A 121,896-nucleotide genomic window follows, 5' to 3' on the forward strand; every position below is an offset into this window, starting at 1 on the left:
AGAGTGTTATGATTGATTAGTGATGTCTGCCACTGACATAGGAATGGCAAATAGTGGCATGTGTACTTATAGATTCTGTTATTTACTCAATTTCCAGGCTTTGGCTGGCCTTAGGGCAGAACCTTGTAGATTCATGTGCTTCTGATTTCTTTTGCTCCTTTCTTCTTCCTTATACTCTCCCAGTTCACTTTTTCCTTCTTTTTTCTTTCTGCACTTCACACACATTTCACATCTCTGTAAATCTTGTTTCCTACAGACCACACCCCCATTGTGTTAAGCTTGCTGAGAAAGCTCACTGTTGCACTCTCTCTTGTCCCTTGATCTTTCTTTCTCTGCCTCTCCGCTCCTACCGATCATTCACTCAGTTTCTCCTCTCTGTTACCAGAAGCTGTCACAGGCAAATGGTGATTCACTCTTGCTGGACTGACCACAGGAGAGGGCTGTTTCCCTCAGGAAGCCCCATTGTTCGGTCAGGAGAGGCCTGACCTCTGATAGTCACCAGGAATCCACCCCCACAGGAAACAAAGCACATCATTTATGATGCCTTGTTCACATTACAGCATCCGCTGATTGCTTCACAAGCTCCTGGAGACTGGTAAAATGTCACTTGGAGAACAACTCCACGCTGGCCCGAGGCCTGTGGATAGCACTGCAATAGCCTCAAGGGGTCAACAGTCTTTGGGCTTAGTATTACGTTTCCCATAAACAGCCTCCCCTGACTGAGCTCTGACAATGGATCAGACATCGTGCAAAGGGTCTGCATGCATTAGCTCAAGGAATCTTCCTGCTTTTCTGGAAGCTGGTATCATCATTGCTCCATTCTGTAGATAAGAAAACTGAGGCTCAGGGAGTCTAAGTAACTTGCCCAAAAAATCACTCTGCTAGGGAGCTGAGGAGCTTCCAGCTGGTGTGTGCAGCTCCACATCATACGTTAGTCAATATAATACATTGCTCCTTGCTTGTTGCCCAGGTGCCCCACCTATCCATCCTGTCCCACCAAAGAACTCAGAAATAACGAAGACAGAATTGCCATTTTGGAGTTAAACCATATAGTCAGCCCGCAGTGGATCCAATCAGCAAACTGCAAGGTGCTTTTAAAGAGATAGTCTGGCTCCCAGGTTTCTAAGAATGAAGGATTAGCATATTTAAAGAAAATCATTGTCCCTCTATAGGAGGCTGGGCTACTACCAGTAGACACCGTCAAAAAGGGGACTTAAAGGATGCCCATCAAGCACCACCCAGGAGAGAGATGGGCACACCTAGTCCGCTCTGTTAGGCTGCGCATGCATTAACCTATCACGTACAGAGCACCTGCTATGTGCCAGCCACTGTGCCGGGCACTGTCCCCGCACTCACGGAACCTACATCCTAGACAGAGGGTGATGTACATGAACTAATGAAGTCTGAGCATTGGGGCCCTCACCTGCCTGGGCCCCTTCCAAGAGCCCTAACAGTGTGTTCATGTGGTCACACGTTTTTGTAAAATTTGTCAGTGTAAGATCCTTCAGTGGCCGTCAGTTAAGGCCACTGTCTCCACTTTTATTTCCTCTCTGTATTTAAAATAAATATTCACTTCTGTGCTGACTTCATTTGGTTCCCCTGGACGCAGCCCCTGGGACAAGGATGGGAATACGGCTGGTTTATTTGGGAGGTGTATTGGCAGGCCTGTGGGGAAATGAGACCTGGAAGGGCACGCAGCCAACAAAGGCCACGTTATCAAGGCAGCTCCCACTGTGGGGATCTGGAGCTTAACCCCATGGAGGCCTTTGGGGAACAGAATGTTTTAAAATAGCAGATTTCTCACTATTTAGCTAAGGCAAGGCCAACAGATCAGGGGGCGACTGCCATAGAAAGGGTAGCTTGTTACTCATGGTTCCCAAGAGGAGGGGGCACAGCACATGGGAAGCCACACAGAGAAGCACAGGCGTTGGTCGGGAGGCAGAGGGACGGGGGTGGGGGGCATGAAGAGCCTTTACTGTGGTTTCTGCAGGAAGGAACAGGTGAGGCAGGGTAAGGATGCTTACCATTGGCTAACTTGACTCATTTCTGTGGGCTCTGGGCACAGGGCTGTTCCTAGTTGGCTGGTACCTGGCCCTGGAATGGTTAGGGAAAGGGGATGGTGACTTGGAGTGTGAGAGCCTGATAGACAAAGAAGGTGCTTGGATTGGTTGGTTTGCATTTGAAAGATACACCCGAGGGCGCATTTTTGAATCCGCTAACCCTGGGAGGGAGTATTCCCTCAGGGTCAGCAAGGCCTCAGAGGTCAAAACAACAGCCTTACAGAAAATAAAGACATCGTTAATGCCCAGGGTAGAACACACACCTCAGAGCAGTCCCACCCTGGAGAGAGGGAGTCACTGGCTGAGGGCTTCTGGTGGGAGTTATTTCCCCAGCACTGTTGGTGGCCAAGGGCACTTGGAGAAAGCTGGGGGTCCTGACACTGAGTGCCAGAGCCTGTGGGACATGGGCAGGGCACCAAGAGCTCTGCTCCCTGCACCAAATTCTACATTCACGGTTGTATATTCTTTTTTTTTTTTTTTTTTAACCAAGAAGGCTTCCAACATTGTATAAGCTTCAGACTCTACAAAACGGGGTCTGCCCCTATGGAGAGACAATCAATACCTGATCGTTAGGGGCTGAATTGTGGCCCAACTCAAATTCGTATATTGAAGTCCTACCCTCCTACACCTCAGAATGTGACTATATTTGGAGAGCGGGCCTTTAAAGAGGTGACCAAGTTAAAATGAGGTCATTAGGGTGGGTCGTAATCCAGTACAGCTGGTGTTCTTATAAGAAGAGCAGATTAGGGCAGAGACGCCCTCAGAGTGAAGACAGAGGGAGAAGACAGCCATCTGCAAGCCAAGCAGAGGGCTCAGAAGACACCAACCCTGCTGACACGTTGACCTTGGACTTTTAGCCTCCAGAACTGTGAGGAAATAAATTTCTGTTGTTGAAGCCACCCAGTGCGTGGTACTTCGTTAGGGCAGCCCTAGCAAACCAATACACTGAGGAAGTTCCGTCAGGCTGGTACCCTTCCACGTTGGTATCCAGGAACGTCCCTGGCTGGGCCCAGCCTCCCTGTGCAGCTGTGGGATCATGTAATTTCCCATAGAGCAGGCCCCTGGCTGAGCGGGGGCCATGGCACTCCAGATGGTTCCTATTCCTTCTAGAAAGGGCAGTCATCCTCGGCTCCAACTGACTGTTCCCAGATCTTCTGGTTTCCCAAGAGGAGCCAGAAATCTGCATTCTATATGAAAACTCCCTATTTTTAAGAGCTGGTAATAAATTCAAATGTTCTTAAAGAAACACTCTTCAGGCCAAACAAAACAACGCTGCCAACAGGATTAGACTTGCGTCCATCGTTTGCGGCCTCCAGCTGTATTTCTTCCTTACAGGGAGCTACCAGGTTCCCATCCGCCGGACATTTCTGTTTCTTGTTGTCAGTGAATCACTTGGTGTTGACTTGGGAGCCAGATCAACCTGGGTTAAGAATCCCAGCTCCACTGTTTACTCCTGCAGAAGCTTGCACAGCTCACTTCTCCTCTCATGCCTTGGTTTCCTCATCTGGAAAGTGGGCATCACAAGGACTGCTGAGCTGTGAAGGTCAGAGGATGGCCTCAAAGGGCCGAGGGTGCAGCAGGCACCCAGGAGATGACAGCACTTTGCTTTCCTAGCTGATGTCTGCCTCCCAGGAATGTTGCAGCAGGCAGTGTCTGAGCCCGCGTGGGACCTGTGATAACTGACTCACAAGGTAAGTAAGTATCTCCTGGCCGTGACCTTGTCAGGCTGCTGTCCTCTCCCGGGGGTGGCCTGACCTTGAGACATTCTCCTTTCCAGTGTCTGCACGTTGGAATGAAGCACTGTGGGTTTGGCCTTAGAGGGTCCACAACGCTGAGGCGTAAAAGCTGGAGCTTTTTCCCTGATCAGAATCACTCTTGAAAACACACACCCGGACACTCACTTCCCAGGCCCCGGATCACGATGTCAGTGGGCTCCAGGAGGAGGTCGGCTCCAAAGCCATCCCTGGTTCTGCCGTTGGCTTCACTGCATCACACATGTTCGTTTTTAATTCCCATCCAGCCGTGTAAAGACAGGAAGCACTGCCAAATATTGATCCCGGGAAACGAGACATTAATAAAGCTAATTCTGTCCACCCGGGCCCTGTTCCCGCAGGCGGGCTAGACAGGCAGGCAGAGCCAACACCTTCCTTTTTTTGTATTTTTCATAAATTGAAACCGACACTCGGCCCCGTGGATCAACCTGAGAACACCGGCGACGGTGCAGCTGCAATAGGCCAGGTTTCTATGGATCTGGGGAATGTTTTTGTGAGTGTTTCGTTTGCAGAACGGAGATGGCATAGCCAGCACGTGAAAACAAGTGTCTCAATCTTAGCTTGATTATTTCCTTGCCGTGTGAGGACTCTGAGCAAGCTACTAACCTCTCCGAGCCTCAGTTTTCTTATCTGTGAAATAGGTAAACAGTAATACCTACGTCATTGAGAAGGTAAGAGGAATAAACAAGAGACTGTAAAATGCTTAGCCCAGAGCTGCCCTTAGCTGCTAAACAATCATGTGCAGCTCTTTACGTGAACATGTATTTTCCAGACGATACGGTTTTTATGGCACGTTCTCTGGTTTATCTCACAGAGTTCAGCAGATGTTTAAAAATTGAAAAAAAAAATTGTGTTGTACCAACACATGCTATGACATGGACGAGCCTTGAAAACATTAAGCTAAGTGAAAGAAGCCGGTCACAAGAAAACATATCATATGATACAACACAAACGAGATGTCCAGAAGAGGCAAACCCATAGAGACAGAAAGTAGACCAGGGATTTCCTAGGGATGCGGGGTTTAGGGGGAAACAGAGCATGACTGGTAATGGGTATGGTGTTTCTTTTCAGGGTAATGAAAGGTTCTAAAATTGACTATGGTGATGGTTTCACAGCTCTGTGAATACGCTAAAAACCATTGAATTATATACATTAAATGGATGGATTGTATGTCATGTGAATTATTTTTCAATCAAGCTGTTAAAAATTATTTGTTAAATGAATGTATGATTTAATAATTGGATGAGTCCACGTATGAAGGAATTTTGTTTCCTTGGCTGTTGAATCATTCCAAAGCACTTCGACATTTATCTGTAATTCAACAGGCTTATTGGACATTTATTAAGTGCCAGATATGGTGCTAGGGGCTGGGGGTTCAAAGACAGACGGGATCCATCTTCTCAAAGACACACACTAGAGAAAGGGAAACAGATTGTAAACGCAGCTGCGAAAGATAACACTGACACATCACTTACAATGAGCCAGGCACTTATATTCTAATTATAAATATAAGTACAAATATGTTTTTTCATTTAATCTTCATAGCAACCCTTGAGGAAGGTACCAGCATTATTTGTAGTCTTTAGATGGGAACACGGATGCACAGAGAGGGTCAGTAACTTGCTTAAGGTCCCTCAGCTAGTAAATGGTCAGCTCGGACTTGCAGCCCAGAAAGCCTGGCTCTATGCCCATGGCCTTGACTCCTGTGCTCCACTGCCCATGCAGGGTGACACTGTTCCAACGGCGAGGGTCCTAACCATGCCAGTGATGTGAGAGCCAAGGGCACTGTCACATCCCCCCCACCCTTGGGCTTGGGTTATCAGCCCTGCAAAATCTGTCTTTACACTTTCCCCCCGCTCCCTCCTCGCTCTGCCTGGCCGGCGTCTGGCCCAGACACACTCTGGAGACCGCAGGAAAGGATCCCCAGCCCTGCCTCTGGCATCAAGTACCGCCCCATCACCTGTCTGTTTCTCTTCCTTTCCTGTGGCAGAGCAGAAACACCACACTGCTTGTTATGGACTGAATGGTGTCCCCCCCAAATCCATCTGTTGATGTCCTAACCTCCAATGTGACTGCATTGGGAGACAGGGACCTTATGGAGGTGATTCAGGTTCAATGAGGTCATAAGGATGGGGTCCTGATCTAATAGGACTGGTGTCCTTACAAGAGGAGGAAGAGACGCCACGAGCGTGGTGCACAGAGAAAAGGCCATGTGAGGACACAGCAAGAAGGTGGCCGTCTACAAGCCAGGAAGAGAGGCCTTGCCAGGACAATGCTGCTGGCACCTTGATCATGCACTTCTGGCCTCCAGAACTGTGAGAAATAAACGTCTGTTGTTTAAGCCACCCGATCTGTGGTATTTGTTATGACAGCCCAAGACGATTAATATACTTCTCTGCACCTGCTTCTCTCAGAGAGGAAGTGGCCTGGCCCTGGCTGGGAGGGGAGAGTGACATGGGACGGGAAGTTCTGAAGTGCTGGCCCTTCTTGGAAGTCTCACCTGGCTATGGACACTGGGTTGAATCTCATCAAACCACTGTCGTGCTGCCACCAGCTCATACCCTCCCGAGGGCTGACTCTAACATTTTTAGGAATTTTCCAAGCTGGTTATTAAAACACAGCCATAATTAAAAATTAAATTATATAAATTTCTATTAAATAAATTATATTAAAAATAAAGGTCATAAATACTCAAACCACCTCTTCCTAAGTATTTTACTATGTTTTACTATTATGTGTACTTCTGAGGTTATTTATATCTCCTGTATCTGTAAAGTGGGTATAGCACATAAGGGCATACAGCCACACAGCTCTTCTGAAACCCAGTTTCACTGACATCACGTGGGTAGCTTAACACAGGTCAAAGTAGGAGTCTTTACACCATAGACATTGGCCAACACTACACATCAGAGCTTAATCTATTGTTTTGTTGATTGTCTAGACTTAAGAGAATAGTGGCGAAAATGTCAACAATTAAGCGCATCGTATATACAGCTGTTACACTGTGAATAGAGCAAAAATCAAGGAAACAGTCTTCCAGTATTCAAACGCTGTTATCCAATTCAGCAAAGAAGTCACTCATGCCATTGATGAATGCATAACGTCCTGACATATGTCTTTGTTGTTTCACTTTCATCTTCCTCTTTAATATAAACAAAAATATCAACCAATATTCATGTCAGAGCCGCATTCATTTGTCAGTTGTAACTGCTGGTTGGATACTGATAGGAGAGTTGGGCAAAAACCAACAAAAGCATTTTGTGAAAATTATTTGGCCATGTGGAATGTATAATATTCTATGTTTTATTATTTTAAATTGTATCTTATACATCACTAATATCAGTAAACTTTATAAGCACATGGTATATATGCAAATACATATATACATGTGTATATATACATAGTACATATATATACATGTATACACATACATGTACTTTTTTTTTTGGAGAAGCATTTATTAAGCGTTAAACGTTCACCAACACATTGCTGCATCAAATCCTCCTCACGTGAGGAGGCTGGGGTCCAGAGGGGAGAGCACCTGCTCCAAGTAACACATCCAGGTCTCCCGACAGCCCCACCCCTGCCCTGTTCTGCTGTTTCCACCGCATCACAGCACCACCTCCCACCCTGTGGGGTTACAGGACAACCCAGCAAGATAGGAAAAGTCCCTGGGGTTCCATCACTTATATTTGTTCCTGAAATCCTCTCCGTGCCATACCAATAGCTAAGCCATAAATCCTAAGAGGTGCATAACTTCATTACTCTTATTATGCTTAATTAAAATAACACTGAGCCGGGGCTAGTGATTAACTCTCTCTCCACCTCCCTCAGCCTCACATTAGGGAAATTCACTTCTGAACCCACTGAACAAACACAGGCCAGGATTGTGTTTTTCCTCTGGGTATTTTAGTTATTTTTCACGATTATTTTCTTACCCCTTGAGGGTCTAATTCCTCGAGATGGACCTTACTTGGGAAAGTGGAAAGGAATGAAGGGCAGACAGACCGTCATTCAAAAGTGGTTCTGAGGGCTTCCCTGGTGGTGCAGTGGTTGAGACTCCGCCTGCCAATGCAGGGGACACAGGTTCGTGCCCCGGTCCGGGAAGATCCCACATGCCGCAGAGTGGCAGGGCCCGTGAGCCATGGCCGCTGAGCCTGCGTGTCCGGAGCCTGTACTCCTCAGTGGGAGAGGCCACAGCAGTGAGAGGCCCGCGTACCGCAAAAAAAAAAAAAAAAAAAAAAAAGGGGTTCTGAGACACCATTAAGGAGATGAAAAGGCTGGCCACATACTGGGGGAAAAATCATATTATATAATGTAAATGTGTAAATGTGTTCACAATGTATAAATGTACAAATGCATAAAAATAGTATATATAAAGCATCATTTAACCTCAGTAATAATACGACAAACAATCCAATTAAAAATGGGCAAACGATCTGAAGAAATACTTCACCAAAGAGGATACATTACTGGCCAATAAGCACATGAAAAACGATCAACGTTATTACTCGTTTGGGAAACGAAAATGTAAGCCAAAAGGAAGCACTGCTGGACACCCAATTCAATGCTGAAAGTTAAAAAGACTGACCACACTAAAGGTTGGGGAGGATGTCAGCCCGTTGGAACTCTCATATGCTGCTGGTGGGAACGCAAAGCGCGACAAACACTTTGGAAAAGAGTTTAGCCATTTCTTCTAAAGTTAAACACAGAGTGACGATACAGTGCAACAAGCCCACTCCTAGTCATCTACCCAGGAGAAATGATAATAGATGTCCACACAAAGCTTGTACAAGAATGTTCACAGTGGCTTTATCTCTAATAGACCCAAACCGGAAACAATCCAAACGTCCAGCAACAGAGAAACGGATAAAGAAGTTATGGTCTACCCATATAATAGAACAGCCCCAGCGCTGAAAAAGGAATGAACGGTTGTACACAGAGCGACACGGATGAATCTCCAATAATTATGCTGGGCCAAAGAGCCAGGCATAAATGAGCATTCGCTATATGATGCCATTGTATAACACGTTCCAGAAAAGGCAAAAGTATAAGGGCAGAACACAAATTAGGGGTTACCAGGGGCTGAAGGATATCGACTGCAAAGTAGCACAAGTGAATTGTTGGGGGTGACAGAGAGGTTCTGCATCTCGCTTGGGTGATAGTCACGTGGGTGTATCCACTTCTCAACTGCACATTGAACGTGGATGCTCTGTATTATGTGAAATTTATACCTCAACAAAATTCATTTTTAACGTAGCTTTAGAAGTGTAACCTTGGGCAAGCTATTCTACTTTTCTGGGCCTTAGTTTCCTCATGTGTAAAATGATGATAATAACAGTTGCTATGTCATGAAAATTAACGGAGAGAATATTGCAAACACTGAGAATTTGGATGTGTACAATAAGCTTGGTTTGCTTTCCTTGTTGATTTTCATTAAACTATAAAAGGCCATATAACGGGTATTCATTCATTCATTCATTCAAGCAACAAGTATTTATTAAGCACCTCCTACATTCCAGACCTTGTTCCAAGCAAATGAAACACACCAAAGATTCTTTCCTTCTTGAGATTTAAAATTCTGTTTGGGGAAGACAAATACTAAATAGTAAAGATAATACAAATAACGTATATATGTTATACACAATATTATATAGGTATGTTAGAAGACGACAAGCACTATGGGGGGAAAAAAAGAAAAAGTAGAATAAGGTGACAGAACGAGCATTCAGGGCTCACACAGATCGCAATTTGAAGTAAAACAGCCACGAGACATTTTAGTGAGTAGACGATGTTTCAGCAAAAACCTGAAGGATGCATACTGATGAGAAAAAGGAAAGAACAGAGGCAGGAAGGAAGGGAGGGAGGAATCATTATTTCCCAATTCAATAATCTATCAGTTGTCTAAAGCTGAGTATTACTTCTACCAAGTGGTGGTGGGGGGAATCATACTCTTTCTACCGTATCAGTTGGAATGATTTTGCTGGAGTATAAACACTGAGGAAACGACAACTAAAGTGAAGAATGTTCACAAGTCACAGGAAGGCACACTGGCGTCATGAATTCGAAACACCTAGACCGAAACGTCAGCACAGCCACCTATTAGCCACATGACCTCTGGCAGGTCACTCAACCTCTGGGAGCCTTAGTTTCCTACCTGAGGGAAGGTGATAAGGGCCCCCAAAGCGCTGTGAGGGTTAAAGGAGATAACGGAGGAAGCTTCTGGCATAATTCCAGGTGCCCTTCTTGGTTGAGACCCACTTGGATGGGCATGGCTGCCCCAGGGAGCAGGGCCCCCTCACTCTGCCCGCCACGGAACAACAATGACTCGTCTGCTGTCTGCAGTCCCAACACTGCTTCCCTGACTCGCCAATTAGCTTGTGCAATTTCAACACTTCTCCAACGAGAAGATGTTAACTTCACATTCAGTAATTTATGGAAATGGATGCTGGTATCTTCCCCTCCCTTTTTTTCTTTTTTTTAAAGAGATCGCCCAATTTCTGACACTTGACGCAGTCGATGAGCAATCTGCCTGATGGCTGAGCGGTGCCACCTTTGTCGGAGCTGGGCCTCCTGGGGAGACCCAGGAGAAGAGAGCTTTCTCAAACATTCTAATTGTAAGTGGAGCTCATTAGTTCAGATTCCTTTACAATAAATTATTAGTCACTGCTTTCAATCTTAACAAAAATGGACGCCGCCATGATTAGAGTCTCCTATGTTTGTAGAAAGACCCTATAATAAACCTACACTTGATGATAACAGCAGCAGATTGGTCCTCAACCAAATCGGTTATTTGTCCCAAGAGGGAAATCCCCCCATCTGACAATCAAAATAGAAGCCTGGTTTGCTTACACTCAGAACATTAACACTGATCCACACGCAAATCCAATCATGGCAGGTGTTGGCTTAAAACCCTCCATGGTTTCTCATCATGCTTAGGAGAAAGTTCAGTCAAAAAATAATGTTCAGAAAATAAAAACCCAACTCTTTTTTCCCCAGTTGCATTGAGATATAACTGACATATAACATTGTATGAGTTTAAGGTGTACAACATAATGATTTGATATTTGTATATATTATGAAATGATCACCACAGTAAATCTAGTTAACATCTGTCACCTCACATAGCTACAACTTTTTTTTTCTTAGGATGAGAATCTTTAAGACATACTCTCAGCAACCTTCAAATATACAACGGTACTGTCAACTGTAGTCACCGTGCTGTACATTACATTCCCAGAACTTATTTTATAGCTGGAAGCTTGTACCTTTTGACCCCCTATATCCATTTCGCCCACTCCCTACACCATCTCTGGCAACCACCAGTCTATTTGCTGTATATTTTTGAGTTCCGGTTTTTTAGGTCCCACGTATAAATGAGATCACATGGTGTTTGTCTTTGTCTGTGTGACTCATTTTACTTAGCATAACGCCCTCAAGGTTCACCCATGCTCTCACAAATGGCAGTATTTCCTTCTCCTTTATGACTGAATAATATTCCATTTATATGTACACCACATTCTCCTTATCCGTTCATCTGTCATTAGACACTTAGACTGTTTCCATGTCTTGGCTGCTGTGAATGATGCTTCAGTGAACACGGTGGTGCAGATATCTCTTTGAGATACTGTTTTCTGAAAACCCAACTCTTATTGATATGGGATAAAAATGTGTCAGATGTTTATTTAACTCATTAATGAGAGAACCAGTGATATAGTAGAGCTGGTTCAAAAAGCATTTGATGACAGGGGGTTAAATAGTCCCTCAGGAAGGATGTATGGAAGTCAAGTTTTATTTACTTGTTCCTTTTTTTTTTGGGCCACGCTGTGCGACTTGCGGGATCTTAGTTCCCCGACCAGGGATCGAACCCGGGCCCACAGCAGTGAAAGTGTGGAGTTCTAACCACTGGACCACCAAGGGAAATCCCTACTTGTTCATTTTTGTAAGTTAGAAACAAAACTGACTAAAGTCCTTCAGGGTAATAAAGCGAGAAGCTTTGGGGTGGTCTTCTCTACCAGACCAAAAGCACTGACTTCTCTGCAGAAAGGCAGCTCTCTGCAGATATACATGTAACTTCAGAGAGATCAGACCCAAACAGTAAAGAGTAAAATCAAACAAAGGTACAAGCTCATAGAGAATTAAGTCATCCTCGGGTGGGCTGAGTAAATAATGCTCTGGTCTGACATCAAAGAATCTGTGGGCTTCCTTTTTGCCCTCTTTCTAAGTTTTGGATCGTTTTTCTCACAAGTTCTAAGTTTTCAACGTGGCGGACAACATCAGCTCCTCCCCCGGCCCAGCCCATCCGTAATGCTGCCCTCCTGAGACAGCTTCCCCAGCCTGCGCCACCACGGTCGCTTCCTTTGTCTGGAAGCACAAACCTCCTTACTCCTCCCCTTTCCTACTCCTCTGCTCAAGTCTTCAGCTGAAGTCTGTCCTCAGGGGAACTTTCCTAACCCCCTGGACTAGGTCACACCCCCATGAACACCTAAGGCAGCCTTCTGTGGGCCTCCCTCTAGCACTTCGTACAACTCCGGTCAATGACCTCATTGTGCAGTTAGTTGTCCAAAGTCTGGCTCCCTGACTGGACTATAAACCCCCTGAGAGCAGGGGTGGGCCTGTTTCACTCATCACTGGATACCTGGGGCCAAGCACATAGCCTGAAACGGGAGAATGGGGGAGGGCAGCATCTCTCCTTAGGACCCAGAGTCTCCACCCCCGGGGCTCTTGTGCCCAGATCTGGACAAAATCCCAACTGAGCCCTTCGTGTTCCAGGAAGCTCCCGTGAGGCCGGCTAACTGGTCACGGGGACACAGAAGCTGCACCCCCCTGGCTGCAGCCGCCTTCACCCCTCACCCCCATTTTGCTGGGCTCTTGGAAAGTTTTCAGACAGATTTCAATTCGTTGTCAACACTCAAGGTTTGGAGTCCAGAATTTCCAGTTCCTCTTGGAAAATCATTAGGCCCAAGAGGACACACTTGGCGGGGGCTGAACAGCAGCGATTTCCTATGGTCTCTTTGCTGACCGAGCTGGATCACCAGCTGCGTCGACCATGGTGTAGGCACCCAGCCCATGTCACATGCATCTCCCTAGTACGAGGGCATTTGAGTTTTCAAGCCTTGCGCTGAAGTCCCTACGAACCAATGAGGTCATCAGAAAGAGACACATTACTCTGGCTCCCACAAATATATCCCGCCCAGCCCACTGCTGAGATTCCGTGATGTCCCCTCCCTCTACTTTCAGAACTCCCCAGAAGGGAATCTCCATACATTCAGAAAAACTAAATCATCTGAGAAATTTAAATTAAAAAGTTGCTGAGAATCTTCCATCGTATTTCTCAGTTCCCCTTCTACAGAGAACCTCTCAAGAATGTCCCCTTAGCTTTAGCGGAAGAAAACGCTTTTCTCTTTTAGTGATCTGCTCTGCCTTGTTTTATTAGCAGATGAGAACTCTGAAACCCACTCATGTTTCTTTCTGAGCTTCGGCTGCCAGGAAACTCAGGGTTAAATTCTGAGCTTGCTTACAGCTACATTCTTTAGTTTCTGGTTTTCTGGCAACTTGGACACTTTGCTTACTCTGCCCTACACCCTCACTTCCCTTTTGGAGAATTATTCCTCCTGCCCAGACCCCCATCCTTACTCAGAAGCAGCCAGGATGTCAAGCGTGACCCCACCCCCACTCTGGCCATAGCTGATGGGTCCAGGAATGGACTCCGGGCTCAAGCCAGCCCCTAAGTCCTTAGCTGAGGCATGCTGGAACTGAGAGATGCATTGCTCTTGAGACGCTGGACTGTGGAAGTCAAGTTCATATAACAAAGGAGCTGTTGGCTCCATGTGGATTGGGGTGTAGAGAGCACAGAGAAAACCCAACATGGGGGTGGAGAACTCATCCTCCAGTGTTCAAGCCCAGATCTGTTTTTGCCCATAGCTTCTCTGAGACATTCCCACAGTCTTTTAAGAAATCTTCCCTTTTGTTAAAGCTACCTAGAGTTGGATTTCTAAACGTTTTAAAATGGTGAAGGAGGGGACTTCCCTGGTGGTCCAGTGGTTGACTTCGCCTTCCAATACAGGGGGTGCGGGTTTGATCCCTGCTTGGGGAGCTAAGATCCCACATGCCTCACGGCCAAAAAACATAAAACAGAAGAGGTATTGTAACAAATTCAATAAAGACTTAAAAAAAAGAGAAGAATGCAAAATACTGAAAAGAAAAGATTTAAAATGGTAGCGGAGACTATGCCATTTGTCTGCTTCAAGCACCCAAAGTCCTTAAAATAAAAGTCGAACACTTTACCCGATAAGGCCCTGCACGATCTGGCCCCACCCAACCTCTACACACTGCTCTCCTTCCTTCATTTTGCTCCAGCCACAACAGCTTTCTTGCTACTCCTCCAACTCTCCCAGCTCCCACCTGCCTCGGGGCCTTTGCACGTGCTGCTCCCTCTGTATGGAAAGTTCTTCTCCCAGAGCTTCACATGGCTGGTTCTTTCTTGTCACGTCACCTTGTCAGAGAGGCCTTTCCTGTTCACCCAACATGTATTTGCCCTCCACCCCACTCCGCCCTTTCACTCCATCCTGTTTACTTTCCTCATGTCTCTGTCACTCTGAAATCATCTCATTTATTTGGTTGTTTACTTGGGCTTTATACAAGTAACACTCAAATGCAAGCTCCACGAGGTCACTGCTGTTAAGACCAGCAACGAGCATGCTGGCTGGTACGCGGTTAAGTGATCAGTACATAGTCATTGGATGAGTAAGTGTTCCTTGGAGCCCAAAGAGCCCTCCTTAATACAACAGACGACAACCCTCTCTCCTTACCCCTTTCCTTATGTGGTTCTTGAGTTCCTCAGTCATTTTACTGGTCTTTGTGTACCTTCACTGGTGGATTCCTCAGAGCCTTTCTGGAGTGGACAGAAAAAAAGTAAGAAAATTTACTTATTTGACAAATACTATGGGCCAGGTATGTTTCTAAGCACTTTACCCATATTAACTCATTTAACCCTCCTAACAACTCTATGAGGATTGTAGCATTATTATCACCCCATGTTACAGATGAACAGACTGAGGCGACAGGGGTGGAGTCACTTTCCCAAGGAAAGCAGCCTATTAGGGGCGGAGCGGGGATTCACGCCCAAGGAGTCAGGCTTTGAGCCCACGGCCAGTCCCCTCCCGGGTGAAGGGGAGGAAGCGTCCTCACTCCTGGTAGGCGGTCATGAGTCCTTGGGCCCTTTTCTCACTCTTATACCTGGGCTCTTGAGCAGGACCCAGGAAAGCATGTACTCATCCCAGCACAAAGCCAGGGTGAAGCACGTCTGGTGAGGACTGTGACAGATTGCAGCGCGACACTGCAGGATGATTGAGGGCTTCGTCTAATCACACCAATTGGTATAAATTACTATGTTGGCCGCCCCGAGCGGCATCTGTGGGATTTACACCTCATTAGATCAGCAGTGCCAAATGAAGCAACAGGGTTGGGCCATCCCCTCCTCCGGAGCTGTGTCTGTGCTGGGCAAAAATCGTCAAGGGGACCTGGAAAGTAGGATCATAACCCTCCAGGAAACGACGGCAACAGAACTGGAGGAAACAGAAACTAAAGTAGTCGCAATTTTGCGTTTGGGCGTTTCTGATTTGAAGCAACTCTTTACACTTCTGCCAAACTCCTGCTTCAGCTCTTCTGCAGTTGGCCATTTAGCCTGAGAACAAGCAAAACTGCAGCCCCAGGTGGTCCGGGGAGAGTGCTGGAAGGCGCAGAGGGTTCTGAGGTTTGGGGGTTCAGCCGAGGCAAGGATTCAGCTTTGTTGGGGGAGATGCCAAGGGTCAACTGAGCCTCCTCCAAGTTTCCACTGGCCACCACCCCCATTAAACAAACAACGTCAGAGAAAGTGGCACACACAGCTTCCAGATCACCCAAGCACTGCGCAAGTCCCACTCCAGGGCTTCGTGCAGTCACTCCAGGCAGCCGCCTCCTGCTCCTGCCAGCCCTGCCGGAGGTCCAGAGGATAAAAACAGGAAGGCAGGAAGCCAGGAAACCTGGATTTCCTTATTGGCTTCCGAAGGTGGGGGGTGGGAAGGGAAAGAGGCAGAAAATGAAGAAAGGGTACATCAGAGCCAGGAACAGGGCCCAGACTTGATTATAAAGTCAGGAGGCTTTATGTCATGATGATGCTTTAGCGGCCATGGGCTTTTTCTCCAGACAATGTCACAGATGGGTGTCTATGCTCACCCTGCAGTTGATGAATGGGCTTGGAGAGGGGGGTGTAGATAATCACTTGGGTCGATTAGATCCAGCAGAATAGAAGTCTTGGACCCGGCATCAGGTTCACGTAAAGGGCGCCCGGGTAGACGCTGGCTCTACCCTGCCCAGACGTCCTCTGCACACACCTGCAACCAGGGCAGCTCATCAGGCAGGAGGGCTGTCTGCCACCCCAAGAGCACAACCTGCGTGTGGGGAAAGAGGAACAGCCCCCCAGAAGCAGCCCTGAGTGATGGCCGATGAGGCACTGTGATGACTTCAGGGCAATGTTCTCTGCTGTTCCCCAGAGCTCCCCGCGGCGACCTGGGGCTCTGGTTGTCCACAGTGATAACCACCTTGATACATACCCAGATAATTCTGCCTTCCCCTTCCCTGTCTTACTTCCCTCCTCCCTGCTAGTGCTTCCTGGGATCCCCTCCCAGACAAAAGACTTGCACTACAATATTGGTCTCCGGGTCTGCTCCCAGGAAAACCCAAACTAAGACAGTGTCTTTGTACAACTTATTAAGAGGCACCTGTCTGGGTAGATGTGGTCTCAGGGGCATAGGACTTGACAGGCAACCCTCTCTGGCCTGATGAAGCCCAACGCCAGTGTACCGACCAGCAGGTGACATGCGGGCTAGACTTCAGCCCCGATTCCTCTGCTGGGCATCTTTGCCCGACACAGAGGCACCGTGGCATCTACCTCTTCTCTCTTCTCAGTTTCAGGGAAGGAACAATTTACTGGAAGGGACGCTCATCTTTTTAGAGGCATAGCAGAAATCCCACCAACATACTCTTGAGAGCCAAGGAATTCCGGGCAGCAGCAGAGTATGAAAGAAACAGTGCAGGGTTTGAGTGTGACTGCTCTGAATTCAAATCCCGCCGCTGCCACATCCTGGCTGTGTCACTTTGGGTTCATCATTTTAATGCTCCGTAGCTTCCACTGCCTCAGTTGAGAAAGGACACATGTGGCTTGAGGCATGAAGTTAGGAAGTAAATCATGGGTGCAGTGCCTGGCAGTCAGAAGGTGCCCTTTCAGTACTGGTCCCTCCTCATTCCTCCTGCGCCCCTCTCCCCAAATAGCCAGTGGGGCTCGCCGAGTGGTCAGGGCCAGACTGGAATGCATGCGCATGCGTCTCCGAGGCCCCCTGATACTCAGAACCGGGTCAACCCCGTGCTAGTGTTGAATGATCCCGCTGTTAGTGCCAGGCTATAAAATGTTAATGAAAGGAGGCCACCGATCAGGTGACGGTGACAAAGCGCCCGTCCCATCTGTTCTTCCCCTCCCTCCTCTTCGGGCTGGCATGAAAATAACTCCTCCACTACTCCTCTGCTGGGTGAAGTGATGCACAAACACACACCCCTCAGGAGACCCCACGCCAGGAGAGTGTACCCGCCTTCTCTCTGTATTTCTTGACTTTTGTGCTGTGAGTGTAAGGGCCATGGTTGTCACTGGATTTCTTAGCAGGTCCTCCTGGGTTTGGCACCGTCTAAGGTTTTCCTCACCTGGAGGTGCTGACCGACCATGAGTCCTGGGCCTCTTTACCTAAGCACAAACCTTGCCAAGCTTATTGTTTCACTCAAGGGAAAGAGCCAGGAGGACCTGCAGAAATAAGATTCTGGAAGCCTGAAGACCCTGACAGCACCTCCTCCAGGCTCCCCATCGACCCACCCCCAGCCAAGCAAGCCTGTTTTATCCATTAGGACACATGCATAGACACACGCACGTGGACACACGCACGTGGACACACACACACACACACACACACAGAGGCACACACGCACACGCCACCTTCCAGGTCTCACAAACATGTCAGAGAAGAGGAAAAAATAAAAGGCACTGGCTTGAAACATTTAAAGAAAGATATGCAAAATCAGAAGGAATAAATGTCTAATTCAATGTTTACAAACATTAGGTCCACTTTGTTCACTGTCAAGTTTAGTTTTCATAAAGATTGTATTACATACGAAGACAATCTGTGAGTTGGTTACCTTGCTTTGCAAGAGCTCTTGATTATGCGTGATGATTACTTAGAAAGCAGAGCCAATAGCAAATTAAATGAGTGACTATTCATAGCCGAGTAAGTTCAAAAGTGAACTTCTAAAACTTCTTTACAATAGAGATAACGTATAAAAATAAATATATCTACATATGTACATATGATAGGAGTACGTTATAATATGTATGTGGTATATATAATATAGGTATTATATATTATATTGTATATATATTATATAATATAGGTATATATAGTATATACTGTATATATATTATATATAAGATAGGTATTATATATAATATGTATGTATAATATATAATATAGGTATTATATATAATATATGTGTAATATATATTATATATTATATATATATACTTACGATGTGGTTGCGATGTAATGTTTGATACAACATATAATGTAGGGTGTGTGGCTCTAAAAGGGGAAGCAGAGCCACTAGCATCTTTGAATGGCCTGCTATGAGGCAAAAGTCACAATCGTTACTTATTCTTGGGGAACTCTTTACTAGAGTATAACTCCCTCCTGAGGAAACCCCTATTTTTTTCCCCTGGAGACTCTCAGCCACTGGTCATGAAAGATGCACACGAATAATTCCTGCCTATTATTTCAACATAGGAAAATGGCCATTTTGCCCCTTAGAATTAACTAGCAACCCATATATATGCCTTCCTCTGCCTCTTGTCCTACAGATTTGCTGCCACATCCGTTACCTCCAGAGATTTCTAGAAGCTGGTTGCGTTCACAGGCAACTGAACCTCTTCTTTAAACCTCTGAAATCTTACTGCCTTTCCCCCACACCTGCTCCACCCCAGGAGCCAGCGGGGTGCACCAGGCCTCCCAGGGCGGCCACCGCAAATGTGCAAGAGATCAGGCCCCCCATCTTCTGTCCGTGATTCTCAGAGGCTGTGCCCTGTGAAACCTCTGAGACTAGAAAGCCACGTGCCCCCAACCCCCGCCCGGCTTCTGCCAGTCTCTTCAGAGCAAAGGTGTGAGGGGGCTGTTGGCCACAGGTCATTAGCGGAGCCTGAGCTGACGTGGCGCCAGGGCGATCCCCTCACAGTGGGCATCTCTCAGCCTTTTGTTTTCATGCCGCTTCAAGGAGCAAATTGATTTCAAATACACACTTTAGAGCCTCTTGTTCGCCCCATCATCTCTCCAATTAAGGCAAAAGGCTCAGGGGCTCGTCTTCACTCTGAGGAAACCACGGGGGTGCTGGGCAGCTCAGGGTGCGGAGAGGTGTCAGCAGAGCTGACTGGAGACAGATGGGTGCTGGGCTTGTCGATGAATAATTCACACCCTGAGAGCCCTGCCGATACTTGGCGTTGAAGAAGGATTCTTTCTGAGCCCGGCCGCTGTGCAGATGCGGGGGGGTTCTCATAGGCGGAGGACCGGACAAGTCTGGGAGAAGGAAGGAAGAGGCACGGCTGGAGCTGCATCCACTGACTGCTTCAGGACACGCGTCAGGCAGCTCCAGCGGCTAACTCCCAAGCTGCTCTCCCAGGCAGGGCGGCCAGGGCTGAGCTCTTAACAACACTGCAGGCCACTAGACCTGGCTCCTGGAGGGCTGTTGAGTGAGATGAGCGTGGATCTTTCCCCTCCTCCATGCAAAGCTTTGCTCCTGGATCCCCCTCCGCCCCCTGGTCCCAACCACTGTTGGGAAGCCACTGTTAATCACATGTGACAGAACTGCAGACTCACAGAAAGAGAGAACTCAATTCAACAAACACGTATGGAGTGCCTGTGATGTGCCAGGCACCGTTCTGGTGCAGGCAATACGGCATAAACAAAATGACCAAAAACCGACTTCTCAGGGAGCTTCAATTGCACTGCATGGACTCTCTGGAAACCTGTATGATTCAGTCTACTCTGGTGGAATAAAAAGTAAAAGGGGGCTTCCCTGGTGGCGCAGTGGTTGAGAGTCCGCCTGCCGATGCAGGGGACACGGGTTCGTGCCCTGGTCCGGGAAGATCCCGCATGCCGCGGAGCGGCTGGGCCCGTGAGCCATGGCCGCTGAGCTTGCGCGTCTGGAGCCTGGGCTCCGCAACGGGAGAGGCCACAACAGTGAGAGGTCCGCGTACCACAAAAACAAAAACAAAACATAAAAATAAAAAAGTAAAAGGGATTGGGCTCCAACTGTGGCCTTAACGATGTGTCAGGAACTTTATATTTCTCATTTGATTCTCTCCCTCAAGATGAAGTTATCACCCCTCCTCTAGAGACAAAGAAATCGAGGCCCAAGGAAGTTTGGTAAGATGCTCCAGGTCACAGAGCTAATGGGCGGTAAATCCTGACCTGTCTTCAAAGCAGGTGATGGGTGTCCTTCATGAAAGCTCCCCATTTCTCTAGCCCATTATTAGTCTTTCTTTAAAATAAAACCAAGTTTAGTTGCTAATGCCAATATTTCATATCTTTGTGAGCTTGGGCAAGAGACTTGGTTTTGTCATCTGTAAGATCGGACTCATGGCACCCATATCCCTGAGTTCTGGTAAGGATTAGGGGAGATCAGGCCAGTAAAGCCCTTTGTCCAGAGACTGGCACTTGGTAAGTGTTCAATAAGTGTGAGCTGTCACTAATACTAGTAGCAGTATTTTTGTATATGATATGAACAATCTCATATAGAGAGAGAATTATAAATTACACCTAGCAAATCACCCCTAATAAAAGAATAAAAACTAAGTCAGAGAGACTTTTATACTAAAAGTAAAAGCATACTGTCAGGCCTATAGAGGAACATGTGCTGGGGCGCATTATGAATGCAGCAGGTGTTCAATACACTGCAACCTTTTGACTCTGACTGTCACAGCTTTAGGACATAACTAAGAAAAATTAGAAATTGTGAGATGTGTATCTGACCACTCCACCCTAAAGACAGATCTGTGCTGGCTGTGATAACTGCAATGAACACTGCCCAGAATGGCTGTCAAGGGGCAGGGCCAGGCACGGTGCCTACCTGGGTGGCCCCTCTCACAATTCAGTAAGTGTCAGGGGCTCCATGCTTAGTACAGATATACCTCATCTTATTGTGATTTGCTTTACTGCCATGGGTCCACCCCTGTGGTGGGACCAGAGTGTAGTGTCAGCCCTTCAGACAGTCAGGGACAGAGCACCATTATTACAGAGTGGGACAGGAATGGTTTCCCCGGGAGGATGCCAGACGGACCAAACGACATGTCTACCATCGCCCAGGAGCTCAGGAGATTATGGGAAGATGCTTCGTGTGACAAGCTTTGAAAAATGTTCAGAAAAGATGGGAGAAGGACTCCAAAAAGGATTACAAAAGGGCCACAGCTTTTGGAAAGACGATCCTGAAGCAGGACTCCACCATTCCTACTCTCAGGAATGATAAGGTAGTTCTAAGTCACTTCCCATCCTAGGAAAACAAGTATGACCCTGGCTGGCCCCTGTGACAACTACCAATGGGTTTTTTTTGTTTTGTTTTGTTTTTGAAAGCAGCCTCCATCCCCTTCCCCTTAATTGCCCTCCCAGACCGGCCACAGAAGCCTCACCCCTCTCACCCCAGCCTCTCTCAGACCCTCCCCCTGGGAGGGCCTGGAAAACCCCAGAAGCCCCGGGCCAGGCACCCCAAATGCTACTGCATAAGTACCCATATCCCAATTCTAAACCAGGGGTCAGCAAACTTTTTCTGAAAAGGGCCAATTGGTAAAATAGTCTAAGCTTTGCGTGCCAAGAGGCAAATTCAAGGCTATTACACAGGGAAACACACAATGAGATGTAACATATGACAAGAGAAAAAAATTTCTACAAGTTCTTTTCAATCATTTAAAAACATATATATATATATATATATATTTAAATTCTCAGTTTATGGGCTGTACAGAAATAGGTGATGGGATGCATTTGGCCAGAGCGAGGTCTGCTTTGTGGACTCCTGCCCTAAACCATCCAAGGGGGAAGGAGCCATAAGTGAGCAGAACTTATAGTGAAGGGAAGGGGGTGCTCTAGGATCAAAATCACAGCCACAGAGGGGGAAGGAGGAAGAAGGGAAGGTAACTGTGGGGGCAGAGAGTGAAAGAGAGAGTCAGAGAGGTTTGGAGGGGAAAGGTGACTCTTCATTTGGGGGCAGACAGAGACTATGATAAAAGAGTGATAGAAAACAAGAAAGTAAGAAACAGAGAGAGGGAGGGGGACGGATTTACAATATTTGCTGCGCCTTACAATGAAATTCACCAGGGACTATAATATTCAATTGCTTTTCACTTATTGTGTGTACGGGGTTTTCTTTCTCTCTCTCTCTCTCTCTCTCTCTCTCTCTCTCTCTCTCCCTCCTCCCCCTGCCCCCCGCCCCCAAGTCTGGGCCCACAGGGGCATGTAATTTCTATGGGTTGCTTTTCCAGTCCGCTGGGGTAGCTAACTCACCCCCCTCTCTGTCCCACCCATTAGAGCAATCTGGTTCCCTCACCCATCACCGTCCCTCCACCTGGGACACGCTCTTCCCAGCCCACCCTCTGCCTGCTTAACCAACTCCCGTTTATCCTTTCTTCCGCAATGTTCCTTGACTCCTACTGAGTCCTCGGCTCCCGCTGCGCGGTGTCCTCCCCCGGGAAAGCCTGAGCGCCTCTCCGCTTCCTCGCTTTGAAATGGGCCCACCCCTGTTGAAAACCAGGCAACGGAGAAGAAAACTGTAAAGCTCATATTGGCGTTTGGTTCCAAAGACAGCCTACTTCCGATCGTCCCCTCTGTGCCTTCCACCCCAGGTGGTACTTCCATGGGCCCCTGGAGCCAGGTCTCCACACACGGAGGAATAACGTTATTGGGAGGGGAATGAAATACGCTTGTAATTTAAGGATCTGCTTCAGGCCAAACAATGTAGTCGGCTTTGGGGGTGGGAGCGGGCGCTCTGACTTCTCCATTACAGCCTCCCGGTGTTCCAGGTGATTATTTTTACATATCAGGAAATTCTGAGCGCGCCCACCCCCAATTAAAGACGCAGATGTCTGCCCTCCCCGGCAGCTCCCAGCCTGCTACCTTCTCGAGCTCGGCTCCGAGCTCCATTTGAACCTGCCTCCTATAATTCTTAACTAAAACAGCCCCCTTCGTCGACTGTAATTAAGCATATACTCAGCCGCGGCGAGCTTGGCATCTGCACCTGCCGCTGGGATCCCCTTTCTCCCGGCACCTGCCCTCCACCGCCCTCCTGCCCCGCCCCCGCCCTCACGCACGCGCAGTCGCGCAGCCCCGCCCGCGCCCCCTCGCCCGCCTCCCGATGTCGCCGGAGGAACAGATGGAGCGATCATCCCCTTCATTCTGCCAGAAGGGCCCCGTTGCTCTGGGGGGAGTTCTGCGGTTGTAAGACACATAATTAGACACTTCAATGGACAATGCGGCGGATTAGAGGGGGTGGGGCTCGCGTCACGGAGGACAGGCGTCCTCATTGATGTGCGGCCCTCACACCCCCGCCCAGCCCGGAGGGAGCAGGGGCCGAGCGAGCGCATCCCGGGTGGCGGACCGCCCGCCTGCTCCCGCGCTTTGAATTCCCGGCCCTCTTCAGCGACGTCTGACTTTTCTTTTTCTTTTAAAACACCGTGCCAGGACGAGTTACGCGCAAAGGATGACAGGCATGTTGACGGCTCACCTGTCAAGTCCCCAAGCTCCGCGGGTCAGTGGGTCCCGCAGCCTGCGCGGTAGACAGACAGTGACGATCTCCACCGACAGCCCTCGTCCCCCAGGTGTGAAGGAGTCAAGAAAAGCCCTGTGCAGTGGACACACGCTGGGACTCAGCCTTTCCTCCCACGAGGAGCTGGGTGACCTTGAGAGACTCAGGCCACCTCACCAGGCTCCTCGAGGACAGCATCTAAGGTTGTAAAGGGCTGCAGAGAGGTGAAGATACGATTTGGAATCCAACGCTTGCCCCTTGCTGCCTGGGTGACATCAGGCAATCTACTCAGCCTGGAACCCTGGTCTCCTCGTCTGTATAGTGTTGGGGATCGTCTCTGCCCCTCAGGCACTGTGGGACTCAGTACGTTTGAGCTGAGCTCCTTTGTGAAATTAGAGGTTCACTTGGGAAACCAGGGTATGTCAAGGGGGTCCTGTGGGAAGCAGACGCCAAGAGAGAATTACAGGTGCATCCTCTGTGAAGGATAAAGAGGAGAGGAGACAAGAGTAGGAGGAGAGGGCCTCAAGCAGAAAGAGGACTGACATGTGTGAAAGAAAGGAGGCAAGGAAGATCCGGTGGAGAGCCCCACAGGGTCCTCAGCCTGACAAAGTCTCAGAGCTGTGAAGGAAGTCCCACGGTGGGTAGCAACGGCCCAGCACTAGCACCTGGGAACAGCCTGGGGAACATGTGGCCCCCACATGAACGCAGTGCTGTATCAGGAAATGAAGCTGTGGCGGCCTGTAGCTGTCGGCTCGCCACATTCCCCAGCAGGTTTTCCCTGGACTGCGGGCTGAGCTGACACTCCTCTGACTATCCTGCTCCAGGGCTGGCCACCTGACTGAGAAAAAGCCAGCCAGCACATTTCATTGGCCAACCGTGAATGACTGAGTGTGTCCCTAAACTGATCCAATCAGAGTGAACCTGAAGACACGTGCTGCGGATGCTGGAACACAAATACTCTCTTTTCTGGATGGATGTTAAGAAGAAAGTAGGTAGTTGCAGGGGCTGCTGGCAGCCGCCTTGGGATGTGAGAGGTGTCCAAACTGGGATGAAGCCAACACTGAGGATGGCAGAACAGACAAACAAGAAACAGGGCTTTGGTCACAAAGTCAGCAGCTGGGTTAAGCCTCTCCTGATATCTACGCTATTACCGGACTTTCATCATGAACTAATAAACCCTCTTTACAGTTTGAAGCAGCTGTCTCAGGTTTCCTGTTACTTTAAGAAAGACCTCTGATTTGACCAGCAATAAGGGAAACGGATGCTCTCTGATCTCAAAGAGTAAGCACAGGCATACAGTCAAGCCGAATGGAACTCGAATTGGTGAGAGGGTGGTGTAGGGATCCAGGGCTGCTCTTGGGTCCTCTTAACAGCTTCAGGTGTCTGCATCCTTCTCCATCCAGCCACTCTCCTTTCTGTGACCAGCTGGTGTCTTCAGCCCTCTCTGCTGTTATCTTTTCTCCACTGCATAGATCCTCCTAAACTCATATTTCTTTGCCCTCCTCTCTGAGCTTGCAAGACCAGCTCTAGATCCCGTTCAGTGCATCTCTCACCCTCAGCATCGGTTGCCAAGGGCCTGATGCCCTCTGCACTTCCCAGTGCAGATTTCTGAGAGCATGAATTTTTTTTTTTTTTTTGGTCAAATAACACTTGATTAAATTATTTTTCTTTGCAGTTCTTAACCAGCTGGGCATTCCACCACACAACTGTTGATTTCATCTATGATGTCATGAGAGTGATGGTCATTAACACTGCAGCCCACAGACTGGGCAGTCCCCAGGATCTTTTTAATGGTTCCAGAGAATTCCCTAGCTAAAAACCGATGCAGCATCTGTCGGGCAATGCTGACAATCTCATCAAAAGTGATGTTTCCACTGTGCTTAATGTTTTTCTGCTTCTTTCTGTCTCTTGGTGGTTCCTTGATGGCTTTGATGATCAGGGCAGAAGCAGAAGGTACCACCTCAGTCTGGGCCTGTCTGTTCTGAATGGTCAGTTTCACTGTAATCCTCAGAGTCTTCCAATCACCAGTTGCCTTGGTGATGTCATTCATCACCAGTGTTTTTTGGAGACATACCCAGGGGGCCGATCTTGGGGGCCAGGGCAGATGTCGCACTGACTTCCCTACCAGTGCACCTCAGGTACACGACTTTGACCTCGTTGGGGTGGAACTTAGGCGGCATGGTAGAGGTGGCTGGTGTCAGATGAACCCGGATTTGGGAGGACCGAAGAAAGTCACACCTTGACCTCCTCTGAGCCGAAAGCCGAAATCGCACAGGAATCTTATTATTCCACTTTTTGCCTGTTTAGACATCCCCAGAGACTCTGATTCCATTGTCTTCAGAGAAGACTGGGTATCAGTATTTCTCTAAAGTTTCTCAGATGATCCAAGGGTGTTGCGAAAATCGAGAATCCCTGGTTTTAATAAAGCATTCCGGACTAGCAGATCCCACCCTGGGTCAAGTTCAAGCCCGATCCAGTCAGCTAAGAACAGAGCTACCTGGTCTCAACATACCCAGAGCTGCCCCCATCGGCAGGTCTATGCCTATAGAAGGATTGACGGGGAGACAGGCCCTGCGTGACATTCTTAGGACAAGACGAGCCTAGCACAGAGCTTGGTACCATGCAGTGGCTCCACAGTGACGGATGTTATGAAAATCCTGCCTCTTCTCTAATTCAAGGGTATTCTTTCTATAAAATACACCAGGCTGCAGTAATGCAACTGAGGAAAAGTTGCCAAGGAAGTACCTAGAGAATCTAGGTGCCCATGCCTGGCTAATACACTACACAGCAGGAAAACCCTGATTAATACAATTTACATTTGAGAGTAATCTCTTCTATTTCAATAAGACTACATCAGTGCAGCTAGGAAAAGCCTCATTTTGGGAGGTTATTCAATGACTTATGAAAATAGTCATGACCTCTTGTTAGGAGAAAAAAATGGATTTACAATTTATGTAGTGCATGATTCTAATTTTTTTTTAATGTGGGTATATATATATATATCTGTATACAAATACACAGAAAAAGACTGGAACTACAGATGCCAAGCAGTTAACTGTGATTCTCAGGTGAGAGGGTTTTTCTTGTAGGTAAGTGTGTTGGATTTAGAGGACTATTATTCTGAAAGGTCTTTTTACATTTTTGATGCTAACACGTTTGTGTGGAAGCATGGTTTCAGTAGAATACGGCCTGTGTACATCCATGAACAAAATTAACCACTGGCAGCCTTGTACTCCTCCCTGCCCCGCACCCTCGTTTTCTTGTTTCTAATCTTAATTTTACAGAAGTGTGAATACAGAACTCTGGAACCCACTGCCCTAGGGGACAGCCTGGTAGGAATCTCTCTTCCCTGCTCCAAGCCCTTCGTCTTTCCTTGGATTCCAGGCTCTTCCAGCAGGACCTGGCCCTGATTCAGTGGGAGTTCAGAGGAGGGAAATTATTTCCAGCCAGGAAGAATGAAGGGTGACCTCCTGGAGGAGGTGGCATTTGCATGGGCCAATCTGGGCAAACTCACAGGGAGAAGAGAAAGCAGTGCACGAGCAAACAGGTGGAGGTGGGAAAACACAGCATGTACGGAAACAAAGACAGTAAATATGGAACTCTGTGCTGTAGGTGAGGCTCCACGGGAGGCCCTGGGTTGCAGTAGGGCTCCTGTTTTCCGGGGGGTCTCTGGGCTGGTGGTGAAACTGCTGGAGCCTCAGGCTAGATGGGACTATAGACAGGGCTCTCCAGTCGCTCAGCTACTCCTTCCCCTGAATGCTCACTCCAGCAAGAGGTGGGGAATGTCCCCCTGGAAAGAGCATAAGAGACGATGGCCTACCACTTGGAATACCTAAAATAACCAGAGGCAGAGCCTTCAGCATGTGGTCCCAGCCAGGACCGAGGCTCGCGTGGCCAAATCGCTGCTTCCAGCATTTTCTGGGGGGAAAGGAAAGCGGATCCATGTAGCAAGATTCTTCTGGGAGGTACATCCTTTCTGTTTGTTTTTTTTCCAAGTGCTAAGGCATCTGCTCCCACATCCATCCTTTTCCTCCAGCTTATCTTTTCATGACTTTGGAGAGCAGTCTTCCTTATCTAGGAAACAAATGGTCTCTGCAGAGAGTTCAAAACAGCCGAGTCATTTATCTGTTTGACATGTGTTTCCCTGTTTGTTTTCTCCAGCCTTGAGACAAGAGTTGTGTCAACTGTGGATGGCTGAGCCCCAGTCACTGGAGAGGCATGAATCAATTTCCAGCTGCATTTATCACTTGCTGCCTTAAATCAAGTCTAATCAATGCTTCCTTCATTTGCTATGGATTGAAACTATACATGACGCACTTAGAAAATGGGCGGGAAAGGGAGCAGCCGATCACGAACAAAAACTCCATCGGGGATTTAGATGGAATGATGTTAAGGAAAGATTTGCAATCTCTGATGTGCCTTCATGGAGACGCCTGACCAAACAGTCACAGAGATTTGTGTTTATGAAGCTTTAACTTCAATCTACCAGAGAGGCAATGACATTACATGACAGATCATTTTATACAAGAGGAAGAGGATGTCTACATCTTCCAAGATTTTATAATTTTCTGAAGAGTTGGTATATTTTTAATACAGCGGCAACTCTAAAGCTGCCTAGAGTTTCCTTCCTATATTGTCTTTCATTCATTTCCATTTCTTTTAGATGTATCTTTTGTCACCATTGACTATATGGGTCAATTTCTAGTTACAAGATAGAAAATAACAATCTCCTTATAACAAAATAGATATCCAGGAGTTCCCTTTGATTTAGAAGAATTTTATAAAGTCTTATGGCTGAGAAAACTTGATCCTTTCTCTCATATGCCCAATTCTTGGTAATAGAATTTGATCCATGCAACCCAAATGGATTTTTCACTAGCAGGTGTGAAAACCACCCCCCAGCTGTTCAACCAATTTAGAATGTGGTAGGGAGTAGCCCTGTGTCATTTGTAAATTAATCCCGTGCCAGTGAAAGATGGTATAGTGTAGTCCCTGGCACCTAAAACCGATCATGTCCACGGCGAGGCCCCGTGTCATTCTTCAAGGATGATGGGAGGAGAGACAGAACACAGAACACAGGTCAATGATCGTGCCCGCCCAGAAGATGAGGCAGTGCTGTGATTCACTGATGTAATTAATATTTCTGTCTAATCTGCTGAACTGTGTAGACTTTTACCACGAGCATGCCTCAGAAGCGACTGACAGGGCTCTCATTTTCCAAGGGCTGGCTCCCCCAGAAACCTGTTGTCAGGTAGCTGAAAAGAGCCCTGTGCAGCACTGGGGAGTGTGACAATAATAATAAACTCTTATGCTGGTTTAGTACTTTCCAGTTGATAAAATGATGTTTTGAACATGCAGTCTCATCATCCTGTAAGATAAGCAAAAAAAGTCGTTGTATTCCCATTTCCAAGAGGAAGGGAGAGGCTCAGAGGTTGGCGTACCTCCGAACCATGGCTCTGGGACTCAATGCCTTGTCTCCTCAGCCCCGAGGCCCTGGTTCTTGCCACTGAGCTGCAGCTAGGCAGTGCTGAGGTCCCCTCTCTGTGCTTTCCCTAACTTTTTATTTTTTCTTCCATCACCCAGGGTTCTTGGGAAATGCATATGGTTATAGGAAATCCCTCGAGTTGCCTGGCAGGTCATCTAGTTAAAAAATATATTAAAGGCAGCACCCTTGGATGTGTTTTGGGTTACAGACATGGTATAGTGTTCTTAACTCATCTTAAACAAAGACAGGGTAATGCGATATTACAAAGCTTTAACCCTCTGAGAACAAAGAAAGGGTAAAAGTAACGCGGCAGACGCGGAATCTAAAATTAAGGCGCTCACTCACATTGTTTTTAAAACTCATGAGAGTCGTTCAGCGAGTTCCTCTGCTTTGAGGATGTCCGGGAAGGATCATGTTTGCCCATCCTTTGAGGAAGAGAGCAACAGATTTTTCTACCCAAGACAATTCTCACCAAAGTAGATCCTGTTTAGATTCCTAAGTAAGGACAGAAGGTGATGGAAGGAGAAATTTCCACGGCTTTAAACTTTTAGACAAGAGTGGATTTGCTCAACTTGACGTCAGTAGAAGTAAATGAGGGGAATAACAGATAATGCATTTTCAAACTGGCCTCAGGTCATGTGCTACTGAGGAGAAATGCATTTTCAATGGTCACAGGGATTCTGAACGTCTCTGGGGAGCCTGAGAAAAGTCTTGAACACATTCTAAAAAAGCTGTTATGGTGTTCAGGAGTTAACATGTGTGTCAAATAGCACAGTCACCCCAACTATCCTGTTAATACAAACTGGTATTTATAGTGGAAATACAAATACTTGCAACCTCTGCAGACCCAGAGTAAAAGGGATCATACCCTTTCCTGAAATAAAAATGCTACTGAGATTAATACATATCAGATTTCATTTCATTTCCTCCCTAAAGCAAATTGGTTTATTTCATTTGTTCATTCATTCAGCAAATATTTATGGAGCTCTGAGAATATGGGCACTGATGATTCAGTGGTAACAAGACACGACACAGACATCACTCCCTAGGAGCTTACACTCAAGTAGGAAAATTCACATTTAAATTATTAATGGAGGCTTACGTTTCCAATCAAGATGGAGTAATACGGACCAGATGAATTTTCCCTCCTGACATAACCAAACAAGAAAAACAGAAATAATACATGAAACCATGGTTTTCAAGACACTGGACATCAGGCAATGAAAGACAGTGATCCCAAGGGATGGAAAACAAACCCCAGGAGCAGTACGAGGGTCTCGCCTACTGCCCTGGAAGAATGTCTAGGCTGCCCAGGGAGGGGCGACCCAGGCAGAACCCAATGGACTCCGGAGTTCAGGAGACAGAGCTGGGAGCTTGGGGAGTCCAAGGCAGCCCGAGTCTGCAAGACAGGGTAGGGGAGAGGGGAGAGCTGTACAGAACCCCAGATACCTGGAGAGGGTCGAGGACTCAGAGGAGAGCCTATAAATGAGGCCAGGCAAGAACCACATGAAAGGATTAGAGGGACCAGTGCTCAGCACTCACACAGGTGTCTACTTCCATCAGCCGGACTGGAACACTCATAATCCCTGGGGCACGGGAAAATCGTTCTTTAGGACGGGGAAACAGTGTGTCCTAGACAGAGCACTGTTCCAGACCTGCCTAACAAATTACAAAAGCAAGACCCATAAGGATCAAACTATTTCCAAGTAACTTAACTGCATCCCAAAACAAAGCTAAAGAATATTTATAAGAACACATACCCGGTACCCAACGAGGTAGAATTCACAATGTTTATCCAATCAAAGATTATCAGGCATGCAAGGATGACTCCTCTGGGGATTTGTATCTAGAATTTATGAAGAACCCTCCAAACTCAAAAATAAGAAAAGCAACCCAACTTAAAAAAATTGACAAGAGATCTAAACAGACACTTCACCAAAGATGACAAATACACATGTGAAAAGACGCTCAACATAAGAAGTCTTAAAAATGCAAAATAAAAGGAGATACCACTTCACACCTATTAAAATGGTAAAAATGTTAAAAATGGACCACACCAAGTGATGACAAGAATGAGAGAGAAGCGGAGCTCTCACAGGCTGCTGGTGGGCGTGTTAAATGGTACAGCCACTTTGGAAAACAGTTTGGTGGTTTCTTCAACTGTTAAACATACACCTACCATACGGCTCTGTCATTCCACTCCTAGATATTTACCTAAGAGAAATAAGAGCATATGTCCACACAAAGACTTGCACACAAATGTTCATAACAGCTTTATTTGGAACAGCTGAAAGCTGGAAACAACCCAAATGTCCATTTAATGAACTACTACTCAGATATGGAAAAGAAAACACCGCCAAACCTCGATACACGCTACATCAATGTATCTCAAAATAATTATACTGAATGAAATAAGCCTGACAAAGAAGAGTACATGTTATACGATTCAATTTATATTAAATTCTAGGAAATACAACCTAACGTACAGCGACGGAGCAGACGGAGGCTTGCCTGGGGAATGGGGGTGGGTGGCATGCAGAGGCGCGGGTGGGAGAGGGGTGACGAAGGGGCAGGAGGACACTTGGAGATGGTGGGTAAGTACAGCATCTCAACTGCAGTACTGGTTTTATTCGGTGTATGTATCTGTCACCACTTGTCACACTATCTGCTTAAGATGTTTGCGGCTTACTGTATGTCCTGCGTATCTCTGTAAAGCTACTCAAAGTATTTTAGGGCTCTACCTTCTAGAGATTCTGGCAGAACTATTATTCTTATCTCCAAATATTAATTACACTTTGCTTTAAGAAAAACTTTAGAACTTTATTTTTAAAGGTGCAACAAGAAAACCGACTGGTGTCAACATTAGCTCACTGACAAACAATGATGTATACACTAAGGAAAAGTACAAAGTGAAAATGAAGAATTCTCATTCGGTCAACAAAACCAAATCTGACGTAATTCTCAATAACGAATGAGACCACTCGGAGTCAATTCTTGGGTGTCTGCCGGCTGTCTCTCTTCAGCACGCTGTCCAGCAGCAGAGCCCTTGGGCTCAAAAATCTGAACCGAAGTCTCCAGTTGTTCTCCAAGCTCCTGGATTAGAGGCTCAGATGCCCCAGGAGCCCGGGGAGAGGCGAGCGGCTGTCCCTGACCATCATCAGACCCTGGGAGGACCACGCTTCTGCACATCCCACCATGGTCAGGAAGCAGGGCCGTGCTGCTTTCCTCAACAAAGGGACCGAGCAAGGAAGGCCCTGCCTCACGTTCACCACCTCTGGGCTCCTCGTGTTCCGAGCCTGAGTCCTCGGTCTCAGACGATGTGCTGCTCTCTGATTCCTCCGAATCGCTTGTCTCAGAGCTGGAGGAAGGCGTCTGCTGCCCGGAAATGCATTGGGCTCCTGCGTTCGATGCAGCTTCTTCCTCCTGGACCAAGAGTGCCGCTGCTTCCAGTTCCTGCAGTTCCAACCCCAGCTGGGCCTTGGTCGGGGATGCTTTCTTTAAGGCTTCCGCAAGAGCTGCCAACTTTCTGGACCTTGAAGACCATTTTAAGAAGAAATGTTAGGACTATTCATTAATTGGTCTGGGGATAACAGGGTCCACAGCTTAAAGAGATAACAAAATAAAGCTGGATCCATACTTCATACGGCACACAGGATGAATCCCCAAACAGATCAATGATATGGATGGAAAAAAGGAACCAAGTACTACAAGGACACGCAGGAGATTTCCCTCATGAGCCTAGAATGAGGAAGGCCTTTCTAACTAGGACTCAAAATCCAGAAGCCACAAAAGAAAGGCAAAGATTGATAAATTCTAATAAAAATCTACAAAAACTAATAAAAATCAACAAGTTCTGTAGGGCAAAAAGAAAAAAAGATTACAAGAAAAGTCAAAAGGCTAATGCAAAATTGAGAAAAATATTTGCAATTCATATCACAAAACAAGGCCTAGTTCCCCTAACAGAGTTCTTAAAAATGCAGATAATAATCCATCAGGAAAATGGGCAAAAGACACAAGCAGACAATTCCCATACAGAGGAACACAAATGGCTCTTAAATATACGAAAAGATGTTCAACAACTTCAGTCAAATAAGAGAAATACAAATTAAAGTCGTGCTGAGATATATTTTTCATTTATCAGATTGGCAAAAATCCAAACGTTTGGTAACACTGCCAGCAAGGCTGTGGAGGAAAGGCGCTTTCATACACTGCTGGTGAGAGAGTTAACAGCTACAGTCCCGATGAAGGAGAACCTGGCAATACCTTTCAAAACTGAAAACGTAACATACCCTTGACCCAAGCAAACCCGCATCTGGAAATTAAACACGTAGGCTACACGACACAGGCCCAAGGTACTATTTACTGTGGCATTGTTTCTAATACTCCAAAATAAGAAACACCCAAATGTCCATCAACGTGGCATACGGCTATGGCATATCCCACGAAGGAAAAGTCTACAGCTATGTAACAGATGAGGTTCTCCAGGGGCTAACCCAGATATATCGTGTAACAACAAAAGGCCTGCCACACGCACACGCTGCCTTCTATGTTAAACACACACAACAAAGAAAAGACATAAAAACATACTTCATTTGCTTGTACACTTATCCATGAACTCTGGAGAGCTACAGAAAACACTAGTATTTATGTGGAGGGGGCACTGCAGGAGCTGGAAAGATGGAAGGTGATGGTGAGAGGGAGACTTGTCACCACATATTGGGTCTTATTTTTAAAATTTTCATTAGAGTATAGTTGATTTACAACGCTGTGTTAGTTTCTGCTGTACAGCACAGTGAATCAGTTATACATATACATATATCCACTCTTTTTTAGATTCTTTTCCCATATAGGTCATTAGAGAGTATTGAGTAGAGTTCCCTGTGCTATACAGCAGGTCCTTATTAGTTATCTATTTTATATATGGTAGTGTGTATATGTCAATCCCAATCTCCCAATTTATCCCTCCCCCCGCTTCCCCCTTGTTAATCATAACTTTGTTTTCTACATCTGTGACTCTATTTCTGTTTTGTAAATAAGTTCATTTGTACCCTTTTTTTAGATTCCACATATAAGCAATATCACACAATATAAAAATATAGAACACTTCACAAATTTACGAGTCATCCTTGCACAGGGGCCATGCTAATCTTCTCTGTATTGTTCCAATTTTAGTATCTGTGCTGCTGAACCAAACACTATTGTTCATTTTTAAACCTATGTGAATGGAATACCTATTCAAATTTTTTAACTAAAGAAGAAATAAAAAAAGCAGTCAGAGAGCGATATGGAGTGCTTTTCATTTTTAGCAGAAAACCATCTCATGCTATTTCAGAGGATATTTTTGCTACATTTATAACATTACATTATACTGAACAGATAAACTTTTTCATTAACCTGGATTCATTTTAGTAGTTCTGTTTCTGAAGCAACGTGTAAAGCATACTGCAGTTCTCCAAAAATGATATCTTTGCTGTTCCATAGAGGAAAATCTGGTGTGACAAGTGAAAAAAAGTGGCAATGAGTGACATGTCTTCTGGGTTTCCCTAGCTCCAAAGATTAAATGAGTGGCTTGAGACAAACTGGATGAGGTGAGTTCACAGGATAAATTCATTCGTCAAAGCGAAGTCCATCCCATAATACTGGGGAAATGAGACTTCATTTCAATAGAGCTTAAGTGATAGATGGGGACTTGGGGACTTTCATCTAAGTGCCTGGATGTACCTGAGACCCCTTTGTCTCAAAATACTTAACGTTAACAATGGGCTTCCGCGCCCCGCCCCCGGCCCTCCACAAGTGTAACCAGGACCCGAAGCTTCCACTGCAGTCAGTGTCCAAGGGAGGGTAGGACAAGGACAATGGCCGTCATGGATGCACAACTTTCTCTTAAATGAGGAAAACCCCATGTATTGGTGCTGGGATTGCCAGAGCTTAGAAAAGGAAAGATGGTCCGGGGTAGAGAGGAAAACTGGGATGAGATCCACAAGAGCTGGTGAATGATTCCCAAAGGGCTATAACTCTGAGTGAACCCTGGTGGGTTTGAGACATCTTTAAAAACACAGTTATGAAATAAGACGATTGCAGTATAATCTACATCCACGTCCAAGACAGCTGTAGATGATGCCCACCGTATATTTTGAAACCTTGGCTACCAGTGGCCACGGATCTGGTGAGAGCCAGTGGACCAGTTTAAACCCTCCTTACTGCAAGGCCCTGCCAGCCTAAGGACTAGTTCACTGCCATCTTTCTCACTGAAAAAGGTCCTCTCTGGGTAATGACACACAGCTTCAAGAGATAAAGAGCCATGAACTTGGGCAAGGAGACAATGCCTCACATTAAATTATCATATGCAAAATAAAAATCTGAACTAAAAGCCTTCACACTTCAGTAAGCACACACCTCACATGTTTAAGAGCCACGCTAAACACTTTCAACAATACGTGAAGGACGGCGCTCCACAAACGTCTCCTTGCGCTGGCTCCTAACCACAAGCCTATGAATCGGCTTCATTTTTATCCCCACGTGACACATGGTGAAACAGAAGCTTGGAGAGGTTGAGACCAGCTGAAGTTCACCCCGCTCATGAGGGGCAGTCAGGACGGGAAGCCCAGGCCTCTGAGCTCCCGCACTCTCTCTTCCCCACCACAGGGGCTCCCAGGAATTCTCAGGCTCTGAAAAGCTTCCCTTCTTAAGCCCACATTCTTGATTCCTTCCCAACGTGATACCACTCAACACCTCAAAGGAGCAAGTTCTGACTTGCCTAAGGCCCAGAATTCTCCAGAGAAACTAGGACTGGTCCCTTTGGCTCAGCAATCTTAAATGGAGTATACATTTAAGCTTTACCTACAGGGGTTGTAGAATCCCAGGGGGAAAAAATGTGAATTGTTTTTGTGGATATTCCTGAATACAGTAGATATATCTACTCAAGTTAAAACTATGTATATATTTGTTATTGTCTACTATAAAAATATTACATCTATCACTTATAAGTGCATGAATTTGGAATTTCAAAGCTCCCTACCTGTCATCTTGGCTCTTTTCAGAAAGCATCCCTCACAATGCTGGGACTAAAAAGTGTCAACTCTAACAGGCAGGAAGGTGGCAAGGATGAGGCCCAGGACCCAAACAGAAACTCGTGCCTCTTACCAGCTGAGATGACTTTTTATGCTTCCGAGAAAAGTTTGTTTCTCACTTTTAGCACTGTATTATGTTTAAGATGACCCATTTATATAATGTGTGTAAAAAACAGATTATATGTTTCTGTTTTTTATTCCTTGCCACCCTGATTCATCTCTCTCTTTTTTTAAAAAATAAATTTATTTATTTATTTTATTTTTGGCTGCGTTGGGTCTTTGCTGCTGTGCACGGGCTTTCTCTAGTTGCGGTGAGTGGGGTCTACTCTCTGCTGTGGTGCGCGGGCTTCTCATTGCGGTGGCTTCTCTTGTTGCGGAGCATGGGCTCTAGGCACGCGGGCTGCAGTAGTTGTGGCGCACGGGCTTAGTTGCTCCGCGGCATGTGGGATCTTCCCAGACCAGGGCTCGAATCCATATCCCCTGCATTGGCAGGCGGATTCTTAACCACTGCACCACCAGGGAAGTCCCTCTATTTCTTATTATCCCACTTTTACTACCTCAAGCTGTCTAGTTTCCCAAGTTGATATTAAACTTCTTATAGAAACTTTACAGAAGAAGCATTTTGACCTCTCAAAGAATGCTGGGATAAAAAACGAATTAAAATGTTCAAAATATCATTGGTTTAGAATATGACCCAACAGCCTGAGGAATGAAAGTTGGGTTTGTTTCTATTCAATCATTTTACACAGATAACTTAGCAGTCACTGTTCACAGAAAAGGAAATTATTCCTTTGGAGAAAAAAATTAAGCCATGAAAGAGTAGCCTCTTTGTTCTTTCAAGCACTGGCACAATTGGAGTTGGTTCTAACTCTGCCACTCCTTGTAAATTCTAGAATCTAACTCTGTAATGGCCTTTCCATTTCAGAAAACACCTCATTTAACGCAGTTAGTGGTTTCTCACTGTCACACTCAAAACAGACCAGGCTAGGTTGTGTCAAAAAGCCTTGTCAAGTGACATTATTAGTTAACTAGAATGCTTACAAAAACCAGGTACATGTGGATATACTCAATGAACACATACACTGAGTTACTAGTTGTACTTATAGTATATATTTTATATCTAAGTGAAGAACTCCTACTTGTTAAGATGTATTAATTACAGAGTGAAGAGATTCAGCATTTAAAAGACACATGATAGATCGTACCAATGTCGTATTTTAATAGAATTATACTCAACACAGGTTTTTCTTAGAAAAGTTTTGGAAATGTAATCCTGCCATGTAGCTTTAAAAAAACCCAAAACCCTGCCATTCTGTTTATAGATGTGAAATAATATCCTATCTGGAGGAATTTTTTTTTTAATTAAAGACTGCCTTCTGACAAGTTACAGTAAATCCAACTGCCATGAAAGAGTAACAGTAACAGCTGAGGGTATATGCCTTTACTGTGGCTAAGCTGATATAAAATTTCCTCAATTATTTTATATTTGGCAACTGAATTTAGGGGGAAAAAAATAAAGGGAACCGTAGCCTTATGAAACAGCCAAAACAAAGTGCAAAAGGAGCCCTGAAATGCAGGAAAAAGAAAACTAGGTATAAATAGAAAGCATACATCCTGTTTCTTGCTGTAGAGTTTTGTCTCAAACTATCAATCAACTTTTCACCACTTCCTGCAATAGCAGGCCTACTATAAATCTTGTAGTAACTGACTAGGTTTCATTTCCTCCGCCAAACCCTGCTAACCTGCCAGGCATGACATACTGACACTAGAGCCAGCAACTGATAACGTAGGACACGACTCCAGTGAGGCCACTCCAGACACATTTCATACTGGATGATGATGGAATATGCTGACTTGGCCTTCTAATTTCAAAGCGCAGACACACACACAAACACACACTCGGGTTCTTTCTGGGAACAAACGGTATATCAACTTTCTTTTTAAAAGGCAATGATGATAATGACATATAATCATAATTCTTCTCTACTGAAAAGAACCAGTTCCAAACTTCAAACTCCTCCGCCCAAAATACATTTATGCAACCTGATCTAAATAAAAGGTAATGCATTAGCTTTAGGTAGAAGTTGCTGGTGAAACTCTACTCTGAAAAGTGCCATGAAAGACAAACAGCACCTGATGCACAGATGAATACAGCCTGTCCTTACTCTCTAAGAGTAAAAAACGTTTCCATCTCAGTCATTAACAGAAACAACTGATCTCTTGGAACAAGACATTACCGATTCTGTATGTCATCTGACATACAGAAAATACTGCAAGATAAGAGTCATTCATGGAAGCAACCTAAGTGTCCATCAACAGATGAATGGATAAAAAAGATGTGGCACATATATACAATGGAATATTACTCAGCCATAAAAAGAAACAAAATTGAGTTATTTGTAGTGAGGTGGATGGACCTAGAGTCTGTCATACAGAGTGAAGTAAGTCAGAAAGAGAAAAACAAATACTGTATGCTAATGCACATATATACGGCATCTAAAAAAAAAAAAAAAAGGTTCTGAACCTACGGGCAGGACAGGAATAAAGACACAGACGTAGAGAATGGACTTGAGGACACGGGGAAGGGGAAGGGGAAGCTGGGACGAAGTGTGAGAGTAGCATGGACATATAGGACATATATACACCACCAAATGTAAAATAGACAGCTAGTGGGAAGCAGCTGCATAGCACAGGGAGATCAGCTCGGTGCTTTGTGACCACCTAGAGGGGTGGGATAGGGAGGGTGGGAGGGAGACGCAAGAGGGAGGAGATATGGGGATATATGCATATGTATAACTGATTCACTTTGTTATAAAACAGAAACTAACACACCATTGTAAAGCAATTATACTCCAATAAAAATGTTAAAAAAAAAAGAGTCATTTATGCCATATTGAGTTTGGGCCAATGAAATAATTTTTCATCCTATTTTCAACTTGACTTAATACCATTCTTTGGGGCTGGATTATGATAAACAACACCTAGTCCATTAGACCATTAGAATAATTTTCCAAAAACTCCCTGTATTAGTTTCCAGTGACTGTCATAACAAACTACCACAAACTGGGTGGCTTCAAACAGCAGAAATTTATCCTCTTACAGCTCTAGAGGCTAGAAGTCCAAAATCAAGGTATCAGGAGGGCTGCTTCCTTCTGAGGGCTCAGAGGGGAGAATCTCTTCCATGCCTATCTCTTAGCTTCAGGTGTTGCCAGGAATCCGTGGCTTACAGACACATCACTCTTAAACTCTGCTTCTGTCACCACCTGCCTTCTCTCTGTGTGGCTGTCTGTCTTCCCCCTGGATGTGTCTCTTCTCCTCATAAGAATACCAGTCATATTGGATTAAGGGTCCATCCTACACCAATATGACCCCATCTTAACAATAATTTATACCTACGACAACCCTATTTCCAGATGAAGTCACATTCTAGGGTTCTGAGAAGGATATGAATTGGGGGGGCACTATCCAACCCAGTACAGCCTGTCTTCTAGCCGCCCCAATTCATGGCTGTCCCACATGCAATATACATTCACCCGTCTCAACATCCCCAAGGTCTCAATCCATTCTAACATCAATTCTAGGTCCAAAATCTCATCTAAACCTCATCTCAATCAGGTTTAGGTGAGTCTCTGGGTATGTTCCATCCTGGGGTAAATTCCTCTCTGTCCACAGACCTGTGAAACTAAAAAACAAGTTATCTGTTGCAAAATATAATGGTTGGACAGGTGTAGAAAAGACATCCTCATTGCAGAAGGGAGAAAATGGAAAGGATAAAGGAGTTACCACTGCAAAGCAAGTTCACAACGCACAGGTCAAATGCCATTAGTTTTTTTTTTAAAACATCTTTTTTGGAGTATAATTACTTTACATTGTTGTGTTAGTTGCCGCTGTACAACAAAGTGAATCAACTATACATATACACGTATCCCCATATCCCCTCCCTCATGCGTCTCCCTCCCACCCTCCCTATCCCACCCCTCTAGGTGGTCACAAAGCACCGAGCTGATCTCCCTGTGCTATGCAGCTGCTTCCCACTAGCTATCTATCTTACATTTGGTAGTGTATATATGTCCTATATGTCCATGCCACTCTCTCACTTCGTCCCAGCTTCCCCTTCCCCTTCCCCATGTCCTCAAGTCCATTTGCTACGCACAAGAGCAGACTTCTAACCCCGATCCAGGCGCCTGTCAAGACCAGCTGGTCAGCAGCTCAGCACACACACCACACCCTGCTGGGTACAACCACCTCTCGCATGTAGGCAATGGACGTAAAAGTCTGCTCAGGCTTGGACTTTCAAGAACTGCCTTAGGAAGCCTTGGATTTGAAAGCCACACTGGACAACAGTGCTGACAAGCGTTCATCTACAGAAAATCAGAATCGGGGAAGGCCAGTTTGCTTAATGGTTGCTTATGTTCTCTCAAAAACTACTTTAGGTCAACTACAGTGAAAAGCACTTGTCTATCGGAACATCCTTAAGTGACAGTCCCTAGCCTATCCAAGGAGAATTTTCAAAGTCTTAATAAAGGTAACTGATATCAATGACGCATATTTCGTTCCTCTCCTTAATAAAGCCCTGCTACTTAAAGTGGAGTCCCTGGACAGCAGCAGCAGTATCATCTCAGAACTTGTGAGAACTGCAAAACCCCAGGGCCTATCCCAGACCCCTGAATCAGAATCTGCAATTTTAACAAGCGCCCAGGGGACCTGTATGCTCAGTGAAGTCTGAGAAGCACTGCTTCAGACAGACGTGACCGTGTCGGAGTGATGATTATGACCACCTTACGCTTTACAGCTCTCAGCATCGCTGACTCAATCTGACCAAACAGCTGGCAGGATGGGACTGGCACGAGGCTCTCCCCCGCTCCTGGGTCAGCTCTGAAGCTTCAGCCTGCAGCCACTCAGCCACTTGGGCTCCAGGTCAAGGTGCGAGGAGCCCTTCTCTAACGGCCCTTTGGCTCAAGAGTTCTCTCCGTGGCCTTTCTTCTAGGCCCGCCTGATCCTGAGGCTCGTTCTCAGAAACATCTCATCTCCCAGCACCGATTCTACAAAGCTGGGATCAGCTGCTCTCTTGCACAAAATCTTCAACCTCTGCAGAGATCTCTCCCAAGGCCAGGCTCCAGAAGCCTGCTCCTCCCCTACTCCCTCTCCAGCCCGGTTAGACCCCACCCAAGCCTGCCCTAGCCCCGCCCTGCCCTCCTCCGATTGCTTCCTTACCTCCAGCATGGGCCTCTCACACAAGTAACCTCTACCTCCAGGTCTCACTGAAACAACGCGGCAGACGCATTTCTCATTCATTCATTCAATATCTACCGAAAGTACTATGTGCCTAAGCACTGAGCAAACAGATAAGGACCCTCATACTCATGGAGCTTATACTCTTGTTTAGGAAAAGATAGACAACGAACAGAAACTAAGTAAATACAGAGTGTGCTAGATGGCATAACTGCTATGGAAAAAACACAGCTGAAAAGTGGCCCAGGAGTGCTAAGGACAGAGGGGATTCAATTTTTTACGTGTTTAGAGAAGACCTCACTGAAAGGTGACATAAGGGACCAAATACATTGAATAGCCTAAAGTGTGAGACCTGGCTTTATTCTTGCTTTTTACTTAGTCCATTTCTTCCTGGCTTGAACCTCCAGCCCACTGAACTTGGTACAATACTCACATCCAACCCCTGCTCCCAGCCTAAAAGCCATGTGGATGTCAAGTCCCACGTAGCTGTCTCTAATCTCCAGATCATGTATCCATGCCTAGAAAACTGCTTCTCCTACCTTCCACTCACCTGAGCCTGATACCCAATCTGTGCTGTCCCACGTTCAAGGAAAATGACAACGGGCTATCTTATTTCTAAAAAGGAAGACCCAGAGGTTTAGTAAAAGAGGAGAAAAATTCTGGCCAAGCCAGAATTTTATATATTTCATACTCTAAATATAAGCTAGATAAATTACTTAAGGGCTCAAGAATGTATCTTTCTACAGCTAACTTTTCTCTGCTAAGAAACTGTGAAAGATGCCATAGGAAGGCCTCATGCTCAGCCACCAGGGAAACAAGGGCAAAGATTACAGCAGATCCCCGCCCCTGGTATGGGTGGAGGATGGGGCATTAAAGGCACAATTAATTCTCCTTTAAGGACTGAGCAAGCCACTCTGTTGAAGTCTACACAAACACAGGCTGGAGGGAACCTGATAGATAACTGAGCCCAGGGTGGTCTGGCAGAGCTTTGCGTGAAGATGGAAATGCTTTAGATCTGTGCTATCTAACGTGGTAACCACGAGACACACGTGGCAACTGAGCACTTGAAACGTCCAGTGTGACTGAGGAGCTGAATCCTAAATCTTATTTTAATTAATCTACACTAAAATAGCCTCACGTGGCTATGCATACAAAATTCGACTAACAAGATCGAATCGAAAGTCCTAATTTCCTGTGACAAAGAGTAGGTCTAGACAAAGCTAAGAGTACAGGGCTACCACAGCCTGGAGCACTAATATTCCGCACAGGCACCAGACTGGAGGGTTCTGAACTGCTTTCGTATGCGTGAGCCCGTGTGATCCTTTCCTCAGTCACATGGGCTAAGCAGGTATGAATGACTCTCTACACTTCACCAGTGCTCACAGGCCAACATGGGCCTGATGCCAGAGGGTAAATCCGGGGGATGGCCAGGGCTTCTAACACGCAACCTGCTGTGTGCTAGCTCCCACCGAAGCAGTGACACCATCACAGGGCTTATTACCTACGTGAAACAAGAGGCTGGAAGACCACACTAGCCAGGACAATCACTGAAGAACCTTTCCTATGTTGGGGGATCCAACCCTTGGCAAAACATTTACGCAAATTAAACCTGAAGAACCTTTCCTATGTTGGGGGATCCAACCCTTGGCGAAGCATTTACGCAAATTAAGCCTGAAGAACCTTTCCTATGTTGGGGGATCCAACCCTTGGCAAAACATTTACGCAAATTAAGCCTTCTAGGATACTTGTATCAGGATGGGAACTAAAATTTATTCTCTATTTTAAGGTAGTGACCATGACTCTCAAAAATTAGTTTGTTGGACATCGCTTAAGAATTCTATGTTCACTTTAGCATCAAGACATACAGGCGAAAACTCTGCTATAATGAGAACTGAAGAGTTGCCAAGATGTCCAATCAGACCCAAATTACTATCTACGAAAATTACTGATTACTAAAAATAAGAATGAAAAAGTGGCTCCAAAATATCGTGTGACTAAATACAGGAATACACAGCACAACTGAAACCCCCAGTTAGAGGGCTGTGAGTACCAAACCTGCTGGCTGAACAGCATTTCGTGTTCCTACGAGAACTGGATGCAAAAGCCTAATTATGGTTAGATTCAAACGATGTGATCAAAAAGCTTCCCACGTGGGGCGAGAGACGTAAGGGCTTTTCTCCTTTCGTTCCTCGTGGGGGCATCCGGGTAAGCTTTTTCTTGCAGCCACCTCACTCCAAAGGGATGAATCCAGCCCCACCAGGAACACTTGACAAAAAAGCAGGGACGGCTGTCGGCGGGGAGCACGGAGCTGGGCTTTGATCGCAGCTGCGGCTTCCACCTGTTGAAAAAGGCAGCCATGGCAATGCGGCACTTCCTCCCCTTGCTCACAAACACAAGAAATCGGCAGAGATAAGCTGACACGGAAAACATTACACAAATCGCTGACCCTGCTGCAGGCGGAGAAGAGCTGCCTCTGCTCGGCTTTGATTTTCTGGAGCCAAGCCCGGGGGGGAGAGGCGGGTGGACTTTATTCTTTTCCGGGGCTCCCATGGCAAGGTGAGTGCAGATGGAGCCCAGAGGCACACCACGTGCAGAAGAAAGGGAAAGAAAGAAATAAACAGAACAAGAACCCGGGCTAAACTGAGCCGTGGCAGAGAGCTGCCATCCGCAGCCAGGAGGAACGATCACATCCCTAGTGAAAAGTAACTAGGGTTTTACAGGATTTGTGAAATCGCACAGAGCAGGGAACTCTGGCTGTGCTCTCGGTCATGCTGCTGTTCCTGCTGAATGAAGCCAATAAGTATGTGCCTTAGGTCTTCCTGATGCATTTTCCACTCCTATTGTTTAGTGTGTGTCCGAAGAAGAGAACAAGAGCGTACCTCCCCGGGTCCGGGAATGGGGCTGGAAACAGAGCAAAGCACAACCAGCAGTTTTCTCCTTGACACACACGCAGACCAGTCTCGACATCATAAGTGGCCTATTTGCTGCTTAAGGGTCATCCACAGTTTGCCTTTTTAAAAACAGGGCTTAAAATGAGCCACCCGGTTGACTGCTGTGCACCTCATCCGTCTTGTGTTCAGCTTCAGAAACTGAGCCCACTGTAACGTGGTCGCTGCTGCCACCCGTGTGCCACACTGATTGAGGGCCCGAGATCTGCAGGGCGTTTCTCTAGCCCGAGCAGCACAGCAGTGCCCAAGCAAAGTCTGGATCCTGCTCTCATGGAGCCTGCAGTTTGAAAGGAAGAAAGGACAGGGTCCTCTGAGCCAGTCTCAGAGCCCGTATCCAAGAGGCCAAGGTCACAAACTCTGTTGCCCTCACCAGTCAGGCAGATGGAGTCACATGGAAGGGGCGGGGGTCTGTGCAGAATGGGGCACCCTTGTCCCGTACAGGGGAGACAGCTGGCCTCAGCTCTGGCCAGTTGTCACCAAGCGGGGACGTGGGCTCAGCAACTGCCAGAACTTCTCCGTTAGTTCCAGAGCAGCTGTAAATCCAGACTTTGACATAAAATCTTCCAGTTTTTAAGTGCTGACAACCAATTCGAAGTTTTAGAAAACTCACCGAGAACCAATAGTGACCCAAGGGCCACCAGCTTGCAACTCGTACATGCTGCAGACATAACTGCATCTCCCCAATGCTCTAACATATTCTATATACCCCAGCACATTCCCGCTCCACCAGCGCGACCAGTTCACCACTGCTCTCACTCCCAGCACAACTGTTTTAACTTCGCGAATTTGCCTCAAGTTGTGTCCCTGCCTTGCACACCTCCCTCCTTTCTCTCTGTGCCTGGTCAGACCCCACCCATCTTTAGTTCCCAGGTCAAGCCCCGTACTCCACTCAGCCCTGTAGACCACGCCAAGTTCCCTCTTCTCTTAATCAATACCTTTTATTTTATTTTATTAATTTATTTTTGGCTGCATTGGATCTTAGTTGCGGCACACGGGCTCTCTAGTTGTGGTGTGCAGGCTTAGTTGCCCTGTGGCATGTGGAATCTTAGTTCCCTGACTAGGGATCAAACCCACGTCCCCTGCACTGGAAGGCGGATTCTCAAACACTGGACCACCAGGGAAGTCCCTGAATCAATCTTTCTTACGGCTGTATCACCCGCTGTATCACTGGCAATGAGGCGGATTCTCTCCGTAATCCACTAATTCTGCCATTTACATATGTTTTCTCCCCAGCAAGACTAAATGCTCATTAATAGAAACCACACTGGATCTTCGTCAACAGAGACAGAGCATGCAGTGTTAACAGAGAGGGTGGGTTAATGTTCTGGAAGATGACAGGGTAATGACTGACCACAGCAAGGTGGTTAGGAGCTCAGGTTCTGACAAGCAGGCCTGGGTTTCTTCATCTCTTTGAGCCTCCGTTTCCATACCTGTAACCTGGGGCCGTAATAAAATGGGGACATAACCCAAATCATATAAAACCTATGAGATTAAGAGACATGATGAATATAAAGTACTCAACACAATGCCTGGCATGCAGTAAGCTCCTATTATTATCATGGACCGACTGCCTGATTCAGCCAATGGCATTGTTAAGCAAGCAATGCATCAATGGAGGAACTGTGTTGTTTGCAAGCCATTAATTGACTACTTAGTCTGTGCTAATGTGCTCTAGGCATACTGCGTGTGTCAGCTCATCTAATTTGCCTAATTCTACCAATTTTGTGGATAGCTGAGGCACAGAAAGTTTAAATGACCTGTCCAAGGCCATACAGATCTGAAGCCAGCCAAGTGGCCCACTGGCTCCCATAACCTTAACCATGATACTCGATGGCCTCTCTACATTTCTAATGGCAAGGGACAAGTTTTCGACCTCAACCTTTTCAAGTCAAAAACAGGATTTGGCTTTGTGGACCATGGCTTAAGATGACAGAATGATCAGGGCTTCATTTGGACCAGACTATATCTCACAAGTCCCAAGAAGAAGGAGTTTGTTTTTCTGTCAATTTGGCCAAGGGCTGTCTGTTCAATAAAATGAGAATGATGAAGAAAAGAGAAGAAGGCCCAGGAAGTACCATAAAATTACAGCTATCATTATGGAAGGCAAAAACTGTGACACAGATTAATACTAACAGAAAAGGTATTTTGCTGATCACAGAAAAAACTGGAGAGGGGATAAGAACAATGTTTCTAGCCTCCAACATCCACACAGAAGACAGGAAAGAGGCAAATGCATCTTGCTTATCTTTCAGACGGTGAAGAAGGAAAGTGATGAAACTGCAGACCGTGAACTCAAAACCCATGAACTGTGTGCATTCGGAGATGAAGTGGTGTCCCCAGGAGCTGGCATGGGTTCACAAAAATGGATGCCATCCCTTGGACTGGCCTCAGCCTGTGAGCCCTGGGCAAAGATTGTGCCTGGGTTTTAGGAAGGCATATGACAGTCTCCTGTGGCTTCCTTATGGGTGAAATACAGAACATGGGGTGTATGGTTATAAAGCTGACTGGATTCACATTTGACCTTACAGGTAAGATTAATTTCCACCTGAAGGAAGGGACCTAGTGGAAGAGTAAAAAGTTTTGACGCCAGACTTCTTCATTCAACGTGTATTCACTGTCTGAGGTGAAAACATAGAACATTCATTCTAATTCCTTAAGGGCATAAGCCTTACTAATTCCTCTTCAGTTCCCGGGTCCCTCATCTTGTGCTTCGCATACAGAAGAAGCTCCGAAAATGATTACTTATTGGATTTCAGGAGTCAAGTTTACAAAGAGTGTTACAAAAGTAAAAAGATCAGGAAAAGATCAGGAAATAGCTGGGATGATACATTCTAGTTTCAAAAAAGTTAAAGCAGGTGCATGGGACAAAACCAAATTCAACAGGGTAAAAACCAGGGAACAGATACAAAGTTCTCAATAGCTGATACATGAGAAATTATAATTGTAAATAATTAAATAACGTCTGAGACAAATTATAATTAATTCAACAACATCTGAGACAAAAATCTTAAGGGTTTTGGTTAATGGCAAACTAGGAATAAGGAGTGTGTTGAGGTTTCCAACTATAAGTAGATGAGCTCCCAGACCACATTAATACAGAAATGGTGATAAAAAATGAGAGTGACAGCTCCTTTCTACTTTCTGGCCAAACCTGGAGGATACTTTAAAAGGGTACTGACCCCAAAATGGAGAGGGGAGGCACTGAAAAAGTACAATTTGCCTTTTAAAAAGAGATCAGGAAGGGGGACGTCCCTGGTGGTCCAGTGGGTAAGACTCTGCACTCCCAATGCAGGGGGCCCGGGTTCAATCCCTGGTCGGGGAACTAGATCTCGCATGTATGCCGCGACTAAGAGTTCGCATGCCGCAATTAAGAGTTTGCATGCCGCAACTAAGACCCAGTGAAGCCAAAATAAATAAATAATCAATAACTAAGTAAATATTAAACAAAGAGAGAGAGAGAGACCAGGAAGGGCAAAGAAGTAGAAATTTTGGACCTGTAAGAATCATTTAAAGGCAGAAGAGGCTGATCGAGAAGACTCAGAAGGAATGCGATAGCAATCCCCTAGACAGATAAAAACAGGTATTTGAAAAGAGAAAGGAATTATTCCATGTGGGTCCAGAATTAAAACTAATGAAAAAAAAGTAGACTTCAGTCCAATTCAAAGGAGAACTTTCAAACAATCTAAGGTGCTTCAGAGTAGAACCAGTCCCCTCCTCCATCAGTCAGTCTCCAGACATGCCAAGTGCCTCATGCCAAGAACTAGAAATCACAGTGTCGACAGTGCACAGGGAACTGCCGCACAAAGTAAAGGCTGGCAAAGGAGGAGATTTTGCCAGACATCTCAACTCTATGACTGACTGGATTACGATGATCATCACCAAGACAAGTGATGCCAGCATTAGCTTCAAGCCTTACAATGGAGAGATGACTTTGTTGGTGTCATTAGAGAAAGCTTCAGGCAAAATGTAACATTTCTGGTAGAGAAAATGGAATGTACAAAGGCAACGAAGGGCTGAAGCTCTTGGCAAATTTGGGAAATGCTGAGTGTATCTGGAAGGAGAGAGGGAGGGTGCCCAATCAGCAGGAGTGAGGGAAGAAGTAGAAAAGATGAGGAAGAGGACCCAAAGGGTCTTGAACCCAGCTCAGGCATCACTTAGGCTCTTAACCTTGGCAGGAGGAATTGTGGAGGACTGCTGAGCAGGACAGCCATGAGCAAAATGGCATTTCAGGATGACAGGGTTGGCATTGTTGTTGGAAGAAAACAAGACAGGGAGTGAGACTCTGGGGGCAAGGAAAACATAGGGGACACTCTGGCAGGAAATGAGAAAATACAGGCCTGAATTAAAGGAAAGGCAGTGACACCAAAAAGAGGAATTTAAGTGAAAGAAGTTATATAGGACACATTAAAAAGACCTGCTGGATTGATCCAGTGTGGAGTGGGGCGTCAGAGACAGACACACTTGAATCAGGGAACCCAGACAGGACAACGTACCTAACAGTAAGACCAGAAACCCCCAAAACATCTAAACTGGTTCCTAAATTACTGATCCATCACAGCTGTATATCAAATGTTCAGTATACAAAAAAATATAAGATTTTGTAGTTATCTTTGAATCTGAAACCAGTCATCGAAAGTTTATTGAAACAATGTTCACAAAAATTAACTCCTCCAAGGACAGAAAGAAAATATGCCAGGCAAATATTAACCAAAAGAAAGCTGGGATCTCCATACTGGTATCAGACAAAATAGATTGTAAGGCAAAAAAGCATTATCAGTGATAAAAGAAGACCACTACATAATAAACACTGCAGTTCTCCAGGGAGCTATAACTGGGAGACAAAATATTAGTTATTGTAAACTACTAGCACCAAATAACATGCCTCAAATCATAAAGTAAAAACTGACCACAGGTTGACAGGAAGAAATTGACAAGTTCACTAATACAGTAAGAGACTTTCACACACCTTTCAATCCAAAAATTGATAGATTAAACAGACAAAATAAATCATTAAGGATATAAAAATGTAAACAGCCCAACCGACAAGTTTCAACAATAGACAGACATACAAATTAGCAGCTAACAATCAGAGCATAAACCTTACTTTCAAGCTTCCAAATTTAAGAAAATGATCATGCTAGGCATAAAATTAACCTCAACAAATTAAATTCTCTGACAGAAATGCAATGAAGTTAGAAATCAATAATAAAGACATTACATAAAAACCCCATACACTTGGAGAAACACACTTCTAAACATTTCATGAGTAAAATCAGAAAATTTTAGAATAGAATAATAATGAAAATTCAGTATATTTCACAACCTTGAAGATGCATACAAAGCAGGTATTTGGAGGAAAGTTTATAGATTTAAATGAAGAAAGGTCCAGAGTTAACCAGTTAAGCATCTATATAAGAAGTCAGAAAAAACAGCATAACAAATTTCCCAAAACAGAACGAATAAAATGACATAGATAAAAGCAAAAAGTAATGAAATAGAAGACAAAGAGAGAGGATCAAGAGAGTAAAATATTGGTTCTTTGATAAACTAATCAAATACACTCTCTTGCAAGATTGATCAAAAAAAGAAGAAACAAAAACAAGAAGCACAAATACACAGGAATGTAAAGTAAGAAAACTATAGATGCTGTAGAGAAGAAAACAGATAAGAGGAAATAAGAACAACTTTATGTTAGAAAGTTTTGAAAATTTAGATGAAAGGGACAAACTTCTAAAAAAATATAATCTATTAAAACTGACTCAAGGAGAAACAGAGAACTAGAATACTTGTATAGCAATTGGAAAATCTGAATGAATAGTTAAAAAATTTCAAAAAGAAAAAAGTCAAGATGGCTTTTGGGGTGAACTTAACTGAAAATTCACAGATGAGATTGTTTCAGTCTTACATAAGCTATTTCAGAGAACAGAAAAGGCAACAACCCCCAATACACTTTATCAGGCTGGCATAACCTTGATAACAAACGTAGATAAAGATAGTACGAGAATGGAAAATCATAGGCCAAACTCCTTCCCTTCCCTTCCCTCTCCCTTCCCTCCCTGTCTTTCTCTCTTCGTCTTCTGTTTCCCTCTCTTGCACATGCAACTCACACACACACACACACACACACACACAGTTAGCAAACCAAATTCAGCATCATTATTTAAATAATGCATCATAATCAAGATAGGTTTATCCCACAAGTGCAAGGGCTAATTTAAGTTAGAAATTTTATAAATGCCATTCATTATGCTAAAAAGTTAAAGGAGAAAACACTTAAGGTCATCTCAAAAGATGAGGAAAATATGCAATAAAATTTGATGACCATTTGGGATCAAAACTCTTAGCAAACTACGAATAACGTGAACCTTTCTTAACTTGATACAGGCTATCTACAAAAACCTGCAGCAAACATCACATTTAATGGCGAATTGTTGAAAGCATTTTCTAAAAAATAAAGAGTAAGATAGGGAAGTACGTTACCACCATATCTATTCAGTATTTTACTAGAGGATCTAGTCAGTACAATATGATGAAGAAGAATAACAAAAAAGAAATGAAAGATATGAAGATTGGAAAAGAAGAAACCTAACTGTTATTATTGCACTGCTATTATTGCCTATATTGAAAACTGGGGAGAATCTGTACATAAGTTAATAATAGAGTTTAGCAAGGTAGCTGTATACAGAAATCAATATAAAAAAGTGAATTACATTTCTATATACTTTAAACAAGGAGTTTGAAAATAAAAAATTGTTTAAATACCATTTACAATAGCAACTCAAAAAATAAAGCAATAAATCTAGCAAAGATGCATAAAGTTTTTATGGAGCATATTATAAAATTTTATTAAAAGACATTAAAGAAAACTTAGAGAGTCACACCATGTTATTGCAAAGAGACTAAATGTTTTAGTCTCCCCCAAAACTGATTAATAGATTCAAAGCAATTCCAATTAAAGCGTTATTCATGGAACTTGACAAGCTGATTCTAAGATACAAAGCTGCAGTAATTAAGAAAGTATGGTATTGGTACATGATAGACAAGTAAATCGGTGAAACTGAAGAGACAACCTAGAAACAGATCCATGTGTATATGTAAACGATGTATGACAGAGTGAGCACTGCAGGATGCATGGGGAAAGGATGGACTATTTAATAAATGAAGCCGGGATAAGGTTATCCATATGGGGAAAAAATGAAAATGGATCCCCTATCTCATAAAACACACAGAAATTAGTTCCAGGTGGACTAAAGACTTAGATGCTAAACCCAAAAGAATAAAAATTTTAGAAGATACTATATGAGAATATCTTTATGACAAGCAAATCAAAAAACTTTCTTAAACAAGAAACAAAAAGCATACCCATAAAGGAACATATCGATAAATTCTACAACATTAAAATTAAAAACTTCTGTTTATATAGACACTACAAGGAGACTGGAAGATAAACTACAAACTGGGGAGAAATGTTTGCAACATATTTAATCAATAAAGGACTAGTATCTAGAATACCAGGGAAACCTAAAAATCAAAAAGAAAAAGATAGCCCTAATAAAAAGTAGGCAACACAACAGACAGACATTCACAGAAGAAGGGACATGAATGGCTCACAAATACATGAAAGGATGCTTAGCTTCATTAGTTACCAAGAACATGAAAATGAAAATGACAAAAGAAACTCTTTCACACCCATGGAGAATGCAAAATTTTAAAATCTGAACAATGCAAGTGTTGGCGTGAAGGTTGAGCCAGTAAAATTCTCATTGCTGGGAGTATAAGTTGAAATAAATTGGTACAGCCACTTTGGAAAACCCTTTGGCATTACCCAGTAAAGTCTAACTGGCCTCCAACCATCCCCTAAATCCCAGCAATTCCATTCCTCGGTATAGGGCTTACTCAAAAAGTTGCACAAGTGTACCATGAAGCGTGAACAAAGATGTTCAGAACAGGATTTTCCTAATAACCCAAAATGGGAATCATTTATCAACAATCCAATCTACATTACAATACATGAACAAACTGCAGTCGATTCAGATAGCAGGAAAATAAATAAACTACACCTCTGTGCATCATCATGGTTAAATCCCCCCAAAAAGAAAAAGCATTACGTGAAAAATGCAAGTAACAGAAGAACACATACAGTATGATTCCATTTACATACAGTTCAGAAGCAAGTAAAACTAAAACTAAAACTAAACTTGGGATAAATACACAGATGGCAAAACCATAAGGAAAAGCAAGGTAATGATTAGTACAAAATTCAGGATGGTGGTTACCAGAGGGAGGAGGGAAATATGAGTGGGACTGGTCTCATGGGGTACCTCTAGGAAACTGGTAATGCTCTATTTCTTAAGATTGCTGGTAAGTACATGCATGTTCACCTTTTTATTGTTCTTTAAACTGTACACATATTTTATATTATTTTAATATTTTATATTTCATAAGAAAATATTTTAAGAAAATAACCAAACTCTATACACATACAAAAAAGGCAAATAAGAGGTAACGATAATTGAACCCAATAGTTCCATTTAAAAAAAAAAAGGGACTTCCCTGGTGGCGCAGTGGTTAAGAGTCCGCCTGCCAACGTAGGGGACATGGGTTCGAGCCCTGGTCTGGGAAGATCCCACATGCCATGGAGCAACTAAGCCCTTGTGCCACAACTACTGAGCCTGCACTCTAGAGCCCACGAGCCACAACAACTGAGGCCGTGTGCCACAACTGCTGAAGCCTGCGTGCCTAGAGCCCGTGCTCCGCAACAAGAGAAGCCACCGCAATGAGAAGCCCGCACACCGCAACAAAGAGCAGCCCCCGCTCGCCGCAACTAGAGAAAGCCTGTGTGCAGCAACAAAGACCCAATGTAGCCAAAAATAAATTAATTAAAAAAAAACCCATAGAGGCAAAGAAAGAAAACTAGCCATTACCCAGAATTATGAACTACAGTGCAGATCACCACAAAAGAGGCTAAGTTCTGTGAACAGAAGAACTTCTCTAACAAAAGCCAACTGCCTGAGAATTATTCTTCCCAAATGAGGTCTCATCACTTGTTCAGCTGCGCAAGCCACAGACTCAGGCGCTGTCCTCCGTGATGGCTTCTCCCTCTCTCCCCAAATCCATTTTAGTCCCTAAATCCTACTTCCCTGGTCAGGCTACACTCATCCCTCACAAGGAGCTTGCTAGCTGATGTAACATGCAATTCACACTACTACCCCAGTGATCTTCTCCCATCGTGTGCCTAAGATCCTTCTCCAGCTTCCCACAGTTCTCAAGACCAAGATAAAATTCTTAACATTGTGCAGAAGCTACTGTACAGTCTGGGCCTTGCCTGAATCACCAGCCGCATCTTGATCCATCCACACACACATATACCTTTTATGTTTCAGCCACCCTGGCTGAACATCCTAATGTTCTTTCAATTTCTTGAACACATACAAAATTCCCTCCTGCCACATGACCTCTGCAAGTAGTGGGCCTCCTACATTCTGTGAAATCCATCACCTCACTTAAGTTAACTCCTGCTTGTACTTTGGTACTCAAAGCAAGTATTTCCCCAAGGAAAGCTTCCCGGGTCATTACCTGCCTCCTCCTCGTATCCCCCCACCAGACCAGGCTGGATATAATGTGCTTTCACAGGAGCATGAATCTTTTTTCTTGGAGCACTTTCCAAGCTTTTGCTTTTACGTTTTGTGTATGCGATTCTTTGATTAACATCTCTCTTCCATTAGACCATAAATTCCATGGGGCGTGGGAGCACGTCTGGTTTTTGCTTACCACTGGAGGCTCAGAACCTTAGCACGGAACGCTGCCCATAGTAAGAACTCATAAATATCTGTTGAATGAACAGATGGTTGGGAGAACAGATACTCTAGCCTATAGCAGTCACAACTTACAAACCACTATCACCGCCACTTGGTAACAAGACCCCCAAAGATGTGAAACAGAGTAGGTGTGTGGCCTCACCTCTCACTCCCAAGCCTCAAGGGGAGAGCCCATCTTTGACTGGCAGGTGACCTTTGAAAAAGTATGATCAATGGAAACATGATGGAAGATCTGTGTAAGCTTGTGTTAACCAAAAACAAAAATGTTTTCCCATAAACCTGGAGCAAGACTGGATCTTTCTGATAAAAAGGTAACATAAACCTAGTACGTACCTCCTGAACATTCTAGATTTGAAATTTCCATCTGAAATCATGGGTTACGATAACACTTCTGAATCATAAGTATGTATAGTATAGATGTGTTCAGAATAAAAGCTTCACAACTTCCTGAGTTTTGAAAGCTTGTATTTTATTAATCTAGTATTTAGTCAAGTGGAGACCTTTTGCCAATAGTTTTATTCATTCAGATGGCTTTAGCTTACCCAGCTGAAGTGAAATCCTTTTAACTGTTTTATCTGTTAAAACAGGTATATAGGACGTGTGCTGACAACTGTAATTTTAAACATCAAGTTAGAAATGAAGTGAATTTCTTTCAGTAAGAACTAAACCCTTATTTTCTTGAAGCTTTAGGATATTCTACGGATAGAAAATCTAAACTGGCTGGCAAGCTTACTTGGAACGGCCTAGGGTACTTAATACTAGATGTGAGATGGTGTTTTATTCTTTGCTCAAAGTGTCTTTGAGTTCTAGGAAGGTATCAAAAATGAGATCGCCGAAGAACAACTTTGGGTGTGTATGCGACTTGAGGTTACAGGGCAAGAAAGAGCCTGAAGAAAACAAGATCATCAGAACAGACATCACTTTTCACATTTCACCATCATTTAAGGCACACCACATAATTATAAATCTGTGATGTAAAGTGATATTTCATCCATCACAAGGCTAACAGCAGTTCACCTACACAAAGGACAAATATGCCATGATATCAGAGTATATTCTGCCACTTGATGTATTGTAAATCTGAGAACAGATACACAGGAGACGTCTAATGGTCTGGTGTCTTTTTTCTGCTCTATATAATTTTATATTGAATAAATAATAAAATGGTGCACCCAGCAAGGAGAGAAACTCCACATCTGAAGATAATGTCAAATTGCTACTTAAATGCTAAGTTCATATTTGAGAAAGCTCAAGCAAGTACTGATAGATTATCTATTTATGTCTACTTCATTTCATTCAGGACATAAGGGCTTTCTTTTTTCATTCGTTTACTGATTTAGTTGGGCCTTAAGTGCAGATCATCACACTTTTTACTTCATTCAGTTCTGTAATATTCTCTTACATGTAAGGAAAAAAAAAAACAAGCACTGATATCACCCTTGTAATTTCCTAAAATGCCCATCAGGGAAAAAATAAAATACATGTTCACTGTAAACACACCCAAAAAGTAAGTATAAAGTAGAAAAGCCACCCGTAAATCCACAAGCCAGAGATTACTTTTATCAACATTAATGTGCTTCCTTCTAGGGTTTTTGTTCTGTGAATACGTCTTTTTTTTTTTTTTTTTAACAGTAACATCACTTTGGAATGAACAGCCATGTTGGCCAGACTTTTATTTTATTTTATTTTTTAAATTATTTATTTATTTATTTTATTCATTTATTTTTGGCTGCGTTGGGCCTTTGTTGCTGCGCACTGGCTTCTCTAGTTGTGGCGAGCGAGGGCTACTCTTCGTTGTGGCACGCAGGCTTCTCATTGCGGTGGCTGCTCTTGTTGCAGAACACGGGCTCTAGGCACACGGCCTTCAGTAGTTGTGGCACACGGGCTCAGTAGTTGTGGCGCACAGGCTGAGTTGCTCCGCAGCATGTGGAATCTTCCCAGACCAGGGCTCGAACCCATGCCCCCTGCATTGGCAGGCGGATTCTTAACCACTGTGCCACCAGGGAAGCCCAATACATATTTCTTAATGTGATTGAGCCATCTCAGCATATACAGCTCTATACACGTGGCTTTTGCCATTTAATTTTCCAGTTATGATTTTTCACAATAGTGTAGTGTCTTTAACCTTCCCAGACAGTGGGTTCCTTGATGTGGAAACTTTGACCTTGATCTAACCTCCAGCACTGAGCACAATGCTGGTCATAGTAGATATTCAATAAATTTTGGACTCAATCAGACTCTGAATTCATTTAAACAAATGAACCACAAAGAAAAGAAATAGTTATAATTACAAGTAATTTAGTTTAATAATTAAATAATTATAATTAATACACTATTAATAATTAACAAGCAATTACATCTATAAATATTTTAGATAAACAAGGTGTGATCTAAGACACTATTACACATAGGTATCTCCCTTTTGGAAAGAGAATTAAATTGAATGGCTATCCATGACATCCTTCAGTTACACAGTGGATCGCCCGTCTGTCTCCTGCTCGGGTGTGTAACTTGGAGATGACCTGGGGAATGTCCTGGAATTGAAGGCCAGAGTACCCTCCTCCTCCTCAACTGGCTCATGTTCTCTGTCTCGGGACTTGCGGACAGCGTGTGGCTGCTGGTCCCTTGATGGTCGATTCTTGCGTCTGACTCCTCGGGGAGGTTGCAGGGCAGTCCCCACACCAACCTCTGGGCCAATACTGCTCAATAGTAAGCAGGGGACATGGAAGTGATCTAAACATCCATCCATCCAACCATCCGAACCTCCACACACTGCTCTCTCTCCTACACCTCCAGCCCATTTTGACTTTCTCAGATCTGAGTAGATAAGCACCCGCAAAAAGCTCTGTTTCCTTTGACATCCATCTGGACACGTAACATCTGTGTAGGTAAGTGCATGTATCCTTATCTTGTGATTAGGACAAGAAGAACAGGACATGCGCTGAAGGTCCTAGAGACAGAGGTTTAGTATCGTGTAAAGAGAGGGTAAAACTGCTACTTTTCATTGAAGCTTTTTACTGAATTAGAAAGAAAATTTTCAGTTCCATGAGCATTTACTAATAAGTGACCGGCATTCTGCTAGGTGCCAGGGTACCAAGTTGAATAAGTCCTTTGCCCTTTAGGACATTCACAGTCCAGACTTCTTTGGCTCCTTTTCTTTGGATCAGTAACTAACAATGAAATCACAAAATCACTCCTCATGGAATCGTAACATCTTGAGACTGAGCCTCCGTTACACTCCACTCCCAAACCTATATGAGCATCCATTTCACATTTCATTCTTTTCTTCTCATAAGGATAGTCGGCTTTTTGTTCTTTCACGTTTTAAGTTAATACATAAGAACCCCGAAAGCAAAAGACAAGGTGTCTGGGCACAAGAAATACATGTTATCATCATGACAAAGGCTCTGCATTCCCGAGTTAGGCTTCTTTCTCTCCACTCATCAAACAGAACATAAAACTGAAGCACGAAGGGACCACTTTACATCTGGCACAAATCTCAAGCTCTGGAAGTTGAGTTTCTCTGTCTTCAACTACGTTCAAGCAACTAGCAGAGGCTGACTGGAGTCCCTGAACCCCAGCTCCAGTTTCTTAGGCGAGACAACCCCTCCCCGGCCATAATTCAGGCTTTGAGAATAAATGTACTAAGTGCTTCCGTTTGGAAATAAAGATGGTTATTCCTCTAAACTTTGGATCAAGTAGCCCATCATTAAAAAAGTCTGGGACCCACAAAACATGACTTTTGCCGCTGATCCATACATTAAATATTAGTGAAGCTTAAGATTCTTCTTAATCAATAAACACTGAGCTATTATAGTTTTCCTGCACTCTAGAAAGATTGTTCTACGCGCTCCATGGCCTTAAGTGAAGCTCACTTTAGAGACCACTATAACAGAAGATTTGGAGAATAAACGTCTAAATCAAAATCACAATGTTACAATATCAGAAAACTATCCAGGAAAAAGAGGTAAGACAAACATATAATAAAAATGGAAAACAGTATTTCATGAAAATACTAATTTATCATTTTAACAAAAGCAGAAGCTTCTATGAGGAAAAAACAACATAAGCATCTAAGAGTTGACATTTTCTTTAGTTTAAACCTTCCAAAAGGCCACACTAAGTAAAAACATCTAAAACTGGATCAGAAATTTGCTGAAATTGGGCTTCCCTGGTGGCACTGGTTAAGAATCCACCTGCCAATGCAGGGAACATGGGTTCGAGCCCTGGTCTGGGAAGATCCCACATGCCGCGGAGCAACTAAGCCCGTGCACCACAACTACTGAGCTTGTGCTCTACAGCGCATGAGCCACAACTACTAAGCGCCCGCATGCCACAACTACTGAAGCCCACGCGCCTAGAGCCTATGCTCCGCAACAAGAGAAGCCACCGCAATGAGAAGCCCGCACACTGCAACGAAGAGTAGCCCCCGCTCGCCGCAACTAGAGAAAGTCCGCACGCAGCAATGAAGACACAATGCAGCCAAAAATAAATAAATAAAATTTTTAAAAAATTGCTGAAATCTATACACTTAAAATACACTCTGTCAAATTCCTCCAATGCTCTGTTAATATCTATATTTTGAAAGATAAAAACTATCCTTGGAAAGCTGTTTAAACTGAGAACAGCAAATAATCAATGATAAAATTATCTACAATTAACATCATATATCACTTACAATCTACGAATATACCTCAGGGACGCCGTTTTCCCACCCATGGCACAACGGTACTCTCTAAAGCTCTATTTATAATTTTCCCAGCTTCTATTTATTCAGGAAAGTAGTCAGAGCAGGAAATGGGACCAGTCAAATGATCACAATCAATCTCATCACCTTCATAACATGCTGTGAATGTAATTAATCTTCTATTTGTTTAGGGGACTTCACACCCCTTACATTAAGGCAGCAACTCCCAGTTGGCTTCAGTTGAGATAATTATGTTATAACAAGGATTGGGTTTCAGTCATATTTGGCAGAAGAAAAAGGAAATTGTACTTGAAGTTGTCAGTTTTTTTAAAAAGCTTTCTTGTGACTCCATTCAAAGGACGCTCTTGACAAAGCTCTCCTTAAACAGAGCACTTTCTAAGTAAGATAACCACACATATGCCACATTAATCAATGTAAGCCTCTTCTCTGAGTGAGACGTGAAGAGCATCCGAGCACAAGGAAAATTCTATCTGAAGCAGAGAATACGGGTTCACAAAACCTGACTACATCAATTCCCACCGGAACTCACTTGATCCTGCCAGTCTCCTCCACCGAGAATCCTCCCAAGACCTATGACGTGCAAAAGTACATTAGAACAGGGAGGTGAAGGAAAATACCAATTTGCTCACATAGTAGCTAATTATACTCTGTGAAAAGCCAGGGCCCCAGCAAGCCAAAACCAAGGATTTAAGAAGTCTGGAGCCAAGTATCTGGGAACAAAACGAGTAAGGACAGAGACAAAAACCAAACACAGCCACGCAGCCGTAGTCCTCGAATGGCCTGACACGTACAAGCCTCCCTGTACAGATAAATGCCCTCATTTTCCAGTCTGGGAGCTGCCCACTCACCCCGGCAAGTCTGTATCTTTTTTATAAGAACTTGTATTCACACTTTATCCTCTAATGTCTACCACCTTTAGAAAATTAATATGAAAATATAAAGCCTTGCTCACTCTACTTTTACAAACCTCAATTTTTATAAATATAGCAAAATCACAATGCCCACAGTACAGGTAGAAGTAAAAATGATAAATGAATTATGTTTCCAAATTTCTAAACATTTTCCCATCTGCCAAACCTATTTTTTTCAAGGTCTAGATTAGAATGTTTGTATGTAGTAAGCCCCTCAGGCATCTTAATATATCTCAATAATATTTCATTGCCTTTCAATAGCATTTAAGCTCTTGGAAAAACGAAATGTGCAAGAAACGGAGCTTTACGGATTTGAGTTCCAGTTCTTAGTAAACAACGAAACAAAATGTGGTATCCTAAAATAGGAAAAGGACATTAGGTAAAAACTAGGCAAAGCTAAATGAATCTATGGACTTGAGCTAATAATAATGTATCAATAATGGTTCATTAATTGTAACAAGTTACCATACCAATGTAAGAAGTTAATAATAGGGGAAACTGAATGTGGGGTATCTGGGAACTCTCTGTACCATCTTCACAATTTTTCTGTAAATCTACAACTATTCTAAAATAAAAAAGGTCACCTTAAAAAAAAAAAAACAAGGATATTACACATTAAAAAAAACAAAGAAACAACAAGTAAAACAACAACAAAAAGCTCCACAAAACCTGAACATTCAGATATAGAATTCTTTGGCTAGTTTTCTCAATGTGTACAGTCACATGGAGCATTCGTATCTTCACAAAGGCTTACTTTGTCCTGAAATCTTTAGGAGCATTCGTAATCTCATGATTTATTGGCACATTTCTTGTTAGAGAAGTCTAATGAAGAGCAGCAGTCCCCAGTGGGCATTGCTGAACTACCGGTGATAAGGTGAAGAACCATTAAGTAAATCCTTTCTATATGAAACCGCACTGAAGGGCTACGGTGAATGGATATTGGCATGTACTAATCTTTTCCTATGGAGATAAAACCCACTCCCGTCCAGGACGAATTGGTGGATTTAATTAAAAATAAACAGTAAAACTGAGGAGCAACCTGACAGGCCTCAATAAGCACCTTCCCAAGAATGATTTCAATTCAAGGGAGGTTTAACTTGCTTGAAATTCTGCACAATTGTTTCTTGAAATTTCTACATGCTAACAGTTAGCAGCTAATATAACCCTTAATGTTGTACCACTGTCAGAGAAGTAACTTCCCCTGCAGAAGTGGAACCACCTAGAGTCCCTGATGATCAGCCTGAACTGAACAGCCCTCTGAAATCAGCCTCAGCACTGTATTTTATTATGAGTATCAGTGACACAGGCAGTGGTAGGTGTCAGGGCTCGCCCTTAGCTATGGCTCAGAATGCTGTCATGGAATTCCAGCAGCATCCTCTTAAGGGGTCTGCATGCCCCACAAGCACCCTGCTCTAAGAAAGGCCACTCACTGGTGACAAAGTGGGCCCTGGGACCATGTGTGTACCACGTTAGGGGGCACCCCCACTCCACGCCCTCTGTGACCAAGGCAACTAGACCAGGAAAAAACACGGACCCATGCTGGGCCAACCACATTCTCCCTCCCTTGGAATCATAAACAAGGGACTCTAGTCCATCTCTACTGAAACTAGGCACATGGAAACTCAGAGCTGTAGAAGAGCCATTCTCCTCCATATGCACCAAAGGGAGAAGAGCAGCAGGGACCTGCAGAAATAAGCAACTCGAGGGACCACATGTCACCAGAAAGTAAGCCAACCCCACACTTCGTGCCTTGAGCTCACGGGGCCCAGCTGTACTCTGCACCTGGGTCCCAGAAGATAACCTGTAGCCTCCTAATAAAGTCCTCATTTTTACTATAAAAGTCCGACTGGTTTTCTCATATGTAACCAAGTGATTTTTTTTTTTAATTTATTTTTGGCTGCGTCAGGTCTTTGTTTCTCTAGTTGCAGTGAGAGGGGGCTACTCTTCGTTGCGGTGCACCGGCTTCTCATTGCGGTGGCTTCTCTTGCCGCGAAGCACGGACTCTAGGTGCGCGGGCTTCAGTGGTTGTGGCACGTGGCTTCAGTAGTTGTGGCTCATGGGCTCCAGGGCGCAGGCTCAGTAGCTGTGGCACACGGGCTTAGTTGCTCCGCAGCATGTGGGATCCTCCTGGACCAGGGCTCGAATCCACATCCCCTGCATTGGCAGGCGGACTCGTAACCACTGTGCCACCAGGGAAGACCACCAAGTGATTTCTAAGTCAAAAATACCGTGACAGTCTCCAGCACACCGAAGGGAGAAATAAGCGTTTCTGATCTGGCCCTGTTACTAAAACATCATGACCTCAAGCTAACTGCAGACTCTCTTACTTAATAACAAAGGGAAACTAAAGGACAGATAAAACTGTGATCCAAATGCAAAAACGCCTCACGTCCATTCTTGCCCTTCTAAGCCACCAGAGCTACAACCAGGAAATCTGTTCTCCACGTTGCTTACACGTTTGACTTGTCGACTCCTCTGCATGATGCTATTTTCCCAGCCTGGAATGCATCCACTCCTGATTATCATTATACTCATATGTGTAACAGTACTGTACAACCAGATACCATTTTTTATGTTTTCCTATTAATTCATATCCCTTCTTTGTCCAACTCTTCTCTATACATCTTTTCCAGCTGTGATCCAAATGTTCCCGACTCTTTCTTTATGGATACTCCTTAGAGACCTCAAATCAACATTTCTGAAACTGAACTCCTCGTCTTTCCACCCTCTCACTTCTCTTCCAACCTACCCCCCCCCAGTATGATTTAATTTCAGCAAAGGCACCTCCGACGGCCCCGTTAACTGGCCCAAGTCAAAATCCAGACCTCACCTTTGACTGGCCCCATTCTCACTCTCCCCTGAGATCCAATCCTTATTCAGTCCTGTCTCATCTACCCCTTAAACCTGACCACTAGTCTCCTTCCCCACTCTCACTGCCCTGGCTCAGGCTACAGCTGCCTTTTGCCTGGATCATTCACCTCCTAACTAGCCTTTCAGCCTTGAGTCTGAGCTCTGCCCTCACCCCAATTCATTCCCCACAATGTAACCTGATGGATCTTCCCAGAATCTAAATCTTACTGTGTCGCTCACACAGACACTCCATCGCTTAAACTCTTCAGCTGCTCCACACTCTCCCAGGACAAACCTCAAACATCTTCATGTGGCCAATGATCTACAAGAACTCTCCAGCCTCACTTCCTTTCTCTCATTCCTGTACCAAGATCCAACCGTTCTGAGCTCTTTAAAAGGGCCACATTCCTCCGTCCCTGTTGTCTGAAATGCCCTCCACCCCTGCTTCCCCATCTGCATCTGACCACTCCTTCCTGACCTTTCGGCTCTCAGCTTCAACTCTTCCTTCCGGAAGTGGTTTCCTATACCCCAAGACTAAGCATGTGGCCTCCTAGGTGCTCCTATAGCACCCATACTTCCCCACTGTAGCTGCTGCTATCAGGCTACGGCATAACATTTTCCTTCTGTCTATGTTCCCCACTAGAAGATCAGCTTCAAGGCGTTGTGTCCCTTGTTCACCGGAGTATCCCCACCACCTATCTCAGTACCTGGCATAGAGTAGGGCTCAATAATTAGTGGTTGAAAAAAATAAATAATTCCGTTTCTACATTCAGTGCCGATGTTTTACCTCTGCATATGCGTGACCCCCCACTCCCACGGCTTTTGGCAGATAAACCAGGAACAAGAGAAAGCCAAAAGGAAGAGAGCTACACTGTTCTCAGGAACATAACCCTATCCCCTACCAAAGCACATACACAGAAGAAGCAAAGCAGTATGAAGCAACGATATGGTCCTAAGTTTTCTAAAATTTTAAGATTTCAGTGCAGAAATGGCTCGGGTTTATTCACAAGTGAGGAAGCTGAGGTCCAGGATTTATCAAATAAAACAAAACTATTAGGTGATGGAGTTGTTTCCCTCTACAAACTTTGCACATTAGTGTCCAAAGGGTTGCAAAGTAAGATTTCATTTTGGGGGGTGGGGGGAAGAATGCAAAAAAGCAGTGCAAAAACAAATGCATGGAGAGTATTAATCACAGTAAACCATCTATCAGTTCAATGTAAAAAGGTTCAGTGTTTCAAAGACATACATTTTCTTTTTCCCCCTTAAGCACCTACCTTAAAAAACTACACTAGAGAACACAAAGATACAGAACCTTCATGACAAGCTCAGACTTGTACTAAAGTTAGCTGGGATTTTAGATCTTAATTTCTTTTAAACAAAAATAGACAATCAAAAATTTTCCACGCAGAAAAACAAAATAACACCATATTCTATCCCATGTCATTTCAAATTACACCATGCATTAAAACCATAAAGTATCAAGTTTTCTTCAGTGGGTGTGCACTTCTTGTATAATGAGGAACCAATTAGTTTATTTTAAAAATACTATGCTATGGATATTATGCTATAAAGGAAAATGATTTATAGGGTACTATTATAAGTATTAAACACGTTACAAAATGATATGTGCAGTATTACTTCCACAGGTTTAAAAATGCACTGGAAAATAGAGAAAATACTAAAATACTAACACTGGTGCATTAGATGAAGTGATGGAGTGACTTGCTAAGGTCTTACGGTCCATGAGAGGCAGGGCTGGAACATATTTTACAGGACAAGCTTTTCCACCCCAGCTTAAACCAAAGGGTGTAAAATGCTAAACTTTCAGTACGTCAGAACTACCAGTGCTACTGGTGAGTGCAGCCCACTGGAAAAGAAATGAGGGGAAGGGCGAAGTCTTTTATTGAATGTAGCTAAAAATGACAATAAAAATAAGTTAGAGCTAATTTACAGTTTGGTTCAAAAAGAAAAAAATGAAATGCTCCTTCAACTGGCTCTACTAGATACCATTCAATTCAACTAAAATTTACTGTGCTCACAAGGAACTGTAATGGGCCCAGATAGGTGCTCATTCACATGGACTTCAAAATTTTAGAAGGAGAAAGAGGTATGCCCAATGTGAGGCAGACAGGACATGTGCCTAAGTGATCTCTAAACCGAGTGCTATGGGAATATCCCGGAGGAAGACAGATAAATCTTTAATCCCTCTTCCTATAGGAAAAGCGCTCTACAGGGAGGGCTCCCCGCACACTACCTCCCCCCGCCCCCCATACCATGGGCAAAGACAACGGCTTGTCTAGGTGGTATATCTGCAAAAACATGAAATCTGGAGCCAGAGGACCTGAGACTATCACAGACCTGTCTCTTATAAGCTATATGACCTCAAGCGAACCACTCTGCATGCTGCCACCCAGGGTGTATTTGCTGCAGGGGCCACCACACTCGAGAAACTTCCAATGAAGCTTACAGCAAAGGATGGCAGGAAGCGTTCCTTTTCAGAAAAATTATGTGCAGAGTCTATAACTCAAAAACGCAGGAGCTTCAGTTTTTAAGCTCTGCAAATGTGCTCTACAAGACACGTATCACGAGGAAAACTAACTACGAAGCACTAAAGCAAAACTTACCACAGTTGTTGCCCTAACTTCATTAACTCAGTGTAAGAATGACTTTGCTACCCATATTCCAGTAAGTTTTTGCCAAAGTAAATGTCTGACTGTAAAAATGGAATGCTAGTCAGAATTTAGCACTTGCCTGGTATTTCAAATAAAATTTCACACAGTCATTATTATTATAATCAAAAACTTCAAATAGAGACTAAGAAAAATGCAGAACTATTTTAATACATAAAAATAAGGTGCTAGATTTCACTAATAAACTGTATGGGAAAGAAATAAAATAGAAGGTGAAAAGTAAGGAAGAAATTAATTATGGAAATTATGGACATTCACCACAGTATTATTAATTCAGAGCCAAGAAAGTTCACAGTAAAGATGATACTGGAAAGTTCAATTATGCTGTGCTTGAAAAATTAAGAATAAAATTAGAAAATTTGATTAAAATTAGGTTCTCTTACTTCAAGGGGGAGGGGAAAACAGCTGGGTTAGACTAGAGTTAAAACGTAACACACAAAGTGAAAACGACACAGCTATTTAGGGATAGAAAAGTTACAGTCAAATTGGTAAAGATGAAAAATTTTTTTCCAAAGTAATTTGAAGAGTTCCTGCTGGTTTCTCTCTTCTACCTTGCTCGCAATACACTAACATCTTTTTTAAAATTACTATTATCATAACAATGACTAGAAACCTAAGAATGTCGTTTTATTTCCTGCAACTTGAAACCCAGGGAAAAAAAATTTTTTAAGTGAAAAAAAGTCCTATTAATCCCCACATCAACTTGAGGGTGTATATACCCTTCTAGTTCAATGAAATACGATCTTCTCTCTAGTCAATAAAGAATGCCACAAACAGAGGAAGGAGGCATTCACAGAAATGGGATCCTAGCACAAACGTCGATGCTCATTACATGCTTATAAAATCCTCACCCTGAAAGAAAAAAAGAAAAACCTAAACCCTCACAAATAGGCTATTTCAATTTAATTTTATTATGAAAACAACTGGAAATGGCAGCAGGGTATTCGATAAGCTCAATTAGCAGGAGGATCAAATGAAGTGATGACATACCATCATGACCTCAGGGGTTAAAGATGCAATTTTCCATCTGGCGAAATCTAGATTTCCAACTCGAATGCTGACACCACCTGCTGTATGTTATTGGCAATATCTTGAGCAGTCCCTAAGCATTTTGCTTACAACAGGTAGGGCCTCAAGTTTTTTTCTTATTTCACTCTGCAATATAATTGCTTCCCCATGAACAGAAATCAAAACTAAATTCTATATAATGGTTCACTCAAAACAGGCATTAAACGCCATCCTAAAGCATTCATTTACCAATCACACTAACAGTAAAAATATCATGATCATTTTTCTTCTAAGTCACAAATGATGTTGTGCCATCTTTTTCTCTAGCACCTAAGAATTATTCCAATCAAAGGCTCTCTTTGTATGTTCTCCGTTAACAGTCTCTTGCTACTAAAATGGATATTTTGGGCACGTCTGATAAGAATCAGGTCTATAAAACACCCTTTACAAAATGAAAATTCACTGCATTTTTAAACTTGATATGCTTCCTTGAGTGAGGCAATGGCAAACAATTAAAAAATTCTTTACATACCAAGTTCAAGGAGGCCATTTGTAAATGTTCAGACCCTTAGATACATTTTATTAGGCCCTGAAGACTTTCGTTCTTCTACTCTGAATAAAGGATTCTGTAAGCCAGAGATTAACCAAAGAGGGCACAGCTCTCGTTGTGATTACATTTGATTAGGTTTGTATCCTGTGATGTTTACACACATGCCTGCACACACACTCGCATTCACACCCCACTGTAATTAAACCACAGACACAGGTTCAGATAGACCAGTCTTGCGATTTCACTGAGGACAGTCAATAGCGTAACAGTGAAGAGTCACAACTGTCAGTTTTAACACATATTTTCCAGGTGGTACCAATTTCTTTCTAGGAAAATTAACCTTTTTGTCATCTGCACCTCCTCCCTAAGCAACTTCACCAAGTTCCCTGTGCTGATACAGGACTTCTCAAATGTTTGGTACCTGTACGGGTTTGTCCCTGATTAAAACTTATCCTCCAGGTTATTTCATTTTCTTCCTCTCAGGTAAGTAGGTGTTCCGGAAATGGGAGCATGTAAAATTCGTAACTGAAAACTTACTTGGCTTTCTGAATCCACACACAGTAGTCTGAGATGTAGAGATCGTTTAGAATGTAAGCTGGGTCATTTTCCTGAAAAATTTTGTGAATGTCCAGTAGACACTTTAAAACTGCACTTTTACCTGAAGGAAATTGAAAAAAAATCAAATCATCCTCAAGGAAAAACATCTGATTTTTTTTTAACTGAGAAATTCACACACTGAGGGGTAATATATTTACAGCAGCTCAGAGTTTTAATCATTATTTGAATATTTTTCATATTCTTTTATTGCAAGAAATCATATCAGTACTAAGTCCAAACCTCTTTATTTCTTTCCTTAAGAATTATGAAAAAATCTTTATACTCTATTGTTATAGCTGATTAATTGTGGTTACCTTAAAAATAACATAAAACATGAGTAGGTACATTAAATGACAGGGAGAGAAGCTTCCTAAGTAAATGAGTATTTAAATGCATCATAACTTTAGATAATGTTCTTCTATTTCAAGCTTTCAAAATACCATGGAAAATTATATTTTAGTTTTCAAATGTCTCTATTTCTTACATCAACATTTTTTGTCAAGGAATTATCTAGTACAAACTTAAATTTTTTCACCTTGAAGAACTGAAGAAAACTCAGACTGAAAACTAAAATATCATAGCCCTACTTCAAAAACAAGCTGACAAAATCACTTGGAAAAAAAAGCCATCAAATACTGAAGTCTTGTTCAACCTAATTACTTCCTCCTGGTTGTTAAATGAACCTAATTTTAATCCAAACCCAAGCCTACAAAAGGAATCGCACAACTCGACAACAATTCCCTAGGTGTTCCAAACTTCAAGACGGTCCCTGAAATTTATTAACCATAAGGCAAATGACTAAATCTACAGTAGTACCACTTCCTTAGCTCTGTGAAATACGGCATTTTCAGCTTCACTGTTTTATTCTTATCTTTATAGTCCTAAAACGTGAAAATACTGTACACTGATTTCGTGAGGACACTGGATGTGCTCTCATCGACATTTCCCACTTGGCTTTTAGATATGATAGAAGGATCGTGAGCTACCTAATGACATCACAAGATGCCAAAATTGCTGCCACTAAATTTTTAACACAATTAACACTAGAAAGTGAGCTTCATAAGAGCAGGGACTTCTGTTTTATTTAGTCATTAATCCCCAATACCTAGAACAGAACCTTGTAGCAGTACATTTTCAATTGAAGTATTTTAAGGATGAATGAATGAATGACACAGTAATCACCTGCTTAAAGGCTCACAATGTCTTCCATCCCCTAGCCTCACACACCAAGCCCTGACGATTTTTCTCTGGAAATGCCTCTTGTAGCTGCCCTTTCCCCACCACTCCCCGACCACCCATCCTCACTCATGCGGAGATTATAAATTCTTCCATGTCCCTCGGACTCTCTCCCGCTGAGCCCGCTGACATTGCATTTTGATGCACTGCTTTCATCAGGGCCCTCCCTGCGCTTGCTTTCAAGGCTCTGTGGACTTGTCCGTGGCCCATTGCTCAACTGCTTCCCCACACCTGGAAGGCCTTTTCCTCTCTGTTCCACCTGGAGGGATCCTAGCCTGCCTTCACAGCCCAGCTCAAGCCTTCATCCTGCAGGAAGCCCGGACTGACTTCCCTAATCGTCAGAGCTCTTACTAAACCCTGCAAAGGAGAGAAACGGAAAGGAAACTCGGCTGATTCTCCTCATAACCTCCTTTGCTCACCTCACAGAAGGAGAAACTGAGGCTCAAGGACCGTTAAGATACAGTGCCACTGAGTGGAGGGCCCAGGATCCAAATTCTTAATTTACTGACTCCCGAAGCTACCCGCTACGCTACCCATGTGTTCTTGGGCCATTCGGTCTACATCACGTTTTTATTATTTGAGTTAAGCAGGTAGTAAGTTCAAAACAGGGGCCATGTTTTTTTCAAAAATTTTCACTATGTGGCTTCCTCATACGCAGAGGGGAGGAATGTCAATAAACCTCCACTGCTCAACGGGTTAAAAGAAATACTTAGAAGGCCTAAAACTACACTTGGTTAAGTCAAGGTCTTTGTGTCTTATCAAAGTGGCCCAGGGCAACTATGTGTAGCGAAGAGTGGGGATCCCCCCGCGCCCCAGGCCTAGAAGGCAGAGTCTGATGACAGGAGGAGAGAATACAATCAAAACTCACAAAACTATGAAACCAAGTGAGCCGTGTTATCCAAACAGAAAAAAATCAAGGGAGAACTAACTAAACTGTGAGAATTTTTGGAACAGTTTAAATTGCAACAGAGAAAAAATGTCAGGGCAAGGGTATGCCAATTTCTTACTCTCTCTCTCTCTCTCTCTCTCTCTCTCTCTCTCTCTCTCGCTTGTTTGTGGGAATGGGGACGGGGGGTTTATGAAAACTACTAACTTAAAGTTTTAAAAGTCAGCCATAGGTCTTTATCCAAAAAATAAACCATTCACTTGAAGCTTGTATAAGCTCCTCTATAGCGTGATGCCCCTGAATACTGCCTCTCGAGGACATGCCTTACTAACAGAAGTGGGTTAATAGAAAATCCAGGACTTGGAGCTGGGCCTCACAGCAAATAATTCAGCAAGTGAAGAAAAGGGGTAGGTATGCCAGCTTGGAGGGCGGTGTGAAAAGGAGCAGAGTGGGACTTAAAACAGGGTAGGTTTGGGGCACAACAGAAAAAGACCATTTAGGTGGAGCAGATGGTTCCAGGAGAAGAACAAAGGGAGTACACGGGCAAGCCTGGGAGAAGCCAGGCTGTGACAGAGAGCAGGAGATGAACGCAGTCAGGCAGGACGGTGGGGACAACACCTAAAGGCAGGTGTGCACGGCAGCGACAGAAGACCCTACACACCAGAGAGTTTTCTGAAAAGGAGTGTGGAATTAAGGTCACATATTTAATGAGAACCCATTGCAACCGTTACCTAATGAAATTAGAGGAGCTCTCTTCCATTGATACTTGCTAGATGGGATGCTGCCCGATTCATGAATCACTGAATAAAGCCAATTAAATCTTCAAATTAAAAAAAAAATTCCTAGTTTCGTTTTGCAGACATGCCTAAAGTGAGGTTGTCCCTTGCTAAGGGCCACAGGCAAGTTGAAATCTTCCAGTTATCACAAAATAACAACAATAATAATAATAGCAACACCCAAAGTAATCAAATTTAAAGTGAAGCTGCATTGTACTTACATGTTTTGATCCCTATTTTCTTAAAAAAAAAAAAAAAGACAAATACACATGGAAAAAACTCAAACATAAACACCACACATGGGATTACAGTTATTCTTCTTTAAACTTTCCCCTATTTTCAAAATTCTGCACAATAAACATTTATCTATTTAACAAAAAGTCAGACATTCCTTACTACATAGCTAACCCTTGAAACACTGACAAAGAATGTTAAAATTTTTAAATTCCTATTTCAATTTTCTTTACCTTGTATTTTTGCACAACTGAGAAGCAATATTTAGATCAGGTGATTCTAGAAAATCACACGCGAGGCACTTCTGAAAGAGAAAGTTACGCATTCTTCAAAAGCTTGTGTTTTCATTCTCAAACTATTTTCAGTGTGCTATGTGACAAGTAAGTTAAATGAAAAGTAGGCTCCCGGCAGCTGACACTCTAGAACAAAAAGTACATTAAAACCATCCTGCCCCCAACATTGTGTACTGTTACCCCAAGGCCATACTTGACCTCGTGTGTTCCCACTAGATCACCAGAGGTGACTACAGCATCAATAGATGATTACATTACAGCCAGGAAGCTCAGGAAGCATGCAGCTTTTTTTTTTTTTTTTTTATAACATCTCTCTTGCACTGACTGCTCCTTCTCTCAGGTTGCCAACCACTTATCCAACAGCTATCAGCGAAGGAAAGCGCTGGCCCTCCTCCAGGCTGTCACACAGCCAGTGGTTAGAAGGGGACTCAGTGTACCTGCCTCCTGTGGGGCTGTATCCAGTCATGGGCTCGTCACACATCCCATGCGCCTGAAAAACTGCTCAGGCCTAAATCTGAGAGATTCATTTCTGCTCAAAGGCACTGCAGGAAAGTGACCGTTTTTTTCCAGCTCACTGCCTGGTCCAGAGCAGGAAAAAGCAGGTACCTTGCACAGTAACCATGGTAACTATTTTCACCACAGAGATGCAATAACAGGCCTGTCCAAAGAGTTAGGGATTCTCTATGCTCAACCTCGTCCTCATTGAAGCCAACCCTATCCATGGAGCAAAGACTTCTGACACCAAGATCTCTCCAAGAGAGTCTAAAACCAGTGAAGGCAGTTTAAAACCAGTAACCTGGCCTATAAATGACAAGGGCCATGAACGTTTTACCTCAGGGAAAATGACTGTCTAATGACAACAGAGAAACACAGTAACAACACTAAAAAAAAAGGATGATAGTAACAAGCAGGTAGGCAGTAAACAGTATCCAACACAGTCTCTGGCTACGCATTCTCCAGCTTTTCTTTAAAGGGAACGTAAACTAAGAACAATGTGCTTTCCTGTTCTGGACAGATGCGGCATCTCAGGTTAATATATCTTAAACCAGAGACGAGACTGAGCTGTTCTACAGTAGAACCCACTGGCTATTTGAAATCTTCCTATTAGCCGACGAGGTTTGGCCATAATCGCTCACTGACAGACCAAGCTCATGGTTGAAGGCTCTTAAGAAATGGCTCCCATCTCTAGGAGATTAAAAGGATAGTGGATGTTTCCACTGGCTAAAAGCCAGCATAGGAAAAAAATAATAAAAACTGCTAACTCTATATAGCAAGAGCTGAATTTCTTTTCAACTCTTGGTACATTATAGCAATGATATGGCTGTGGTTTTCAGGGTAGCTATTTCTGTCCTTGAAAGTCTGAGCCATACAAGACAAGAAGCCAAAAAGAGTAAAGGAAAAAGAGGTGGTTATTCAAAACACCTGGAGGAAAGCACTGCTTGGTCTTCATTTGTAAAATCATCTCAAAACGAAAGCCAACAGGGCTATCATCCTAAAATGCATAACTCAGTAGATATCTGGCTAGAATTCTGGGATTTTTGATGAGACCACATTATCAGGAGGGATAATTCATGAATTATTCTTAACATTAATTTTCAGAGATCATCTGACCATAAAGAGATGACAGAAGAACTGTGTCAAATTAATCCAAGTTAAGAGAATCGAAGTGTGGTAATTTGCTTCAATATCGGGCCCTGTTAGGAAGTAGCATAAAGTCCAGTCCCTAACAATTAACACAAACATGCGTTAAATTTAACTTTATGAAAGCTTCTCAGTCTGTTTAGTATTTTTATCCTCAACTTCCTCAGATGCCATTTAAGCTCTTACATTTGGGGGCTGTAATAAGAAACAAATACTGGAAGCCATGATAGTTGTTATTTTGAGCACAAATTCACAGCCCTAAATAAATTTTTAGATTCTTTTTTGTTATTAAAATTACATATACTGTCTGTATAGCCACAAACAAAATCAACACAAAGCAAACATACACTCTGTAAGTGTTCCCTCTGCCTGCAATGCACAAACCTCAACCCAAACCTGACTTACCATCAAGTCTCACGAGGAGCATATACTTCCTTAGGAACTGGCTTCCCACTCACCCAACCCCTACCCCGACCCAAGCCGGTTTGAGTTGCTCCATAACGCCTGCCACGCTGTCCCTTACGGTAGTTAACAGCTACCCACTTCCGCTGCACCAAGGACTCTCCATACGCTGCATCATTTAACCCTACTAAGGTCGGTGACCTCTTGCTCATTTCATACATGAGGAAACTGAGACTCAATGTAATGAAAGAGTTGGCCAAGATCACAGCTGGGAAGCAACAGTCAGGATGAAAACAGGTACATCTGCCTCCCAGCCACTGCGTAATATACAGCGTCACTATTTATCACATTGTGTGGCAACCTCCTTGACAGGAAAGAACACGGCTTCTCATCTGTCTTCCCGGGTCTAGAACAATGTCTGGCAAACTGTAGGATCCTGTTCAGTAAAGACTGGCTGTTAATGTAGCCTGGCTCACACAGAACCTAAGTTTAAAAGCACCTGGTCAAATTGCTCAGTTAACACGTACTAGTTGTAACACCTTTGTGATCTGTACACTTAAGCCATGATGTCATGACAGATGTGGGCTATACAATGGCCTTGCCTCTCCTTTTTATTTCTATTCCCTGACAAGAAAAGGATGTAGCTGTGCCAACTTTCTTCTATCACCACACCATCAGAAGTTCAAATAATGAATTTAACCCAAGGCTGCTTTTTGCCTTTTCTGCTCTAACAATCCCTGCCAGATTTGCTGGTTTGAAAGGACAGCTTGGACATTCACTCTATCCTCCTCCTTAAGTCACCTGTCAAAGCAGTGGTTGTGTCAGTTTAGAAATACATGGCCGGATATCATCAAAATTACATAATGGCAGCATGACTAATTTTTCTTCAGACAGTTAAGAGTGAGGCATCCAAGTTCAAGGTAGAACATTAAAAAAGAAAATCCCATCTATACAGTAAGTATAAAAGTAGAAAGGTTAAAAAGTTGAACATGCACGGAAAAAAGCTCTTGGAACAGTTGCAATGTAGACCTGAATTAAAAACAAAAAAATCCATAAGCACCTAAAACTTCTTAATTCTGTGGATAGAATTTTACTTCAACTACCCCACCTTATGAGCACAGCATGTATCTCCCCACCTTATGAGCACAGCATGTATCACCCCACCTTATGAGCACAGCATGTATCTCCCCACCTTATGAGCACAGCATGTATCTCCCCACCTTATGAGCACAGCATGTGTCTCAATACCGGGCAGCCCCATGTAAGATAACTTTTTTGCGCCGCTCCTTTAATTAAGACTCTTACACTTCACTTTCCCAGGAGCTAGTACTTAATAGGAAGAGTTCTGACTTTTGTTTTTTGGAATTAGCTTAGTTTCCAATTGGGAAAACTAAGACTGTACATGCAGTCAGAGAGCAGAAACATATAGGAAGAAAGACAACTGGATTCCTTAAATGGATCACAAAGGGGAAAAACAAACCCAGTCCGACCAGACTTACGAGTCCCTTTTGGTGATGGGAAATACTGACCAGGTCAAGGTAAAAGGAAAAAAACCAAAGCCTTTCGACACCCTCACTGTATCACAGTTGAGAATGTCTGTGATGGCTGAATGGTTTACATACTGGGAGAACCGAGTTACGCTTCTTCACATTTTAATCAGTGTACTGGAAACAGAATCTAGTAAAGATGGTTACACATCTCTATCTACATGTAAGTTTAATTTATATTAAAAAGTTACATAAAAACTTTGATTATGAAATTAAGGTCTAAGAATTCTAGTCTCAAAATTCTAAAAGGCTAAGGAAAGATCATTAAAAAGCTACACATAAATAATCTTGTGCAGTTCTTAGCTAATTTCTTTACAAAGTAAAAATAACAATGGTAACTCTTGCACTGTGGAACAGTTGTACAGCCCAGAATCTGCTTGCCTTGGTGTCATTTCTTAGCTGTTTGGTACTTAATCTGAATCTGTTTCCAGGTCTGTAGATGGAGAGGGGAAATTCTTCAGAATTGCTGTGGGAATTGAGCGAGACAAGGACATGTAAGCACTTTACAGATGACAAGGGAAGGAGGACATCAGGTCATATGGGATCAAGGGTCCCGGGACTCCCCTGACTAGCTCCTACCCTTCTACCTGCAAAGCACGTGCCCACGTACTCCTTCCTCCTCCGCACCACTGCTGGCACCCCAGTCCAGACCCAGTACCTGTCCCCAAACTACTCGGCTTCAGGTGAGAATGGCGGTCTCCTCTATTCTCCACACCTCGAATCTCATCCCCTGCAATGACTTGGTGTTTCTGCCAGATCAATGTGACTCCATGGGCCTGTCACAGACCCCAATGCCAGACTCTGCAGTGGTCCCTCACTGAATAAGACCTACTCTCCTCAGAGGAAGACAAATCCTGTATGGTATCATTTATATGTGACATCTAAACAATACAACAAACAAAAGACACACACTCACAGACAGAGAGAACAAACTAGTGGTTACCAGTGGGGAGAGGGAAGGGGGAGGGGCAAGATGGGGTAGGGGAGCAAGAAGTACAAACTATTAGGTATCAAATAAGCTACAAGGATATATTGTACAACACGGGGAATATGGCCAATATTTTGTAATAACTGTAAATGGAACGTAACCTTTAAAAATTATATATAAAAAAAACAGAGCCAGTCTCCTTAGGAAGCACTGCAGGCTCTCCACCGTGCTCCCCAACACACCATTCCCGCCTCTTCCTTCAACTCCCCTCACAGCCCAGGCCTCCAGACAAAGCAGAATATTTGTCATTTCTTAACGTGTAACTCTTTTCTTTTCCTCTCCCTGATTTTCTTTACTTTCTGCTTTCTCAGGAAATACCTTCCTCCACTTCTTTTCTAAATCCTACACATTCTTGAAGTAATAAGGGCCGTGCACCTCACGCATCAGGCTGTTTGCTTCTGCCCTGTCTAGCCCCTCCCCTCCCCCGTATCAAAAGCACCCTTTGGAGTCCGAGTGAGGAGGCATGGTACTGGAATCCGGGGACTCATCCCCTCTACCCGGACCAGGCTAAGCTGAGGAGGGTAGCAATACAAAAGCAAGTAGAAAGAGAGGTAAGGGATCTGGGTTTTGTTCTGTTCTGCTTTTTTAAGGTTCCTGGTCATAGTCACTTAAGAGAATGCAAGACCTCTACCTCCTTCCCCACCTCATCTTGGAGCCCACACCAGGGGGAGACTGGGTCTCAAGCTGCGACGGAAGGAGCAGAGACCCGGTACAAGGCCTCACTGCAGCTGGAAACAGGCAGGACCAAGAGGGTGTGAGAAATCAGGCTGGCACTTAGCTTGCTCTAGAGTCGAAATCATAAACTGATGGCCCACACAGGCTGACCTGGGTGCCCAGACATGCCATGGCTCTTATAGTATCACATTAAATCTTGACATCATTGTTCACATTCAAACTTCTGAGCAATTTTATATTAAAGATCATGACTTTCCACTTCTTTTTAAGTCCCTAAAGGTGGCAACTCTACATATCCACATGGCAACAACAGGCTACCGATGGAGCATGTATGTCTCCAGTTCACACAGGCCTCATTGCTCCCATGTTTCTTCAACTCTGCCACCCTCATTCATTCGCCTGCTTGGCCAAGCAGGCATCTCTGTTTCTCCTAATGTTGAAGGACCTACTCTAACAGGAACGAACTAGTTCAGGTCTGTCTCATCCTGTGGGGAGGACAGAAACAGCTGACAGGATCCCCTTCAACACTGGCTACTACCTGGAACGGAAGGCAGCCAAAGACTTTGGCTCACTTGGAGAGGGCTCCCCTCCAATCCCGTACACAGCTGACCCTTGAACAACGAAGGGATTAATCCGCATGTAACTTATAGGCAGTCTCTGTATCTGCAGTTCCATCCCATCCACAGATTCAACCAACCACAGACACTGTAGCACTACAGTGTTTCCTACGGAAAAAAATCCACCTAGGAGTGGACCTGCCCGTGATCAAACCCACGTTGTTCGAGGGCCAACTTCAGGTATACCTATAGCAAGGGGAGGCACATTTTTTCTCTGAAGAGCCAGAGAGTAAATATTTTGCCTTTGCAGGCCACATAATCTGTTGCAACTACTCAACTCTGCCACTGTATCACAAAAGCAGCCATAAACAATACCCAAGTGAAGGAGGATGACTGTGTTCCAATAAAGCTTTTTTTCTGGGCACCAAAATTTGAAGTTCATATAATTTAAATGTGTCATGAAATACTATTTTCCTTTTGATTTTTTTCAACATTTGAAGATGTAAAAAGCATTTTTAACTCACAAGTCATACAGCACGGATTTGGCCTGTGGGTGGTAGTTAAGGTATTTTCTTAAGGGATTTTTCTCCTTTGTGTATTACAAATCCTTATATTTTGTATACTATCTTTTGTCTTATCATTCCTGTTACACAATAAACTCAAGAGCCAAGGTCAAGTCATACATAGTCTCATAACTCTTTGATGATTCTCCTTTAACGCCTTGCACTGAGAAGGGATTTGATCTGTGTCTGTTGAATAAATATCTGCTTGCTTGTTACTTTTCAGTATTAATTCCTATTGAAAGAAACCCTAACTTGCAAAAATAGGATTCTTCCATGATTTCCATTTAACATATAAAGTATTATTCAACTTACTTCATCTAGGTCTCAGTATCACCATGCAACAGGACTTTCACTCATTAGGGTAAATAAAATATTTTCTCTTTGTTCTCCCAAATTTGTCTTAAATATATACATTTTCCTGCCTTTATCTGCTTACTTAAAGAACGTAAACTTACAGTTACTTCCTTAAAAAAAACAGATCAATAAAAAATATCTCTAAACTGACTTTAGATTTATTAAAAGAGGCACTAACCAGAGAAGTTTTTTTAAAAGCCATAATATCAAACCATGTAACTAACCTCCTGGGGGTTCTTTTACACCACTCAGCTCAGAAACTGCAGAAATTAACAAAAAATCTTATATAAATAGTACAGGAAATACAACGTAGATTTAAATTGGATATATGTACATATATATGTGTATATATCTATATCTATACACGCACACACATATATGTAAATATTTAAGAGATCAGCAGTGGATTTTGAGCCATCACCCACCCGTAAGATACTTTAAGTGATTTTTTTGGAGCAGAATAACCATAAGATCTTAATCATCTGTGGCAATTAAAAGGCATTTGTAAACCATACAGGAAATGCTGCCCCCTAGAGAGTAGTTTAAGGGAACAAAGAATGTTTTATACAAATGTAATAACCCAGAGATTACGACGTGAGCAATCTAAAAAAATTTCAGAGATTAACAATATTCAATGATTAACAGGCTCCTTAGAGGAAACAAGTGTCTATGGAGTTGATCGGAATTTGATTTTGCTCCCTTTAATGTTTATGCACATACACAGCATCCTTCCATACAAAAGTGTATGTATCAACCCACAAATGCTCTGAGGGTAAATAATACAGATAGATACCAAGAAGGTGCCAATTTAAGACTGGGAACCCAGATTTAGGCTCTGATGAAGAGGTGTGAGTAAAAGAAATCTGCTTTGCCTGGTGGAAGAAACCCAGGAGAGTGAGGCCAAAGACTGGCACATGGGGACCTCCCAGCAGAGTCCTCCTCTTTCCCACACACGTTCCAGCTGCAGCTCCCACGCACCAGGGCTCAGAAGCCCCTCCTTTCTTAGGTTAGCTGGTATGCAAGTAAGCAGTCAGCAAAAGCAGGTACCAAAAGTACTTCAATATTTGATCTGAATTCCACGCTACTGAAATTTCCTGAAAGCACTATGGTTGTTCCATTCTTTGAGACATTTTGTGATGGGGAATTGACTAGGAAATGAAAAGTTCAAGCACAATTTAGAATGAAGAAGAAAACAGAAAGAATTATCATCTCCTGGCTGGGGAGCAGGGAATTAAGTGATCATATTAGGGAAGCAGAATAATCAATTCTGGAGACCAGCTGACTCAGGTAGCAAAGGAACTGTCAACTAGTTTTAGAGGCTGCAGAGCAAATCTCAGGGTCAGAGAGCCTATAACCCCCAAGTTTCACTGATGAAATCATGCTCCTCTATGAACTGCCTCATGCCCCGCACTCACAATATTTAGAACACTTCTCCTACTCTTATGGCCAGTACTACCCACCCTTCAAGTGCCAATTCAAATCTCATGTCCCAAATGAAGCTTCCTCTGATCCCCAATGAAATGTCACCTCTCCCTGTTTTGAACTACTTAGCTGGCATTTCGTGTAAGGTGCTCACCACTGCCTACCCTGTATTTTACATTTGTGATGGACATCTTAGCTCCCCTACTCATGCAGGTGCTCCCAAACACAGTACAGGAATCTAATTCAGCTTTCTGCTGCTCTTCGTATGTACAGGGCGCTTTGTACGTAATAAATAGCTTTTTAGTAGGTACTGACAAAATACCTACTGAATGAATAAATAGATGGACGCATCAACCAACGTACAAGTACTTCAGAGCAACAGGAAATTGAGGAGCCGATAATCTGAAGTCAAATAAGGCAGAAGCTCCCCTCTGTAGGAGGTTAAATGTCTTACGTGACTTAAAGCTCAGCCAATTTTCCTGGCTTTATGTTTTCGCCCGCTGTATTTCTGCTTTGAGCTACTTATTACGAATGTAATTTTTTTTTTTAAACCTGGTAGCTGTGTTATTCCAGGGCCCCCATTAGAATTTTAAGTTCTCTGAGTGCGAGTCGCATCCTTCCTGCTCGCTCCTGGATCTTCAGACCCAGCTCAGCACCTTCACATAGCAAGTGCTCAACCAACACTTGTTGAATAACCCTCAAAATCATTTTACATAATGCACTTGAGGAAAAACTAAAAGGTCTAATGGTTCCTTAAAATGTCCCTAATAGAGAAGCCACAAAAATGAAATACAGATGAATGTCAACACCGAAAACTCCTAGCGATTTCATCTTCTAGTTTTCAAGTTAGAGTAATCTTTACAATTCAATTAAAAAGCAGCATTTGGACTTTTGACTAAATAGAATTCAAACACTAAAAACAAACTCATCTTCCAGGTTGCGTGAGGACTCAGAGCTCACACAACATACTGGCCATAGCTCAGTTTCTTGAACTATCATTTTCCTTAAAGGAAAAGATCAGCCCCCAAGTCCTGTGCTGTGGTTCTTTTCTTTCACATTGATTGTGTTATTACAACTATCTACAGAGGAGGTTAGTAAAGCAGTCATTTCTGACAAATTGATTATTGAACCCAGTGAGACTAATATGTAAGGGTTATTAATTGTATGAAGTAATGCCAGTTTTTACTTGGTAACAATAACTGATCTCCAGAAGCCTGTTTCTTAGGTTATGGTCTGCCATGCAGCCACTAGGCATCAGACCCCAAATGTTCATGGAAAGGCAGGTTTCTGGTTAGCCCTAAAAACAAAACAGAACCAGAAATAATAATAATAATACCTTCAAATGTGTGTTTTCATTAGCCAAAAAAATTTATACAACTGTCTGAACAAAAAGTATAATATTTTCTACAAAATGGTGAACAGGGGTTAAGAGTCCAGACTTAAATAAATAAACAAAGATCACAACATGTACAAAGAGAGACCACAGGACGGTGAATCCCCAAGTACTCATCACCCAGTTTCAGCAAGTACCAACTCGTGGTCAGCCTTGGTTCCTCCACACCCTGCCCACTTTCCCCCGACCCACTGTGGATTATTGTGAAGTGAATCCTGGCTTCATATAATTTCCTTTACTATAACTATTTCAACACTTCAAAGGGCACAGACTTTGAGTCAGACAGACCAGGCGTCCAGTCCAGGCTCCGCCAACTCCTAGCTGGGTAACCCTGGGCAAGTAGAGTGAACTTCCTTGAGCTTGTCTTCTATCTGCAAAATGGAGACAGAAATCCCGACTTCTCAGGAAGACAGTGTGGATGAAATGAGGAACTGAGCCTAGCACTGGCACACAGAAAGGAGTCAACAGGGCACTGCAGCTAGAATGCCTACTGTGCTAGCACGTTAAGGCAGGACTCTCTCTGACTCACTTCCAATAAGGCTCACAAAGGACAAAAGAGATATCGAGTGTTCCCATATAGTAACAAGACATGCTAAAACCCTCTGGGCTAAGCTTGTAGAGACACTAACCAAAAACTGATTTATGACCCCTTAGAACAATATTCACCACTGGGAATTTAAGTGTAAAGAGGTCCAGAAAGTCTCTTCGGATAAGGTCGCTGGAGCGCTATGGGGTTTCTACCACCACTTAGGAGGGAGAGGAGAAGGTACTTTCCTACCACCTTAAACCCCCAAGAGAAAGGGGGTTTTGTGGGGGAACCCTGGAGAACGTAACCTACCTGGCCCGGAAGCTGTGGGGATATAAAGCCTGGTGTCTGACCCGAACCTGATCACAGGCCCCCAGGGAGAAGCATGAAGGAACAGCCCGCGGCCGAGTGGAGGGCAGCTCTGGAAGCAAGCAGTGCTCTGCAGCAGGGCAATGGGCCCCTCGCCACTGCTGGCTTCCCAACCTGACGCAGGCCCGAGCTGGGGAAGGCAAGATTTATTTTTTTAATCAAGTTCAAAGGAAACACTTTGAGTGCTGAAATCAGACTCCTCTTATAATCTAAAGCAATAGAAAAAGTTACAGAATATCATATATTATAGGATATACGTGTGTGATGTGATATTTATAGGATACATATTCCATCCAGAAACAATCAAAGAAAGACTCCACAGAATGAGCTCAAAGGGGGGAACGGAGAGAAAAAATTAAGTTTTTCCCCTTTTACCCCTTGAAGTTTAGCCCTTTCGATCTAACAGTTACATTATATGTTCAACAGCGGCACAAGAGTATAAAAGAAGAGTAAAGAATCCCTTTAGAAAGCTGAATGAAACGTAGACAGGAGTACTAACGGTAAGTTGTATAAACAATGTATAATCAAATACTAAACTATGTCACTTCTAAAGAGAATAAAATTTCTTAAAACATATTAGAAAAGCTGCTCTCTTTTGATTCCTTTTGTTCATTGATTTTTCAGTGAGTAACAGCACCTAAGTGATGCTTCTATGAAGGATTCTTCCCACTCTTCCCCAAAGAATGGAACAAGGAGGAGGAAGTGAAAATTGCTAAAGAGACAGGAACAGATAGAAAAAATGGGGATGATCATGTGCCCCAAGAATATCAATTCAGGGAGAGCAATTCCACATGCAAGGCCCTATGTTAAGCACTAAAATAACACTCACAGGGACAAAGTAGGTTTTCTGGCCTTGCAGGAATTTGAGCGAGACATACGGTAACAGTGAGAGATGAATGTACAGTCTTCCGGGGTGGGGAAGGTACAGCAGAGAGAATGGAAAATTGAAAATAGCCAAAGGCCCAGTAAAGAATCTTTGTAAAGGCCTCTGTGAAGTCACGTAAAGCAAAGTCATGGCTGTTTAAAAACCTAGCTCTCAGTCAATCTTCTGTGGATTCTGACACCAGCCTTCCTTCATTGGTTCTGGAAGCGTGTTTCACTTGAGGTTGGTATTTCTTCTGGGGCAAGACTTATTTATTACTTTCAACTATGGAAGCACTATACTGACCTTTATATAAAAGTGTGATCACTCTTTTGAATTATAAGTAGGCACGAATTCATTCTTGGAGAACATTAAATGCCAAACCAGAGCTATCTGCACTTAAATTATAAGGTGTCTAAACAACTGAGACTCTTCCATGGCATTAAAGGCATCCCAGTGTCACGCACCTGTATGAACAAAGGTTTCAATCCTCATCCAGAACTTGCCATCCCCTTAGCTTATGGTGTGAACTCTAGACAATCCAGCTCTCTGTTTCAGCACTAACGAGCCACAACCTAAATTAGCCACAGAACATACTGTGCATGATTTATAGAGGGTTGGTATTCATTTTCAGCGCGCTACCTCAGGTTTTCTGTTGCTATTACAACACAGCTGATAAGCCTATTTTTTGTCAGATAGATAATGATTTCAACCTACTAAAACTCTGAGTAATTGACTACAGTGTAAGTCAAGGCAATCAAATTTATTTTTGGTTATGAATCACAGAACTGCTTACTTTTCAAATAAAAATGCAGAGAACTAGATTATTTCCCAGAATGAAAAGTAACAAGAGGGTGTGTGTGCACACGTGTGTGTGCACGCACATGCACATGGGGGTTTTGCCAGTTTTCCATCTCGAAGCCACGATATAACAAGATAATCACCAACTGCATTCTCACTGTTTAAATCTATGAATAATGCGCAGATAATCTAGCATGACTTAAACAAGAAATTAACTGTGATGTAACTCAAGTTCAACAATCAGTCATTTACAGTAGATTAATTTTTCAAGGTAATTTTTGCAGTTCAAAAAATATCCTGGACAGAAGGCAAGAAGAAAGAACATGCAAAAAACAAAAAACCCAAAAAAACCAAAGCAGTTTGTTTCCCACTGTTAAAGAAGACAGAGTCCTCAAAGGTAGTAGCTCTGCTGTCCTATAATCAACAATCCTTTAAAATAAAATACGGCCAGTCTGAACCAACAGGATTAATAAAAAAGTATCTTCCATTTAACTATGATTCACTTTTACAATTATTATCTACTTTGAAAGAATCTACTTCAAACATGACTTTTTCCCCCAGAGCAAGAAGACTATAGGTTACACAGAAGTCAAAGAAAAACCGAGATAAACCTCTAGGAGGGACAAAACATTAGAGATGTGATTCTTCCCGTTAAGCCAATGAAGTCACCTAGATATAAAGGAAAGAACTTCTTCCTTTCTTTCTCCTTCTTATCCTCAAGTCTGAAAACTAAACCCCCAGAAGCATTTTTATCTAAGGACAAAGAAATAAGACTCTCGGAGGAAAAATACAAGAAACGACCATAAAGTACAGCAAGTGACTTTTGAATAAATGTGCCAGAATTAAGACATGCAAGTGGATGTCGCCCCTTCAAAGTCATCACCTTGGAAACTATATACTTAATCCAATGATGCTGTTATAGGCACTTCGGAATCTGTTTCAGAGCTTAGAATTTGCCACATCCTTAAAAATAGCAAATATCTGTCTTTTCGGGTTTGATATAGCAATAGTCAAAAGTCCTCGGAGTAGCTGTGCTTTCTTTGCAAAGCCTTTCCTGACCTCCCAAGTCCAGGTTCCATGCCCCCTCCTATGATCACTCTCCTTCCCCCAGCAGAGAACTTTTCACTCAATGTTGGAATTGCTTACTTACTTACCATCCGTCACCCTGGCAAAACCATAAACTTCATAGGAGCAGGGAACTTATTTATTATTATACTCACAATCCTAGAATAATGCCTAGAAAATTATAGGCATCTGAATGACACAGAAATACTGCACGTTACAATCTACTATAACACAAGATGGTTTGGAAAACTGTCTCTATTTACCCCTCCTACTCCTCTCTGAAAAGAGTACCATACTTCTCTGTGTGATTATACACCTATATGGAGGGACTATTACTTTATACAATACCTGGGAGGAAAAGGGGTTGGATGGGATGATTTTCATTACTTCTTTTTGTATGGGAAAAAAAAAAGCAAAAATCATGATTATAGCCTCACAGACTATAAAAGTGTTTAACTTTTCACTCTCAAATTTGCAAGCATAATAACATCTTACCTAGTTGCAACATCTTTATAGTGTCTCTGTAGGCTTGCATCACCAGCTTGAAATGGCGGTAAAGTGGATAGCACAAAACTCTTCTTCCAAAAGACACCAGGATTTCATGAACATTAGTCCAAGTCTGTGAAGTATCATTTAAATGAGTAATCGTTTCCATATTACACAAAACAAAAGCACACAATGAAATGTAAAACTATTCTCAATTAAAAACTAAGTTTGGATCAACATGAAGCCAAGTGGAAGACAAATACAAAGCCATGAAGTGAGACTCTTTCTGTAAACCTTACAATAAAATTTTTATCTCAGTCTTTGTAATTTCTCATACTTTATCAACGTATCACAAATGCTCCTTAGAAATCACATACGTAGGAGGAAAGTTTTAAAAAGTCTTTTAAGAATTACCAATATGAATGTAAAACACATGGCACTAACAAAATACAGATGCACATAAAAGACATTTCTAAATGATATATGTTTCATGTTTTTGTCTTTTAGGACCATTCGAGATAATGCAGATGAAAAATATAGAACTCTTTAGTGCAGTGTGTTCTCAGTTCCCCCTTCCCCCTCTTTTGATTTTTTGTTTTTTTTGGGTTTTTTTGCTTTAGGCATGAGTAATACATGGTATTTACTTCAGTAATTTGCTTTCACTTTTCAAAGAGAAAACTACTCATTTCTGGAAAAAAGGCTTTATCCTGAATGGTAATGGTTAATGGTAATGATACCATTAACAATGCAAAACTTACCAAAAACACTAAACAAAGGCAATTTTCTACAGAATTGTTTTTTAATTCGGTTTTGATTAAAAATGCATTAAAAATGTAACCCACATACAAAAATTAAAATATAAAATTAAAAGTAAGGGAGTATACATCACTTCCATGTATTTTCATCCTTAACAAATGAGTGATCTGATTATGAATACTGAGTACCCAACAGAGGATACTTTATATCTAAAAAGGAATGATGAATTTCTAAAATATTCTGGCAAAAAACTAAACATTTATAAAGTTTGACAGAGCTAGTTACATGCCTGGCAATTCTAAGTTATCTCAAAAACAATAAAAATGTCAAAATAAAATCATAAATAGGTGGATCTCTTCATGCAGACTTTTATAACTAAACTATGAAATTATCTAGTCCCCAACTACTTTGTTTTCAATATTGGAATAATCAATGCAATTATTACGAAAGCCAGCTTCTCCATTATATGCTGATTATGGAAATATGTAGAACTCAAGGGAAGTCTGGAGAACAGCACTTCTCCATCTGAAACGTGCATATGAACTCCTGGAGATCTTGCTAAAGATTCTAACTCAGAGGGTCTGGAATGGGATCCTGACTCTCCATCAAGCTCCCAGCAGAGGACACTGGTCAAGCTGTTGGTTCATGGACATTCACGAATAGCAAGATTCTTTGCTAAAGTTAAGTGCTTCAGTTCCTGTTTACATGTTATCTATTATTTGAATAAAGTGATGCCATGAAACAACTTTGATTTTCCAACTTAAAATGTACACTGTCTAGGATTCAAACTGGAAAAAAAACAGAAACAAAACTAGTTGCCTTAATAGATGATGCAATGATCAACTGTTTAAATAAACACTGTTTTAAAGCTTCTGCTTTGATGGACAACAGTGTGTTCAAAACTAGTAAATTTATTTTATTTTTTAAAATATTTATTTATTTATTTAGGCTGCACCGGGTCTTAGTTGCAGCATGCAGACTCTTAGCTGTGGCACACGGACTTCGTAGTTGCAGCATACGAACTCTTACTTGTGGCATGCATGCAGGATCTAGTTCCCCGACCAGGGATTGAACCCGGGCCCCCTGCATTGGGAGCGCGGAGTCTTACCCACTGGACCACCAGGGAAGTCCCAAAACTAGTAAATTTAAAGATAATATTCTTTGCTATATTTGGTGAGCTCTACACAACTATTTTCTACAAAACAGATATAAAAGCAATTATTACTCTATTGTAAGAGTTACCAGATCTAAACATACTAACTGTAGGACCCAGGATAAGTTATTTAAGCTATATGATCTGTTTCCTCATCTGTAAAATAATTCTATCTCACACACTTCAGTAGAAAGGAATAGGTGAAGTAATATACACAAAAGCCTTATTAGCACAGCTTCTGGTGGTAAGTGACACTTAATAGTAGTATCACCTAGGTTTTCTGCCCATCTTTGAGCTCTGAGCCCCAATATATGCCGACTTACATACATGCCTCAAACTCAACCTAACATCTTCCTGCAACAGACAGTATACCCATTCCTTCTCCAAACTTCCAAGATACCCTACAGCTGGCCTTATTAGTGTACTATGATTAAAGTAAAAGTAATAAATAAAATCAGTTTTATTAAAAAGATGGAAAAAAACTTTGTACAATAAAGCTATCACTTTTAAAAAGTTAAGGAATTGCTTGAATTACCCCAAATAAGTTAATAACAACAAAAAAATAACTCTGAACAAACAAAATCTAAACAACTGCAACTGACAATCATACCTCAAACCAGCAGAGTGTTGGACTCAGTTTTCTGATATTCCACGCGGATTCAACCTTTATTTGTTTTGAAGAAAAGGATAGTGTCACATTAGAGGTAAGGTCATTCAAAACTAAAGCAAATAGATCCACTTACTCAACTAGTATATAAATAGTATTGACATATGTAAAACCTAAGAAGCATCTATGACTGCAGGAAAATAATGGCTTTACTGATGTCAAGGAGATCAAAGGCAAGTTTCGGTCTACTTTCCTTGGAAATTTATAAAGGAAAGCTGTTGCGCTGGTAAGAGTACCAGAACACAAGAACACAAAAGCAAGGACTTTGAAACTAAAGCAAAGCAATGCGTGCTCACTTTCCGTCCTTCTCAACTAGGTTACCTGCCTCCCAAATATGCTATCAATAATCTACCAAAAGACTCAAAGATAATGTTGAAGTGCTCTTTCTGGCACTTAGATAGCTGCTCAAGAATTTGGCCTTTCAGAGAATGCCTGTGAGAATAAGTGCATTCTAGAGAAGATTCTGAAGTTGCAAGACTTCATGATTTCAAATATGTGAATCCAAGAATCAAATCAAAAATGCGAAGTTATATCGAGCATAACTAAACACTCTCACTCATCTTCTCAAGCAATATGAAGCACTTTTTTGTCAACGAAAACATTTTCGCTGATTATGGTATTCTAAAAAGATGAGCGGAAACAAAACCCATTTTCAGTTATAGTATGCCCTTGTTACGCTCATTAATATTCATTTTGGAGACAAATCCAAATCTCAAAAGTCACCTTTGAAATTTTCAGAATCCCAGCAGCAAAAGGTTTGGCCCATATCAAATCCTTATCCTAACACTATGCTCATGCTATGATGGTGAGTGAGAAAAGCAGGTTAAATAATAGTATATACATTATAACCCAATGTAAATACACATACACAACGAAAGAAGCCTAGAAGAGAAACAACACCTTGTTAAGTGTGGCTACCTCCGATGGCTGAGATGACAGGAAATCTTAATTATTTTCTTCCTATGTGTATTTTTCTTTACAATGATATGAATTATTTGTGTAATTTAAAAAGAGGGAGGGGGAGGGGCATGATGGGGTAGGAGATTAACAGGTACAAACTACTATGTATAAAATAAATACAAAAAGATAGTGTACAGCACAGGGAAATATGGCCAATATTTTATAACTTTAAATGGAATAAAATGTATAAAAATACTGAATCACTATGTTGTAAACCTGAAACACTGTAAATCAACTTTTACTCCAACTGAAAAAATTTTTAAATAAAATAAATAAATGAAAAACAGGGAAGCATATGCACAGCTCAAAAATAATCCCTTGAGCAAAGACTACTATACACAGATGCAGGGACACATTAACTGGAAAGTTTTTTTGTTTTGTTTTGTTTTGTTTTCCAGCCTTGTTTTAAATATATGCCATCAGTGACATAGGTGAGAAAGAAGTTTAGCTCTTCATTTACAAAATCAAGTGTGGTTTAAGAAGAGATACAGTACAGTCTATATTTTTAAAAAAAGATCATTTAAGAAACAACATACTTTACAAAAGGATTTACTTTTACAATAGGATTTCACCGAATACCAAAAAGATACAATCCAGGTTTTTAAAATCTGATTTATATACAATTTTTCAGAAGTACACACACTATTTAAATTGAGGGCTTCCTTGGTGGCGCAGTAGTTGAGAGTCCGCCTGTCGATGCAGGGGACGCGGGTCCGGGAAGATCCCACATGCCGCGGAGCGGCTGGGCCCGTGAGCCATGGCCGCCAAGCCTATGTGTCCGGAGCCTGTGCTCCGCAACGGGAGAGGCCACAATAGTGAGAGGCCCACGTACCGCAAAAAAAAAAAAAAAAATTGAGGAACACCTGCAGATAAACGCTTCACATTCCTTTCTTTATAAAATACTATACCTTATGTCTGTTAATGGACAGGTCGGAGAAAGACTAGAAATGGTTATAGTAAAGTTTACCCCTTGCCAATGTCAAGTGTCATGTAGCAACAGCCCTCTCATTTGGTCAGTTCATCTCCTAAAAGAGATGAGAGCTCAGGATATCCTTTTTCTCTACCCTCAGCTTTACTTCCATACTCTGCTATTTGGCAGAGACTAAAGCCAAGAGAGAAGAAAAAAAAGACCAAATAAAAACATTATTGGTACCCATCACCAACACACCTGTGCACCTCCGCCCAGAGCGTCACTAAGTAACTAATCACGACTGGTCTCACTCATGACATTAATGCAGTTTACTCCATACAACAGTCTATGCCAACCTGCACAGACACACATGCACTTACATTCTTCTCTCCTTCGGTGACACGAGTTTCATAGCAATATGCCAGAAGGATATCAATCAAACTGTAGTACACTTGACGACAGGCTCTCTTGTCCAGCAGGTAAGATTTATTGACAAATTTCCGCAGCTGATATTTCTCTTCTTCAGAAAAACACACTAGAATAAAATGCATTTAAAAATTAGTTCCATTACGTGCTGCAAAACCCCCATTGCAGAAGATTCGTCAAAATTATAACTTGGATTACAGAAGCTAAAATAAAAAGTTATTTAACTCTGGACATAGAAACAACTTTTTAACTAGACGTCACAGTTTTATTAAGACCTATGTATTTGCTTAAATCCTAGTAGAGCTAAAAAAAACAGAAAAAAATGTCTAAACAATATCTATTCCTTATTTCCAGACCCCCCCCAGCCCCTGATCTTTTCCCGCTACACTGTTGTGTACTCAAGGCAGCTAAATGACAGTTATTGACTTTAAGATAATTACATTTTGACAACGGAAAACATATAAAAGCTAAATGAAACACTCTGTAAATATTCATTATCTACTGTGAAAGTTCTATACAAAGAAACGGAAATATTCCCATGTATTAGTCAATTTTAAGGGCATCGTATTTTTTAAATATTAGTTACACAGAGAAACAAAGTTTTACATAAATATGCAAATGTGACCATACCACACATATCAGACTTGTGGGAAGAGGAAGTTTCCTTTTCTCCTTTTGCTTGGCACCCTGTTTCCATCCTTAACAACTGCCTCCCCCATGTTAAAAATATCTAGTATATATCACTTCATATTTTTCTTTACAACCAGACACAAAAATGTGTATACAAGCGAGTTGATACTGTCCCCCCCACCCAGAGAATTAGATTTTTTTTTTTCCATCTAGCCTATCTCACTCAACAATACCTCTAGGAAATCCCCCCAAGTCACTTGGTACTTAGCTAATTTTGTAAAGGAGTAGAATACTCCATGGTGTAGCATGCTCTATCCAACCACTCCCCCTACTGATGGGCATTCACTCTGCTTCCAGCTTTATGTCACTGCTAATAATGCTGCAATAAATGTTATATCATATGTCACTGGATACTGGAGGCTTTAGATTTACTGGGTCAAAAAGTTTATCTGTTTTTAAGAGATACTTTATTTAAGGGCTACAACTCTCCTTTCTAATGGTCATGGATAGAAGTTCCCTTTCCTACACATATCTCTTGCCCACTCCCAGCAATAAATGCTTTTTTAAAACTCATTTCCAGGGACTTCCCTGGTGGTCCGGTGGTTAAGAATCCGCCTTCCAATGCAGGGGACGCGGGTTCGATCCCTGGTCGGGGAACTAAGATCCCACATGTCACATGGCAACTAAGCTCGTGGGCCACAACTACTGAGCTCACGCGCCTCAACCAGAGAGCCTGCGTGCTGCAAACTACCGAGCCCATGTGCTCTGGAGCCCGCGCGCCACAGCTAGAGAGAAGCCCATGTGCTGCAACGAAGAGACCACACGCCGCAACGAAAGATCCCACATGCCTCAATGAAGATCCTGCATGCCGCAACTAAGACCTGACACAGCCAAATAAATAAAAATCAAAAGAAATTTAAAAAATCAAAATCATTTCCAGTTTAATGGATGCGAAGTGACTGTGGTAAGAAAAATTCTAAAATGACCCCCAATGAGTCACATCATTTGGGTGTGGGCAGGACCTGCAACTTGCTTCTATTTAAAAAAATATGCCAACGGTGTTATAATTATTATGATTATGTTCCATTATCAGCAGACTGGAGCCAGAGACTCGCCTGCTGATTTTAAAGGACTAAGATGCCATGTTGTGAGGGGGCCACGTGGCAGGGAGCTGTGGGTTCCTCTAAGATATGAGAGTGACCCCGGCTGAAAGCCAGCAAGAACATGGAGGGTCTCAGTTCTACAGCCGCAGGAATCAAATTCTGCCCACCATCATGTGAGCCTGGAAAAGGACCCTGAACTCCAGAAAGGATCATGGTTGCCAACACCTATTTTAAAAAAAAAGAAAAAGAAAAGATGGCCACAGTTGTTTATATCCTTCCAAGACCCTGAGCAGAGGACCCAGCTAAGCCATGCCTGACTCCTGACACGTGGAAACTGACTCAGATTAGAACTGTGTTTCTGTTTTGTGGTAACGTGTCATGCAGCAGGAGGAAACTAATACAGTGACATATCATTGTTACTTCAGTTAGTATTTCTCTAACTGCTAAACTTTGAACATTATTTCACAGGTTTGTTGGCAATTTGGATTTGCTCTCTTGTAAATTACCCCTGAGAATATGTCTCGCCCAGTTTTTTCTGGATGGCTTGTCAAATATTTAAGAACTCGGCTATTATGGACATCAACCCCAGTCATCTCTCCAAATCTACGGCATCTCTACTGACTTTGCTTAGGGGATCTTCTGCCATTGAATTATTTATGTTTGTGTGTAGTCCAGTATATCTATCTTTTTTTCTTCACCAGACTATGAATTTATAGCCTTTGATAAGGTTTCCCCAATCCCTGAAATTGTACATGGAGTCTCTCAGCTTTTCTTTAAGATTTACTTGTTTTCTCTTTTAAATTTAAGTCTTTAATATGAAATTGAGTTATTTGTAGGGAGGTGGATGGACCTAGAGTCTGTCATACAGACTGAAAAGTAAGTCAGAAAGAGAAAAACAAATACTGTATGCTAACGCATATATATGGAATCTAAAAAAAAAAAATGGTACTGATGAACCTAGTTGCAGGGCAGGAGTAAAGACGTAGACATACAGAATGGACTTGAGGACAAAGGGTGGGAGGGGGAAGCTGGGCGAAGTGAGAGTAGCATCGACATATATACACTACCGAATGTAAAACAGATAGCTAGTGGGAAGCAGCCGCATAGCACAGGGAGATCAGCTCGGTGCTTTGGATGATCTAGAGGGGTGGGATAGGGAGGGTGGGAGGGAGGCTCAAGAGGGAGGGGATATCGGGACATGAATATGCATAGGGCTGATTCACTTTGGTGTACAACAGAAACTAACAGAGTATTGTGAAGCAATTATACTCCAATAAAGATCTATTAAAAAATACATCAATAAAATTAAAAAAATTTAAGTCTTTAATCCATCTGAAAGCTATTTTTTCAAGTTTTAAGATTTTCGTTAATTCCAGATGAAGAGTTAATTGTGCCAGCAGTCTGTTCACTAATCCATCTTTTCCACTGTATTGAACCACCGATTTTATCAAATAAATCTGCTGCTTTTCTTGCTAAAAACTACTTCCAAGCACTTTCGGGTTTTGTCACCTGCAAATATAATATTTTTCCCCATTCCCAATAAATTACTGACAGAAGAGTGAGAAGCTATTTCTTTTTATGTATCAGTCACCTTACCAAATGTTGGCTACCCGGACCAAAAAACTAAGATACTTAATAAAAGCTAATGATTTAAAAAAACACCTTTATGTCTACATTGGGAAGGCAAGCAAGTCTAAGACTGTAGTTCCTTCCAAGTTGCCTTTAATGTCTACAATTTAGGTAAGCTATCATAAAATATATATCTTCTCAAGTTAAGAAAACATGAGCATTATCGTTCCTCATTACTATACATAGAAAGTAAAATACGTCTTGTCTTAGAGCAAGACTTACAGAGAGAGTAACAGCTAATCACATAGACGTGCTGAGTTCCTAGTTAAAGTAAAGAGTAAAACACAGCCTACTAGTTCCTTAGAACAATTTTTAAAGAAACTTAAGCATCTAGATATATTGCTACCTCTAAATCAGAGCGTTATCGATCTCTTCCCTTGCAAAGTAATCCTTAATTTTCCTTCCATGTCCTATCAGACAACCACTTTCAAATTCACTTTAAAAGCTGTCCAACCCAGTCAAGAGGGGCATTCAGCTTCTAGTGCCAGTGCATATCAAAGTAATGTTAAAATAACTTTGAAGCCTTTTTCTCCAGGTTTTAGAACTGTCCATTATATGCAGGTCAGGACAGGCTAAACTGTTGTATCAGACAGACCCAAAATACGGTGGTTTCAGTAAGACAGAAGTTCTTCTCTCATGCTGCTAATCGGAGTGAACGATCCAGGATGGGTGGGCATCAGAGCCTCCACCATATGACTTCCATTTATGGTCCAAGATGCTGTTCCAGGTGCCAAAATTTTCCAACCAATGGGAAGGCAGAAGAGGAGGACAAACACCTCCTTTCTAAAGACTTGATCCAGAAAGTACACACAGCACTGCCACTCACTTCCCATCATCGAAGACTTAGTCTCATGACCACACCCAGGGGCAAGGAAGGAAAGAAACTCGGTCGCTAGCCAAGTGGGCGTGAGCCCAGCTCTAACTCAAGAAGCCTCTTTTTAGAAGGGTTAATAAAAGACACGTGTCTCTGACACCTTCTCAGAGACCAAAAATTATTAAACTGCCTTTTTTAATATTCCCAGAGCACTCTCTTGATACCTAGTCAAGTCCCAGTCCCTTTCTGTCTCTGCTCAACAAAAGACTGCCCTTCTGTTCATCACAACTGGGCAAAAGCCAGAAGGAAAAGAATATGACTGATTACTCCCACATAATGGTCCCTTTTCACCTATCGTTTTCCAAACTCACTTCTGTACTCTCTTAGGAGCCTTAAGTTTAACATGGTTTCTTTTTGCTGTAAGGCTTCCTTCCAGCACTTTTTAGCAGCCTGTCCTCTGGGGGAAAAAAATCTTAAATACACTTACTTGATATTACGAGAAGCAATATTCCTTTACTCACTAAAATATATTTAGTGCCAAAAAAACAACAACAAGGTTTTGACATAAAATATGTATTTTTTCCAAGCATGTTAAAAACCTTATGATTAAAAAAAAGTTTTAAATGTATTTATACAAGCATTGCTTACATAAACAACAAATAACTATGCGAATGTATTTATTTAATTTGCTGGCCAGCAATATAAAGAAATGTGTATATTTTTAAACTTAATGCAGGCGAGTGTCAAATGAAGCATTCTTTAACGACTGACATTCAAAAAAGAAATTCATGTGACAGATCAACTGGGTGTTTAGTGTTCCATTACGGGGCTCGTACGAAGATTTCTCAATTTAAAGAGAATCTCTCGGTTCACTTAAAGTGGTCTGATGTAAGGAACCTGTAAGGAGGAACATTTCTTCACTACATGAAGAACGTATTATCTCACAAAGTATTTGAAGACCCCTAGAAGGGCTGAGACAGTATTCCTTTCCTTAGGTACAGTTTTGGAGACGTTCATTAGTTTAGCTAATAGCAAAGTGCCAGGTGTCCGTGACCACAGTATCTCACTAGAGGGAAAGCCTTTAGATCCTAGTTGGTTAATTAAGACTTCTGCTTCCATGGAAGTCTGAATCACAAGGTAAGCGTGCCCAGAACCGCTGAACGACACATCAACTCATCCACATGTTTACTCCTTACTCTTTGGTCATCACACCTGTATGTGCTCAGTGATCTGTAAAGGATGACCTGGGAACTGCGTGTTCTGATGTTACATGACCCACAAGTTAAGTGCTTCCACATATCACGGGTCACTTCCCACAACCGTACACACAAGGAAGGCCGACTTGAATGTACTCTTCTGAATTCCTGAATGCTGGGTGCCCCTAACTTTCCTTTAAAACACCACCACTGGGACTTCCCTGGTGATTCAGTGGTTAAGAATCCGCCTGCCAACGTAGGGGACGTGGGTTCGATCCCTGGTCTGGGAAGGTCCCACATGCCACGGAGCAACTAAGTCCACACGCCTAGAGCCTGGGCTCCACAACAAGAGAAACCACCGCAATAAGAAGCCCGTGCACCACAACGAAGAGTAGCCCCCACTCGCCGCAACTAGAGAAAGCCCGCGTGCAGCAACGAAGATTCAACGCAGCCAAAAAAAATAAATAAAATTTAAAAAAATATATATAAATAAAACTAAATTTTTAAATTTTTAAAAATGAAACACCACCACCTTTTTCTGAGTGGTTTTGAGTTCCATTTTGGCCTAAGTACTTCATTAATAATACACAGAAGTATTTAAATTCTGAAATTCAAAGAAACCAGAGATCATAAATAACAATAACAACAGCCTGGGAAATCACTAGAGAAACCAAAAGTCTGAGCTCCCCCAGGCCTTTTTTTTAGAGCTGTAAATAATATCACCCAAAGGGGATCTTGGGGAGGTTTGCACACAATCAGGTCTAACCAAGCAGCAACACTAGAAATAAGTACAGACACGGTGCCAGCAATACCTGGATGATTTGCCACCACAAGTAACATTTGTCAAGCATTCGTATGACTTAGCTACACGACAGAGCAACTTTGCTATATATTGACAGTTCACAACATTTCGGTCAATTATACTTCTACACATAATCTACAGTCAAACAAAAGCCAGCTTAAAGCTCAGTTCATTTGGGGAAGAAACTGGCGCCCTAACACTGAAGCAAAGGGCCCAGGACCAACTCCCAACATGAAATACCCCATCAAAACATTTGAGGACTACCCGGGGGCTCCCATCAAAGTGGAAAGTGACCTTGTCACTTCACTTCGAACATCACCTCGTTTGTTACTTTTAAATCTTCTCTTCTGCCTAATTCCCCTCCCAAACATCCCTGTCTTCCACGGGTCAACAATTAAATCAACCATGATCTGGCTCCTCTCAGAGGAATGCAAATGCATCACATTGTCCACTTTCTGGAAACAGATCAAGGGAATCAGAAGAAAATGTGCTCATTCAAACCCTTGGCCCACATGGGCAGCTCCACAGTGCTGCAGCTTTCAGGGCTGATGCTGACAGCTCTGCAAACACTGGTGCCAAACAGGATGTCCCTGGTAGGAAGTTCATTGACTATAAATGTTATGTGGTGTCATAACAAGCAATCGTGTGCCAAGATTCCTGGGCTGAGATTAACCACTGAGAGACAACATGGGAAATGCGGGAAGTCCATCCTCGTGAAACCAGAGCTCAGTGCGAGTACAGCATTTAACACTTCCATTTACAAGCCTTTGGGGAGGAAGATCCGGATCATTACAAAACTGAAGATGGCAATGAAAGTCTCCGTGTTGTAACTCAGGGCGACGATGAAAATGACAAGAGCCATAACCTCGTCTTTGGCAAGGCAAAGGCGGGGGGCAAAGTTCACCACCTAAGGCTTATCTGCAAATCGAGACAAACCAGCTTAATAGTTTATGAGGAGGAATCAAAGGTGCACCCCTCACCTGCACCATTATATATGCCTGGCAACGTGCCACTGCAGGGACAGAGAGGAAGGCCTGGGAGGCAAAGAAGAAAAAAGAGGAGGAGGAGGCAGGGGAAAACTACAGCAGCATCACGCTGCTTGAGTGAGCTGAGAACTTTAAGGTTTATTTTTTGGTTTATTTCTTTTTTCTCCTGTTTGAGCCTGGCTCGACACACTTCAATTCACGCCTCCAATTCTGGGTGTCTCAAATATTTGAACAAGAAAAAGAAACTGAAAGAGGAATCATGTTAAAGAAGTTCCCCTTAAAGCTGTGTAAATGTATAAAAATTATGATTTCAAAAGGAAGCCAGGTAATTCCTGGCTCTCCTGCCACTGATTTACTCTATGATGACAATTTCCAACACTTACAGTATGCTAAGGATTTTAAGTACATTGTCTAGTTCAATCCTCATGACAAGTCTATGAGGTAGGTACAGGATTTCCACAGCAACCCAGAGAAGTTGCAAAGTCACACAGCCAGCCTGTGGAGGAGCAAGGCATTAAACCCAGAAACCCGCATTTACCTTCTATGCATAACCTGATACTTGGCACATTTACAAGAGGTACTTTCTGTACAACACTGAATTCAAGTTGTTCTACCTTTATCACATGCCCTTGCTGTTTTTAAAGGTGATTCTTAGAATGAACCACCGTAACAGCTAGCAGAATATGAGTGTGCCTGAAGCACCAGTATGGATATATGCCACAGGTCAGATAAAGATAAAGGGTCAGGAAGGCCAATGGTTAAAGGCACCGACTGGCTTAACCTTCTGTTAAAATTACACATAGAGAACTAACTCAAAGCACGGCTGACACAGAAAACAGGACCTAGAACAAGCTGCAACGGATCAAAGCAGAGCAAGTTAAAATTCAAATCAAAGGTAATGCCGTCTCTCGATTTTTAGGGCAACTAGCGCACCCTTGTGGACAGAAAACTTATCTACACAACCACCAATTCCTCCCCAGACCACTTCAGTAAAATACTGAACCCAAACTGGGGAAAATGATTCACTAGAGAGCACTGATGATTTAAGTTTGAGCAAACTTTCTGAGCAGATCCACATGGCATATACAGTTAACTATCTAAATTGTGTTAGCAATCTTGTACCTGAAAATTCGCCTACATGATATGGGAGGTCTCTGAAAGATTCTTAAACTCAAATCAAATATAAAACCAAGGATTTGTTGAAAACAATGTTAACAAGAGTCATTACTTATAAAAGAGTTTCCGTTGTGCAATATAGAGTCCATTCCAAAAAATTACAGTGGCAATTTTTCAACCTGGTAGAGATCACCTAAACTCTAATGAAACCTAACTACAAAAATATTTACTGCAATATTTATTTATTCTACAAATATTTACTGAGTACCTATTACATAACAGGTTCTTTCTAGGCTCTAGAAATAGAGCAAATAGCAGGATATTGCATTGCTATGCGGAGGATCAAAACATTGTGCTGCAACAGCTACTTCAGAATGAGTGGTCAAAAAAGACCACTGCAGAACCCTGTAAACAACCCGAATGCCCACCAGTGGTAAACAGACCACGTGGCCACTAATCACGACACAAATATACAACAGAACACTAGGCAGGCATTAAGAGCCTCAGGTAGGACTGTAAGTGCTGAAGAAAGAGGTACAACATACACTGCGAACTGGAGAAAGCAGTGAGAAGAGAGTGTATATGAGTCTATGTGTATACATTTCTTAAAGCAAATATTTAGATGTCAGGATATGCATTAAAAATACCCCAAATTGGGCTTCCCTGGTGGCGCAGTGGTTGAGCGTCCGCCTGCCGATGCAGGGCATGCGGGTTCGTGACCCGGTCCGGGAGGATCCCACATGCCGCAGAGCGGCTGGGCCCGTGAGCCATGGCCGCTGAGCCTGTGCGTCCGGAGCCTGTGCTCCGCAATGGGAGAGGCCACAACAGTGAGAGGCCCGCGTACCACAAAAAAAAAAAAAAAAAACCCAAATTGTTTGTAGTGATTACTTTCAAGAAGAGGAATTTGGAGTGGGGAAATTCTATATTCCATTTAACGTATTTGCGTGTGCGTGTGTGTGTGTGTGTGTGTTTGTGTGTGTGTGTATTCCTTTCATTTAAACACTAAATTTTGCGGGGGGGTAGTAAAATTGTTCATTCTCAAATACTGCATAGAATAGACTTTTAAAATTTTAATACATGTACTTTTTATTGTATAATTTTCAAGTATACAGCATTAAAATTCAGCATTTGTATATACTACAAAGTGATTTGTATATACAGATACTGATTTGTATATACAAATTCAGCATTTGTATATACTACCACAACCACACCACAAGTCTAGGTGTAGTATTTTTAATCAGTGTAACAGTGTAACTGAATCAGTGTAACAGAAAACACTGACCTACTAGAAACTGTTTTAATTCTAACTTACAGACTTAACACACCAACCTCCCACTCAGAGAAGGTGTTAATACAATGCCCATCTAAGAAATGACTCTGTGCATAACATTTAGCTTAATATTAAATATGGCACAGCAGTCTCTTGTGGCTCATAAAACCCCCCAGCTCAGCCTTCGCTGGTAAAAACTGGCTCACCTGCTCTCTGTAAGGTACGGAAGGGAAGATAATTAGTTCTGCTTCCACATGAAACCACATGTGAAAAAACTAGGAAGAACTTAACAAATTCATTCAACAGACAAAGGGATTGAAAACTGGGTCTCTTCTCACCATTTCTAATACTCAAATGCCCTTGCCACAGAGGAATGGTCAGATCTCTCAAGCAGATTATTCAACAGCTACAAATATTCTGTTAGTGTCCCTAAATTTGATAAAAATATAAAAAAATTTTTAAAAAGTTAAAAGACCCCAATGATTCAAAAGTAAAACATATTCCAAAAGAATTTTCCAAGACAAGTAAGTGTAATTATTGAGTGGCATTTCCCAGTCTGGGATGAAGACCCATTTCCAAAATTAACAAATCAAAATAACATCTTCACTCTATGAGGCAATTATAATTGTGTGCTTAGGAAAGGCAGTGAACAAATGACCTAATTTTGAGTTTCTTACCTAACGCATCAAGATCTTCTTGTTCCTGACTCTTTCCCAAAGAAGCCATCATTTTTGAATACAGATCAATCCACCACGGATTATATTCCAAAACCTGTTTAACTGCCTCATCTTCAAAAAAGTCAGCTCTGGGGAAAAAAAAAATATGAAGGGTCTTGTTACACAGAGTTAGGCTGGTTTTCACTTTTTAAAATTTTACCTTAACTCATCACATCTGCACCAGAAATACAGACTAAAAGTACATTTCAAGGAAAGACTGAGCATTGCTATTACTTTTGTTGTGGTTACTAATAGTCATAAGTAAAAAGTAAGCACTGGACTAAAGGGATATTTGACATCTGTGATCTCTTTAGACAGAAAGTACAGAGAAGACCAGTCTCCTTCTGAAGTCCCATGCCCTGTACCACAGCCATGTGGGATGAAGTGAATCTGAACACACAATGGACTGAAGCCTAGGGCTTGTGCGAGGTTTGCAAATATCACAGATTTTTGTAAGGTTATATAGTTAAAGGAAAGCATCTTTTAACTCCACCAACAAAAAATAAATAAACACATGAGAAGATTTAGGATACTACATATCCACAGATGTCACACACACACACACACACACACACACACACACACACACACACACACACACACACACCCCTTATTTTTTTTAGCACGTGCACTCATGTTTCCTTCCATGATGCAATCTATTTTATTTAGCTATGCTAATCTTAATAGTTCCTTAATTTAAAACTATTGCAAAAGATAAAAGCAACCTTTGTAGAGAACAGAAAATTAATTTTCCCACACTTTACTTTCTCAGTTTTAACTAGGAAAATAACTGCTACATTCAAAATATACTCTTGGAGGTCACTTATTCAGAAACTATACGGTCTTGCACTCAAAGTTGGAAACTGATATTCTTGGGAAAAGAATGACAAAAAGTATATAACTCATGGTGGAAAATTCATTTATATTTCAGGTAATTAGAACCTCAACACACTGGCTGTTTTGGTAAACTGGATTTCCTAGCTCACAGTTTTGTGACCTTAAATATTTTTTCTTTCAACCGAGATACTGAAAAATTTTTTTCATTTATTTATTTTTGGCTGCGTTGGGTCTTCGTTGCTGCGCACAGGCTTTCTCTAGCTGTGGCGAGCAGGGGCTACTCTGTTGCAGTGCGTGGGCTTCTCATTGCAGTGGTTTCTCTTGCTGTGGAGCACAGGCTTTAGGCACGCGGGCTTCACTAGTTGTGGCACACGGGCTCAGTAGTTGTGGCTCGTGAGCTCTAGAGTGCAGGCTCAGCAGTTGTGGCGCACAAGCTTAGCTGCTCCGCAGCATGTGGGATCTTCCTGGACCAGGGCTCGAACCCATGTCCCCTGCATTGGCAGGTGTATTCTTAACCACTGTGCCACCAGGGAAGTCCCTGAAATATTTTTAAAATTAAAAGGATCACAGATAACTCACTGAGTTCTTTGGATGTGCCAAGCACTGCACTAAGTACTCTTCATCAATTATTTCCTTGAATCCTCACACCACCCCCACAGGCAAGGGGTGCTATTAATACTCCCCTTTTACATGAGTAGAAACTGAGGGCTGGAAAAATTGTATATCATGGTTAAGGTCAAAGAACCAGTAAGAAGTGTGGCCACAATTTGGATCCACTGAAGTCTCAGTCTGAAACCCAAGCTATTAACCAATACAAACATTCCATTTTTATGACTGAGGACATAAGGCACATATTGGACAAAACTGAACAGCAATTATCTTGAAACAGTAATTCTCAATATCAATTCCTGTCAGGATCAGGCTGCTGCCCAGGACACTGGCCTTGACAATTCGGTGGACCGCAGTGCCCTTTGCTAACTTGGGATGTTAGCAGACACGACTGGAGAGGGAATGGCTTCTGCTTTGGGATGGGCTGCTTGAGGTGTCCTTGCAGGACATACAAGCAAAGACCTGTCCAACAGGCGGTCAGACATGCAAATCTGATGCTCAAGAGAGACCACCTAGGAGTCCTGAGCGTTCAGACAGTTACTGAGGCCAGAGAAGAGGACAGAATGCCCAGGGAGAAAGAAGTGGCACAGTGAGAGGCAAGGGTGTCGAAAGCTGGGGTACCAAGGACATTTAAGTCAAGGGTAGAAGAAGAGCCCATCTGAAAAGACGCTGTTTTCTCCCCAGGAGAAAAATACTGGGGATAATTGCTTCTGTAGCACAGTATCTCTGCCACCTTCATGCCCTGCCCCCAACAAACTTTCAAAGTGTTTTGAGTGAAATCTCACTAATACAGTCCCTCATCTAAATTGGGATGGTTTATTCTTTATGATGCCCAAGATCTGAGGTCAACTGATGTTCTACTTTCCCGAATACATTATTTTCAACTTTTTAAATGCCATTAATTCAACGAGCATTCACTGAGGGCCCTCTATATGCGGGGTCGGGCAGATGAAGATCAGTAAGACTCAGTCCCTGCCCTTCAGGGCACCACAGTTTAACGGGAACCACAGACACAAACCCAGAATGTTACAAAACCATGCAGTAAAAACAAGATGAGCTATAACACACGAGCAGCTCCTAGCCAACTTGGAAGGAAGGGTGCCAGGGGGTGACAACTGAGCCCAGCCTTAAAGGGTAAGTCAAAGTTTTTCAGGGAAAGCGGGATGGGGTGGGGAAATAGTCAGCAAAGGGAAACCAGGAGTAAAAAGTGTGTGAGAAGCGGTGTAGTACAGGCGGGGAGATGCAAACATTCGTCACCGCCACAGTATGAAATGTGGGCAGGGGGTGGCAAGAGAGATGCTACAGAGGCAGGTGGCGTCCAGATCACAGAGAACTTTCTATACATGCTAAGGAGTTAGGAGCTTATGCTGTAGGCAAAGGAGAACCCAGTAAGGGTTTAAGCAGATTTTCACTCTCAGTACGTAAGACATCCTGCTGGCAGTCTTATGGTTGATGGATCTGCAGAAGTGCAGGCTGGAATGAGAGATGCCAACTGGGTGTTAGGGGACAGCTGCAACAAGCCAGACACAGACCACAGACGAGGGCCAGGAAGAGACGGAGTGAAGGACAGAGCAAGGAGATAAACGGTACAATTTCAGGATTGATTGAAAGGGTGGGATAAGAATGAAGTCAAAGATGAACCCCAGGTATCTAACCTGGGTGACTGGGATGAAAAAAAGGGCATTCCACCAAGCAGAAAATTCAGGAAGACTTTACAGGTAACATGATGAGTTCGATTTTGAATATGTTGAAACAAAGGAGTCAGTGAGATGCCCAGTGGCTCTGTAAACCCTTAACCTGGCTTTTCTTCATAGCACTTATCACAGTCCAAATACTATCCACTTCCCCACTAGAGTGTAAGCCGCATGAGGGCAGCTACCTCGTATTCACCACACTCTCCCTGCTGTCTACAACACTGCCTGGCACGGAAGTCATTCAAACAAATATTTGTTGAACAAATAAGTGCGTACGTGAAAGGATGAATAAGTGACATGTTTATCCCAGTGCTTTTTCCTAAGGTTGCTGTTTTGAATAAAGAGCCACCTTGGAAGCAGATGATCCTCTTCTCAGCCTTCTAATTACTACTTGTCATTTTGAGATTTCCTCAGTAAATCCAGAACCCTGATCAGTCTGTCATCTTCTTTAACACATGTGTGGCACTGTACATTACAATTTTACTTAACACCCCGGATTAGGAGGTACAAACTACTATGTATAAAATAAACAGGCTACAAAGATGTACTGTACAGCACAGGGAATATAACCAATATTTTTTAATAACTTTAAATGGAGTATAATCTATAACAATTTTGAATCACTATGTTGTACACCTGAAACAAATATAATATTGTAAATCAAATATATCTCAATAAAAAATAAACAAACAATAAAGAGGGCCTTCTCTTGTTCCAAAAAAAAGGCACCCCAAATGCTATACGATCATTTTTGTCCCTTTTCTTATCTCATAGATATTTTGAATGTTGACTAAATTCTTTTACTTTCTCCCAAAGAAGGAAATAAATGAGATTTTATGAACTGGTTGAAGTAAAAAATATGCCAACAATTAAAAAACACTTTGCCTGGGAAGGAAAAGAAAACACCACTCTCAGCAAGAGAAATATGAAAACTTAGCTATAATAAGCAAAAGGGAAAGGACTATGAAGGAATGTTTCAAGATGCCTTCAACATATTTTACTGTAAAAATACTACTCAAAAGGAATTATAAATGGCAAGAAATGGATAGTAAAAAAAAAATAATTGTTTATGGATCATCTATATGCCCAGCATTCTGCTGGGCTGCAAAACATAGGGGGCAAAAAAAAAAAAAAAATCACACACTGGTACCCATACTTTACAAGAGAGGATTTTAAAAACAATAATAATCTGAAGTCATTTATATGTGCCTTTGAAACGTGTACATTTTTGTATATAGTCAATTTACCTTTCCGCTTTAGGATGAAATTAAAATTAGTTTTCCTTAAGCTCCTAAAAACTCCGACAACATGAAGAGACATCATGACTTGTGAGGACAAGTCAAACAACTTGAAAATGTCATATATTATGCTAACGTAATATATTTTATATTATGTATTACACTGGCATGTATATGTATTACGTATTACCCATTTACGTATATTGATATAAATGTCTAATACAATGCATGCAATGTACTGTCTGCATGGTAGATAAGAATTTACAATAAACTTTTTCTTCCACTGTACTAACCATTAAGAACAACAAAAAAAGCACTGAGCTAAAAAAATTTAACTGAAAATTTAAAAGAATTTTGCTTGCACTTCATTTAATATAATACATTTGGGTGAGTCAGTCAGCTAATATAAATAATGAGTAACGCAAAAATGACAATTTGCCGAAGTCTTATTCCTACCAGAAAAGTCACAAAGAACCTTTATCTCCTGACACCCACTCTCCAACTTGCCTGTGACTAAACTTAAGTCACTCGTGTAAAAAAACCTCTTCCTGGAGAAATGCGAAGAGCATTTCATGCATACTATTAAAGAAAATGTGGTTTTCTGGATAAAGAACCAGAAGATGGAGAAAAATAAGGGCTGCTTCTAATATCACACTGCTAAGTATAAATTCCAGTTTCTTGATTTTCTCAGGCCATATCGCTATACTTCGAGTTTTAGAAGAGAAGAGATAGGCAGTTCTGCTAATTAAGCTCCCTCCCACTCGAAATTTCTGTCTTGTAAGGCTCAATCTGTTCTCATGCTTGCCCGGGAAATTCGGTGACAATGAAATCTTTCTGCTTTAAATATTCAGCATGATTTTAAATGCGTTTCTTCAAATTATTCTTCAGTGGACCTTTAAAATCACAATTGGAGAGATAAAGGTAATTAGAAATGGCAATGTAAATGGAGTTGAATCTCCCAGACGTCCTCCAAAATATAACCCAGTCTGCTCTTACTCAGCTTCCCTCAGGATGTCCAAGAGTTCCCCCATTCATCACTACACATCACTCAGCCCATTTGCACATCACAGGATATATTTCTGCCATTCCAATTAGTCTCCCACTGTGTCACAGGAGATAGAATGTTAATCACAAGAGCAACAGCAGTTAAACTGAGAGTGTACATGAAAAGGAAACACAAAATGACAAATGAAAAGACTCTTTTCAAGTCCTGGCCGAGCCACTTAGTAGTGGTGTGACCTTGGATGAGTCCCTTAACCTCCTTTCCTCAGCTGTTGTGAAAACTGAATTAAATAATCACATGAGAGCACTTGACAAGCTGAGAGCACTATACAAGTATAAGGGAATATGACGATGACAGCTGCATATATAACAGTTTAAAAATCGTGGGCCCGGAACTTGGGAAGAATAATAATTGAGGTCTACATCAAAACACGACTCACATCCTAGGAAAGCCACCGAGTACCCACAGAGGCCCGGGGACAACCACTTCTTTGAAAGAAGTGCTGCTATCGAGGCCAATGAGAAACATCACAATCTTTCCGAGGCAAGTGATTATTTACCTACCCGTTAATTACATCTGTTCCTTAGACAAATATAAGCCTGACAGAGACACACGATGGCTCAAGACACAATTAATGCAGGTGGGAAACACAGCAAAACTTAAAAGTAGATTTTGTTTATACCCTACCCCAATGAACAGTTATTTGTTAATTTGAAACAGATCCTCGATTACAGGTGCCAGTGGATGAAAGTGTTGGGAAAACCCTGGATCAGCCAAGAAACGTGGGACATGTAGATTCAAATTCTTAAAAGAAATTGAAACATGTTTTCAATTATATATACCATTAATCACAGCAAAGAGTCTCCTGAAAAGAATGGTACCTACTATTCTCATGGATGCAATGTTCTATTTTTAAGTTTGGCGAGGAAAAAACTCAAAGTACACTAAAAGACTTCTCTGGTGCTGCAATGAGGTAACGAAAAACAGTACCTTACAAAGATCACAGAGGTATAACAGTTGTAGGCTAATTCAAATGTCAACTAAGGTTGTGAGCCATCACTAAATTCTAGAGTCCAAAAAAGCACATACCTAACAGTTAAAAAGATACTCAAAAAATTTTTAAATACTCAATGTCAAGTAAATTATTCAATTCTCAAAAAAAGCAAAACAAAAAAAAATCCCTCAATACTCACAGGTAATGATCAGGATCAAACTTCGCCAGCTCAGCAGCCAGGCGTTTCTGCCTTCGTTCAGCTGCAGGGGTGGAATCTGGATCCTTAAGATCGATAACATCACTCAATTCATCCTAAGAACACCCAGGAAAGAAAGAATAATTACTATCTCCTATTTTAGCGATGAAAAATCTCATTTTGTACAAAATGCCCAAACACAGGAAGAATCTAATTGATTGGTAAGCCGTGATACCACGTGTGACATTTAGATTCAAATCCAGCAAATGTTTGTTAGACACCTACTACCTGCCAGGCCCTGTTAGAAGCTTTCACATCAATTATGTCATCTAATCCTTAAAACAAACAAACTGATTAACATAGATTAAGGCTATAAAAGTTTAACATGAAAAACAGGGTAATCCTCTGCAAGCAAACAGGAACATTTAATTCTGCACTCATTCCCCCATTTACTCCCAGAGATTTGAAAGTTAGGAAAGGCAAGTTGAAATGAATTTCTAGACCCAAGACAGAGCTGCTGCTGCCAGGGGTGCCACGTCAGCAAACCAAACCTTGGTAACTTCCGTGTCCCTGTAAATACTCGCCTTGAACAGAAATGCAGGCTATCCAGTCGACCCCCACCCCAAGGCCAAGCCAACTGTGGGCTCTGTCCTTATTTCCTGGTCCCTTCTCACCCCTAACGAGAATTGTTAAGGGCAATTTTGATAGATATGACTTTCCACTTGAAAATTTACAAATCCAATCCCAAGTAATATTCAACCTTACTGTAATCACCTTCACCTGGATGAGTACATACTGCTGTATGGCTTGTTTCCTAAGCCCAACCCTACAGAAAACAGGTGTATTAGTAAAACCACCTACAATGCCACATGGTCTTCTTTCTTGTGATCAGAATTATGAAGGAAAGAAACTTTGTACAATGCAAAATACTCCTAAAGCTCTTTTTTTTTCTTTCTTCAGTCTGCCCTTTCCTACTACCAACCGCAAGGGATAGTAGGCAAACCGGAAGCAGCTTGAACACTATTAGCTGAAAAGAAGTCAAGGGAAATAAGTTGGTAGACAGTTGTGGACGCAAACCATTAGAACAAACTTGTAAATTGAATGGTAGGTTAGTGCCTAGTACCCAGGCTTAAAGTCGGCAGCTATAGCACAGCAAAATCACTACAATGAAACCAGCTACACAGAATCGGCCAGGGAAAGACTAGGATACAGAACTCCCCACACAATCATAATTTCTGCACTTAAAAAAAAAATCTCTCTTCCCTATCACAATCCACTGAGCTCAAGTAACATCAACAACATTTAATATAAGCACATTCTAGTACAATGAAGGGGCCCGGGGAACTTTCTGGAAGTCACATCCAGAACATCTTAATACTTTTAAGTACAAACATTCTGGGCAAAAATCAGATCACTGGCTGTCCCCAAGCTTAGGAAAATTTGCATTCCAAAAGTTCTTTTACAATTTACTTTTGGAAGACTCAGAATGTATTTTCCTATAGACATACTATGATAAATAACAGAGAATCTCAGGGCAGCCCGCAAGTTTATTCAAGTCAAAATAAACTGTAAATAGAGCACTCACAATACAAAGTTCACAAGTGTGCAGCAATGCTTCCATGGGAAAACGCTTTCAGAGCTCTAGTTTCACCCATCAGAAGCACCTCTCCCCTGAGCAGGACAGCCTGGACTCTTCCTCGCTTCTCTGCCTCCTTACCTGCCTGGCATCAGCTCCTCAGCCACAGAGCCAGGAGGGGCGGTGAAGCAGGCCCTGCGGGAGACAAGGATGGTGCTGTGTCCGCAGGACTCCCCTCCGCTGGATGAGTACTCAGAGCCGCTTCCTGCCCGGGGACCCCAAGCCCCTCTCCCCAGCAGCCTCCAGTCCCCGGATTTGTTTCCTCCTTCGAGCCCCAAGGAGTTCCCTGCCTGCTGCCCACCACGACACACATACATTTCTGAAAACAGCCTGATGAGGTAGAAGAACCGTGGCTCTGGAGTTAGACAAACTCTGAATTTAAAAGCCAGGTCCAGTCTAACTGTGCAACCTCTCAGCCTCAGCACCCTCACTGTGAACAAACTAGACACGCCTCCGTCACAAGGCTGGGACTACTTTCCTCTTGCTGCTGTAACGAAATGCCACAAATGCGGCTTAACACAACACAAACGTAGAGGTCTAGCGGTCACAGGTCCAAGGTCAGTCTCACTGGGCTAAAACAAAGGCGAAGGCAGGGTTGGTTCCCTTTCGGACGTTCCGCGGGACTGTGTGCTTTTCTGCCCTTTCCAGCTTAGAGGCTGGCTGTCCTCACTCCTGGCCTAGGAGCCCCTCATCACAAGTCTCCTTCTCCCTCGGCTTCCGTCATCATGCGCTTGCTTCTCTGTTTTCACTTTGACTCTCTGACCTCCCTCTCGTAAAGACCCTGTGCTTAGACAGGGCCCACCTGGATAATCCAGGATAATCGTCCCATCGCAATATCCTCAGCCTCTTCACATGTGCGCGGTCCCTTTCGCCATGTACTTAGTACATGGGGTCAGTACGGGGACATCAGGGGCAGGGGTGAGGGACAGCATTCTGTCTCCCATAGGCTGTTAGAAGGGTTAAGTGAACTAATATGAGCAAGGCCTAAGTACAGGGTGTGATCATTCAAGAACGTCAGTTTCTTTCTCTCTGACTCCCTGCTCCACTGCTGTTCCCTGTGGCTCAGGCGCTGACTTCCTATTGAGAGCACATACCCTCCCTCCTCTTCAGCTGCCTCACTTGCAAGTAGTAAGAAAAAAAAAAAAAACTGGGGAGCCAGGGAGGATTATAATGTCCTGCTTCATTATTTCATCTGGACCAGATACAAGGTCAACAACGGGGTATAATCTTTCAGACTCACATTTCAGAGGATAACTGGACCGAAGTAACTCCAGGCATTTCAAAACCTTAACTGCACCAAGAATAAACCCAGACTCTTACCATGGCTCAAAGCGCTGCAGAATCTAGCTGCTGTCTTGTACTTCAACCTCATCTCCTACCTTCCCCTTCTGGCTCAAATACACAGGAGCCACACACCAGACTTCTTGCCATCTCTGGAACACTGAGTCTCTGCGCTTACAGCACCCTTCTCGTCATTCAGGACTCAGCAAATGTCATCTCCTCCAAGAGGTCTTCTCGGGGCCTCCTGGCCAAAACAGCACCACCCCGCCCCGGCTCTCACATCACCCCCTTCTCCTTCACTTGTATCTGAAATTATCTTGTTGATTTGCCCTTTAGACGATTACTATCTGTCTCTCCACTAGAAACTTCCATGAGGGCAGAGATCTGGTCTGTCTTCTTGCTTACTGTACCCCCAGCACCCTGCCTGGTGTTCACTTTCAAATTGCTCATTCAGCAAACAGCGTGTGAGGCTCTGCTCTGAGCTAGACGCTGCTCTGGGCGCTGGAGACCTGGAAATAAACATACAGACAAGGCCCCTGCTCCCGTGGGAGTGACAATTCAACAGCCAAAAGAGAATTCTCCCCCTCCTCCCCCAGCCTCCAGACTCAGGGCGTCCACACAGCTGCGCAGCTCGTGCCCCGCAGAACGTGAACGTCCACAGCAGTGCAAGCCCCGCCCAGGCCTGTCCTTCGCACCATCATCCGCAGCGGCCCTGTGCCCACTGGACCCTCAAGAGAAACTGGAACTAAAAAGTAAAGTTAGCTTGGGGTAGTGAAATCAGTCTAAGGCATCTGTCAACCAAAGGGAAGGAAGAAAAGAGGATGAGAAATGACACACTACAGCAGGGTGAAAGTGATTCTCTTTCTGTTTTGAAAGCATTGCTAAGGTCACTGCTAGGAGAGCTATTTAAAGACCAGAGACTCTAGGATTGTTGCTGCTGGCAGCCACTGTCACCAGGAGCCTGCTGTGAAGCCCTGACTTGGAGCAGCCAGAGCAGCTTTCCAAAGGCGCCCTGTGGCTGGCAGCAACTTCAGAAAGGAGACAGACAGACACAGAGAGAGAGAGAGAGAGAGAGAGCGAGCGCACGCGCACGTGTCTGTATGGGGAGGGGGGTGACAGATTTTGTTTCAGCACACGTATTTTTATTTCCATCTCAGTATCAGTATAAAATACCGATGCTCACAAGCCAACCCTGTGTAAATGGCTGGTGGGAAAAAAAGTATGAAGGACTATACCCTCTCCCCCAATAAAGGGTTAAATTATTCAATTCAGAGAAGATACCAGGGTATTGGAATTACGGAGGATGTTTTACTTTGTTATACTGTACTTTCAAAATGAATACGTATCACTTTTATCATCAGAGATAAATGAAGCTATATTTCATTTAAAGGGGTGGTGGTGGCAAGAGACTAAAAATACTAGTAAAGTATGAGTAGTCAGCAAAACTCTATGGATATTTTCTCATCCAAAGGCAGCACCAGAGAAACTATAAACTTGGGAGAAAACATTTTCTCACTAGTTGAGAAAACAGTGGTTTCTTAAACACATCATTTTAAAATAGATGTTCTCAAAGCTCTTATTTATGCAATAGTGGTCTCAGTTTCCTCTAGCTGGTTTACTAGCAGAGAAAGGTCTTGGGTGGGGGAATAAACTAGGAGTTTGGGATTAACATATATACACTACTATATATAATAGATAACCTACAAGGACCTACTGTATAGCACAGGGAACTATACTCAATATTTTGTAATAACCTATAAGGGAAAAGAATCTGAAAAAGAATATATATATATATATATATTTTTTTTCTCTCTCTCTCTCATTCCTTTATAGCTTTAGACGGGTAATCCCCAAATAGACTAATAATACTCTCAGCCAAACAATTAAGATCCATTTGCTGTAGTTTCTGCTGTAGAAAAAACTGACTCTACTCTTACTACCTCAGAGATGACCTGGGAATGTGATTAGGGAGAGAGAAGACAGAGAAACGATAACTCAGCAGAAAAACATAAGGTTCTGAACGAAGTATCTCATCAGCAATAGTTGCTCTTAAGTAACTCCCAATTTTGTTCCCTTTAAGGAGTCTTGAGAGCATTTTATATTTCTCAAGGGCAGAGGTCTTTCTAGCATCCTATTCTTTTTGTCAAAGAGTTTTCACAATGTAGCATCTCCTTAAATTTTCTAAATGGCCTTATAAAGTAGGTGAGCAAATTTATCCCTGTTTTACAAAGAGCAGACAAAACTTATTTGTGGTCAAATAACCGGCCTGCATCCGAAATCTAAACAGAGGTACAAGTGGGACTAAAACATAGGTCCTTTAACTTTCCTTAGCAGACTCAAATATGTCTTACTATAATAAACCACATGCTAAGCAGGTTTAACATCCTCTACCCAGACAGGGATGAAGTTAAAGTAAAAAACTGTTCGCCACCATTTCTTTCATTTAAAAAAAATTAAGACCCCATTATGTTGTTTTCTGTAGTACAAATAGAAAATAATCCAGAATCTCCATTTCATTCATGAAGTAGAATTTACTAGAATGTTTGAGGAACAGAAAGAGTAATGTCATTCCTTTTTAGCCTAACTGACAAACGATCAGATTTTAACAAGAGATTACATTCAACCCCCATCAAGAGTAAATAAACAAAAGTGCCTACTTGTATATCAAGAACTAAACAATTTCACAAAAGCCACAAACCCATTCTCACCAGGAATATTCTGTCTCATTTACATATAAAACAGAAGAGACATCAAGCCACAAGTATACGATTTTCATTTTTTAGAGGTACAAAACATAAAGCTTTTCAGGAAGTATGATGAGAGAGGGGTTCTGTTCTGTATTTTGGAAACTTCATGTCCACAATAGCAAATGAAGTGGAAAAAAAAGGAGACCAGGGCACCTTCCATGTGTAAGCGCAGTGAGACTGGGCAGCACAGCCAGTGCAACGGAAGGGAGTGAACGTCCGAGTAAACGACTACGTACAAGGAGCTGTGGTTTGTGCTCTAAATACGTCACCTCCTACAATCTTCATAAAAAACCTCCAAGTATAAGCAGAACTGAAATTAAAATACGCAAATAGTAAAACCCTTGGTATATACCAAAGTCTTTTAGAAAAACATACCTGTAACCGCTGAAACACCCCTGAGCGTAAGTTTCCAAACCCATAGCGGCACTCCGGATTCAAAGTACTTTCCGGTACCTCTTCATAGGGAGACTGTTCAATTTCCCAATCAAACTCTTCATCGTCATCTTCTACTCCTTCCTCAGAAACCTCAGAAGCACCTAAATGTGCGAAATACTAATTTGTTAAAGCATTGGATTTCCTAGGTACAACCTGGGGAAGAAAAAGTATAGGAAAAAAATGCCTGCCCATGTACCCCAAAAGACATGTATAAGGATATGAATAGCCCCGCTATTCTTTTTCTTTCTTTAATTGAAATACAGTTAATGTACCATACTAGGTTCATTACAGGTGTACTACATAATGATTTGACATTGGCAAACATTATGAAATGATCACCATCTGTCTCCTTACAAAGTTATTAGACTACTATTGACCATATTCCTTACCCTGTACATTACATCACTGTGGCTTGCTTATTATGTCACTGGCGGTTTGTACGTCTTAATCCCCTTTACCTATTTCGCCCACCCCTAGTCTCACTAATCTTATTAGCGAAAAAAAAAAAAAAATAGAGCCAACCCAAAGTTCCATCAGTAGCAGGATGCATAAATAATAAATGCAATGAAAGCAAAACATATCTCAGCTATATGTGGATAAATCTCACAAAAAATGTTATGTGAAAGAAGCCAGATAGCAAACAATGCCTGCTGTATGAATTATATATACAATTCAAAACCAGGCTACACTGAGGGTAGTGGTTACCTTGGAGAGTAAGGAGGGTGAAATAACCAGGGTAGGATTCCAGGATGTGGGAAACGTTCCATTTCTTGACCTAGGCAGCGTCCACTTTATATTTACTACACTGAATTGTAACCTTCTGATTTTAGCTCAAGAGGCCAATATTTCGCCAAACACAGAGATGCTATTTCAATTCGTCCCAAAACATGACTGACCTACAGGTTCAACAGAGTTGTTTCTGTCTTTAACTTATGTGTCAGCAAATGAACTATTTTCACATGGTGTCACATGACTTCCTTATCTTGTCACCAGAAGTATTTTCTCCAATTTCCTATTTGCTATATCCCTTTTCCCCTAGAAACACACAGCATTCCAAATATTCGTTTACCTGTATTTCCTCCCAAAGGCAATAAACATACCTATTTCTTCCACAAGTGGTTTTGCAGTCCTGGATTTTCTTGGTGCCAGTAGAGCAGTTAACATGTTCAGCCCTTCAAAATGCTGGCCAGGAGTTTCTTTGGGCAATCGAATGGTAAAAATTCCTTAAAGATAAATTTGTTTTATGCTTAGCTAGATTTAAAACTACAAAGACTTCACAAATACAGTTAAGAAACAGGTATCTTGGTAAACTGTAATTCTATTACATAGAGCTCCAAAATTACACCCTTATTACATAGTTAGTGAAAAAGGCTCAAACAAGACTTTTCAGAACCACTGTTTCAGCTGTCACCTCTATGAGAAATTAATCTGTTAAAGCCACAGAATACTTAAATCCTACCCAATATCACCTTCACCTATTTATAATATTAAAGGTTCAAGTCAAAAATGCAATGGCCTGAGAAGGCAATAGCTTAGAGTTACCCGTAGCTACTCATAAGATTTATTTCTGGACTGGGGGCGGAAATCAGGATATTTAATCCAATGAAGAAGAGCAGCAGTTTCAAATACACATGAAATCTTAAATAAGGCAATGACAGCTTGATAAAGTTCTTGATATCTCAAGAAATATATCCCTAAAGTCTGTCTAACGCAGACCCAGATTCCATCTGTGTACTCCTTTTCTTTCCTTGACTGGGTTTATCAGCTTCATCTAGGCTTGCCTATGAATGGATTACATTATTCACTACTCTTACATTTTAAAACAGTTTACCTCTTTCAGTGCACTTAACCCATATTCTAATGTATCAGCTACAACTAAACCCAAATATTTCCACATATACAACCTTCTTAAACCCCCATGTACTTTCAAGATTTAATAACTTTACTCCTGTATGCAACTTACTGCAATTAAAAGCAGATTTACTACCTAGAAAGGCAGTTTCATTATACTTTATTACCACATTAGTTATATTGTGCTATGGGTTAGAACTTTGTCATTTAACTCTTTCATCCCATCTTTCCTCCCTTACCCTAGTTCACTGAGGTCAATAAATAGTCACTGAATAAATCACACAACAGTACACAAGTTTATTCTTACTCCAGATCCAGTGACAAAGGAAAATCCAGTGGTTTCTACAGAAGGAAAATAAATGGTTTCAAGACGAGTTGAAATGAAGGGCTTATCAATTAGGAGTAGAAAATTCAATCAGCCTTTAAATGCCCCCTATGGACAGTTTCTCTCTCACCTACATGTAATTAAATTTTAAGACTGAAAATTGCACAAGAAAAAAGAATATATATACAAATACATATATATATATATAAACATGAATATATATATATATATACTGAATCACTTTGCTGTACACCTGAAACTAACACAATATTATAAATCAATTATACTTCAATTAAAAAATAAAATTTTAAAAAGAAAACTGTAATTTTTTAATTAATAAATTAAAAAAAATTTTAAAAAGAAAAAGAAACATTCGACTCACAACTTACAAAAATCATCCACATCTTTTCTAATCAGTCACCTCCAACAATCTAACTTACTAAATGGAGGGAGAAGTAGGAAATAAAACTTCTAGACAGCAAAGCCAGAGGATATGACTAATTGAACTTTACTTTAAAGAATATTGTGAAGTACTTTAAAGGACTGAGGAAATGTAATTGTTAAAAATCCATGAATAACAGGCACTGGACATTAAGAAACGATACAGAGTGACAGGGGCAGATTGCACTTGCCATACACCTAAAGGTCCCCATAGTACATGAGATTATTATTTAACTACTCCAACAGGAAGAATCCAAAGGAAAAAAACTAACAAAAATTCCAAACGCAATACCTTTATCTGCAGCATAGGATCCCTGCTCGCTTCCATTTTCTACAATTCTTCCAGGAAGGGTTAATCTGCAGATGTAATAAAAGGTCTCATAAAGTCCTTAAATTACAAAGCATCATAAGGGACCATCCGTGATATTAAACATCAACAATTTTAGAAGGATAATCCTAGCATTTAAATTTTACAAACTAAATAACTTACATTTCTTCTCTAGCTAAGAAGAAAGAAATCAGAGGTGACTCATCTTTCTGTTTGAATAGGCGCTGTCACTGATAAAACACTTAAAAAGAAAAGCCACAATAAATATTAGATATCATTACTGTTACAGTTTTTTCCCTTCCTAGTGAGAGTTATTTATATACCTGGTGCCTGATACAGCATGGGCTCAATAAAAGTGTACTAATTAGCTTCCAAAAAAAAAAGAATCAAGAAATAAGAAAGAATAAAGAACCAACAAAACCAACTGTTTATATTGGGAAAATTACTACTTTTAAGTAGTACAAAAAAAGGCAGAAAGCAAAAGTGTTTTTCTCATATCTCACTAATACTATATGGGGATTTCCCCCTCTTTCCTACTAAAGGACATGAACTGATTTCCCTGTTTGCAGTTTCACTCTGGGTCAGTCAGTCTTCCACTTAGGCCCCAGAAGAATTCTTCTAAAACAGAAATTTGATTGTCACTTTTCTATTAAAAAAGCTTCTATCGCTGCCTTGATACTGACTAGATAATTTAAACTCACCAGTACTACATGAGGCCAGCTCCATTCCACTCCAAACTTAAAATATGAACCTCCTTTCCTCCCACACCCCCCTCCTCCATGCTACCTATTCTAACATCATCACCATCATCATCATCAAACTTGGCAGACCCCAAGAGGTCCGGGGCTTTCCAACTTACCTACCTTTGATCCCAATGTTTCCTGAAGCTACAACACATTTTCCAAACAAAAATCTCTTCTAAACTCAGCCTAAAGATTCAGTTACGAATAAATTAGTTTGTTATCATGCACACAAACACTAACTTTACTCTCAGAATCTGAATGGAGTCCATTTGTGGACTTAAGTCTAAGTTGTGCCATTTACTAGCTCTGTAACTTTCTTGGTACAAGTTCATTAACTTCAAGGCTCATATTCATCATTTATAAAAAGGGAAAAATAACAGAATCTATCCTAGGGTTACTCTGAGGAAGAAAGGATAATGTAAAAAGCTTAGTGGCTAGTACAGTAGGCAAGCATTCAGAAACTGTAAACTATTATTATCATCTCCCTTCTCCTAAACCCTTTGTAACTATAGAGTTAAATTCGTAATGCATGATGGTGAAATCATATTTGCTCACAGATCTGCCTTCCCCACTAGACTCTCAATTCCTCAAGGACAGGGGTCAGGTTTTATCCATCTCTGGTATACTGTAGCAAACTGTATTTCCAAAGATGGTCCATCTCACATCACTCCTCCCAACAGTGCAATCTATGTCCCCTCCCCTTAAAAGTGAGTGGGCTTCTGGAACTGTTTTAACCCATGTAATATAGCAGAAGTGACACTGTGATTTCTGAGGTTAGGTTATAAAAGATGACATGGATTCTGCCTTGCTCCCTGGAATATCTGCCCTTAAAACCTTCAGGTATCATGGAAGTGGTCCAACTCCCTGAAGGAATCACAAACTAGACCATGAAAACAGACCACACAGGGAGGTCCTGAGACCACTCGAGAAGAGATTCCCTCCTCCACCCACCCTATCAGCCCCCAGTTGCTTCAGCCCTTCCTGTCCCAGGTCTAGTCACCGTGTGACTACAACTAAATTAAAGACCTCAAGCCAGAACAGCTCAGCCAACACCTTACCAAATCCCTAAGGCACAAAAACCAAGAGAGGGAGTTAAATGATTGTTGTTTTACACCATTAGGCTTGACTGGTTATTTAGCAGCAGATAACTGCAACAGTAAGATGCTCTTAATAAATAATAATACCCACCATTTACTGAACACATAATTACCAGGCACAGTAATAAGCATCATGCATGTATTATCTCAATCCTCACTTCAACTCTTTAAGATTACTAATATTAGTTCCATTTTACAGATTAGGAAACTGAGACTAAATAACTTGCCAAAAGTCACAGAACTTTAAGTGTGCTCAGACCCACAACTCCCGAGCCTCTGCTACCTAAGGAATGGATGAATTTGTATTAAAACTACTCTTTAAATTGCTTCACACGTCCTCTTACTTGGTCTTCATCAAAACTCCCAAACTTAAGCAAGTGGCTTTTATTTTGAAATTTTTATTGTATTGCATTTATTTTACAATCCTCTCTCATTTAATATCTTTTCTCTGAGCCTCTGCGCTCTCATCTGTAACATGGGTAAATAACAGAACCCACTTTGTAGGACTGTCCTAAAATCAAGTGAGATAATTTACATAAAGCAGTAACCTGAAGTAAAAAGTCAATAAATGTTTCTTAACACCATCATCGTCTTCTACCCATTCTTCATGTTCTGGCTTAAATGTCACCTCTTCAGAAAGGCTTTCCCTGGCCACTTTGAATAAACCCAGGCTCCTTTTTATTCTCTATCAGTGCACTTTACTTTCCTTCAGAGAAATTACCACAATTTGTAGTTATATGTTTACTTGTTTATTGTTTTTCTCTCCCCACTAGAATGAAAACTACGTAAGACACCACCACATCCCCAATACCAAAAACAGAGTCTGGAATATACCATGAGCTCGATAAATCAAGCGAAAGAACGAAAGAGTGAAGAAGTACGGAAATGCAATATATTCAGATAGATGGATTAAGTTAAGGCCTAATAGATACCTGAGCAAAACTGGTTCAGGCCCAGTGAAGGAACCAGCTCAACTCAAGAGCAATGTCTGTGCTGGGAAAGTACTTAGTTGGGCAGGAAAGGTAGGCTGGAATGAGAAAGATGAGGAGAATGGATTTTCCCTTGGCGGAAAGGAGAGAACAAGGTATTGACAACGTTAAGTAAGAATAATCTGGCTGTGTCCTCTCTAGAATGGGGCTAATAATAATGCCTATCTCTAAGGATCGCTGTCCAGGTAAAATGAGACAATGCACACAAGTACTTAACCGCCACTTACACGCACTGCTTGCCCGCCACACGAAAGGGGAGGAGAAGGGGTTAGCTGTTACCACTGCTGTTACGGTTCTTCAAGGAGAAAAATGCAAACAGACAAGTGCTGAAGGTCCCTCCCTGAGGCTTGGGGGGCGACAACCACAACGAGGGGGCAAAAACCAAACAGAGAAGCAGACAACGAGGAGGTAGGAGAACGAGAGGACTTTGGCGTCGGCGGGGCCAAAGAAGGCGAAAATTTTAGGGAATAGGGAGCAGTCAGCCAAGAGGTCGGGGAACAGAACGTGGACTGAGGAAAGTCAAATGGACGGGTCAGCTGGGAAGTCAGCGCGCGCTGTCCCAGGGCAAGGATGACTAACGCAGAGCGAAAAGAAAACAGAAAAAGGGACAAGAACTAGGGCAACAGGACAGAAAACGGAAAGGCGATATGGTCCCAAACTCCATGTTTTACAGTGGCTCCGGAATCTCTTCCAGGCGGGGATGTAAGAAAGTTTAAGAAAGGATGACCTCAGAATGGGAGAAAATATTTGCAAAGGAAACAACTGACAAAGGATTAATCTCCAAAATTTATAAGCAGCTCATGCAGCTCAATAACAAAAAAACAAACAACCCAATCCAAAAATGGGCAGAAGACCTAAACAGACATTTCTCCAAACAAGATATACAGACTGCCAACAAACACATGAAAGAATGCTCAACATCATTAATCATTACAGAAATGCAAATCAAAACTACAATGAGATATCATCTCACACCAGTCAGAATGGCCATCATCAAAAAATCTAGAAACAATAAATGCTGGAGAGGGTGTGGAGAAAAGGGAACACTCTTGCACTGCTGGTGGGAATGTGAATTGATACAGCCACTATGGAGAACAGTATGGAGTTTCCTTAAAAAACTAAAAATAGAACTACCATATGACCCAGCAATCCCACTACTGGGCATATACCCTGAGAAAACCATAATTCAAAAAGAGTCATGTACCAAAATGTTCACTGCAGCTCTATTTACAATAGCCCGGAGATGGAAACAACCTAAGTGTCCATCATTGGATGAATGGATAAAGAAGATGTGGCACATATACAATGGAATATTACTCAGCCATAAAAAGAAACGAAATTGAGCTATTTGTAATGAGGTGGATGGACCCAGAGTCTGTCATACAGAGTGAAGTAAGTCAGAAAGAGAAAGAGAAATACCGTATGCTAACACATATTTATGGAATTTAAGGAAAAAAATGTCATGAAGAACCTAGGGGTAAAACAGGAATAAAGACACAGACCTACTAGAGAATGGACTTGAGGATATGGGGAGGGGGAAGGGTAAGCTGTGACAAAGCAAGAGAGTGGCATGGACATATATACACTACCAAACGTAAACCAAATAGCTAGTGGGAAGCAGCCGCATAGCACAGGGAGATCAGCTCGGTGCTTTGTGACCACCTAGAGGGGTGGGATAGGGAGGGTGGGAGGGAGGGAGGGAGATGCAAGAGAGAAGAGATATGGGAACATATGTATATGTATAACTGATTCACTTTGTTATAAAGCAGAAACTAACACACCATTGTAAAGCAATTATACTCGAATAAAGATGTAAAAAAAAAAAAAAAGAAAGGATGAGCTTCTGCAACATCCAGAACGCACGCCTGGAAGAGTTCGCTTCCTCAGCACGTGCTGCAGGGACCTCGGGAAAACGTAGTCGTGATGCTGAGAAGTGCTCTCTTGTTCTTTCATCCTCCCTCGATAAGCAGTTATTTAATGAGTGAATAAATGTATAAATGAATCCCCAAAACACGCTTTTCCCGGAGCCAGGCACCCGGAACTCGCCTGAGAAAGTACGGCTTGGCGTAGAACCTGAAGTCGACCCCCTCGAAGTAGACGTCGAACTCGGAGACCCGGGCGTAGGGCACGCGGATAGCGACAGTCAGGAAGTCGGGGTCCTGGCTAAGGTCGAACGCCGGGGTCAGCATCACCACGCCGGACTCTGGGGCCCAAGTCGGTCACTCTCGCAGCAGTCGCAGTCCTGCCGCTCAAACTCTCCAAGAAGTCCCCACGCTCCGGTGCCCCTTCTGTTAGACACGGCGCTTCCGGCTCGAGGCGGAAGTGCTCGTGCGTGAGAAAGGAAGTCCCGCCCCACGGCGATCTCCGTGGAGACGGGACGCTGTTAGTGGGGAGGTGGAGAAGGAACGGGGTGAATGAGCCTTTGGGCGCAGAAATTGAACCCAGGGCATAACTTGGAAGAACCTGGGCTAGAGTCCGCCTTGGACCCACCAAGCCTCTTTGGAGGTTCTTAGAGATGATTTGAACATTGGCTTTGCAGGCAGAGAGACCCGCGTTTGAATCCCTTCTCTCCAATTCGCAGCTGTAAGACCTTGGAGAAGTTACAAAACCTCTCTGTACTTCAGATATCTCTTCTATAAAATGAGGCTGGAACATAGACTCGTAGAGATGATGTGAGTACAGCATGGAATTATGCATGTAAAGCTCTAACAACATACCTGGCAAGTTGTCAGTGTTCGGTGTGTTGGAGCCGTCACCGCAGTAGCCACAGAAGCATCGTTACTGTGGTTTTCCTTAGTTCTCACCTGCTTTGTCAACAATTCCCCTTTCTCCCTCTCCCTCTCCCTCTGTCTCTACCGATTTCTATCTCCTCCTTCTCGCCCTACACGTCCCTCTCCCTGTATCTTTTTCTGCCACTTTCTCTCCTCTTCCTAGCTCCTATTTAAACAGAATTTTCTTGTTTAGAGAGCGTCCATCCCACTTAGCTCGTTTAATCTACACCACGAACTCCGAAGAACACGACTCACAGAGATTAAGCAATATGTCTTATGATCATGCATTTTACAATTACCAAAGCCCAGAATGTCTGACTCTTAACCACTGTTAGTGCCTGCAATTGACGAATTGCAATGCCTCTGTACTTTCCCCTCTTTCATTTTCTCACTTTTCTCCTTACACTCAATCGAGGTCCTCTTTTCTGTCTTTTTTCCTTCTCTTCCTTGTATTTCCCCTTTTTACTCTATGCTGGTCATACTCTCCCAATGCCTCTCTCACTAGTCTCCCTCCTCCCGTGCATATTCCCTTGGCCTTCCTTCCCTCTCATTTTATTTCCTGTTATTCCACCAGTAACTAGAATAGTCCAGGAAATGTTTTTATTTCCTGGGTTTAAATATCAGTGGAAGATGGGTGAAAGTCATCTCTGGGGACAGTGGGCCAGATAACCTCAAAAGCCTTTTCAACCTCCAATTTTTTATGAGTCTTGAAAATTAATTAAGACTCATTAAAGCATATTAACAGGAGTAAATAAAATAAAAAATTCAAAATAAAAATCATTCAGCTTAAATCTAGGAGTTTTGATAAAGACAAAGAGGTTACGTGTAAAACAGTTTAAAAAGCACTCTTTACACATTCATCCATTCCTTGGGTGGCAGAGGAATTAATTGAATTGACTGAATACTCAC

The 121,896-nt window shown here is 42.5% G+C and overlaps 1 protein-coding gene, 1 non-coding gene and 1 pseudogene across 2 annotated transcripts; all 3 read right to left on the reverse strand.

The window, feature by feature from the left end:
• Positions 1-25,355: 25,355 nt before the first annotated feature.
• On the reverse strand, positions 25,356-25,887 carry LOC137233137 (large ribosomal subunit protein uL11-like; annotated as a pseudogene).
• Positions 25,888-31,983: 6,096 nt separating this feature from the next.
• Positions 31,984-120,550, reverse strand: SHQ1 (SHQ1, H/ACA ribonucleoprotein assembly factor). Its single transcript, XM_067755214.1, is given in 12 exon segments — positions 31,984-32,204; positions 32,206-32,709; positions 67,500-67,620; positions 84,645-84,768; positions 87,155-87,208; positions 89,462-89,616; positions 99,734-99,861; positions 106,347-106,459; positions 112,383-112,543; positions 113,543-113,665; positions 115,352-115,416; positions 120,263-120,550. Coding segments are annotated over 12 exon segments (1,731 nt in total). The 5' UTR covers positions 120,406-120,550; the 3' UTR covers positions 31,984-32,164.
• LOC137233205 (U6 spliceosomal RNA) lies at positions 34,267-34,373 on the reverse strand. The gene has a single exon (XR_010947367.1). It is a non-coding gene; the product is annotated as a U6 spliceosomal RNA (small nuclear RNA).
• Positions 120,551-121,896: the final 1,346 nt, after the last annotated feature.

This window comes from Pseudorca crassidens, chromosome 10 (genome assembly GCF_039906515.1).
Source record: "Pseudorca crassidens isolate mPseCra1 chromosome 10, mPseCra1.hap1, whole genome shotgun sequence".
Classification (NCBI taxonomy): domain Eukaryota; kingdom Metazoa; phylum Chordata; class Mammalia; order Artiodactyla; family Delphinidae; genus Pseudorca; species Pseudorca crassidens.